General features: G+C 46.9%; 8 protein-coding genes and 1 long non-coding RNA gene across 12 annotated transcripts in view; 4 read left to right on the top strand and 5 right to left on the bottom strand.

Moving 5' to 3' along the window:
- The window catches only part of LOC118081051 (TNF receptor-associated factor 2-like), a 9057-nt gene extending 1176 nt beyond the window's left edge, over nucleotides 1-7881 (bottom strand). Inside the window, exons 1-5 of the mRNA XM_035107175.3 lie at nucleotides 7430-7881; nucleotides 4708-4762; nucleotides 2166-2264; nucleotides 495-611; nucleotides 1-354 (exon numbers count right to left, since the gene is read on the bottom strand). The exon at nucleotides 1-354 is cut by the window's left edge and continues 1176 nt beyond it. Of these exons, the coding sequence (XP_034963066.3) occupies nucleotides 1-354; nucleotides 495-611; nucleotides 2166-2264; nucleotides 4708-4762; nucleotides 7430-7578 (774 nt within the window). The 5' untranslated portion in view covers nucleotides 7579-7881. The remainder of the gene's footprint in view (nucleotides 355-494; nucleotides 612-2165; nucleotides 2265-4707; nucleotides 4763-7429) is intronic.
- A 24153-nt stretch (nucleotides 7882-32034) lies between these two features.
- On the bottom strand, nucleotides 32035-43556 carry LOC148687054 (macrophage mannose receptor 1-like). Its single transcript, XM_088662478.1, has 6 exons — nucleotides 43545-43556; nucleotides 42116-42521; nucleotides 39977-40081; nucleotides 35442-35528; nucleotides 34292-34432; nucleotides 32035-32611 (listed from the first exon to the last, which is right to left on the bottom strand). The coding sequence occupies exons 1-6, from the start codon at nucleotides 43554-43556 to the stop codon at nucleotides 32280-32282; spliced, it is 1083 nt and encodes a 360-aa protein (XP_088518604.1). The 3' UTR covers nucleotides 32035-32279.
- A 9101-nt stretch (nucleotides 43557-52657) lies between these two features.
- On the bottom strand, nucleotides 52658-59753 carry NFKBIL1 (NFKB inhibitor like 1). Its single transcript, XM_035107176.3, has 5 exons — nucleotides 59674-59753; nucleotides 58292-58608; nucleotides 56966-57078; nucleotides 56753-56870; nucleotides 52658-53267 (listed from the first exon to the last, which is right to left on the bottom strand). The coding sequence occupies exons 2-5, from the start codon at nucleotides 58578-58580 to the stop codon at nucleotides 52726-52728; spliced, it is 1062 nt and encodes a 353-aa protein (XP_034963067.2). The 5' UTR covers nucleotides 58581-58608; nucleotides 59674-59753; the 3' UTR covers nucleotides 52658-52725.
- A 3400-nt stretch (nucleotides 59754-63153) lies between these two features.
- On the bottom strand, nucleotides 63154-69777 carry GPANK1 (G-patch domain and ankyrin repeats 1). Of its 2 annotated transcripts, none has more exons than XM_035107177.3 (3): nucleotides 69368-69777; nucleotides 64950-65599; nucleotides 63154-64122 (listed from the first exon to the last, which is right to left on the bottom strand). In XM_035107177.3, the coding sequence occupies exons 2-3, from the start codon at nucleotides 65540-65542 to the stop codon at nucleotides 63660-63662; spliced, it is 1056 nt and encodes a 351-aa protein (XP_034963068.1). In that variant the 5' UTR covers nucleotides 65543-65599; nucleotides 69368-69777; the 3' UTR covers nucleotides 63154-63659. The 2 variants fall into 2 exon arrangements, with proteins under 2 accessions (XP_034963068.1, XP_088519758.1); XM_088663632.1 differs by having other exon boundaries at nucleotides 69564-69689.
- A 5567-nt stretch (nucleotides 69778-75344) lies between these two features.
- CSNK2B (casein kinase 2 beta) lies at nucleotides 75345-80609 on the top strand. Of its 2 annotated transcripts, XM_035107178.3 has the most exons (7): nucleotides 75345-75429; nucleotides 75724-75806; nucleotides 76338-76440; nucleotides 77794-77909; nucleotides 78201-78276; nucleotides 78551-78740; nucleotides 80233-80609. In XM_035107178.3, exons 2-7 carry the CDS (start codon nucleotides 75735-75737, stop codon nucleotides 80321-80323), a joined length of 648 nt encoding a protein of 215 aa, XP_034963069.1. In that variant the 5' UTR covers nucleotides 75345-75429; nucleotides 75724-75734; the 3' UTR covers nucleotides 80324-80609. The 2 variants fall into 2 exon arrangements, with proteins under 2 accessions (XP_034963069.1, XP_034963070.1); XM_035107179.3 differs by lacking the exons at nucleotides 75345-75429; nucleotides 75724-75806 and adding an exon at nucleotides 75830-75928.
- Nucleotides 80610-83280: 2671 nt separating this feature from the next.
- Nucleotides 83281-97100, top strand: LOC118081056 (zinc finger protein 862-like). Of its 2 annotated transcripts, none has more exons than XM_035107182.3 (8): nucleotides 83281-83497; nucleotides 85032-85114; nucleotides 85760-85883; nucleotides 86767-86856; nucleotides 88938-89123; nucleotides 89381-89476; nucleotides 90807-90854; nucleotides 93060-97100. In XM_035107182.3, the coding sequence occupies exons 1-8, from the start codon at nucleotides 83350-83352 to the stop codon at nucleotides 95150-95152; spliced, it is 2868 nt and encodes a 955-aa protein (XP_034963073.3). In that variant the 5' UTR covers nucleotides 83281-83349; the 3' UTR covers nucleotides 95153-97100. The 2 variants fall into 2 exon arrangements, with proteins under 2 accessions (XP_034963073.3, XP_034963072.3); XM_035107181.3 differs by having other exon boundaries at nucleotides 85757-85883.
- A 1852-nt stretch (nucleotides 97101-98952) lies between these two features.
- On the bottom strand, nucleotides 98953-102939 carry LOC148687053 (uncharacterized). Its single transcript, XR_015948520.1, has 3 exons — nucleotides 102861-102939; nucleotides 100940-101090; nucleotides 98953-99341 (listed from the first exon to the last, which is right to left on the bottom strand). It is a non-coding gene; the product is annotated as an uncharacterized LOC148687053 (long non-coding RNA).
- Nucleotides 102940-108000: 5061 nt separating this feature from the next.
- Nucleotides 108001-118048, top strand: LOC118080128 (E3 ubiquitin-protein ligase TRIM39-like). Its single transcript, XM_060270990.2, has 7 exons — nucleotides 108001-108423; nucleotides 109029-109124; nucleotides 111773-112003; nucleotides 113180-113202; nucleotides 113503-113621; nucleotides 115325-115357; nucleotides 117391-118048. The coding sequence occupies exons 1-7, from the start codon at nucleotides 108016-108018 to the stop codon at nucleotides 117906-117908; spliced, it is 1428 nt and encodes a 475-aa protein (XP_060126973.2). The 5' UTR covers nucleotides 108001-108015; the 3' UTR covers nucleotides 117909-118048.
- A 2754-nt stretch (nucleotides 118049-120802) lies between these two features.
- On the top strand, nucleotides 120803-131094 carry LOC118080129 (zinc finger protein RFP-like). Its single transcript, XM_060270816.2, has 8 exons — nucleotides 120803-120890; nucleotides 122576-123114; nucleotides 124076-124171; nucleotides 125166-125393; nucleotides 126456-126478; nucleotides 127992-128104; nucleotides 128609-128641; nucleotides 130081-131094. The coding sequence occupies exons 2-8, from the start codon at nucleotides 122719-122721 to the stop codon at nucleotides 130602-130604; spliced, it is 1413 nt and encodes a 470-aa protein (XP_060126799.2). The 5' UTR covers nucleotides 120803-120890; nucleotides 122576-122718; the 3' UTR covers nucleotides 130605-131094.
- The last annotated feature ends 8419 nt before the right edge of the window (nucleotides 131095-139513 follow it).

The raw sequence follows: 139513 nt of genomic DNA, 5'->3' as shown, positions 1-139513 counted from the left end.
GTAGAGCCGGACGCAGAGATGGTACCCGAACGGATGAGTGGCAAAGGCCGGGGAGTAAACGGAACGCTTCTTCCCAGCTTTGGCATCCTTCTGGAGTTTGGAGAAGTTCTCCACCTTCCACACCAAGGTGCCGTCGGTGGTGGCCAGCTCCGGCGACGCTGGTTCTCCAGACGTTTTCGGCATGGCGCACACTTCCTGAGAGGCCCTCAAGAGCTTCTCGTAGTGGGAGCAGCAGCGCTGGAGGGACTTCACCGCAGCCGTCTGGCTGTTCAGCTGTCGGCGCAGAGACACCACCGTCAGCTCCAACGCCTCCACCCGCATCTGGACAGCTTCCACGTTCATGGAAGGGCCACCCTAGGGAGCGAGAGAGGAAAGAGTTTAGAGACAGGGGTTCCCACCAGGGCGTATTGCTCCATTTCTGGGCGCAGGCTCATAACGGGCCCTGAGCTTGGTTTATATACCCTCGCAATGCAGGTTCTCTTGACGTGACTTACCATGACTGTGCTATTGACACTCCAGCAGGGTTCTCTCTCCTCAATGTTTTGGTCTCCAAGGGCCAAGGGAGCCTTCTTTGGAGTTCCGGGCTGGGCCACAGGGGGGCAAGCGTGCTCCTAAAGCAAAAGACAGGGCCAGAAAAATGAGCAAAGGTTGTTTGCTGCAGACTACAGCATCCTAGATTACCTCATGTCCTGAAGCCTTCAAAGGGCATATCTATATTCTACAAAACATACTGGCTTTGTATCACTTTCTGCTGTTGGGAACAGCATTTTGATGAGGGTGGTAAGATATGCCTTTTAGGAATTCCTAACTCTGCTTCCCTTGCCCCCATCGTCCAGCCCGGACACTGAGGTCCAGCTCTGAGGGCCCTCTGGCGGTTCCCTCACTGCGAGAAGTGAGATTACAGTACAGGGAACAAGGCAGAGGGCCTTCTTGATAGTGGCACCCGCCCTGTGGAACGCCCTCCCACCAGATGTCAAGGAAATAAACAACTATCTGACTTTTAGAAGACACCTGGAGGCAGGCCTGTTTAGGGAAGATTTTGATATTTCATGTTTTATTGTGCTTTTAATTCTGTTGGGAGCCACCCAGAGCGGCTAGGGAAACCCACTCAGATGGGCAGGGTATAAACAATAAATTATTATTATTATATTATTGTTATTATTGTTATCCAACAGTTCCAAGGGAAGCAGCAATAAACCTGTTTAAATCTAGTGCACATACCCAAGTTGCTTTCCTAAATTTTGATATTTTGAAAGAGGAAGTCTGTAGCCATTTTACTTACAGAGATAAAATATATATTGATAAAATATACACTGGGTTGTAACAAAAAAATAATTGAGAATAAAACGGGTGGGGGGAGAGAACTCCCTACTATATTATTATCATTGTCTTACTAACACAATTTTTTGTTTTGTTTTTTGTTTATTCTGTTTGCAGCCTATTGTTTGACAGGAGTGCCCAGTGAACTGATCACAATTATTATTATTTTAATTCTTTTTTTAATTTTTATTAATTTTCAATTACAAAAACTGATCATAATTATTCTGGTCACCTCCCTCTAAAAGCAAACTTAGGTGGCGAGTGCTGCCGACAGAAATGGAGCATAGCTGTCAAGTTTTCCCTTTTCTCGTGAGGAAGCCTATTCAGCATAAGGGAATTCCCCTTTTAAAAAGGGAAAACTGGACAGCTATGAAATGGAGTCAAAATGGCCCCACTGTGGGAGAGGGCCTGAGGTTTTACGAAATAAATAAATATGGAAGTACTGAAAATGCTCGGCTGCCACATCATTATTTGTTTGCTTGGTTTTATTAAATTTGTATACTGCCCTTCATCTGCAGGTCTCAGGGCTGTTTGCAACATAATAGAACAGCAAGTTGCAAAAGAAAAGAAATGGATCACTGGAGCGATTGGCTGGCTAGAACCCTGAACAGGATCGCAGAAGGAAGAGTCAGATCAATAATATCAGAGCAGCTCAACTATGGACTTCTTTCTCTTGTAACCCCAGTCGCAATTTCTTCCAACTGTTATACATGTGTTGCGTCAAATGCCTGCAATTGCCGCAAGAGGGCACCCTAAGAGCTTTCTGCTCCCGTTTCATCCCTGGTCTTGTGCACTGCGTATTGGCAGGGAGAGGGAATTGATTCTCTTCATTAAAACCACTGTACCTGATACGATTTCAGGGTCCCCGTCCAAGCGCAGTCAAAGTTCGGGCAGGCGACTTGTGTGGCTAGAGCGTCGTTCTCTGCTGCTTTGTCAGTGTGGAACTGGAGAGAGAGAGAGAGAGAAAGGAGGGTGTCAATATGTTGGCTGCCGATTCTGACCCGTCACGGTTTCCCCTACCAATACACGACACATTACCTCTAACCATCCTTTGCTGACCGGGTGCCTGACTGACGTTTTGAACTACAACTCTCATCAGCCCCTGCAGACCAGGTGGGCACCAGGTTGGCGAAGTCTGCCTTAAACACATCACCCTCAATTTTTTTTTTTTTTTAAACATAATTTTTATTGATTTTACAAATTACAAAAGATGGTACATACATATACACCTTTTCCACCTTCTTCCCACCCCCCTCCATGGGTCCTCCCCTGCCACAGAAGTATCCCACGCAGGTGAACAGTCAGAAGTGGTCCATTTTATGATTGGATTTCTGTCCTCCTCCCCCTCCCCTGCCCCCGAAGCCCCCCCCTGCCACCAGGGAGCTCCAGTGAACCAGGGCAGTACGCAGGAGTTCATCCATCCAACCATCTATTGTCATACCAAAAAAAAAGAAAATACAAAAAGAGAAAAAGAGAAAAAAGAGAAGAAAAAAAAAAGACAAAAAGGAAAAAAGACAAAAAAAAAATTCATCATAATTGTTAAATTCATAATTGTTAAACCATATTTTGTGGGCTTCCCCACCCTCCCCCCTTCCCCGGTTTTCCTCCCTTATTTATCATCTTCAACAGTTTCATAATTCATATTTTATAACATACACCTTTATATCTTGTACCACTTTTAAACTAACTATTATCATTTTCGCCTATTGTCCAATCACTGAGAAATCAAACTCCCATTTTTTCTTCCCGTGCCACATCACCCTCAAATTATGGCAAAGTGCACGGTCCGTGCTGAAAATCGGGCAACGCAAACAGTGATTCCCAACTCCCTCTCTAGGGCGACAGTTGTGAACTCTTTTGAGCCCAGAATTCACCCTTAACTCCAGCTTACAACAAAGGGATGTCGGGTGGTTTTTTTCCCCTGTTTTTGTGTTTTTGTTTTGCTGCCTATGTCTCTCTTGCACCATGTTCCTAGTGGACAGGAGGGCGAGATTTCTGGCCTTCGTAGCCATACAGAAAAAAGAGCAAATACGGAAAGGAGTATAGGTTGCCAAGCAGCAGTGAAGGGAGTGCAACAGATTCTTTAAATACAGTGGTACCTCTGGTTAAGAACTTAATTCGTTCCAGTGGTCCGTTCTTAACCTGAAACCATTCTTAACCTGAGGTACCACTTTAGCTAATGGGGCCTCCCGCTGCCGCTGCGCTGCCGGAGCACAATTTCTGTTCTCATCCTGAAGTAAAGTTCTTAACCCGCCTGCCCCGCGGAGGACCTTAAGGTCCACAAACAATAATATTCTGGAGATCCCGAGTCATAAGATGGCTAGATTGGCCTCTACTAGAGCCAGGGCCTTTTCAGTACTGGCCCCAACCTGGTGGAACGCTCTTTCCCAGGAGACCAGGGCCCTGCGGGATTTGTCATCTTTCCGCAGGGCCTGCAAGACAGAGCTATTCCGCCTGGCCTTTGGGTTAGACTCAGCCTGACCCCTGTGTTTTTCTCCCTCATGGCTTGGATTTATGGCCTACTTGAAATGAGGCTGCATTTTAAATTTTAATACTGTATTTTAATCTGTATTTTAACTAATTGTTTTTATGTTTTATTGTGGTTCTGTTGGTGTCAGCCACTTATGGCCTACTTGAAATGAGGCTGCACTTTAAATTTTAATACTGTATTTTAATCTGTATTTTAATTAATTGTTTTTATGTTTTATTGTGGTTCTGTTGGTGTCAGCCGCCCTGAGCCCGGTTTTTGACTGGGGAGGGCGGGGTATAAATAAAAATTTATTATTATTATTATTATTATTATTATTATTATTATTACTTCCGGGTTAGCCGAGTCCGTAACCCAAAGCGTTTGTAACCCAAAGCGTTTGTACCACTGTAAACCCTAACAGCTCTTCTACTAAGGAGCTCTTCTGAATTTCATTACACGCCTCTCTCTCATTTCCCCCCTTTCTATAGCTTGTGTTTCTCTTTTTTTAAAAAAAAGTTCCTGTTTTTAAAAGAGGATGGCAACACAGGTGTGACCCATGCTACGGGATGAGGATAATCACAGGACAGTGCCGGATAACATCCACACCTGAACAAGTTGCCTTGGCTTCTTCCACAGAGAGGGAATTTAGTACATCGGCAGTGACCATGCATTTACGGGTTTCTTGCTATTTGGGGCTGAGATTGACTGGTCTTATTATTATCATTTTCTTCTTGTTAAATTTGTTTGCCGCTTTTCACAAAAGAGAGTCCGAAAGTGATTGACTGAGATTTGCCAAGAAGAAGAAGCAGCAGCAGCAACAGCAACAACAACAACAACAACATATCACTTTAAGAACCAAAAGCCCAGGAAAACCCAAATTGACTCTTGTTCCAGAACACCATGTTACTACAACTCACCTGTTTGGGGCTCAGTCCCTTCTTACAAGTCCGGCAGGCCACCCTGTCAGTGTCCCTGGGGGGAGAAAGAGGACAGGAAATTGAGCAGGATGAACCCTGAGAAACAGAAAAGGGCCGTAACCCATAAAAAGCTTGTGTTGTAATAAATTTTCTAGTCTTTAAAGGCACCACAAGCGTCTTTTCCTGCAAGGCACTACTAACATGGGCTTCCCCCTCTGAAAACTACATTTTGAATCTCTTTCTCTCTCTCTCTCTCTTTTATACACACGCACCCTCCAAATTTTATTCATTAAATATACATGCCACCCTTCCTGCCAGGGAATAGGGTATAGGGCGGTATATAAATTCAATAAATAATAATAATAAATAAAACACACCTGCATTTAAAAAAAACCAATTGAAAATAAAACAAACACATATTTGATACATTTGAAACATAACTACTTCCATCTTCTCTTCCTTGTGCCCTCTGCTAATTTATTCTTCCTCCCCACATAGGCGAAGCAGTCGTTCATCATCAAGATTAATGCTATCCATTGGTTAGCCATTAGTATTGTGGATACAGTGCATCAAACTCATTTGTCACATTTATATCCTGCATTTCTCCCAGAAGCTCAGGCCAGCGAGCGTGGTTCCCTATCTTGGCCCCTGTTTTATACCCACAACAATTATGTGAAATAGTTAAGGCTGAATTGAGTCGCTCAAAATCACCATGACTGAGTGGCATTTGAGCCATGGGTCTCCCAGGGTTCAATTTACTGGCCACCAGCCTGGGTTGCAATGCTGTTCTGGAGTGTCATCCACCTCTCTGCCTTTGGGGAACAGTTTTCCAGGAGATGAAGTGGGGTGCATAAGGACAGAGGACTCAGAAGCTCTCATGGATGCTGCAGAGTGGAATCAGCTCCCCAATACACCAGAGTGGTGCATGCTCTAGTTATCTCTCGCTTGAACTACTGCAAAGCGCTCTATGTGACCTTTGTGACCTTTGAAGGTGACCCAGAAACTACAACTAATCCAGAATGCGGCAGCTAGACTGGTGACTGGGAGCGGCCACTGAGACCACATAACACCGGTATTGAAAGATCTCCATTGGCTCCCAGTTCGTTTCCGAGCACAATTCAAAGTGTTGGTGCTGACCTTTAAAGCCCTAAACGGCCTCGGTCCAGTATACATGAAGGAGCGTCTCCACCTCCATCATTCTGCCCAGACAATGAGGTCCAGCACCGAGGGCCTTCTCGGTAGTGGCACCCGCCCTGTGGAATGCCCTCCCATCAGATGTCAAAGAGAAAAACAACTACAGTACCAGACTTTTAGAAGACATCTGAAGGCAGCCCTGTTTAGGGAGGCTTTTAATGTTTAATAGATTACTGTATTTTATTTTTCTGTTGGAAGCCACCCAGAGTGGCTGGGGAAACCCAGCCAGATGGACAGGGTATAAAAAATAAATTATTATTAATTAATTATTATTATTATTGTCATTATAGCGCAGCTCAGATTTACAAATTCTGCAATCACCTGCTGCATCGGGAAGTGCCACCAGCATAATTCAGAGCCACAGGCCCCCTAGACTACCAAGCGTCAACATTTTGCTTACGCACAAGCACAGCTGAATCAGAATATGACAACAACAACAAAACAACAACAACAACAACAACATGTGAGGTGCTCGAGGAATAAACATAGCTGTGCCAATATGGTTTGCTATCAATCTCGCCTCCCTGAGAAAACAGAAAAGCAAACTGAAATATTGCAAACTAGAGAGAATCCTGACTCTCACAAACTCTGATCCTATTAAAAGAAACAAAGTGAGTCTTCTTTTTTAATTACATTTCTAGAACGCATCACAAATCTGTTGTTGCCAATTGAAACTGGCCCCCAACCAATTAAGGGTTGCTGCCTAAAAAAACACTGTAATTCCAATAAAAGTGGATGCTTCGTTCCCAGGAAATACAAAACACAAGAAGAGCCAGGGTCAGGCCAAGGGTCCATCGCCTCCAACTTCCCAGAGTGGCCAATCAGATGCTTCAGAGACCCACACAAAAAGGGGCAAGAAGGCAGCAGCCCCCTCCCACTGGTGCTTCCCCCACAGCTGGTATTGGGGCAGTTTCTATATGCCCATCATAACCAGAAGGTAGGCAGGAAGATAGGAGATCGATTTATCCAGCTAACCCTATGAGATGAAGGAAGCTGATCTGGCTTCCCAATTAAATCCCAATGAATGTAGTTATAGCTCAGTCAGTAGAGCGTGAGACTCTTAATCTCAGGGTCATAGGTTTGAGCCCCACGTTGGGGAAAAGATTGCTATCGGATGGACTAGATCAGGCTTCCTCAACCTCGGCCCTCTAGATGTTTTTGGCCTACAACTCCCATGATCCCTAGCTAGCAGGACCAGTGGTCAGGGATGATGGGAGTTGTAGTCTCAAAAACATCTGGAGGGCCGAGGTTGAGGAAGCCTAGACTAGATGATGCCCCACAGGGTCCCTTCCAACCTACGATTCTGTTATTCTAAGCCCGGTGAATCCTGGAGAAGCTGACCCTAAAATCTGAGAAGCTGCGGTTAGGGGACTCCAACTCCCATGAGCCCTTGTCCAGCGGCATGACAAATGATCACGGATGATGAGACCTGTAGTCTAGCAGCAACATGGAGAGGGGGAATCGCGAATCCCCCGCCTTTGTCCTTAAACAGCCCGGGAGCACTTTTTCTTTCTTTTTTGCCACTGACCTGAACAGCCTCTTCACGCATCCCCTGCAGTAGCGGTGCCCACACTCGGCTTGCTGCGGGTTGCAGAGGAGGAAACCGCACGCCTGGCAGAGCAATCCGGCGTTGCCAAGCAGATCCACGGGCATCACGGAGCCCCGCAGCTTTCCCATCCTTGCCAAGTGGCTTCGCTCTACCTTCTGTCCCGGGAGAGAATAAGATCCACGCGAAAAGCGACCAGGGGAGGAAAGAAAAAACGAGTCTGCCAGGCAGCAGCCGGCGCGAGGCTTTTATGGGACGAGCCGGGCGTGAGTCAGCGAAGGGCGCGCGAGGGAATCCCGCCGCTGAGTCATCAGAGATTCTCCCCGAACGTGCCAGCTGCGGGTCAACGGGGTGACGCAGTTCTGTGCGCGCGCGCGCCGCCAGGAGAGCCGGGCCCCGGCGGGCTTGGCGCGGGAAATGCCTCTGAGGAAAGCGAGGCTGAGGAGAGGGAAAGAGCAGAAAGGGATTGCGAAAATGCAAGGGGGGAGAGGGAGGGGAAAGGCAAACTGGGCTCCTGTTATTATTACTGGAAGGGACAGCGCTTTGAAAAAGGAAAGGAAAACCGTGATGTGAGCAGCTGGTGCCTTTCCAGAAATGCAGGCGGGCGCCCCTCGCTTGCGCAACCAGCATCAGCATCGTGGGCTAAGGGGTAGTATGGTATGGTGCTTGAAGGATTTGCCGAGTTATACAAAGATTTAGCGCATACTCACACACTGCAAGATGTCTTTTAAAAAAATAATAATAATGACAATTTCCATTCTGAATGGTCTTCTGCTTTGGCGATCACTTACAGCTGAGTAAGATTGCCTTCCATGGACACTGTCTGTAAGTGAATGTGGAGGCCAATTCTGGATCCACGTGTCCTTCCACAGTGGGGACATTGGTTTCTGGGCAGGAGTAAATCACGGTGTGGATTTGCCAAGCGTGCCTTCCTCTTAGCACATTTCTCCCTTGCGTCCTGAGTTCGAGTGTCTTCAAAGCCCATGACACCTTTGGTAAAGGGCTGTTCTCCAACTGGAGCGCTCGCAGGCCAATGTTTCCCAGTTGTCAGTGTTCATACTACATTTTTTTAGATTTGCCTTGAGACAGTCTTTAAACCTCTTTTGTTGACCACCAGCATTACGCTTTCCATTTTAAAGTTTGGAATAGAGTAGTTGCTTTGGAAGACGATCATCAGGCATCCGCACAACATGACCAGTCCAACTAAGTTGATGATGAAGAATCATTGCTTCGACACTGGTGATCTTTGCTTCTCCCAGTATTAGTTCGCCTGTCTTCCTAAGTGATGTGTAAAAATTTTGGGAGGCACCGTTGATGGAATCTTTCGAGGAGTATCAGGGCAGTTATACGTGGTCTACCTTTCAACACTGTTTATTTGTGCTGAGTGCTTTTCTTCTCAAAGAAAATGTGCTGATACTGTGTATCCTTGAGTAACTGCAGGGAAAAAGCACTGTTTTTGCCCAGAAGAGTCAACTCTATGGACCAAGGGGTATTTCCCCCCCCCCAGTAAAATATTTGAGGGGGCAGCCCCCCTTCCAGTTGATGGGCATGGCCATTCACTTGGTGTGCATGTACCACATCTCATGATTGATTGTGCAGGGTGGGACTTACCTATGCACCCACCTCAATATTTTATTCAAGTTGACACACTTGTTTGTGCCTCAGAAAGTTTCAAGGTGGCTGCACACCTTAGTTTCCAATCAGGGTATGTTTTGCCGCTTCCTGCTGAAATCCTGCCACTGGGAGGCCTGGCTAGCGGCTTCGTTAGGTATGTTTAGACACCGGGTGAAAACTCTATAACCAAGCCTTTGGCTGATTCACATCCTATGACTTTTATAATGTGTTTGTGGAAGCCCGGGTTATTGGTTTGTTGCGTTAAATGTGTTTTGTGTTCTCCTTTTGTATTTTTATGTTTTGAACCACCCTGGGGTCTTTGGATGAATGGCGGTGTGCCCATTTAATAAATAATAATACCGTAGCAGCTTTCTGTGCCACAAATGTGGCTTATAATGGCTCCAGCAAACTTTCACACGTGACGTGACATTCGCCACAATCCACCTGTATCCTGTAGCTTCTTGAAAAATTCTCCTGTTGGATGCTCAACCCATCATCCGTTTGATTAGAAAACAAAAGTCGTGATTAAGTGGCTTTTGCAAGTGTGCAGGTGAGAGCTTCGGTGAAGTGGAGTTTGGCACGGGGAAACAAATCAGGTCATGCACATCAGGTGAAATATATATAAAAATTTAAAAAATCATCCAGTAGCACCTTAGAGACCAGCTAAGTTTGTTCTTGGTATAAGCTTTCGTGTGCATGCACAGTTCTTCAGATACATTTAATATATATATTTCGACTGCGTCAGACCAACACGGCTACCTATCTACCTACATCAGGTGAAGACATCCCCCTCTCTGGTGTGTACTGCAGTGCAGAAGCGACCTTGACATACCTGCCAAGTTGCAGTCAGAGAATAAGGGACCGGGCCGGAAATAGCAGACCGGAAGTAGCTCTGCCGCCATTTTGTAACGGGGCGGAGCATGCTCAGAAGTGACATTTGATGCTGCTTTGCCCAGTTCCAAAATGGCCGCCGCACCAGAAGTCGCACTGCAGCCATTTTGGAACTGGGCAGAGCAGCATCAAAAGTTGCTTCTGAGCATGCTCTGCCCAGTTCCAAAATGGCCGCCGCGCCAGAATAAACCGGGGAAAAACAAAAAACCCTGTTTTTACAGCTAGGAACAACTGGAAAAACGGGGATTTCCTGGGGAAAACAGGAGACTTGGCAGCTATGTACCTTGATGTGTTTCAAGCTACTGGCATCTATGTAGCCTGTAAAGGCCAGGGCACTTTCACACCTCCTGATGTTGATGGAAGTTGCAGTCCAAAAGCATCTTGAGGGCACCCCTGAGCTCATTGGCGGAAGAGTTAGGGAAAGATGTAAGAGGTCAAATATATAACAGCGGCTTTGGGTGGGTGACTTAGACCAAGGAAACATGGTCTTTAAAATGGTATTTCTTTTAGAATGAGTGGGACACACTATCATTGTTTCTTACCTTTCCCCTAAAAACTCAAGGTGGCATACATGGCAATTCCTTCTTCCACTCACCCCACAGAAGGGCACAGAAGTGATTTCCTTCAGGACTGAATGGGGCAGGCCAAGATCATTCCTATTGGCAGATAAAGGAAGGAAGAAACATCTGTGTTCTTGGGACCCACACGTCTCCCAGAAGCATATTTCATTGTGCAAACTGGATATTACGCTGAAATTCCCGAGGCCGGTGCATTAAACGCAGACCGACTCTGCTTTCTCATGCGCCCATGTAGTGTAATGGAGAGAATGTCGGGCTGTGACACCATACATTTAAAGTGCATGGCTCCCCACTCCCGAAAAATCCTGGGAACTGTACCCCTCACAGAGCTACAATTCTCAGCGCCCTTAACAAACTACAGTTCCCGGGGTGTGTTGTGTTTGCAGCCTCAGACTATGCCCAGGGAAACCAAGGTTCAAATCCGCCCCCTCAGCTATAAAGCTCGGACTTGGGTCTCTCTCACTCTCTCTCTCTACCTCACAGGGATGTTGCGATGACAAAGCAGGGTGGGGGAGACCTTTGTTAGGCACTTGAGACACATAATAAACAAATAATTAATTGACACATTCGTTTTCCTGCAAGTGACGATGCGGGGAATCTTTTTAACCACACCTTGATTACCAATTTTATTGGGCCCGGAGGAAGCCAGGTAAAAGTCGCTTTAGGGAGTGCATTCATAGTTGCCTGCAGATATCCTAACTCCAAGCAGGAAAGGCATGAATCCATCCAATTTTGTTGAAAAGTTTTGTACTCATCAAGCAGAAGAAGCTGCCTACATTCTACCAAGCCAGAGCACTGACTCCCCCCCTCTAGCTCAGTGCTGCCTGCTCTGGCTGGCAGTGGATTCAGGAGTTCAGGCCAGGGTGTCTCCCAGCCCTATCTAGAGGTACCAGGGGGATTGAACCCACAACCTTCTTCATGAAAAGTTCTACCACTGAGCTAGGGCCCTCTGGCCTCCCCATCACAAGTGTATCATGTTCCCTTGTTGTCTTCACATTGCCACATCTTTCAACTGGCAACAGTTCAGGGGGAAAGCTGTGGTTCTCCCCACCCACCCACCTCCAGCCCGAAACATTGTACTTCCAGTACTGGGAAAGGTGAAATGTTCTTGCAGCAAAAATGCAACTCTAAACTTGAGCGGAACATGCCCAGGCAAGACCCAAGCAGCAGAAATGAGCAAGCTGTGCTTTCTGTTGCAGTGAAAATCTGAAAAGTCTAGAAAAGCCCACATGGAGCACTTTTTAACATTGGTACATTATGTGAGTCAAGTGCCAGAGGTGAGGTCACCAAGTTCACGGGTGGCACTGTTAAGGACAGGGGAATCCCGGTGTTACATGCCACCCTTATCTCTCAGCTGTGCCCGAGGGTTGCAGGCAAGCTTCAACCCAGGGTTTGTGTTTCCTGCGGGGCAATGGCCATCTTGAAATATCTCACAGGCTGCACATGGAAGGTGGAGCAAGCTTGTACAGTGGGACCTCGACTTACAAATTTAATCCGTTCCGAATGCACACTCGTAGGTCGAAAACTTCGTAAGTCAAGTTTCCCATAGGAAAAGCGGTTCCCCATAGGAATGCATTGGAAACGGAAAAATTCACAAGTCGAGGAAACAGCATCTAGCCGCAAATGGGTTTTCCGTTTGGATGTCAGGAAAATCGTAAGCGCGCGGCCATTTTTTCCGCTCGTAAGTCGAAAACGTCGGATGTCGAGGACCTCGAGGTCCCACTGTATTCTACTCCTAGAAGGTAGGAGTTGTTGCTGTTTCCACAAAAGTAACCCAGATGTACAAAACCTAAAGCCAACTATGAAAACCGAAGTGGAATAAGAACCATAAAACACATCTGTAGAAAGGCAGGCCCAACACATCCCACCCTACTCAAAGATGCCACAGACCACAGGGGAAGGGCATCCCCTCCAACCGCTTCTCAGTTTCCTAGAAGTAACTAACGGAGTCTCCACTGAATCGATTCTGGGCTGAATGGATGTTGTGCTGATCCAGGAAGATGATTCCCATGCCAAAATACCTTCAGGTAGCTCATGAAAACAACGGAAAATCAGAAGTATTTTTATTTTCCTTCCTTCCTTCCTTCCTTCCTTCCTTCCTTCCTTCCTTCCTTCCTTCCTTCCTTCCTTCCTTCCTTTCATCTTCTTTCTTCTAACCATTCCAATTCTATGATTCTCTCCCCCCCCCTGCTGTTTCTGTTTTCCTTTGGTGCCCTCTGCTCTGGGCCTTTTTTGAGGTCCAAGGATTACACACACGTGAAGGTGGGTTGGTGGACCCAGGGCAGAGACAACCTTCCAGGGTGAGACTGAGAGAAGAACGGACAGGCCTCAGGTGACGGCTGGGAGGGTCCACCACTTTCTGTGTGAGACAAGGGTTAAGAGAGAGGACTCTGCATTTTCTTCTCCCTCTCTCTGTTATTGTTTTTATTTAGATTGATTTCTTTTATCTTACTGTATCATGAAAAAGCTTCCATAAAATCCTAATAATAATAATACTAATAATAATAATAATAATAATAATGTGAGCCAAACCACGCAATGCAGAAAAAGGACAGTGTACACACACCAAAGTTCACTACCCAACATCTTCATGAAGATGTTGGACTTTATGGAACTCGTGGAATTGACAGGAAGACTCCAGGACCAAGTAGAGGAGACGGTGGAAGAAGATTGGAAGAAGTTTAAAGTATATTTAGGGAAATATTTTGGTGTATAAGAATTTGAATATCTATGGGAAATTTTTTGTTGTTGAGGCATTAGGGAGGAAAGAAGAAGAGAGGAAAAATAGATAAATGATTTTAATTTAATTGATTGAGGTAAAGGAGATGGGATAGATATGGTAAATATTCAAAGTAATGAGTAAGAAACTGCTAAAGTTGATTTGAAAAGGAAATCAGTTAGGAGGGACCTGGGGAAGTCCCAGAAACAATGGTTGGAAGGGTAGAAGAAAGCTAAAAGGAATATATAGGTATTGTTATGGTGTGTATTGTTTTATTGTATTTTTATTTCATTTTTTTCGTTTCTTTAAATATTTGTTGTCTGTATTTTTGTATAAGGGTGTTATGTTTTTGTATGTATAAAATTAATAAAAATTATTTGGGGGGAAAAACCCCAAAGTTCACTACCACACCCAATTGTGGCCATCGCCACAAGCAAATATTAGAAGATAGTGAGTCACCTTACAGTACAATGACTGATGAGTTTGTGTGTCGGAAGAAAACCAGATTGGAAACAGAAATGCAAAGATGGGCAATGAAATGTTAGTCTCTCCCTGCCAGTCAGGGAAGAAATGGAAAGCATTCTGGTTTCTCAATCAGCAACAGCACATGCCCCAACCCCCTAACCCCCCCCCCTGAAATACATAACAACCACCCTTTCCTGGTGCTGGAGGAGACTCTTGAGAGTCCCATGGACTGCAAGAAGATCAAACCTATCCATTCTTAAGGAAATCAGCCCTGAGTGCTCCCTGGAAGGACAGATCGTGAAGCTGAGGCTCCAATACTTTGGCCACCTCATGAGAAGAGAAGAATCCTTGGAAAAGACCCTGATGTTGGGAAAGATTGAGGGCACTAGGAGAAGGGGACAACAGAGGACAAGATGGTTGGACAGTGTTCTCGAAGCTACGAACATGAGTTTGACCAAACTGCGGGAGGCAGTGGAAGACAGGAGTGCCTGGCGTGCTATGGTTCATGGGGTCACGAAGAGTCGGACACGACTAAACGACTAAACAACCACCCTTTCCTCCCTAGGGCTTCGACTAAGCACTACTTCCCGGCTCTTGTATCTGTTCAGACCAGCCAAGCAGCTCTCTGAGGCTGTTGGGAAATAATGGGACAGGCAGGCGATGAATCATCTCTAGGGGTGTGCGTTTACATTTGAGAAATTCCCATGGAAGCGATTCTGGCAGATCTGTTGGGAACTGATTACGCACCGGGTGCCGTACTCGAGGATTACGAGAGGCCAAGCTCTGCCCCTGTTTTCAATTTCAGTTCTCGGGCTTTGCCTCCTCTGGATCGATGTAACACAATTAAGAAAGGGAATGGTGTACTAACCTCAATGCCCTTTAACATTTTGGGGTTTTATAAGGGGGGGGGGGGGAAGTGGCTGTATAAGATGGCAAGATGAAGCAAACTTTGCCAGCATGAGTGGATTTTGGAGGAAGGCGCTCAGACCTGGCAGTGAGGGGGGAAGCCAGCAACAAGAGGGGAGAGGCGGGGTGGGGGGATCACCATGCAAGCTCATCCTCCAGGGCAGGAGAGACATTTTTCCGGGAACAACTGGTTCAGTGCACCTCAGAACCCCCCCAGAATGGAGTTCGTTCTGCCTCACCTGTTTGCCCATGCTTTAATGACTCCCTCTTTAGTTGGGCACACACCATGCGTTGAAACCGAATAGCTTTAAACCAGGGGTCACTCAGCAACCTTTTTCAGCCGTGGGCCGGTCCACCGTCCCTCAGACCTTGTGGGGGGCCGGACTATATTGTGGAGAGAGAAAAATGAACAAATTCCTATCCCCCACAAATAACCTAGAGATGCATTTTAAATAAAAGCACACATTCTACTCATGTAAAAACACCAGGCAGGCCCCACAAATAACCCAGAGATGCATTTTAAATAAAAGGACACATTCTACCCATGTAAAAACACGCTGATTCCCGGACCGTCTGCGGGCCGGATTGAGAAGGTGATTGGGCCGCATCCGGCCCACGGGCCTTAGGTTGCCTACTCCTGCTTTAAATGCATGCTCAACAGTGGAACGGTCCCCCTCCCGGAGCTGGTGAGCTCTCCTTCCTTGGAGGTTTTTAAGCAGAGGTTGGATGGCCGACGGTCATGGATGTTTTCTTTTTTATTTTATTTTTTATAAAAAACATTTTATTGGAAGAATTTCATTTATAAAAAGATAGAGTGAGTAAAAAAGAAAGAAAAAATGGGTGAGAATGAAAAAAAATACTGTTACATTAGTATACAGGTGTGTATATTCTTATTATCCTAATACGCATATGGTTGTCATTAACCTAACCTAATAGTTTCTGCGCTAACTCATTCCAGACATCACTGTATTTATCCAAAGAAAGTCTGTGTCTATACGCTGTCTGTTCAAATGTGGCCAATATTGTCAAGCCATTGATTAAGGATAATCATGTCTCTGTTCTTCCAATTCATGGGTGCTTTAGTTGAGAATCCACCACAAAACAGACGTGACCAGCTGATAATTGTCTCAGTATTGCATGATTATTATATATAAAGACAATTATCAGCTGGTCACATCTGTTTTGTGGTTGAGTACATTTATACGTGATCTTGGTTTCTTTGTGTGTGACACTTTAGTTGAGATTCCTGCAGGGGGTTGGACTAGATGACCCTGGGGTACCTTCTACAATTCTAGGATTCCCTGGTAATCCTAATAACTGTAGCTTCTTAAGGGTGTTATGTAAGCCTCTCCTGTAGGGCCCTGGGACCCCTGCACCAGGCCTGAGCTGCCTCATGGGTTTTCAGCTTCTCATTCCTCCAAATGCAGCAAAGGGGAATTTTGGCTTCTCAGATGCTCGCCAGAGATTTCCCCAATTGCTGGGTCAGCTTTACCAGCCCTCTTGGTGCCTGTCAGCCCAACTGCGGGGCTCTCTAACATGGAATTTCACTTTTTCAGCGTCATCATTGCCACCGGCTGCAGCAGAACATTTGGTTCTGCCGGAAAAGGCAAGCCAGGGAACATTACTTGCCCTGCTTTCACTTCCCCATTGTGTGAGAACTTAGCTCTGGGCTTTGTTGGTCAACAGTGTGGGGGAAAAACACTGTCTCTCCGTAGCACCGAAGCTGCTTCCATTCTGCTCTGTGCCTCCCACATCCCAGCCCCCTAAGCTCCATCCTCGCTGTGTCCCAAGTCAAAGAGCTGTGCAACCTGAAGCCAATTGCAATGGGGCATATTATGTCAAGTGTGTCCAGGCTTGTAGCAACAGAGGCAAGCGTGCGTGTGTTCCCCAAACTCCACCCCCCCCCAGATGCTTCTCTGCTCATCACGGCCCTTTGCTCATGTCTGAGCCAGCATGGTAGAGACAGCAGCTCAGGCAGGAATGGAGAATCTGCAGCCCTCCTGCAGGTGTTCCTTGACTGCAGCTTCCATCAGTTCCTGCCAATGGTTTCCCTTCCAATTTGTGCTTGCCCCATGCGATGCAGTTTCCATTCCCCTGCATTTCAGCTTCCAATCATCATCTTCTTCTTTGGCAATCACTCATAGCTGAGTAAGATTGTCTTCCATAAACATGGTTTTAACAATGAGTCCGTAAGTGACTGTCAGTATCCTTCTTGAACTGTGGTGCCCAGAACTGGACACAGTATTTCAGGTGAGGTCTGACCAGAGCAGAATACAGTGGTACTATTACTTCCCTTGATCTAGATGCTATACTCCTATTGATGCAGCCCAGAATTGCATTGGCTTTTTAAGCTGCTGCATCACACTGTTGACTCATGTCAAGTTTGTGGTCTACCAAGACTCCTAGATCCTTTTCACATGTACTGCTCTCAAGCCAGGTGTCACCCATCCTGTATTTGTGCCTTTCATTTTTTTTGCCCAAGTGTAGTACTTTACATTTCTCCCTGTTAAAATTCATCTTGTTTGCTTTGGCCCAGTTGTCTAATCTGTTAAGGTCATTTTGCAGTGTGATCCTGTCCTCTGGGGTATTAGCCACCCCTCCCAATTTGGTGTCATCTGCAAACTTGATCAGGATGCCCTCAAGCCCATCATCCAAGTCATTATCTGAGGAAGTGTGCATGCACACGAAAGCTCATACCAAAATAAAAACTTAGTTGGTCTTTAAGGTGCTACTGAAGGAATGTTTTTATTGATAAAGATGTTGAATAAGACTGGGCCCAAGACAGAACCCTGTGGCACCCCACTAGTCACTACTCTCCAGGATGAGGAGGAGCCATTGATCAGCACCCTTTGGGTTCGGTCAGCCAGCCAGTTACAAATCCACTGAATGGTAGCATTGTCTAACCCACATTTTACCAGCTTCTTTACAGGAATATCATGGGGCACCTTGTCAAAGGCCTTGCTGAAATCAAGATAGGCTATATCCACCAATTGTTGGTGTATATACTACATTTTTTAAAATTTGCCTTGAGACAGTCTTTAAACCTCTTTTGTTGACCACCAGCAATACGCTTTCTATTTTTAAGTTCAGAATAGAGTAGTTGCTTTAGAAGACGATCATCAGGCATTCGCACACGACCAGTCCAACAAAGTTGAAGTTGAAGAATCATTGCTTCTACACCAGCGTTTCTCAACCGCTGTTCCGCGGCACACTAGTGGCTGGTGTGCCGCGACGTGCGGCGACGAGAAGGGCGATTTGCATTGTCACGTGCCTGGCGGAAAGGAAGCCAGCCGGGTCACGACGCGGAGCGAGCGCAGCTCTCAACAGCCACCACCACGGGAGGGTGGTTTTAGACAAACTTAAAGAAGCTGGCTGGATGAGCTCAACCTGAAACTTGCTGAGCAAAGGATTGTGCTGGCAGAGAAATCAGCGGCTTGTGAAGCCTTATTACAGGAGATTGCAACCAACAATTGGCAAGTGTTTCTTACAGTCATAATTATATAGTCAATATAGGGCGGCACAGAGTTAAATTTTTTAACTTTTTAAATGGTGGTGTGCCTCGTGATTTTTTCCATGGAACAAGTGTGCCTTGGCCCAAAAAAGGTTGAGAAACACTGTTCTACACTAGTGAACTTTGCTTCTTCCAGTACACTGGCATTAGTTTGCCTGTCTTCCCAAGTGATGTGTTAAAAAAAATGGGAGACACCATTGATGGAATCTTTCGAGGAGTTGGTGATGGCGTTTATAAGTGGTCCATGTTTCACAAGCATACAGTGAGGTTGTTAGTACAATAGCTCTGTAAGCAAGCCTTTTGGTTTCCTTGCAAATGTCCCGGTGCTAAAAACACTTTGCACTTCAGTCAGGAGCGCAGGCAATGCTGGATTTCTGCATCAGTGTCACATAGCTAGATATGACCATCTGTCTTACTGGAAGGGAGATTCTCATGCATTCCTTATAACGTGTCTGCTTTTGTGAAGCAGTTGGGCACAGATGACTACGTTGTTGGACCACTGCGCCCATCACCCTTCACCATTGGCTGTACTGGAAGGGGCTGATGGGAGTTGGGGTCCATCAACATATGGAGAGCCACAGGTTCCTGATATGAATATGCTAATGCTGCCGCCGGGGGGGGGGGTCTTTTTGAGAGGAAGAGAGAGGAAGGAGACTTCAAGGGAAAGAGGAAAGCCCGCACAGAAAATAACTCGGAGGCAATGTTGCTTATGGCCAAAGGGAAATTAGATGGTGGGAAAGCCCAGAATTTCCTCGTTTCTAAAAAAGCTGGTGTCTATGTATTTGAACCTTTTTACCAGAAAAACGACTGTGCTGACCACATGCAGTCGATCAACCCACCTAGAGGCAAAGCAGAGACCCCTGTCTAATGAGCAGGGCAGAGGGTGTTCACGATGATTCAAAGTGTTATAGAAAAAATAGGGGGGGTTGACTTTTGCTGCCCAACTCCCCAAGGGACTGAGTCCCCTAAGTCCATGACTGGTCAGAGATTGATGGATGGAGGCAAAATCCATAGAAAGCAAGGCAGATCTTGGTTTTTCTGTTGCAAGGAGGTAGGGGAGACCCAGAACAATGGTGAGCAAGCCCCCTTAAAGACGTTGAAAACTGCCCACCCTGTAGCCCAAGACCAGGAAGGTCCAGGAAGGTTCATATGGAAAGAGGCGGTCCTTGAGGTATTGTGGTCCTGAGCCGTTTAAGGCTTTATAGGTCAAAACCAGCACTTTGAATAAGGCCCGGTAACTGATCGGTAGCCAGCACTGTTGGACCAGGATCGGTGTGATACGCTCAAACCCTCTTCCTCCGCTGAGCAACCTGGCCCCTGAATTCTGCACTGTCTGAAGTTCCCGAACCGTTTCCAGAGGCAGCCCTACGTATAACAAACTGCAGCAATATAACCTTGAGGTTGCTAGACCTCAAGGTCACAAACACTGACTTGAGCATTTGTGGTTCATGTCTTGTGAAACTTCAGAAACTGCCGGAGGGGGGAACTTTAAAAAAAAAAATCTTATCCACCTTTCAGGGTGCATTGCCCTCACAAAGTAGTTTTCAAAACAAACCTCAAATCATGTAACACAGCCCAGATTCGGTGCTTTCAGGACCTCACTGTCCTTTGTATCTCTTTGCCCCACCTCCAGAGCAAGCAGAAGCAGGGCACATGATGCAAAATAACAGAGCATGTCGTAATAAGCGAATGCAGGCTAATTCCGCAAAGTAAACATCACCCAAAGAAGAACCTGCGCAAACAGCCGGTTGTGAAATAATTTACTTCTGAAGCGAACATCATGTTCAGTTCAAAACAGCCTGTTTATAAAACATCCGTCCGGATTTGTTTATGCAAAGTTTGTCTGTGCAAAGTTTGCCAGGAGATTAGATGATGTCAGCTGCTTATTGAGCATCCACTCTCATTTATTCGCAGGGAGGTTGGGCGATATCGCACCAAGCAAATATTGTCCCACACTTTCCAGTACATTTCCCCCTTTCACTTTACTTTTCACAAAAAAATGTCAGGGGGGGGTAGAGTGGGTTTGTTTCCCTCTCCCTTCCGGTGGCTCACTGATAAGAATTAACGAGCATTTGGTAGATTTATAGTCTTTTTATTACAGCATTCTGTTACAAGCACAAACGGGCAACTCTCTACAAAGACGTTAGTTGCCTACTCTGACTCCTCCTTGCAATTTCCACAGCAAACTCTGACGGACCTCCCAGCTGCTCTCTCCCTTCTGGTTGCTTAGCTACTATCTCAAAGCTGGGCAGCTCCTCTCTCAACTGTGCAGTTTGTGTTGCCTGTCTAGATCTTCCTCCGATTGTATTCCCCAATCTTCTGATTCAGACCAGCCCCCCTGACACACAACTCAGCGATAAAGCTGATGGGACAGCCATGGTCTCTTAGCCAAAGCTACCTCACAAGGTTGTTTTGGAAGGATCAAATGTCAAAGAAGAAAACCACAGATGACACCTTGAGCTTCTCAGAGGAAAGGTTGGGTGTAGATCAAATCAACAAATAAAAGCTCCTAAGCAACTTTGATTGCACAACCTGGATTTGTTGGTATGTGGTTGTATCCCACCAGAAAATGAAGCCAATCTGGAAGCGCCTTGTGACTGAGACCTTGAGACTGAGACAGGTGTGATGGGCCAAACCAGGCACAAGCCTCATTACCAGACGTTTCAGTCACCCTCACAGATGATCAGGCTCTGTCACTTGATAGGGATGGGGGAGAAATCCATTGCAGTTTGTATGTAAAGATGAAATTGTCTGTTTCACACTTCCCATAACAATCCGTGATCCGAAATGCAGCCACCCATTCAACATTCACACTTCAAAAATAAAATAAAACAATTAAAGTAAAAATCTGTGCTTCTCTGAATTTTGCAGTGCAGAACCCAGCCAAGCAGTGTGTGCAAAAAAGTTTTTTTAAAAAATGCATATACTAGGTAAGTTGTGAATTAGTGAAAATAACCTAAAAATGCATTATATTAGGGGAAATTACTTTGCAGAGAGCTGTATATTAGGCAAAATTGCATACAACATGTGTCTATTGGGAGTTACGTTGCCTCCGTGTGATTCCACACCATTCCTTTTGGTGCAAAGGAAACATTGGGGTGGGGGTGGGGAATGAGGGAGAAGGAAGTCCTCCATTACATATAATCTGCATACAGGTAGGTAGCCGTGTTGGTCTGACGTAGTTGAAACAAAATAAAAAAAATCCTTCCAGCAGCACCTTAAAGACCAGCTAAGTTTTTTATTTTGGTATGAGCTTTTGTGTGCATGCACACTTCTTCAGATATAATCTGCAGGCTGGGAAACATCAACAGCTAATACAGGTCGTATTTGCTTGTCTCATTTCTGTTCCTCACCACAAATGAACATGCAAACTGAGGCAATTTCCACTTCCATGTCTGCTCGGAGCTGAATTCTCTGCAGTGCCAGCCCTAGCTGTCACCCGAATGGAAAGAAGGATGAGCTGCCAGTTCATTTGTTTCTACAATTGTTGCTTTTACACCTGGCAGAAAAATGTCATGGATTGGCCCTGAGTTGGGGGAGCCAGCCCTCAAGTGTGTGTGTGTGTGTCTTAAAATACCCCCAGCTCCTGTGCCACTTCCCCAATCAAATTTGTATCAGCTTAGGGGAGAGAGAGAGAGAGAGAGAGAAAGAGAGAACATATTAAGAGAATATATGCTGGATCAGTTTAAACACCCATTTGGTTCAGCATTCATATTTTCATCATCATCATCATCATTTATTATTTATTATTTATACCCCGCCCATCTAGCTGGGTTCCCCCAGCCACTCTGGGCCGCTTCCAACTGAATATTAAAAACAATACAGCATCAAACATTAAAAACTTTCCTAAACAGGGCCGCCTTCAGTTGTCTTCTAAAAGTAAAATAGTTGCTTATTGCCTTGACATCTGCTGGGAGGGCATTCCACAGGGCAGGTGCCACTACCGAGAAGGCCCTCTGTCTGGTTCCCTGTAACCTCACTTCTCGCAATGAGGGAACCGCCAGAAGGCCCTCGGTGCTGGATCTCAGTGGCCAACCTGAGGGAAGCCTTCGAGAAAGATATGGGTGTCATTTATATTAAACAAGTGCCTTCGCTGTATCTTACCCAAGCCTACTCGGGCATGTAATTTCAACACATAATTTTATTTTATTGCAAAAGGGTTGTAGCCAACCAAGTCCTACTCAGAGTAGACCAAGGCCTTACCCGCCCTATACATTTGACACAGTACCATGCCGCTGCAAACAATCATGGCTTACTCCAGAAACCTGGGAGTTGTGGCATGTTAACGGTGCAGAGAGTTCTTTGGAAACCCCTTACAGAGCTATGGTTGCCAGAGCAGTCTAACCATCAGTCCCTCTTCCTAGTGAGCCCTGGGAATTGTAGAACTCTGAGGGTAATGGGGGGGGGGAGTCTTCTAGTTTCAATTTTTTAATAGTGTTTTTATTGTATGGTTTTATGCCTGACTGTTATTTGTTGTTGTTTAGTCGTGTCTGACTCTTTGTGACCCCATGGACCATAGCACGCAAGGCACTCCTGCCTTGCACTGCCTCCCGCAGTTTGGTCAAACTCATGTTTGTAGCTTCGAGAACGCTGTCCAACCATCTCGTCCTCTGTCGTCCCCTTCTCCTAGTGCCCTCCATCTTTCCCAACATCAGGGTTTTTTCCAGGGAGTCTTCTCTTCTCATGAGGTGGCCAAAGTATTGGAGCCTCAGCTTCAGGATCTGTTCTTCCAGTGAGCACTCAGGGCTGATTTCCTTCAGAATGGATTGGTTTGATCTTCTTGCAGTCCATGGGACTCTCAAGAGTCTCCTCCAGCACCAGAATTCAAAAGCATCAATTCTTCGGAGATCAGCCTTCTTTATGGTCCAGCTCTCACTTCCATACATCACTTCTGGGAAAACCATAGCTTTAACTATATGGACCTTTGTCGGCAAGGTGATGTCTCTGCTTTTTAAGATGCTTGTCATTGCTTTTCTCCCAAGAAGCAGGTGTCTTTTAATTTCATGACTGTTGTCACCATCTGCAGTGATCATGGAACCCAAGACTGTTATAAACCGCTCTAAAAAATCATGCCAAGGAATCAGTAACTTTACAACCTCGAGACAAGGAGATAAGTAGCTATAAAACCTTTAGAAGATAACCGAAAGCTTCCCTGCCTAGGGAAGTTTTTAAATGTTTCATGTTTTATTCTGTTTTTATATATGTTGGAAGCTGCCCAGAGTTGCTAAGGCAACCCAGTCAGATGGGCGAGGTACAAATAATAAAATTGTGACCATGCAGACTTTGGTCACGCCCACTTTTTCTTTAGCCACGCCCACCACTGTCATGTGGCCCTCAGAGGAATGCAACTGTTCAGGTCCAAAAGATTAGCCTCCCCGGTTGTCCCAGAGACAATGCAAGAGGACAATGCCATCTCTCTCTCTGTGTGCCTTCATTACGCCAATGGGGAAGTGGGCGGGGAGAGCAACGGCACGGACTTTTGCAATACTTCCTAGGGAACGGAGTTTGTGTTTGCCAACACACCGTGGAATCACGCAAGAATATTGACTATGTTGCGACAGGAGTGTCACACAGTCTTCAAGAGAGAGGGAGGTGACGCTGCGGTGGGAGTCCGGCCATCCCCACGGCATGATTTACAGTTCAGGAAATGGGTTCATTTAAAACACACACACACAGAGTAAAGAGTACTTGGGGCTGTTACCCTGAGCCAGTCACTGCTTTCAACGCAAGGCAAGGAATTCCAGGGAGTTTCAGTCTACACCTTCTTGCTGAATGACTGTCACGGGTCATTTATGAGTAAAATGAGGTGGGGACTGTGGGATTTGCATGACCAGGCCTCTGGGTCCGTGCACACTTCCAAGTGTCCCATTTGTAGAAAGCACAGGCCCTTACGGTAGGTTTTTCTTTTAAGCCATGGGCCTGGTGGGTTTTTTCATTCATCCCACTGCTTTGCCCAGGAAAGCCCACTGTTTACCTCTGAATCGGAACAAACAATTGATGTTCAGCAGTAAACAGCAGGTTTTTGTGAGAAGCACGGTGGCGAGTGCAAAAGCCCTGTTGTCTGTGGGACAACCCTGAGGTTGCAACTGTTAGTCCCTCAAGTGGTCGCCATCTGTTATAAGCAAAAATCTGCCCTTGTTCCCTTATGGGGTTCCCAAGAGCCCTGTTATAGGGAATTGTATGGGGGGGGAGCAGGACACCATTGTTGATGAACAGGGAGGGGTGACAGAGTTTGGCAGCTGCGGCTACCCAGAGTCCTGTTCAATGCCATCTTCCCCGTCTCCTCACCCCTCCCGCTAGGACGCGACCCTGCCTGAAGGAACGCTTAAGGGTCTGCATATGCACACATGTCTCAACATTAGCATAAGCTCACACATTTCCCTTCTCCACCTTCCCCTCCGCCCCAGACTCCTTTAGATTATCACTACAGAACCTTTTGCCTTAAATTATGCTAAATTCTCTCTGTATTAGAATTGCTGTCTTATTCATGACGTATGCTAAATTCTCTCTGTATTAGAATTGCTGTCTTATTCATGACGTATGCTAAATTCTCTCTGTATTAGAATTGCTGTCTTATTCATGACGTATGCTAAATTCTCTCTGTATTAGAATTGCTGTCTTATTCATGACGTATGCTAAATTCTCTCTGTATTAGAATTGCTGTTTTATGTCTCAGAACCTTTATATATCAGGATCAGAATACCTTTTGCATAGAATTCTCTGTATTAGATATGTCTCCTGTAAAAGGAAATGCTGCATAACCCGTGCATGACCCCAGCCCACCTGAACCTTGTCCCATCGCCACCCTGATTCAAAAGACACACATGGACAAAGATGGATTAACTGGGACAGTTTATTCAAACCTCCAGAAGTGTCACCTTTTACATAATCCCATGGATCATCCTTGCGTGACCTGGGGGAAAACACCTGCCGGCCACCTCAACTCCCATCTAGACTGATCAAACAAAGGGAAACCCATCAGCAACGGGAGGAGAACAATTGACATTTCATCATATGAAGAAATAGCCGTATCAACACCCACTTAATCCCCTAAGCACCCATTTTCCTTGTCTTTCCCATCCCTCCCAGTCCAGGGGTTTCCACGTGGGGACAGAAGGGTATAAAAGGGAGATGCACCATTTCCCGGGGTTCCTTCCTACATTCTTTGAGGCAGGGACCCTACAGCTGTAGTTCTTTCTTTTCTGTAATAAAAGGATCAGTTTGTTTTTCCTGACAGCATTGTGTGGACTCTGTCATTTCCCAGCGGAGCTGAACTTAGTGCAAATTTTGGAGCTTCCGACCCGCGTCTGTCCTTCCTAAAAGGCTGCACATTTTAGGGGCATTTTTACCATAACAGCCCTTATTGGGTTCTCCATCAGTCGGAGATATAACAGAGGCCAACCAGAGAATTTTGAGAAGCAAAGTCTTTTATTTTTTGTTGTTGCAACAGGGTCCTTCCCCTCACGCAGGAGAACAAGGAAGGAACCCAGAACAAAAGAGAACCTCCACTTTTATCAGTTTTCCCATCACCAAGAAACACCCCCAAAATACATCATTCCTACATCACAGCTACGTAATCAATACCTCACAAAAAGGGAGGGTTCAAGGTAGAAATCTGAGCACCTTTGACACCTCTCCTAGTCCTCCTCTCACCCCTCCCAGGTGTAAATTCCTAAACACAAAGAGAAATTAACAGTTTCCTAAAAGTTGATCACTATCTTTTGTTCGGAGGAGTCTTCCATTGTGAATGAGATGGCTAGCAGTCTGGCACCATTGATGGGGAAATGTGCAGTTGGCGGAGCCTCCGGCTTACAGGATTATGACTCCCAAGTTGATAGTCATGTGGAAATGTGTGTGTGTGTGATTCTGGTCAGAGAGAGTCAAAATGGTGTCAGGCCTGTCTTCCTGTTCCTTCACACATGTGCCTGTACATTCATGTACATGTTTATGAACAATTATTATATATACTAGTGGAATTCAGCCCGTTAAAATAAACGGGCGCTAGAACAGATTTTATTGTTTTTTAGTGTGCAAAGCAGAGAGGAACGGGTTTTTGCAGCCCCGTCGAAGCGGCGGCCGTGGGAGGGGCCAGCCGCCCCCCCCCACGCGCCGCCGCCACAGAAAGAGGCCGAATTGCTGCCTTCTTCTGGGCGCCCGCTGCCCAGCTGGGCTCAGCAGAGCGCCCCAACGAAGCGGCGGCTGTGGGAGGGGCCAGCCGCCCCCCCACGCGCCGCCGCCACAGAAAGAGGCCGAATTGCGGCCTTCTTCTTGTTAGGGTTAAAAGCAAAATCAGCAGAAACTGGTTGAGGAACTTACACATAGAGACCAAGGCTTAAACAAATGCTTGGTTTAATGGAGAAAGTAAATTTAACAAAAATTAAATCAAGCTTGCACAAAATACCCGCACAACCAAACCACCCACCAAGAGCACACTGGGAAAACGCCCAGTACAGAGGCAACACACAACACCCCTGATATACCCTGCATCATCAGCTTCACAGCAACACCTGTAGAGCTGCTCCACAGCTGCAGAGCCCCAGTCATTTAATCTTTCCTGACTCTTAAAGGTACAGTGAAACAATAATGACACTTTTACACAATCATTCAACACTTCTGGGCGCCCGCTGCCCAGCTGGGCTCAGCTGAGCGCCCCAACGAAGCAGCGGCTGTGGGAGGGGCCAGCCGCCCCCCCACGCGCCGCCGCCACAGAAAGAGGCCGAATTGCGGCCTTCTTCTGGGCGCCCGCTGCCCAGCTGGGCTCAGCGGAGCGCCCCAACGAAGCGGCGGCTGTGGGAGGGGCTAGCCGCCCCCCAACGCGCCGCCGCCACAGAAAGAGGCCGAATTGCGGCCTTCTTCTGGGCGCCCGCTGCCCAGCTGGGCTCAGCGGAGCGCCCCAACGAAGCGGCGGCTGTGGGAGGGGCCAGCCGCCCCCCCCCCACGCCGCCGCCACAGAAAGAGGCCGAATCACGGCCTTTTCTTGGGCGCCCGCTGCCCAGCTGGGCTCAGCGGAGCGCCCAGACAAAGCGGAGTAAACGGTAGGCAGAGGGGGGGGAGAGCGTGTACGTGTGTGCGTCCTGTCTCTCCGTCCAATCCCTGTGTCTCTGGGGTATATGCGCAGTACCCCAGGGACACACGGGACAACTTGGACGCAGGGACAACTTGGACTTTATTATATAGGATATATAACCTTAAAATTCTTACAACACAACTGCTTGACTCAAGTTGACCTCTGGGGCACTGAAACACTGCTCAGGGCAAACCGATACATGCCTGCTCAGAAGAAAGTTCCAAGTGATTTATGCGCCAGATAAGATAAGGAGCTGTTGGCCCACGAAGGAAACTCCAAAAATCCATAGACTCAGTAGCTCGACGGTGAAGTTACAGTTACCAACTCATGAATCATGGTGGCCAAGCTGCCTCTTTCCAGGAAAGGATGCAGTTGGTGTACCGTAATGGGCACTATTTAAATATAAGGCACTCTCTGCCTACAGGCTAACCATCGAATAGATAGGAGACAAAAGGAAAAGGGGATGAGGAGGGAAGAGGAAAAGTAAGCAGTGGGGCAGCAGCTGCTGTTTCATTGGCTGAGAGATGAAGTTATGTTGGTCTCCCCATTTGCTGTGGCATTATTGGGGGTGCAGCCTGCCAGCGGCCCCAGGTCACCTGGCTGATGGCAGAGGCCAGAATAATGCCCGCTCTATTGTTCTATCCTATATAATAAAGTCCCTGTGTCTCTGCGTCCAGTTTTCCCGTGTGTCCATGGGTTACTGCGCATGTGTCCCAGGGACACAGGGATTGGAGGCAGAGACAACCGCCAACCGCCGCTCTGCCAACTGTCGCACGGCGCTTCCTCGGCGAACGCAACCCCAAGGAAGCCGAAGCGGCAGCGGGCGCCTAGGGAAGCCTGCTTTGGCTTGGCGGCGGCGGGAAGAAGGGGAGGAATTCCTCCCCTTTTTCCCACTGCCGCCAAGCCAGTCCCCGAGCTGAAGTGCGGCGCGGCAGGGGCTTTTCGCCGTTTGCCTTCCCCGAGCTAAGGGGGGGAAGGCAAACGGCGAAAAGTCCCCGCTGCGGAATTCCTCCCCTTCTTCCTGCCACCGCCAAGCCAGTCCTGGAGCCGAATTGCGGTGTGGCGGGGGCTTTTCGCCGTTTGCCTCCCCCTTAGCTCGGGGAAGGCAAACAGCGAAAAGCCCCCCCCCCGCGCGCCCCGCAATTCGGCTCTGTCCCCCGCGCGCTTTGGCTTGGAGAAGCAGGCAGAGAGACAGCAACAGCCCGGGAAGCTGTGGGCTGTTGCCGTCTTCCTGCCTGCTTCCCCAAGCCGTAGCGGCAAGCAGCGCCCGCCGATCTTCGTGTGACAGGCGGTGGGGAATGCAGGCAGGCAAGAGAACAAGCGCCTGCCTGCCTGCCTTCCCCGCCGCCAGTCCCCCGGTGCTCCGTGCAGCGCTGCTGGGTGCTAACCCAGCAGGCCGCTTCCTTGATCTGGCGGCCTGCCGGGTCGGCGCTGATCAGCGCTGCGCGGAGCACCGGATCAAGGAGCCGGTCTGCAGAGTCAGCGCCCAGCAACGCCGCACAGAGCATCGCCTCTTCAATCCAGCACGGCGTTGCTGGGCGCTGACTGTGCAGACCGGCTCCTCGATCCGGTGCTCCGCACAGCGCTCACATGTGTTCTAGCGCCCGTTTATTTAACGGGCTGAACACACTAGTTGTTTCAATAATAGTACTAATGTGTTTTCTGTAGTAGTATAACTAGGGTGGTGTGGCAACACAGGGTAAAAGGTTGGCAGTAGCTTGAATCTCACACATTCAAAGATAATTTTCATATTTGTTAAAGTATGAAAAATTTAAATCACCCGTTATAAACAGTGAATAAAAGTGTTAGTAATCCTATGTGGCGCTGTGAAAAAGCATTACCGGTAGTAATCCTATGTGGCTATGTGATGCAGGTGGCACTGTGGATTAAACCACTGAGCCTAGGGCTTGCCGATCAGAAGGTCGGCGGCTCGAATCCCTATGACGGGGTGAGCTCCCGTTGTTTGGTCCCAGCTCCTGCCCACCTAGCAGTTCGAAAGCACATCAAAGTGCAAGTAGATAAATAGGTACCGCTCCAGCAGGAAGGTAAATGGCGTTTCCGTGTGCTGCTCTGGTTCACCAGAAGCGGCTTTGTCATGCTGGCCACATGACCTAGAAGCTATACGCCGTCTCCCTTGTCCAATAATGCGAAATGAGTGCCGCAACCCCAGAGTCGGTCACGACTGGACCTAATGGTCAGGGTCCCTTTACCTTTACCTTTAATCCTATGTGGGTATTGAAGCAGGGGGTGCTTTGTGGAGGCCTTCTGTGGGCAACCGCAGGCACCAACTTGGCGACCCCAACTCTAGTATTAGCCAATGGGCATTGTGTTATTCAGGCCAACGGCGACTGAAAGAGCGATTCCCACAGAAACTTCTCTGCCGCAGACTGTTAAAGCAAGTTGAGCAAGCAGCTGAGGAACCTCAGGGTGGCCCTGGAGTGGAGAGTGTTAGTGGGATGCGAGCATTGCACGATCTCCCACCCAAGTTCACCCACACCCACAGAGCCAGCCAGCCCGGCTGTTAGCTGGACTTGACATCACGCAGAGGAAGTCCAAGTTCTACCACGGAAATCAGCCAGACTCAAGTCTAAACAAATGAGCAATGACAGATTTCCCCGTAGGTTACGCTGGGGCCACATCAGAAAGGCCTTCCCAGCAATGCAGAAGATGATTTACTCGGGAGCTGGCCTACAGAAACCAAAAAAAGATTTGTTGCGAAACCCGGCCAGAATCAGCAGCACTCCATGTCTACAAGGAATCGCTGCTTGAGGTAATTGATATTCATGCATTAAGAAGGACGAATCACATTACTTCATATTTTGCAAGATAGGGTAGGATTTGTTCATATAGTTTTCTAGGGGCTGTGCCCCTGTTGGCTCTGCTCATCTCACTCTGCCATTCTCCCTACATAGAGCTTCCCCTTCCCAGCCTGTTCAACTTTTCACCTTCCCAACCCATTTCTTCATGCAAACCCAGGATTGTGATGTGGCACTGTAAGCCCTCCAGTGGGGGCTCTGTGATGACAGCCTTACGTTTTTATGTATACAGGAAGATAAGTGCCATGGTGCACCTGTAGCAGCAAAACCGGATGCCTTTATCTGCCTCAGCTGCAACTAAACACATCTCTCCTGCATCATCCAAAAGACTGGCCTCAGACAGATGGATGCCACCCAGGAGGATTCTGAATTCCGTACCCTTTTTTCCCCTTTTGCTTTTGATGGCTGGTTAAATATTAATTTGTCATATGGTAGGCTCGTGAATTTGCCATATGGTACGCTAAAAAAAACTAAGACCATGGTCACTGGTTCCATCACCTCCTGGCAAATAGAAGGGGAGGAAATGGAGGCAGTGAGAGATTTTACTTTCTTGGGCTCCTTGATCACTGCAGATGGTGACAGCAGTCACGAAATTAAAAGACGCCTGCTTCTTGGGAGAAAAGCAATGACAAACCTAGATAGCATCTTAAAAAGCAGAGACATCACCTTGCCAACAAAGGTCCGTATAGTTAAAGCCATGGTTTTCCCAGTAGTGATGTATGGAAGTGAGAGCTGGACCATAAAGAAGGCGGATCGCCAAAGAATTGACACTTTTGAATTATGGTGCTGGAGGAGACTCTTGAGAGTCCCATGGACTGCAAGAAGATCAAACCTATCCATTCTGAAGGAAATCAGCCCTGAGTGCTCACTGGAAGGACAGATCGTGAAGCTAAGGCTCTAATACTTTGGCCACCTCATGAGAAGAGAAGACTCCCTGGAAAAGACCCTGATGTTGGGAAAGATTGAGGGCACAAGGAGAAGTACAAGTAGATAATTGGGAAGGTGGGAGATGTTACTATTATGCAACATCCTAATTCCGAGGATGTTACAGTTATGCAATTGTGGTTCCTTACATCACCTTTCTGTGGAAGAGTAAGTTCTCAGGCATTCAAACTGTATATACTAGGGCAGTGGTTCACAAACCTTTTCTGCCACTTCATGGTTTTTCTTCCTGTTGTAGCAACTGAAATGTACCAGGCTAGACAATGTGTGGTCTTGAATTGTATGTTTGCAGACACGCTAAGAAACACCCGAATGAGGTTTGGGAATTACTGGCGGTCTGCAGGCTACAGTTGGGGAACTCCTGTGCTAAGCTACTCCCAGCTGTGCTAAGTGCTCCCAGTTCACAGCATCCTTTCTCCACACACAGATTTTGGAGTAAACTCACGGTGCCTGTAGCCAGCTGCGTAAACCACACACAGCTCTGCCAGATGAGTCAGCTGGTTTTGTGCCTATTCTGTGACCCTTCTGGGCCAGCTTTTAATAAAGGTCTATGTGTGGTGACAGAATTTACCTTCTTGAGACTATCCGTTTCTAAGAAAGCAAGTTTTTAGTTCTCGTGGTTATGAAGATAATCGATATCGTAAGTCCCAATAAGTCCTGTTGGTAGAAGGAGCTCAAGAAGTTGCCAGCTGATGACTCTGGAAGAGGGTCCAGGAGGGTATAGAATCACAGAAGTGTAGAGTTTGGATTTATTACATTTACCATATATCCCACCTTTCCTCCAAGGAGCTCAGGGTGATGTACATGGCCTGCTCCCTCTGTCCGTTTTAACCTCACAACAACCCTTTGAGGTAGACCAGGCTGAGAGACTTTGACTGGCCCCAAAGTCAGTATCCCAGCCTGTGTGTGTATTTTCGCAAAGGAAGTGGTTTTTCACTGTGGAATTGCATTTATATATGGACTTGTCTTGTCACTTGTTTTTGCACGTGATAATGCTTTTAATATTTTTGTACATGTATTATTTTGGGGATATTTTTACGTGAACGTGTCTTTATACAAGGAATCGGGGTGGGTTGTCTTACACGTTTATTTTGTTTACTGTTGATGGCTTTACAATGAAACCCTTTTGATGGGAAGCGATGGGCTCAATCCATCCATCAACACAATTAATCATAGTCGAAAGGGACGCCAAGGGCCATCTAGTCCAACCCCCTGCAATGCAGGCATCTTTTGCCCAACCTGGGCCTCGAACCCACGACCCTGAGAGTGAGTGTCTCGTGCTCCACCTGCTGTCATGCCATGCATAGTTTGGCCTTGGGAGTGCTATTCACACACATAGTACAACTTCTGCTCGCAACACTCGTCTTCCCACAGGACTCCTTCCTCCGTGCCTGTCCCTGCCCCACAGTTTCCCCATAGGGGATCGCTCGGTTCCCCTTCCCGCCAGCTCTGAGGCTCCTCTACGGTGCTCCCATTGGCCCAAGCCCAGTAGCCCCACAGCCCGTGGCGGTGCAGCCCCAGCCACGCCTTCAGACCCTGCTGGAGCGCGACCCTCCCAGCCAGGATCTGGCCTCTGGCGTGGCAGGCAGCCAGAGCTTCGAACCAGGTGCTGTTTTCCTGAACGACGACAGGGCTTCGATCCCGCAGGGGTCCCACTAACAGGAAACAGAAAGAGAGAAGAGGTATTAGAGCCAGGAGCGTAGCCAGGATCAAAATTAGGGGTGGGCAAGGGGCAAGGGGCGGGGCCAAGGCACGGGAGGGGGGCCACAATGGGGCAAGGATAGCCATGGTCATTCAGGGGCGAGGGGGCGCCAGGATCAGCCTGAAATCGGGCTGCTCCGACCCCCTCCTCCCCCTCCGCGATCGCCGGCTAGAAGGGACGTCTCCCTTCTCCCTGGCTGGCTGTGGGGTGGGTGGAGGGAAAGCCAGCCAAACGCTTTGCGCGGCTCTGGGGCTTTCCCTCCGCCCGCCCCACAGCCAGCCGGCTAGAAGGGACGTCTCCCTCCGGGCGGGGAGTAACTGGAGGGCGGCTCCAGCAGGACTGAGACTCTGGCCGCAGTGCAGGGCGGCATGGTGGAGGCGGCGCTGCCGGCGAGGCTCTGGAGGGTGGCGCTCCGGCAGGGAAGAGGCTCCAGCCGTGGCGCGGCATGGCGGGTGGGCGAGAGCGCCGCGTCCAGCCTCTGCCTCTTCTTTGGCGCCCTCCAGAACGTGATGCCTCTGATGACCGCTTCGCCAGCCCTGCTTCTGAGGGGGGCAGCTGCCCCCTCCTGCCCCCCTGTCTACGCCCATGATTAGAGCAGGGGTCAGCAAACCTTTTCAGCAGGGGGCCGGTCCACTGTCCCTCAGACCTTGTGAGGGGTCCGAGTATATTTTGAAAAAAATAAATAAATGAACAAACTCCTATGCCCCACAAATAACCCAGAGATGCATGGCTGCCATCCGCGGTTGCGGGGCGCCTCGCTGATCCGTGCAGGTGGCGCGGGGGGGTGGCCTCTTTGTTTTCAGTGACGGTGGGGTGGGGGCATGGGGGCCATCCCCCGCCGCCCACCACGGTGGGGGGGGGTACTTAGCTGCCCCAAGAGGGTGGTGGGAGCTCCAGCCGTAGGGCGCATGGATATCCTCAGCCAGAGGCTGAGTGGGTTACCTGCCAATGCCTGTGCCAAGTTTCCCGCTTCTGAAGCTCAATAAAATTGTGGCCAATTTGAACCCATACTCTGGTCTCATTCATTGCGGGGAAGGGGTAGGCACCACAGTGTCAGGAGTATGGGCAGGAGTCAGGCTCTGGGGCCTGTAGTGCTTTGCAGGACTGGGGCCTGCCTCAGCTTGTGCTGGGGAAGCAAGGAGTGGCCACTCAGGTGAGGCCTCAGCTTGTGCTGGAGAGGCAAGGAGTGGTCACTCAGGTGAGGCCACTTGATACCTCACTGCACCTGGTGGCAGGAGCTGGGAGGGATAAAAGCTCAGCATTTCCCTTCAGCTCTTTGCCACAGCAATGCTATCCCTGCCTGGTTGCCTCTGGCATCTTGCTCCTTGGACCCTTGCCTTACCGACGCCTTGACCCTCAACCCTTGGACTTCGCCCTGCTGATTCCTTGCTCCTCGGCCCTTGGACCTTTGCCTTGCCGACGCCTTGCTCCTTGACTCCCAGACCTTCGCCTCTGCCTTGCTCCTTGACCCTGCGACTGCCTGATGCTGGACCCTCAGCCCTGCACCTGTTCTCTGGTCCTGACGTCCCCAGTCAGGGCTTCAACCGCCCGCCGACCGGACCGTGACGTGACACACAGACAGGGTTTTGCACGTGCGCCCGCAACTAAACAATGATCTGTCTCCAGGATGTACCTTCTGTTAAATCAGAAGCAGAGAAAGTTGTCAGCTTTGTCTTTCTGGTCTCTTGCTCAGGCCTGTGTTGGGTTGAGGAGAGATCCTGAACCGCAGTGGGATAAGGGAGCTCGTTTCCATCAGTAGTTGCAGGGGCGTACTCTAAGAAGACAAGATACCCAATTATTTTGCATTTGGATTCTGATCAGCCCCAGCCATCAGGCACGATGGTCAGAGGCGATGGGACTTGTAGACTGGCTACATCTGAAGTTCTACAATTTCCTCCTGAAAAGCTGGAATTGGGAGACTGAGCCCAGAGCTTAGGCTGCACACACAACTATCTAGGATTAAGAAGAGCCCATCTGGTCCAGAACCCTGTTTTCACAGCAGCCAACCAGATACCCAAAGGGAAGCATATGGTATGACTGGCGAGTAGGACTCTTGAGCCCTCTTCACTTCCAGGACTGTATCTGGATTACTGATAGGCAGGCAATATGTGACCTGGGACACAGGTGGTGCCGTGGTCTAAACCACAGAGCCTAGGGCTTGCCGATCTGAAGGTCGGCTGTTCGAATCCCCGCGATGGGGTGAGCTCCCACTGCTCAGTCCCAGCTCCTGCCAACCTAGCAGTTCGAAAGTGTGTCAAAGTGCAAGTAGATAAATAGGTACCACTCCGGAGGGAAGGTAAACAGCGTTTCTGTGTGCTGCTCTGGTTCGCCAAAAGCGGCTTAGTCATGCTGGCCATATGACCCGGAAGCTGTACGCCGGCTCCCTCAGCCAATAAAGCAAGATGAGTGCCGCAACCCCAGAGTTGTTCGTGACTGGACCTAATGGTCAGGGGTCCTTTATGTGACCTTAACCAAATATCATTGCCAGTAGCACCTTTGGTAAAGGCTGTTCTCCAACTGGAGCGCTCCGCAGGCCAGTGTTTCCCAGTTGTCAGTGTTTATACTACATTTTTTAAAGATTTGCCTTGAGAGAGTCTTTAAACCTCTTTTGTTGACCACCAGCATCACACTTTGCATTTTTAAGTTCGGAATAGAGTAGTTGCTTTAGAAGACGATCATCAGGCATCCACACAACATGACCAGTCTTTTACCTTTTTTTCTTATAACATCACTCTTTTCCATTTCCCTTCTTCATTCCTCCAGGCTATCTGGAAAAAACTCACCATCGTTGGATCCGGCTGAGAACCGCTTACTTGTCACAGGTATCCAGGAATCTGAAGCTGAACCACTTGCCGTGGGAGGGGAAGTCGCTAGGAGGAGAGATTTCAAGAATTAGTCCCACCGCCATTCACTACCTAGGTAAAGGTAAAGGGACCCCTGACCATTAGGTCCAGTTGTGACCGGCTCTGGGGTTGCGGCGCTCATCTCGCGTTATTGGCCGAGGGAGCCGGCGTACAGCTTCCAGGTCATGTGGCCAGCATGAAAAAGCCGCTTCTGGCGAACCAGAGCAGCGCACGGAAACGCCGTTTACCTTCCCGCTTGGAGCGGTTCCTATTTATCTACTTGCACTTTGATGTGCTTTCGAACTGCTAGGTTGGCAGGAGCTGGGACTGAGCAACGGGAGCTCAGCCCGTCGCAGGGATTCAAACCGCCGACCTTCTGATCAGCAATCCCTAGGCTCTGTGGTTTAACCCACAGTGCCACCTGCATCCCCTACCTACCTCTTCACTACCTACCTCCCCCACAAAAAAAAAATATTGTAGGGCTGTAACTAGACACAAACAGCTTTGTGAGTGTTTGCATTGTGGGGGAAGTCGAGCTGAATTCTTGACTTTAGAAAGCCACATTCTGGGGCCTGTGTAAATTATGCAAAGGAGCTGGATTTGCATCGGCCGGTTTTACAGAATTTGTTTGGCTTCTGGCATGCAGGGGATAGAGAAAAACCCCTGACCGCAGGAAACTCTGACTGTAATCGAGGCTTGATTATTATTATTCTTGCACAATAAGATGTTATCTCCCTATTCTCCCCCTGTGCGACCCCCCTAAATCTGTTCTGGCTGTTTCCCACAACCCCGTGTAGCAGATTCGGGAAGGGTGCAAGGAGTGGAGAAGGGGGGGGGATTCCTGCTGGGCAAGCAGAAATCGTTGTGCGGAAGGGACAGAACAGTTGAATACTGCCCATGATGTGGAAGCACTGTGAGCCACAATATTAATACTGTCAACAATGGTTCTTGCTCTGTGTATACTAAACAGCCTCGGTCCAGTATACGTGAAGGAGCGTCTCCACCCCTGCGAGAAGCCAAGTTACAGGGAACCAGGCAGAGGGCCTTATCGGTGGTGGCACCTGCCCTGTGGAACGCCCTCCCACCAGATGTCAAAGAGAAAAACAGCTACCAGACTTTTAGAAGACATCTGAAGGCAGCCCTATTTAGGGAAGCTTTTAATGTTTAATAGATTATTTCATTCTAATGTTCTGTTGGAAGCCGCCCAGAGTGGCTGGGGAAACTCAGCCAGATGGGCAGGGTATAGATAATAAATTATTATTATTATTATTATTATTATTATTATTATTATTATTATTATTATTATTAGGGGTGGGAAACCTGAGAACCTTCTAACATTGTTGAACTACAACTCCCTAACAGGGATGATGAGAGTTGGGATCTAACAATATCTGCCAGGCTGCAGGTTCCCCATCCGCGGAATAAGAGATATGGCTTCCTACTTGTGCCCACCTTGCTCCAGGAAGCCCTATGAGGCACAGATACCGTTTCCCTCAGTGTTGAAACTGAGGCTGTTTCACCGGCCTGCAGTTTGAGATTTTCTAAGACTCCATTGATGGTGAAAGAGATTTGGGTTGGCCAGTGGAATTTGCTGCCAAGGAGTGTGGTGGAGTCTCCTTCTTTGGAGGTCTTTAAGCAGAGGCTTGACAGCCATATGTCAAGAATGCTTTGATGGTGTTTCCTGCTTGGCAGGGGGTTGGACTGGATGGCCCTTGTGGTCTCTTCCAACTCTATGATTCTATGATTCTAAGGGTATAGTTGTTCATTTGTGATTGGCTATGATGGTCTTTCTCCTGCTAACCTAGCAGTTCGAAAGCACATCAAAATGCAAGTAGATAAATAGGAACCGCTACAGCGGGAAGGTAAACGGCATTTCCATGTGCTGCTCTGGTTTGCCAGAAGCGGCTTTGTCATGCTGGCCACATGACCTGGAAGCTATACGCTGGCTCCCTCGGCCAATAATGCGAGATGAGCGCGCAACCCCAGAGTCGGTCACGACTGGACCTAATGGTCAGGGGTCCCTTTACCTTTATGATGGTCTTTGTTTTCATGTGTGAGTGGGGTGGGTGGATATTTTTGGGTCAGGTTAGCCATACTGATTTGAACGCTGGTGGTAAATTTTTGTCATTTGTCACCTACTCTCACCCCCATCCACCCTCCCATCCCCTATCTGTCTCGTTTTCCCTCTTTCTTCTTAGTGTCTTAACAAATGAAACTGATTTGCAAAAATGATACATGTTAAAATATGAGTGACACTGCACACACCTTTGTAATTCAAGAAATCTTTAATAAAAAATATTTTTTTAAAAAAGATTCCATTGATACCTAGGTGTGTGGCAGTCTGGTGCATGCAATGAGAGCTTATGCGGTTCTGGTAAATGGATCCAGATTAGGATCAGGGAGACATGAGCATTATGTGGCCTTCGGACGGTCATGTACTCTCGGCATAGCTGCCAAGTTCTGGCCTGAGAAATAAGGGACTGGACCGGAATTAGCAGACCGGAAGTAGCGCTGCCGCCATTTTGGAACTGGGCGGAGCATGCTCAGAAGCTACGTTTGATGCTGCTCTGCCCTGTTCCAAAATGGCCGCCGAACCAGAAGTCACACTGCAGCCATTTTGGAATTGGGCAAAGCAGCATCAAAAGTCGCTTCTGAGCATGCTCCGCCCAGTTCCAAAATGGCCGTCGCACCAGAATAAACCGGGGGGAAACAAAAAAATCCGTTTTTCAGGCTGGGGACAGCCGGAAAAACGGGGGTTTCCTGGGGAATACGGGAGACTTGGCAGCTATGACTCTCGGCCTAAGCCACCTCAGAGGATAATTCAGGAGATGAGATCCTTGGATGCGGCCTTCCAGTGGTCTGACTTAGTATAGGTCAGCTTCCTGCATTCCTAATGATGTATAGTAGAGGACTGGGCAATATGGAACAACCCAATCAAGAGGCAAACTAATAGCAATGAGGGGCTGGACAGAAATCTGCTTTTCTTGAATTAACATTTGTTTGTTTGTTTGCTTGCTTTATAAAACTATTTGTATACTTCTATATCATCAAATATAAATACATCAAAGTAGTTTGCAGCAATAAAACCATGAAATAGTTAAAAGCAGACATCAATTAAGCGTTGTAGAATAACAATAGGAAGTGGATAGCTCAGTTGGTTAACAACAATACCCCACCCATCTGGGTAGGGTTTCCCCAGCCACTCTGGGCGGCTTCCAGCACATATGATTAGTTCGTGGTGCTGATAACGCCAAGGTTTCAGGTTTGATTCCCCCTAAGGGACAGCTGCATATTCCTGCATTGCAGGGGGTTGGACTAGATGATCCTCAGGGTCCTTTCCAACTCTATGATTCTATGAGATTCTGTTAGAATAATTTTTTTAAAAAAAACCTAAGGCGAGACTGGATGAATCCCAAGCCGGAATTAAGATTGCTGGAAGAAATATCAACAACCTCAGATATGCTGGTGACACAACCTTGACGGCAGAAAGTGAGGAGGAATTAAAGAAAGAGGAGAGAGCAAAATATGGTCTGAAGCTCAACATCAAAACATCAACATAAAAAAAAACTAAGATCATGGCCATCACCTCCTGGCAAATAGAAGGGGAAGAAATGGAGGCAGTGAGAGATTTTACTTTCTTGGGTTCCATGATCACTGCAGATGGTAACAGCAGTCACGAAATTAAAAGACGCCTGCTTCTTGGGAGAAAAGCAATGGCAAACCTAGACAGCATCTTAAAAAGCAGAGGCATCACCTTGCCGACAAAGGTCCATATAGTTAAAGCTATGCTTTTCCCAGTAGTGATGTATGGAAGTGAGAGCTGGGCCATAAAGAAGGGTGTTCACCGAAGAATGGATGCTTTTGAATTATGATGCTGGAGGAGATCAAACCTATCCATTCTGAAGGAAATCAGCCCTGAGTGCTCACTGGAAGGACAGATCGTGAAGCTGAGGCTCCAATACTTTGGCCACCTCATGAGAAGAGAAGAATCTTTGGAAAAGACCCTGATGTTGGGAAAGATTGAGGGCACTAGGAGAAGGGGACGACAGAGGACGAGATGGTTGGACAGTGTTCTCGAAGCTACGAACATGAGTCTGACCAAACTGCGGGAGGCAGTGGAAGACAGGAGTGCCTGGCGTGCTCTGGGTCCATGGGGTCACGAAGAGTCGGACACAACTAAACGACTAAACAACAAACAAATGCTCAATTGCTCCCCCTAGAGGCAAACAGAGGAATTACCAGGTTTTCACCCACCTGAGTGCCCCTGCGCCCACAGAATCTTTCCCTGGCACCTTCAGGGTCGTGTTCCCCACACCCTCCACCACTTGCTGAAATCAGGCTTGGGAAAAGTCTACTACTGCAGCCAACAGAAGCGGGTGCCACAGCCGTTTCTGCCGCCAGCAATACACTTGCAGGACCCCCTCCCCCCCCCTCCCAAAAAAAGTTGGAGATCCCCGGAGGTTTAGGATACCTACTAGCCATGGTTGACTGCGGGGCAGGAGTCAACGCATCCTTCTGGTCAGGTATGGAGCGGCAGTTTAGCAGGAGTTGGAGAAGAAAAGGAAGAGCACCTGTAGGCCCTGAAAGGCAGAATATAGGAGACCCTTTTTCGATGCGATTATTTAGCCACGCTTTGCTTCTCTTATTACTGGGAACTGTCGTTTCCCCCTCTCAGAACTCCCAGCACCCTTAAACAAATTACAGCTCCCATTATTCTGAATGGGGGAGGGGGGGCCTCGTACGCTTTAAATGCGTGTCGAACGTCCTTTGAACGTGTGGTGTGGATTTAGGTGCTGAGATTTTCCAGTGACGTAGCCAAAACAGGGGTACTGACTGAGACATAAGAGGGAGCTAACAGAATGCTCGGGTGGGGAGGTGTAGTAGTAGTAGTTTTTATTACGGCCATTGGCCCATATCAAAACAACTGCCCATGATGTAGAAGCACTGTGAGCCACAATATTAATACTGTCAACAGTGGTTCTTGCTCTGTGTATACTAAACAGCCTCGGTCCAGTATACCTGAAGGAGCGTCTCCTCCCCCATCGTTCTGCCCGGACACGACACTGAGGTCCAGTACCGAGGGCCTTCTGGCGGTTCCCTCGCTACGAGAAGCCAAGTTACAGGGAACCAGGCAGAGGGCCTTCTCGGTAGTGGCACCCACCCTGTGGAACGCCCTCCCACTAGAGGTCAAAGAGAACAACAACTACCAGACCTTTAGAAGGCATCTCAAGGCAGCCCTGTTCAGGGAAGCTTTTAATGTCTGATAGATTTCTGTGTTTTAATATTTTGTTGGAAGCCGCCCAGAGTGGCTGGGGGAACCCGGCCAGATGGGCAGGGTATAAATATTATTATTATTATTATTATTATAACAAAACATCACGTAATCATTTACCGATATAATTTGAACAATTTTTCGATTTAAAATGGCCTCTATATATACATATTTCCAATTAATTAAGACAATTTTATTCAATAAAATTCATTCATCCATCCATCTAAAACAGGGGTCCCCAAACTAAGATTGTTTGTTGTCCCCAAACAATCGCCTTCTAAATCCAGCCCGCAGATGGTTCGGGAATCAGCATGTTTTTACATGAGTAGAATGTGTTCTTTTATTTAAAATGCATCTCTGGGTTATTTGTGGGACATGCCAGTTGTTTTTACATGAGTAGAATGTGTCCTTTTATTTAAAATGCAGCTCTGGGTTATTTGTGGGGCACAGGAATTCATTCATTTCCCCCCCCAAAAAATATAGTCTGGCCCCCCACAAGGTCTGAGGGACAGTGGACCGGCCCCCTGCTGGAAAAGTTTGCTGACCCCTGATCTAAAACATAATTTAAGCTCTATCAAATAAAATTGTAATTTTGCAACTAAATTCTGATTCCCGTTAATGGTTATTTGGTTTAGTTGAGCTATCGAAATCATAAAGTGATCCATTTCTCTTCTTATAAAATAAAACATTAATCAAGAATCTGGCGACCATGAGGGATCTGCTCATCGTTCAACAATTACCAGACCTTTAGAAGGCATCTCAAGGCAGCCCTGTTTAGGGAAGCTTTTAATGTTTGATGGATTTCTGTATTTTAGTGTTTTGTTGGAAGCCGCCCAGAGTGGCTGGGGGAACCCGGCCAGATGGGCGGGGTATAAATAATATATTATTATTATTATTATTATTATTATTATTATTATTATTATTATGTTAATTGGACTTCCGTAGTTTTGTCCACAATTCGCGATAAAAATGGAGACCGAAACCTGGTCCGTGCAGCCAGATGTAATGGGCAACAAAAGATTATATGGTTCAAAGATTCTATAGAACCACTGTTACAGTCGCATAGAAGTGAAATCTGGCCATTGGAGGGTCTATTACTCATGACATTTGATGGGAAAGCATTGAACCTGGCCTTTAGGAAAGCATACCTGTATGTCTCAACGGATAGAGTAGTTATGTAAGATGGTAATTTCAGTGATAGTGTTAAGCCAAGGTTTATCGGTGAGCAGGTACCGCTGCCCATAGTGATATTATGTTGGAGGTGGGGAGGTGTATTGCTTAGTTCTGGTTCTTATTGTGCACTTTTGTGTTTTTCGTCTCGTATTTTTGCGTCGCCACTCACCTCTGCAGCACACGAAAGGGTGTTTCTGGAGGCAGTTCTCTTGATACCACAGGCTCTCGTTCATAACCGCACAGCTTTCCGAAGACCTGGACGCCGGGCTCCACTGCGTAAACTTATAGGGGTCACCGTTAAGCCAGACCCAGGAGAAGCCTTGGCAGTACAGCCCAATCCAGAATGAGCAATTGGGGCAGAGGGAGGCAGCCTCCTCCATATCCCTGTCGTCCCGGAAACTTGCCAGCCGGGTGCCCTGTCGAAGGCAGTAGCAATGGGCACCAAGCATGGTTTGCGGGTCCTGGATGAGGAAGTACTCGCGGTCTGAGGACAGGAGCGATGCCAAGGCAACTGTGTAGAGAAAGAACAAAGAGAAAAGGCACCCCAATATATCCGGTATCGAAAGGGGGTTGGACTAGATGAGCCACGGGGTCCTTGCCAACCCCAGAGTTCTATGGTTCCGAACCCTGAACTTACTCTGTCCAAATTTCATGATTGGAAGTCGTAATGATTTGTCACGTTAAGCCACCATTGTTCTAAGGCACTTTGGACAGTAAGCGCTGGGAGTCCGTGACTGACTCCAAGGTCAGAATCCCGTGAGCTTTATGGCTGAGTGGGGATTTGAACCCTGGTCTCCCACTCCACCCAGTAATTATTATTATTATTATTATTATTATTAATACCCCGGCCATCTGGCTGGGTTTCCCCAGCCACTCTGGGTGGCTTCCAACAGAAAAATGAAATAAAATAAACTATTAAACATTAAAAGCCTCCCTAAACAGGGCTGCCTTCAGATGTCTTCTAAAAATCTGGTAGATGTTTTTCTCTTTGACATCTGATAGGAGGGCGTTCCACAGCGTGGGCGGCACTACCGAGAAGGCCCTCTGCCTGGTTCCCCGCAACTTGGCTTCTCGCAACAAGGGAACCGCCAGAAGGCCCTCGGTACTGGACCTCAGGGTCCGGGCAGAACGATGGGGGTGGAGATGCTCCTTCAGGTATACTGGACCGAGGCCACACCACACCGGCTCTCTAAACGCCAGGGTTGTTCCATTTTAACCTTTTAGCAACCCCTCTGAGGTAGGGTGAGAGATGGCTACTTGACTCCAGACAACCTAGAAAGTAGGGATTCAATGCTCATGTTTTCCAGGCCCGGTTCGAGCACCTCTGCTTCTTTATGAACACATGCACACTCTCCTCCGAAATGACAGGAGCAATAAATAACCTCTGCAAAGCAGGGGGTGAGGGTTGTTGGACTACAACTCCCATCAGCCCCCAGCCAGCATGGCCAGTGGTCAGGGTTGGTGGGAGCTGTAGCCCAGCAACATCCACATTTCTCCGCGCCTGGTGCAAAGGCTGTCATTTGCCTTGGCCCACTTGGGGAAGATGGAACAAGGATCTGGGGATGGGAATAATGGGAAACCGATGAGCAAAAAGGTACTGAGACCACCATGCTCCTTGACCAGTGGAATGATGGGAATTTTCCATTCCACCTTTAACAGACATGGGATTCTTGTGTGTCACACATCTGTTTACATTCCAGCACTGTTTCCTAGAACAAGCAGAACCTCCTTTTTTTTTAAAAAAATCATTTTTATTAAATCTTATTAAATCTTCCAAATTAACAATCCAATCAAAATCATATTAAATATTCCAAATTATACATATATATCAAATAATCAAAATATTCAATCCAATTATAATCAATTTTTAGGACTCCCCATGCTTCAAGATTCGGAGGGCTCTCATCTCATCTTATTTTTCTGCATTTTCTTTCCAATACTGTAGTCCATTTAGTTCTCAGATGTTGTCCTTCATCATTCTTTTTTCCCCCCACAGCCTCTGAATTATTCCCGCAGGTGAGTTGAAACAGATGCTATATTCCTGTGTGGATTTTATGTCCATCTCCTGTAAATTCGCAGTCTGTCATCCCATGCCAGCATTTCCATCATATCAGTTCAAAAACTCCTCTGTTATTGGGCAGCGGGACAAGCGGAACTTCTGTTGTGTTGTTGTTGCTTTTGCTTTTCTCGCTCTCTCGGAAGAGACGGCAAGGAGACAACACATTTCTTTGCCCTGATTCATGATTAATAAATCCGTAGTTCCTAGTTTGTCTCCACAAGCTTCAAGCCTCTTCTGTTGCGCAGTTTTGCCCTGCTAAGTAAAGTGTGCCCATGTCCACAGACTTGGGTCACTGATTTATGTCGCATCAGAGGTTGAGGGATCTTCACAGTGTGCCAGCTGGAAGGAGACGATCCAGCTGGGGGCTAGCCAGCTGGCCGTTCAACCCCCAGATGCCAACGTGGAGACCCTTCACAGAATCAGTGCATTCATGCACACACCATAGCTGCTAAGTCTCCCGTATTCCCCGGGAAACCCCCGTTTTTCCAGCTGTTCCCATCCGAAAAAACTGATTTTTTTTGTTTTTCCCTGGTTTATTCTGGCACAGTGGCTGCAGCGTGACTTCTGGTGTGGCGGCCATTTTGGAACAGGGCAGAGCAGCATCAAAAGTAGCTTCTGAGCATGCTCCGCCCAGTTCCAAAATGGCGGCAGCGCTACTTCCGGCCTGCTACTTCCGGTCCAGTCCCTTATTTCTCAGGCAGCTATGGCACACACACACACACACACACACACACACACACACACACACAAACGTCACTCTTACTCTGGCCATTAGATATACAGTATAGGCAAATGAAGCTCATCAACCTGGTTGGGTAGCCCATCTAGCAGAAGGAAAACTGTGGTCCTAAACCTCTGCTGCTTGGTGGAATAACTTCAGGAGAATAAAAGGCTAAGAAGGAAACCCTACACAAATCTGGAACGGAGTCCCTAAGATGGTTGGATTGCACTCCTTCTTCCGTCAACTCCTGCGGCCAAGCTGGTGATAAAAACGTCTTGCTCTGCTCCCCTTTGGAACACATCAGTGAGGCTGAGAAGGGGGTCTGGTCATCTGGGCAGCTCAGGACTTCCATACGCACTGCCCAGGGAGGATGCTTCACCCCTGCTAATGTAATGCTTTGACTTCACCCCCAGACTGAGGCACGCTCCATTGTCTCTCGAGGCAGATGGATGCCAATGGCAAATCAACGACAACACAAGCCCATTGCATCTTCCTGATTCGCTCTGCGGGTTTTGCATCAGACTTTTCATTTTAAATGACCAAAGCCGGCAGAGACGGTCAGAAAGTGGGATCTTCACATTTGCATGGCAATTGCCTGGCTATGGAACACAGAAACACACATGTAATTCCCCTTCAGAAAGTCCAGGATTCTTGGCTTTTAATAAGCACGCCAGCCCGATCTACACTTTAGGTAAGAAGGATGTTTGATCAGGTGGGCCGTGGCTGCGTTTGGGTCAGCGAGTACAGTGGAAACGCATGTTTGCAAAACTCACACAAAGGGCAGGATCTATGGCTCCCCAAAATGCAGCACTATATATTATTATTTGCAGATTAAAAAAAATAAGTAAATACAGCTTGGGTGGTAGGGGATGGAGGAAATGTAGACGAAAGCAGCGAAGGGTGGAGGTAAAAGGTAAGTAGCCCCACCACCACAGCTTTCCTTTAAAGATAAATATGCCTGCACCCTGAAATCATCAGCCAAGGGATTTCTCCCTATTTCCTTTTTGTTAGAAGTGAAGCAGTGACAACTACTGTAGGCAGAAGACCTTTTCAGCTGGGATGCCGTGTCTACAGAACACCCTCCTCAATCTTTTAACCTGCTTTTCAGCCTGCCAAAAAGATCCCAGAGCAGTTTACATACAACCCGTTGAAACAGGGCAGTCCCTGCCCACAGGCTTAGAATCCTAAAGGACACGGCACAAAAGGAAACACAGGCACAGAGGGAAGAGGACAAAAAGTGAAGCCAGGCACAAATTCTTAAAAGTCGAATGGTTGCAAGAGCAGCGTGATAGAACTGGTCTTGGGAGCAAAGCTGTTGAAATGGGCTGCTTCCCACCGCTCCTCCTGAGGCAACCTGCTAATGTTTGCTGCGAGGTGGCAGTTGTGTGTGAGAAGACTCAGTGGAGTGTCAGTGCTAGTGGATTGGGCCCAACTTCCCAGCTCTCCTCTTCTAGAGGCTGACCGCTTTAATGGCTGGTTCCGGGTGGCAGTTGAGGTATCCCTACTACTTACTTGGGAGTAAGCCCCATTTAAAGGAATTGGCATGCGAACGATGCCTCCTAAAATCCTCTCTTCTACACAACTACGAAAGGGGGAGAAGCCTTTCAGGGGAACTTACTTCTGAGTAGACATGCACAGGATGACAATATTAATGCATTAATTCCCCAATGTCTGTTTTTTAAATTTTTATTTTATAAAATAAAGAGGCAGATGAATAGATTTAGTTCAGAATCAATTCTGGGCCTATTCATTGCAAATGCTTTTAGTGGGATAAACTTCACTTACCCCCTAGGATAGCTGCCAAGAAAAGCTTCATAGTGATGCAAAAGGGGTTTCTTCAAACCCAGGCAAGTTCCAAACACCCAACAAGAGCCGAGGTGCAAGGCTGCAAAAGTCAACTTCTAGGAAATTATGACCTTGCTTAGGAGACTTAAAGCCTAGTGTGTCGGAATGATGAAGAGGAGGACCTAGTTTTGGTAAGAATTCCACCTGAGGCAACAGCCTTGTCCACAAGATTATGCAAAAGGGTCGGAGATGACAGCTCCTGAAGAATTTGGAAACGTACAGCCCTTGGAAGATGATTTGAATTTCAAATTGAGGCATAGACACGGGAACATCCTGTCCTCCTGGGGGGCTGAGCTGGAGACAGGTGCTTCCTTATTTTGGAAACCAGATCTCAGAGAACAAACAAGAGCTGTTTGGTCTCCATCCTGCATTGCACAGGTGTTCCAATTCATTGAGTTCCTGCTCCATACCTGCCAAGGTGCCCCAGAGAAAACGGGTCATCCCATTTTTTTCCATCCGTGATCATGGTGGCCGTTTTGGGTTCCGCGATCTCAAGCTATGCTCTAGCCCCTTTTTTTAAAAAAAGCGCTTTTTGGGGGGCTGCGAGATCTTTCCTCAAGGTGAGAGTGGGGTGCAAGCAACGTGACTTGCCTAGGAGTGTGTCCGAGATGACACACACCCCGGGTTTGCGTCTCCAAAAGTTGGAAGCAGTGCTGGATTTACATATAAGCTAAACAAGGTGGCGCTGTGGGTTAAACCACAGAGCCTAGAGCTTGCCAATCAGAAGGTCGGCGGTTCGAATCCCTGCGATGGGGTGAGCTCCCGTTGCTCGGTCCCAGCTCCTGCCAACCTAGCAGTTTGAAAGCACGTCAAAGTGCAAGTAGATAAATAGGTACCGCTACAGCGGGAAGGTAAACGGCGTTTCTGTGTGCTGCTCTGGTTCGCCAGAAGCGGCTTTGTCATGCTGGCCACATGACCTGGAAGCTGTACGCCGGCTCCCTCAGCCAACAACACGAGATGAGCGCCGCAACCCCAGAGTCGGTCACGACTGGACCTAATGGTCAGGGGTCCCTTTACCTTTACCTTAAACAAGCTATAGCTTAGGCCCCACTCTCTTAAAAAAAATTAAAGGAAAAAAAACCTGGATGTACATTTCCAAAATATAAGATAAAAAACAAATAAAACCTACATTCAGCAACAGTGTTTTGTGTTGTGTAGGCTCCTATGATGTAATTCATGCTAGCCTGCTCCCTAAAATATCACTGGTTTGCTCCTACCAGAGAAGAATGGCAAACCAAGCTGATGGACTATGCCAAAATGGCAATGCTGACTGGAAACCTCAGGAACCCAAGAAGACAATCTTTTTTTACAAAAGAATGAGAAAAATGTGTAAGTTATTTAAGAGACCACTGTAAGCAGATGGAAACATTGTCAGGATTTTGATTTCACTTGTACAGTAGTGTAGCAATTGTCATGGAAAATATGGATTGATACAATAGTTAAGAGTTTGAAGAAGAGGCAGTTTTAAATGCATAGCTGCCAAGTCTCCCGCTGAAAAATGCGGGATCAGCAGCGGCGCGGCACCAGAAGTTGCTTCATGCATAGAAGCGACTTCCGGTGCTGCTCTGCCCGATTTCTGGTGCCCAGACATGGGCAGAGCGGCACCCAAAATGGAGCCTCCCTGGCAGGTAGGAAATCCGGGGGATTTCTGGGATTTTTTTTCTATTCGGGATAACAGCAGGAAATGGATTAAAATCCGGGGGTTTCCCGCTAAAAACGGGAGACTTGGCAGCTATGTTTAAATGTTTAAAATGGGACACCAGGGAGGGGTGGGGCAAGTCCTGAGATTCGGAGGAATTACTGTATATGGATAAACGGCCTCGGTCCAGTATACCTGAAGGAGCGTCTCCACCATAGCTGCCAAGTACCCCGTTTTCTCCGGGAAAACCCTGATTTTACCTTTTCCCGGTGGTCCCCCGTATCACTTCGTCTCCCATTTTTCTCCATCATTTTCTCCTGCCAGCGGCCATTTTTTTTCTTTCCGATTTGCCCTTCTATGGGCAACAAAAATGGCCGCCGCCGGCTTCAAAAGTCGCATCTACGCATGTCCGGAAGTGCATAGACGCGAATTCCGGTGTCGGCGGCGGCCATTTTTTGTGCCCATAGATGGGCGGAGCGACACCGAAAGTTGCGTTGACGCACTTCCTGACATGCGTACAAGCGACTTTCAAAGCCGCCAGCGGCCATTTTTGGTGCCCATAGAAGGGCAAAACGACACCAGAAGTTACGTCGACGCAACTTCCGGTGTCACACTGCTGCCGTTCCCGGATTCTGTAGTCCGGGACTTGGAAGGTAATGTCTCCACCCCCATCATTCTACCCGGACACTGAGATCCAGCGCTGAGGGCCTTCTGGTGGTTCCCTCACTGCGAGAAGCCAAGTTACAGGGAACCAGGCAGAGGGCCTTCTCGGTGGTGGCACCCGCCCTGTGGAATGCCCTCCCATCAGATGTCAAGGCAATAAGCAACTATTTTACTTTTAGAAGACAACTGAAGGAGGCCCTGTTTAGGAAAGTTTTTAATGTTTAACAGACCATTGTATTTTAATATTTGGTTGGAAGCCGCCCAGAGTGGCTGGGGAAACCCAGCCAGATGGGTGGGGTATAAATACTATATTATTATTATTATTATTATTATTATTATTATTATTATTATTATTAATCTAAAAAAATTTCTTTATAATTCTGTATTGTAAAATCATGTAAAAATGATATATGTATTTTAAAAAAGATATCGTAGAGTCTGAAAAGGTTCAGAAACGAGGTGAAATTATTTTTGTTCTTCAGCTAATGTAGTAAAAATGGCACTGTTCATGCAGAATTGGTAGCGGGGGAAACCCCGAGGTTTCCAAAAGTACAATAGATATTTAGGGGGAAACCCTACAGGGAGAGAGAAAATCCAAACAGACCAAAGAGAACAGAGCGTGCTCACTAGGCATGGGATGTGGGACGTGGGGGGTGGGAACCAATGAATAAATGGAATGGGTAGGGGATGGAATGGAATGGAATGGAAAAATCTGGGCTACTTTACGAACAGCGCTCCATGTTGCAACATTTTGCTGCGGTACTGTTGAAGCCGTCTTACGTTGCAGGTGGCCTGAGGCAGAGCCCTCTACTTTTGAAAAGCAACGATTTGCACATTGTGGAGAATTTCGAGAACCGGGGTTTTTCCTGCAGTCATTTCTTCCAAAGCAGCCTGAGCAGTAGCGCTTCTTACTGGTGCTCCTCTTCTGCAGCGATGAGGAAACCAGTCACAAGTCAGATGAGGTTGAACTCTGGCTCCTGCCAGCACAACCAGTGGTTGAAAGTGATGGGAACTGTAGTCCGGCGTCTGGGAGCGTACAAATTCCCCATCCCTGCTCTCTACCGCTTAAGACCTTGGTATCTTCTGGAAACCACAGGAGGGGAGGGTACTTTTGAACTCGGGTCCTGTTTGAGCGTTTCCCACGGGCATCTCCTTGGCCCCTGTGAGAACAGGATGCTGGAGTAAATGACTCATGTGGGGAGAGGGCTTTTCAGCTACGGAAACTTTGCTTAGGAGATGCTCTCCCAAGATCTGAAATTCAAGAGCTGGGGAGGGGGGTGTCCTCTTTTCTTTATCTGAAAGACGTCAAGCTGCACATTACGGTCAAAAGACTAGAGCGGGTTCTAAAAATATGATTAAGGAAGAAGAATGAAGCGGTAACATCAGGAATGTAACAAACATCTGTTTGTAATGGGAGTGGGAAGCCTAATTTTTTTGGGGGGGGGGTTGTATTAAATTTAAATAATTTGGATGGATTTGTTAAAATTTGGAAAACTAGTAAAAATTAATATTAGAAAAAAATAAAAATATGCCTCTTATAGGGTTGCCATATCAAAAAAGTGAAGATCCAGACACCTTTTTTCACATAGTTGTTGAGCGGTTTTTGTAAAATCTATTTTTAATGAATTTCGCCAAATTTGATGCTGCTGACATGGACATACGCCCAGATTTTCTCAGACATTTCAGCGATTTTCCGCCCAGACATTGTTTCAGATGACCAAATCCAGGCTATTTCCAGGAAAAGGGACGCAGGTGGCACTGTGGTCTAAACCACTGAACCTCTTGGGCTTGCTGATTGGAAGGTCAACGGTTCGAATCCCCGCAACAGGGTGAGCTTCCGTTGCTCTGTCCCAGCTCCTGCCAACCTAGCAGTTCGAAAGCACACCAGTGCAAGTAGATAAATAGGTACCGCTGCGGCGGGAAGGTAAATGACGTTTCTGAGCGTTCTGGTACTTGTCATGGTCCTCCGTGTTCCAGTAGCGATTTAGTCATGCTGGCCACATGACCAGGAAAACTGACTGTGGAAAAACGCCGGCTCCCTCGGCCTGAAAGTGAGATGAGCATCGCAACTCCATAGTCGCCTTTGACTGGACTTAAACGTCCAGGAGTCCTTTACCTTTATTTCCGGGAAAATCCAGACGTATGGCAACCCCAGCCTCTTAGCTATCAAAGGCAGGAGGGAAATGTGTCTTCCAGCATGCAATGAATGCCGCGTAATGAAGGTGTTGGACACACCTCTGTGGGAAGGGAATTCCACCGCTTGGGGGCTGTCACAGAGAAGGCCCTGTGGTGGGCCACCCACCCACCCCGAACGTCTGAAGGCGGCGTAACTACCAAGAGGCCCTCCTCTGCTTATCTTGAGGTGGTCTGTATAGATGGAGGCACCCTTTCATATATTTGGGGCCCTGAGTCACTTAGGGCTTTAAACAAGAATGTGAGCATTTTGGGACGGAAATGCAATGGCGATGGGAACAGTTGTGAGTGTCATAAAGGCGACTCCCCAGTTATGTGGGGGCTTACGTTCTGGGCCCGCGTGAGCTTAAGCGGAATCTCGTAAAGTGGGGAGCGCCCTCTAAACCCCCTTTAAACACTTTCTCTGCTGTTCTCTCTCTCTCTGCAATCCATACCCAAAATACGGTATCCTAAAATATCAATAACTAGAACTGAAGTTCTGGAGAGGATGAGCAGCATAAACAAAGCCCCACTGTGCCTCCGGTCTCCTAGGGGCTTCTACCGCCCTCACTGACGTTCTATTTGGGCTTCGGGAAGGGTTTCCTCACGAGTCACAAGGACTCCCTAGCTCTAACCTGCCATTTCTGGGTCTGAATTAGAATTATTTAATTATTTCCCAGCGTCGCACGCAAGCAGAACACACGTGTGTGTGTGTGTGTGTGTGTGTGTGTGTGTGTGTGTGTGTGTCTGTCTGTCTGTCTGTCTGTCTGTGTCTGTGCTGTTGTTTTGGCTGCTCTCTTTCAGCCTTGCCTAGTTGTTTTTTGTTTTAGTTTGTAGGGTTGCATTTGCTATGACAAATCCGCAAACAGACATTATTAACCCTGCAAAGGAACAAAGAGGGCATGAAATGTTCGGGTTTTGCTAAATTAGTAGCGTGAGAAACCATCAGATTGCTTCTTCACACAATCAACTCTAGGACAAGCAATTAACACTGGGCAGAAAGCCAAGGTCTACTTCTGCCTTAGTAACTGCGCTCTCATTGGTTGGGATCAGCACCGAGACCTGTTATCAGAGAAAGCTAGCACAGTACGTGGTGTGGTGAGTGTGGTCAGTGTAGGAGGAGAGGTGCTGTATCGGTTGAGAGAGAGACAGAGAGGAAAGGATTTATTTTACTTTGTTTTGAGTTCTAAAGCTGTACATAGAAACTCTGGATTTTCTTTATTTTAATAAATCCTGTATATAGTTTTACTCTGTGTCCAGACGTCTAGTCATTTAAGTTACCGCCAGAAGCTTCCGGAAAAACCTGCGCAAACTCTGCTGTGTTCACGCTGAAGTTACACCTGACACTTTGAAAACCAGCCTTTGCCAACTTGGCGCCCTCCTGATGTTCTGGACTACAGCTCCAAAAACATCCAGAGGGTGACAATTCTTAACTAGCTTTGGTCTCCAAGGGGGTTCCTTTCAAGAAGAGAAAAGACCACTTATCTCTGTGCTTCTCTGGAAAGACTCCCAAGAGGCTTGCCGAGAAACCACTTCATTTGACATCTTGAACAGGGTAGGGGGAAAAGGCAAGAAGCCCTTGCTGCCCGAAACGCAATCCAGCACAATTCCGTCCTCTTCAAAAAGGCAAAAAGAAAACCAACCCTTTATTCACAGACAGCCAAGGAGAGAGCGAGTGAGTTATTTGCAAGCTTCTGCTAGCCGGTTGAACGCTTGGGAGAGCGCCGTGACAGTGTCCAATATCCGGCAGCGATCCTGCTCTGCCAAGCGCGCACCACAGCGTTGGGCAAACTTGTCCGGGTGCCAGAGGGCCTGCTGGCGCCGCAGGAAGCGCCGGTAAGCCGCTCTGTCAGAGGGGTCCATGCCATGGAGCGCCACGGCAGCCATCTCCTCTGGCGTCCCGGCCGGGCACGGCCAGGGAATGTCCACGTATCTCAAAAGGCGCGAACCGTCGGCAGAGAAGACCTGGCTGCAGCCTTCCTCGTAGCGCAGCCTCTTGGCTTCCCTCAGTTCCTTTTCCTTGGCTCGGGCCCGCTTTTCGTAGAGCAGGTGTTCCTCCTCACGGAGGCTCCCCAACTTAAGGGGAGTCTTCTGTGGCTCTGCTTTAGGCCTCTGGCGAAGGCGTTCCTCGTCCCGGCTGCGCCTCTGCCTGTATTCTTGAGCGATGCGGTCAGCCCAGTCCTCGTAGGTTTCCGTGTCTGGGCCAGTGGTGTAGAAATCCTCTGGGAAGGGTGAAAAGGGAAGAGGAATTTGAGAATACAACTTAAATGATCGTCTCACCCATTATACACCCAACTGAACATGGCACTCGGACAACAATTGGCCAGACACATCATTGGATTCCTCATAACAGCTGTGTGAACCAAGGAGAAGGAAGAGGACTATCGTCATTTAAATTTCTAAGATGACAATTCTCAGATAAAATGGCAATTATGGAAGTGATCTGAAATATAACACAACTTTGGCTGATTAATATTCTAAGGCAGGCACCCCCAAACTTCGGGCCTCCAGATGTTTTGGACTACAACTCCCATCTTCCTCAACCACTGGTCCTGTTAGCTAGGGATCATGGGAGTTGTAGGCCAAAACATCTGGAGGGCCACAGTTTGGGGATGCCTGTTCTAAGGCCTTTAAATTGTGCTTGTGGGACGGTTTTTTAAAAAACTATTTCTTTCCTGCTTTATCCTGTATTTTTATCTTGTGAACCACCCTGAGAACTTCAGGTGAAGAGTTGTACAGGTGAAACTCAGAAAATTAGAATATCGTCGAAAAGTACATTTATTTCAGTAAGGCAACTTATTATTTTTTTATTTTAATTTTAATTTTTACAAATGCTTTCTTTTGGAAATTCCACAGTAATAAAACAAATAGTTACAATAATACAAAAATAAACACGGCTGTTACATTTCATTAATTACATTCTATATATAATTGACCCACCTAACGACAAATAATTACAATTACAACAAATAAAGGCTTGACATATCTTGCTTTGCATGTCATGCATCTATCTCAGGGGTCCCCAAACTACGGCCCCCGGGCCGGATGCGGCCCAATCGGCCTTCCAATCCGGCCCGCGACGACCCCCGCCGCCCGCTGCCGCCGCCCGCTCTCACGGCGCGCGGCGCAGCGGCGATCTAAAAAATCGCCAAAAAATCGCCGAAAATCCTTTGTGCGCATGCGTATGGGCCTCTCCTGACCCGGAAGAGGTCATTTCTGGTGCACTTCCGGGTCAGGGGAGGCCCATACGCATGCGCACAAGCGATTTTCGGTGATTTTTTTCCCGCACGGGCGCGTGTGCGCATGCGCACGGGCGCGCACTCCCCCGCCCTCCGGCCCGCTGCGCGCGCACTCCCCTGCCCTCCGGCCCACCGCGCAGTCGGCGCGGCGGGCACCGGCCCGCCGCACGGTAAGTCTGGGGACCCCTGATCTATCTCATATATTGGTTTCCCCTTTTAAGTTGCATTACTGAAATAAATGCACTTTTCGGCGATATTCTAATTTTCAGAGTTTCACCTGTATATAAATTTATTATTATTATTATTATTATTAATCTTTTGCAATATTTTCCCAGGCCAAGGGTCACCTGGGAAACAATCCCCCCCTGCCCCCAGTGATCAGCACAGAAAGCCTTCAATATAATCTGCTGTAGGAGCATAGCACATTTTGAGCTGTTTTACATGTAACACTAAGGCAAACCATGGTTTAGTGTGGAGCTATAAGTGTGCAGGTTCTCAGAGGAAAGGTCATTTTTGCTCTTTTGGTTCTGCTGTGTCACTGTGAACTAAGCCTTGGCTTGGCTTAGCAAGTCGTTTCAAACTGGGCCCATGGTTTGTCTCGCTCCAGGCAAACCACAAGCTGGGGCAAGGTTCATACCTGCCAAGTTCCTGCCGGAAAAATAAAGGATCGGCAGTCACGCTGCAGCCATTTTGGAACTGGGCAGAGCAGCATCGAAAGTCGCTTCTGAGCATGCTCCGCCCAGTTCCAAAATGGCCGCCATGCCAGAAATCGCTTGCCAGAGACTCCAGACATGCGCAGAAGGAGCCTCCCCCGGCCGGTAAGTAAACCGGGGGGGAACAAAACAAAATCCGTTTTTCCAGGTGGGAACGGCTGGAAAAACGGGGTTTCCCGGGGAATACGGGAGACTTGGCAGCTATGGCAAGGTTTGTCTTACAGGTCGCGACTCGTGCTTTGCCTGGAGAAGACAGAATTGGATGGTTTCTTGTCTGCTTCTCAGCAACGCACCCAGCAGCCCTGTAGGCAAAGTACAATTTTTTTAAAAAAAGTTTTTAAAACAAGAGGGAAATAGTCTGCCCTGACCCCCTAGGTACGTTCATGCCTACGGTAGAAGTCAGGGTCCCTGACTCAGGGAGGAACTCTTGACTTTCTCAGGAACCGCTTGTACATCCCCAGGGAGGCTCACCTTACACAGAGCAGGGTGAAGCAGAGGGGGTCTGAGTGGGCTCTCGTAAGTGAAAAACGGGGTGGGAACTGTTGCTAAGGCCATTGGCTGGTTACTCTGCTTGAATGTCTTATGTTTCATGATTATCTAATTTTTGTTCAGGCCTGTGTTTATTTTTATTACTTTGCTCTCGGACTAAAGATCCATCAGTCCTGGACAATATAACTGAACTTTAAAAAGAGGAGGAAGTATGGAATATTGTTCCCCCAGTGGGAGAGGGGAAACAAGACTTATGTTTGATTCAACAAGTCCTGCCAGCATGGAATAATGTCCTCCCAGTGAGAGAGGGAGGGCAGGATCTATGCTGGGGCCTGAGCTTAACTGGGGGGGGGGGGGGAATTGAGATAGGGCTGAAAAGTGGAAACATAGGAAACTGTGCTACAGTTAGAAAATGGGGGAGGCAGCAGGGGACAAAAAAGGGAGAGTGGTGGATAGGTGGTGAAAGAGTAGGAATAGGGTGAGGAGAAATAATGGGTTATTTTCTGATTGATTAAGATGGTCCGAAACTAGAACGTTTTATGGAGCTGGTTGATGCACCTGGGAGATCTGGAGTCCAGGGGAAGGGGGGTAGGATTCGATAAAAGTGGTTAAAGGTTATTATGATAGAAGAAATAATATTTGAATGTATGGAAAAATTTTGGGGTATAAATTGTGAGGCTAAAGGAAGAATTAGAGATGGGTGGGAAAATAAATTTAGGATTAATTAATGACTTATAGGTTGAGGATAGTCTATGGTTTTTTTCCTTTGTGTAGATTAAAATTGGTTGTGATGGAAATAATGGAAAAAAATGTGTTAGAATGATTTAAGATGATAAAGGAAAATTGCTTAATTTAGATTTAATAAATGGACCCAGTGAGGGGGGAATCGAGGAAGTCCACAAGTTAATGTAAGAATTGATAGGTTTTTTCTTTTTCCGATTATGTTTTCTTTTTGCTTTTGTGTGTTTGTCTTTGTGTTGAAATGTTTGAAAATCAATAAATATTATTTGGGGGAAAATAATATTCAGGCCAAACATAGTGCAAACAATAATAATAAATAAAATCAATATCCCACCTGTCCTGCAAGCAGCTGAAGGAGACATATAGCTCCCCCTACCTCCCCATTTAATCCTTACAGCAGCTCTGTGGGGTAGGTCAAGCTGAGGGGCGGTGGATTTGAACCCGGGTCTCCCAGGGCCTAGTTCAACACTCTAACCACTACACTGGCTCTCACAGAACTTTTGACTCTGCGAGGCTGAGCTTCACCTTCGTATTGCCAGCCCATCTCCTGGTACTCGTCCTCCCATTCGCCAAGGAGTTTCTGGCGCCACTCCCTCTCTGCGTCGCCCTCTGCCTTGTCTTCCTCCGATGCCTCCTGAGAGCACTGCAAGAAAAGTTAGGGAAGTTATCAGCATCCAGTCTGGTCAGCAAGCATCTGAAACCCAACCTTATCCTTCCCCCACGGACCCACGCCGATACCCATTTCTCTTCCTCTTCCCTCAGGAGTTCTCCTGGTGTCTTCCCATCTCTGTTCCTGATGCTCATTGCAGAGGGGCAACGGTTTCGCAAGGGTGAAAACAGGTCTTCGTAGACTGGGGGAAGGGGAAGAACAAAAAAAACAACACCGAGATTAATGAATGGCAACCGACCTAACAGCATCAGGCAAACCCTCTCTCCAGCGCCCTCTAATGGCTACAATATGTTCTGCTGACAGGAAATCCAGGCGTTTTTATAGGTATAGCCAAGTTTTTTGGGGGGGGCAGACCTTTTGTGGGGGAGAGCTTAGTTAGATATGTATTTTTATTGATCGGGGGGCAGCTGCCTCTCCCTGCCCCCCCTTTGGCTACACCCATGTATATATAGATAAAACTAAACTAGTGACTGGGAGTGGCCGCCAGGACCACATAACACCGGTCCTGAGAGATCTACACTGGTTCCCAGTACGTTTCCGAGCACAATTCAAAGTGTTGGTACTGACCTTTAAAGCCCTAAACGGCCTCGGTCCTGTATATCTGAAGGAGCGTCTCCACCCCCATCCTTCAGCCTGGACACTGAGATCCACCACCGAGGGCCTTCTGGCGGTTCCCTCATTGTGAGAAGTGAGGTTACAGGGAACCAGACAGAGGGCCTTCTCGGTAGTGGCACCCGCCCTGTAGAACGCCCTCCCAGCAGATGTCAAGGCAATAAGCAACTATTTTACTTTTAGAAGACAACTGAAGGCGGCCCTGTTTAGGGACGTTTTTAATGTTTGATGCTGTATTGTTTTTAATGTTCAGTTGGAAGCCGCCCAGAGTGGCTAGGGAAACCCAGCCAGATGGGCAGGGTATAATAATAATAATAATAATTATTATTATTATTATTAATAAATACATAAATTTTATAGTCCACCTTTCCACAAATAGCTCAAGGTGGAGTACACCGTTCTCCTCCCCATTTTATCATCACAGCAAGGTTTTAACTTGTGTGGATGTTGTTTAGTGTTTGTGTGTGTGTGTGTGTGTGTGTGTTTTAAACAGTTATTATATGTTATAAGTTTTATAAGGCTGATTAATATTCTACAGCCTGCCGAGATTGCTGTAGTCCTACCTATCAGCGACGCTATTATCCAACCAATCAGGGATGCTGTGGCAGTAGATTTCCTGCCCTGTCAGGGAGCTGGCCCAGAAAACCATACAGATCCCTTCCACCTCCATCCTTCCCTATTCCATCTCCTCCACTCACAGCAGACAACCACAGACCCCCATGTGCAAAGGCCTTAGCATGTCCATAAGCTGACCAAGGAGCTACTTGAAGGCCGTGCCTCACCCGTGCCTCCCTTGCGGGCCACCTGTCGGGCAGCCACATGCAAAGCCGTGTCCCCACGCCAGTCTGGAACGGAAGGGTCTGCTCCATGCTTCAGCAAGAGGATTGCAGTTTTGTGGTCCTTCCTGGCACAGCATCGGTGAAGGGGCGTTCGGAGCTTGCGCCCGGCCACCTCGCCCAAGTCCAAGGCTTCCCCGTGATGCTGCAGAAGCCTGCGCAGCTTGCGGCGGCGGCTGGAATCAACGTAGCGCCACAGGCGACGCTGGTACCTTGACGTCATGGGAGCCGGCATGTGGTGGAAAGGGCTTGACGCTGCCAAGCTGTGGGGGGAGATGCAGGATCAGTACCCAGCACCCTCCCCCTAGGTTCTGACCACACACCTCCATCTCTGCTTTGCTCACCTTCGCTGTATGACCTTTGTTGTATACCTGAGGTTCCCAACCTTATTTTGGCCATTCCCCACCTAAGTGTCTCTAAAATCATGATGCCCCACCCCCGTGACATATAATTCTTATTATTCAAAAAGTGAATTCCTACACATGTGGAGGAAGCCTAAAAGGCCATTAACTTGGTCTAAACAACATCCGAAGAACATGGCATCCATATTGCTTGTGTATGTCACAATATATATTTATATACTGCATATGAGGCCCTTAGAACCATAAGAAATGCAAAATGCAAACCAATTCACTGTTAATAACTCATTCTCGAATTGCCCCCCATAAAAATCAAATTGCCCCCCGTGGGGCGTGTGCTGGGAACCATGGTTTTATACCAAAGACCTAGTTCATTATTCTTGTGTTTGACACCTGATACTATCTATTTACCTAATGTGTGTGCGCTCTCTCTCTCTCTCTCTCTCTCTCTCTCACACACACACACACAGAGAGAGAGAGAGAGAGTGTTGGGGAAGAGAAATTGTTTTTCCGTAGCCACTTCACATCTCCCTAACGCCTTACCAGCTGGCATCCAGAAATCTTCCACTACTTCGGGAAATCTGGGAAAGCCAGGTGACTTATAGAACAGCAAACATTACCCATTGGTGGTGGGGGATCTTTTTACAGCTGAATAAGAGCCCTGCAGGATCAGGCCCATCTATTCCAGCATCCTGCCCTTACTGCAGCCAGCAAAATGTCCCCATGGGGAGAAGCCCACAATCAGGACCTGAGGGCAACAGCCCCTCTCCCCACCTGGACTGTCCTTTCCGTGAGAGTTTTTAAGCAGAGGCTGTATGGCCACCTGTCGTGTATGATCTAGCTGAGAGTCTTGCCTTCGCGTGTTGGACTAGATGACCCTCGGGGGTCCCCTTCCAACTCTACCATTGCGTGATTTCCCCCCAGCAACCTGTCTTCACGCGAGACCCGCTCCTCCCCAATCATAATTACCTAAACACCCCTCCGACAACTGCAAGGTTTCACGCGCGAAGGGATTCCTCCCGGTCTGCGTTGATCCATGGCGGAAGGGGAGGCAGAAAGGGCACGCACCCATGAGGGCGGATGTGGCTTCAGGAAGCCGCCCAAAGCGAAGCGGTCCGCGCGTGCGTGCCAATACTTGGTGCTCAGCCTATTAAAGTCCGACTAGGAAACTGCGAGGTAGGACCAGAAAGTAATTGGCCCTCCGGAACAGTCCCATAGCTTGTTGCTAGGTTTCTCACTGTACTATGGAGTCGTCTCCTCTCCAGTTTATGTGAGGCGGCCCGGGGCTGATGGGAGTTGTAGTTCAAAACATCTGGCGACAGATGAAGGCTGCTGGGAGGACTAGTGTGATAATTGTAGCGCTTTGAAGACTGAAAAGTGCTACATAATATTTACCTTTATTATTTATCATTAGTATTAGGAGTAGTAATATTTCTGTTGTTGACATCTGTTTTGGGAGACAATATTATTAATTTTATTATTTATACCCCGCCCATCTGGCTGGGTTTCCCCAGGCCACTCTGGGCAGCTCCCAACAGAATATTAAAAACATGATAAAACATCAAACATTAAAAACTTCCCTAAACAGGGCTGCCTTCAGATGTCTTCTAAAAGTCAGATAGTTGTTTATTTCCTTGACATCTGATGGGAGGGCGTTCCACAGGGCGGGTGCCACTACCGAGAAGGCCCTCTGCCTGCTTCCCTGTAACCTCACTTCTCGCAGGGAAGGAACCGCCAGAAGGCCCTCAGAGCTGGACCTCAGTGTCCGGGCAGAACGATGGGGGTGGAGATGCTCCTTCAGGTATATTAATAATGGTGGAACCCACGCTGCATTTTAAGATGCACACTTCATCTTCCTGTCAGCACAATTTTACAAGCAGCAGGAGGGTCCCACAGGCTTCACGCTGCAACATTTTGTTGCAAACCTTACATGTTGCTATTAATTATCACTTATAAATTGCCTACAATTTTTGAAGTGCTGTATAGAAATTAAATGATAAGGCTCTGTCTGCAAGCCCATAATCTAATAAGCACAATATAAAAGGGAACTTGCTTAGCACACACACCACAGGAAAGTCTTCCCTTGTTGGCATCTGGAAGCCCAAGTATACATTTTAATGTATTTTTAATCTTTGTTGGAAGTCGCCCAGAGTGGCTGGGGAAACCCAGCCAGATGGGTGGGGGTACAATTATTATTATTATTATTAGTAGTAGTAGTAGTAGTAGTATACATACACTGCAGGTAGTCAATGATATGCCCTTCAGATTGGGCTACATCTCCCTATCATCCCTGGAACCTTTGGTCAGGCAGCTGAGACTGATGGGAGTTGTAGTTCAACTTCTGCAGGGCGTTGCATTGGCTCCCCCTGAAAAACACATGCTAGGGAAATATCGGCAGGTTACAGACAGGAGTCTTTCCCAGCCTGGGAGCTGAACCTGGGACCCTCTGCATCCAAAGCAGGAGATCCAGCACTGAGCTATGCCCCATCCCCACTAGCTGCTGCCTACGACAGCTGCATGGTACTTCTGGGAGTGACATCAGGTGGAAGGGAATGTCTGCAAGACAGTGTTGCAAGGTGCTAGCTGCCTGAAACGCAGGACTGGGCAACCTGTGGTCCAAGCCTCATCCTAATTTCATGGGTGTTCAGAAGGTGACATGGGGATAAGAAGTTCCCTAGAAAGAGGAATTAAACCACTGAGAACAGTAGGATTCTTTGGGGGAAGACTCAGTGGTTAAATTGGTATGATCAGGGCCGGCTCCCCCATGTGACAGGCAGAGGTAGCCACCTCGGGTGGCAGAAGCCCAAGAGGCGGTGTTCCACGGGCTCCCTGCCTACTTCCACCACTGGTAGAGAAATGGTGCCAACAGCAGCTTTTGGCCAGATCTCATGAGATATCACCAGAGCCCAACATTGTCAAAACTGCTTTGCAGGCATTGCCTCTCAACCCAGGTAAGGTAGGCTTTGGCAGCCACAGCACCTTCCTGTTTTGCCTCAGGCGGCAAAAAAGGATGTGCTGCCCAAGGTATGATCCTTTTTTAAATGAATAGCACAGATGGGGCCAAATTTTAGAAAGCCCTAGGCCTTGGCCCAGTATACCTGAAGGAGCATCTCCACCCCCCATCGTTCTGCCCGTACACTGAGGGGTCCAGCTCCGAGGGCCTTCTGGCGGTTCCCTCACTGTGAGAAGCAAAGCTACAGGGAACCAGGCAGAGGGCCTTCTCGGTAGTGGTGCCCGCCCCATGAAACGCCCTCCCATCAGATGTCAAAGAGATAAAGAACTACCTGACATTTAGAAGACTTCTGAAGGCAGCCCTGTTCAGGGAAGTTTTTAATGTGTGACATTTTAATGTATTTTTAATCTTTGTTGAAAGCCGCCCAGAGTGGCTGGGGAAACCCAGCCAGATGGGCGGGGTACAAATAAATAAATTATTAATATTATTATTATCCTTTATTGGATCCCAAGTTTTTGATTACATATCTCCTACATCCAATACCATCTCATCTATCATGGACAAAAGAAAATTCCCATCTTCTTCCATCCTTTCCCTCCTGCCTCCTTAGGTTTATCATTCATTCATTCATTCATTCATTCATACACACATACATACCACACCAATCTGGGCAGCCAGTCCTGCCTCCTTGCTATAGTCCTACTTTGTCTTCTACACATACCTGTATTGCTGTATTGGGAGGCTCAATAACTCATCACTCAGAGGTTGGAGCTCAGATCTTTCTCCACCTGGTGCACTGAGCAAGTGCTGAATGAGTCATGACCCAAGCAGCTGTTCAACCTTTTATTTTGCTGTTTTGTCTCCAGTACATACTTATTTGTTTTCCATGTTTTTGTAGCTAGGGGAAGGCTAACAGGTACCCAGGGTGTAGCTCTCAGGGAAAGGGCAGCCAGGGGATGGACGGACACACACACACACACACACAGAGAGAGAGAGAGAGAGAGAGAGCGCAGCAAGAGTTCCAAAAGGCAAGTTGCTTGTGCATTTGACCGACATGTGGCATGCCCCATTTGTTGGTACAGGGTCAAATTGCAGCACACCTTCAAATTATGTGCAAGGGACCTGGAGAAGCACAAATCACCCAAGAGCTCAGCCACCACAAGTCTTGAGTAGCCGGGGGGGGGGCAATACATAGAGACTCAATGAAAAAGTTACCATGCAGGATCCAGCTTCCTGAGGGAAATCTTTTAAAAGTCAAGTCCCCTTATGGCTGCAATATTGGATGTTTCAGCTGGGATTGGACTAGATGACCCTTGGGTTCATTCCAACTATGATTCTATGATTCTATGATATATACTGAAAATGCATGAGAAATGCTTCTGGAACCTAAGAGGGCTTGGGGGCAGGAATGGGTTAGACGCCCAGGGATTGGGGCTTCCATGCCCTTCACAGCTCAATGTCCGTCACTGAGAATAATGCATGCAAAATGACAAACATTTCTGCATAAGGTAATTTAATTTGAAGTTTCTATAAGCTACATAATTCAGCTCTTTTGTGAGGCAAGTTCTGAAGCACAGTTGGCAAATAATTCTATTTTTTTCTTCCCAGCATAGAGTACACATAGCCCTGCCCAATGAACACCGACGACTGTGCAGAGCAAAAGCTAACATCTCCAGGGGAAGGAGGGAAAACAGAGAGATGTTGATCTTTTGCTTCCCTTGGGGATCCTGAAAGGAAGCCAAGAGCCTTTTCTGACCTTTGGCCTGTTTAGCTGGGTGGTCCAAGGATGCCTGAGTGTTATGGCCTAGTCTAGTGCAACATATTGGAAACTCCACGTTTATTTTTCTGGACTACCCACTTTGGCTACTACCTGGCAGGTGCCAGCAGCTCCTTGTACCTTCCATCAGCAGACCTTTCCCCTTTACAACATTGTCCTGTCTCTCCAATTGGGCCAGAAGGAGAACAAGTGGTTATGTAGACATCTCCTCTAACCAATAAGAGCTCAAATATCAAGGTTCATGTAAGTACGGAGGTTGCGTTCCCAAGCCTCGGCCTTGGCCTCTCTGCGCCGAGCTTCTCGTTTCCCCACTGTCGCTGCCCTTTCCTTCCTGGGCCGCTGCTCTACGGGCCTCTCCACTGCACTGGAGTCATTGGCGTCGAAGTGGGTGACTTTGGGTCTGAGGTCACTGCAAAAGCCCAGGCCTTTCTGATCTCGCTTGAGGACAGTCTGGATTGGGAATTTGCGGCCAGTGCCCTCAGGCCCCAAGCCAGCTTCTTGATCCCAACCTCCCTTGACCATCAGCCGGAAGCCCACGTTGTTCTCTGGGATGTGGTAGCGTGTGGGGGGCAGTGGGTCACGCCGGTTGAACAGGTGAGCAGTGGAGCGCTCGTGCAACGCCACCGTGTCCTCGCTGTAGTGCATCCGGCACACGGCACAGTAGTTCCTCTCGGCTTGTGGCTGCGGACTGCAGAACAAAGGAAAATTACACCGGAGAAAGGCAAGCTACATTCACACAAACTGTGACTGTAGTAACCCTCAAAGAGCATCTTACAGGGAAAAGTGAGGAAGAAACACAAATACAGGCTTCTCTTGAGAAAGAAAGGGGGGAAAGGGAGTGGCTACCCACTGTGTCTGTACTGCCTGGATGAAGATATCATCATCATCATCATTTATGAATCCTCTTTCCCACATTTACAAGCATACAGAAGAAAAAAAAAACAATTTAAAACAAAACAAACACCAATTGAGAGAAGTTTTAAAACAGCACAAATGCAAACCCAAGTCAAGAGGGTTGATTCCAACCAAGCTCTTCTAGTGATTTGCGGCCTAGATATGGGAAGAAGGATTCAGGGCCTGGATTTGCTAGGAAGGGGGTGAACGGTTTGTGGCAGGGAATGGTCTCTATAATAGGGGTTGCCAATATGGTGCCCCTCCAGATGCTTTTGGACTCTAACTCCCATCAGCCCCAGCCATCAAGAACCATTGGATGAGGATACTGGGAGTTGGTAGTCCAGCCACATATTGACTACTGCTGCTCTGGGAGATCTTTCCATGTTCACAACTGATGGTCAGTTGAAGTGTCTTAAGTGGATGGGAATCTCTTAAAACTGTGGCAGTTTTATTGGCAGGTATCCCTGGGTTTCTGGAATAGTCCGAAGCAGCATTTAAAAGCAAACCCATTCAGAGGCTTTCTTCTCCAGCCAGTAACTGGATATTTAGTTTATTACATTTATATTCTGCTCTTCCTCCCAAAGGAGCCCTAGCTAAATTCTCAGGAACAAGAAAGCTCACCTGGAGGGTTCCTCCTTCACCTGTGGCCTTTCACTCTCCTTTAGGACGTCCACCACATCCTGGTGTCCTGCCTCCTCAGCCAAATCCATAGCATCCCGGCCTTGTGACTCACAGACCCCCACCCAGGCAGCGCCACAGCTCAGGAGATATCTCACAGCCTCCACCTGTCCAGCGTAAGCTGCACACATAATCGCTGTCCAATAATAATCGTCCCTATAGTTCACATCACACCCTTCCTTCTCCGCCAGCGTCCGCAGAGATTTCAGGTCGCCATCCTGGGCGGCTTTCAGGAACTTGTTCCCTGTGCGGCTACTTGTCTGTCCCGGGTGGTTCTGGACGGGATGAAGCTCTTGCGCAGGTAGGTGGCGTACGCAAGGTGCCTTTCGCTTCCTATGTGAGGGTCTTGCAGGATTAGTTGGAGCTTCCAAAAGGCTCTCGTAGAAGCTGCGAGCTGCCTCACCTGCTGTGTTCCCTTCCTCCTGGCCAACAAGACGGAAGCCTCTGCAGCTTTTTTTCTGGACATGCCCATCTCTCCAGAGATCTGATTCCTCCTGGGCACGAGTAAAGGCAATCAGCTGAGGACCGTGGTTCATGTTGGAAGAGGGTGGCTCTGGTTATAAAGCCAAAACTGCAACCTGGAACTTCAAAGCCTGTTGAAAGAAGAGTCAGAGAATTACGTGTTACACCAAGATCCATATTTTGCTAAGTAATAAAGGCTGAATGTGTGCAGTGATTTCACAGCAACTACCTAAGAACCCATGTTTCCATAAAGTGAAATTTCTAGTGCATTTGGCTTGTGAAGACATGCCTTAAAGCATGCACACAAATGGCCGCTGAAATGTCTGAAGCCAGAGAAAGATGGCCGAGCAAGATTTCCAGTGGTTGGGTGGGGGGGGGGTCTTCAGTGCTCTGCATAGTTCCTTGGCCCTCTCTGTGACTGGCAAAACCAGAATACATTATGAAAAATAAAATAAAATGTAAATATTTGCTCCAGTTGTTTATCTGTATAAAATCATAAGATTCCACCTCTCTTTTTTTAAAAAAATAATCAGGTTTTTGTTGTTGTTGAATAAGTACATCTTGTATTCTGTGCTAGAAAGCCAAACTTTAATAAAAGCTCAGTTCTGTAATACAATGGCATGGTTTGGACAACTGTTCCATTGTTTCATAAACCATGGTTTATGAAGCTGTGAATGAGTGCTTGGGCTGAGGGTTCCTCGCTTCACCTGTTGTGCCTTATATTAAACCAGAGCTCTCAGTTCATGTTAAAGACAATATGCAATAGAAGATGGGGAGAAAAGGAATGAGCAGAGGATGCTTTGACCCATACACTCCTTTATGGTTTCACAAACCATGGTTTATGGAGCTTCAAACAGTATCCAAACCAGGCCAATATCTCAAATCAAATTTGCATGAGTTTGCTTATTTTGTATAGTTCATTTTGTTAGGCATGGCTAGGAAATGCAAAGAGTCAGGAAGAACAATGATGGATCTGCTCTCCAGCTACCTGAAATCCTGCTTAAGACCACTCTAACTTCTAAGATTTGGTGGACAGAATGCCTGAAGAACTATGGATGGAGGCTCGTAACATTATACAGGAGGCAGCAACGAAAACCATCCCAAGGAAAAGAAAATGCAAGAAAGCAAAATGGCTATCCAACGAGGCCTTACAAATAGCGGAGGAGAGGAGGCAAGCAAAATGCAAGGGAGATAGGGAAAGATACAGGAAACTAAATGCAGATTTCCAAAAAAAATAGCAAGGAGAGACAAGAGGGTCTTCTTAAATGAGCAATGCAAAGAAATAGAGGAAAACAATAGAATGGGGAAAACCAGGGATCTGTTCAAAAAAATTGGAGATATGAAAGGAACATTTCGCACAAAGATTACCATAATAAAGGACAAAAGTGGTAAGGACTTAACAGAAGCAGAAGACATCAAGAATAGGTGGCAAGAATACACAGAGGTATTATACCAGAAAGATATGGAGGTCTCGTACACCCCAGGTAGTGTGGTTGCTGACCTTGAGCCAGACATCTTGGAGAGTGAAGTCAAATGGGCCTTAGAAAGCATTGCTAATAACAAGGCCAGTGGAAGTGATGATATTCCAGCTGAACTATTTAAAATTTTAAAAGATTGTGCTGTTAAGGTGCTCCACCCAATATGCCAGCAAGTTTGGAAAACTCAGCAATGGCCAGAGGATTGGAGAAGATCAGTCTACATCCCAATTCCAAAGAAGGGCAGTGCCAAATAATGCTCCAACTACCGCACAATTGCGCTCATTTCACACGCTAGCAAGGTTATGCTTAAAATTCTACAAGGCAGGCTTAGGCAGTATGTGGACCGAGAACTCCCAGAAGTACAAGCTGGATTTCGAAGGGGCAGAGGAACCAGAGACCAAATAGCAAACATGCGCTGGATTATGGAGAAAGCTAAAGAGTTCCAGAAAAACGTCTACTTCTGCTTCATTGAATATGCAAAAGCCTTTGACTGTGTCGACCACAGCAAACTATGGCAAGTTCTTAAAGAAATGGGAGTGCCTGATCACCTCATCTGTCTCCTGAGAAATCTCTATGTGGGACAAGAAGCTACAGTTAGAACTGGATATGGAACAACTTCAAAATGGGGAAAGGAGTACGACAAGGTTATATATTGTCTCCCTGCTTATTTAACTTATATGCAGAATTCATCATGCGAAAGGCTGGACTAGATGAATCCCAAGCCGGAATTAAAATTGCCGGAAGAAATATCAACAACCTCAGATATGCAGATGACACAACCTTGATGGCAGAAAGTGAGGAGGAATTAAAGAACCTTTTGATGAGGGTGAAAGAGGAGAACGCAAAATATGGTCTGAAGCTCAACATCAAAAAAACCAAGAACATGGCCACTGGTCCCATCACCTCCTGGCAAATAGAAGGGGAAGAAATGGAGGGAGTGAGAGATTTTACTTTCTTGGGCTCCTTGATCACTGCAGATGGTGACAGCAGTCACGAAATTAAAAGACGCCTGCTTCTTGGGAGAAAAGCAATGACAAACCTAGACAGCATCTTAAAAAGCAGAGACATCACCTTGCCTACAAAGGTCCGTATAGTTAAAGCTATGGTTTTCCCAGTAGTGATGTATGGAAGTGAGAGCTGGACCATAAAGAAGGCTGATCGCCGAAGAATTGATGCTTTTGAATTATGGTGCTGGAGGAGACTCTTGAGAGTCCCATGGACTGCAAGAAGATCAAACCTATCCATTCTTAAGGAAATCAGCCCTGAGTGCTCACTGGAAGGACAGATCGTGAAGCTGAGGCTCCAATACTTTGGCCACCTCATGAGAAGAGAAGAATCCTTGGAAAAGACCTTGATGTTGGGAAAGATGGAGGGCACTAGGAGAAGGGGACGACAGAGGACGAGATGGTTGGACAGTGTTCTCGAAGCTACGAACATGAGTTTGACCAAACTGCAGGAGGCAGTGGAAGACAGGAGTGCCTGGCGTGCTATGGTCCATGGGGTCACGAAGAGTCGGACACGACTAAACAACTAAACAACAACTTCTAAGCTGTCACCCACCAACATCATTTTAAGCCTGTTTTCATAAGCATAATGGTTAGAAACCGACTTTTAAAACCCCCACAAAGTTTCTCAGGATGCTGAACACTACATCAGATACTGTGTTCTGTGTTGTTCAACCAGGTATCCTTAGTGTTACACATCAGCAATGGAAGCCCTGCTTGAGAGGCCACCTGAGAAAACTTGCAGAAGCAGGTTGGATAGAAACATAGAATCGCAGAGTTGGAAGGGTACCCCCCAGGGTCATCTAGTCCAACCCCCTGAGGTGCAGGAATCTCAGCAGAAGCGTCCGTGACAGATGGGCCTCCAACCTCTGCTTCAAAGCCTCGGAGGAAGGAGAGTCTGCCACCTCCCGCATTCAGCGTTTGGGAGGAACTGCCAAAGAAATGAAACCAACTTTGGGAAAGACTTGCCAGAAATAAGACAGTCAGGCCCAGAGAAGTAGGAAGGGTGGCAGGAACGGAAAACAGGGACCTGGGTGGCAGAATCTATTGAGGATCTCAGGCCGCTCCCTCACCTCCAACCTAACCCTTGACTGTGTATATACACTGAGCACCTTCCCACCCGCAGCCTCCTAAACCCTGGAAAGTATAGTTCATACCCCACTGAACTAGCACCCTTAAGATACAGTTCCCAGGATTTGCGTGTGTGTGTGTTTGCTTTGAATATATGTGGCGTGTACATTTAAATATGTACATTTTTAACCTCGGGCCTTCTCCAGAGCGATCCCTGGGCGAAGGAAATCAAGCCAAGGTCTCCCTCCACCCCCGAAGTAGGAATGGGGGTGCGGGGCTGCTCTCCCCACCCCCTCACAAGCCCTACCGACCCGGGCCTTTCCTTACCACCCAGGAAAACACTCACCCAGTTCTCCTTCGCCGAAGGGGCACCCGATGGCGCACCGGAAATTCAGGCGGCGGGTCACTCTACCCTTTCCAAAACAATCTCTAAGGCGCCGGTCAGAGAGTTCTTGGCAGGAGGCTTGTAACGCGCATGTGCCAAACTGGGACGCCGGGGGGGGGGTGAGGCACGGATACCGCGCAGGCGTAGCAGCATATACCTTGGAGAAAACTGGATCTGTTTAGCCGCAGCTGACGAGCGGATACAAAGTGCCTCTTTACGCAGGGTTAAAGCAGCCTTCCCTGTAACTGACGCCTGCGCAGTAGGAAGCGCCCCGCCCTCGCAATGGAGACGCATGCGCTGTCTGCTCCTAGGAGAGGGCGGAGGTTGTTCTCGCGGACTGCTGCCTCGCGCGCTTTTCCGGCGCGAGGCGCAGTCACGTGCCAAGCGTTTTCGCGCCGTGGCCGTTAACGGTTAACCCAATTTGCATACTGCAGGCTCACTCTTCCCTCATAGCTCCCGCTTTTTCTGGAGAGTAAGCACTTTTTAAAAAGAAAAGGGACCATATTAATGAAAACAAGGGCCGGCTGTTAGAAAATAGGTACCATGCCCCACTAGAATTGTGAGAAAACAGCTTTCCCAAGCGACTTGCGAGTGTGTTGGTTTTACATTTTATTTTTCAACAAGAATTCGCCCTTTCGCCCTCACCCTGTGTTGAGTGAGTGGAGAGGGGTGGGTGGGAATTAGTTACTCACAACTAAATTTTACAGTGCGGCCCTAGCCATGTCTGTTCAGAAATAATTCCCACTGAATTCAAAGGATTTTGAATCCAGGAAACGGGAGTTAGGATTGCAGCCTTAGTCAGGTTCTGTATCTGTCGCAAACCCACTTTGCCAGAAAGGGGATGATATGCAAATAAACCCAATTAAGGCTGCTCTATAGACACCCTTTTCTATCACTCTTAAAGTGAGTTTGTAGCAGGTAAAGAATGTCAAAGTTCCTTGCAATAAATGAACAGCAATCCAAAGGGGGAGTGGCGGAGCAAGACAGCAAATTCTTTGGCACATGCCAATCCCTGCTAGCCTGTGGAAGGTGGCATGGCATTTTTTATTATTTGCTGTGCGTGTGGATGCCAGGCTGGTGTAGCTGTGGGGGATCTCTGCAGCTTTGGATCCAGAGTCATAATTGTCTCAGCCTAAAACTACCAGCAACAACTTCCCACCAAAATGGACAAAACAAGAGTCTCTGCTGTGGCATGCCACCCAGTTCCCCATGCCATCCATATTGGTGTGTGTGTGGATGGGTGCAAGATTGTACTTTTAAAAAAAAGACTCTTAAAAAGCATCCAACAGACCATTTCAGTAATCAAGATTTAGGCAGACATATGGTAAAAGTAAAACTTAAAACTGAACTAATTCAGACAAATGTTGAACTCAAAATGAACCAAAATTATCAAACCTGTTACAGTGATATTAACTATTAATTAAAGAAGGGTAAGGTGTAGAATGCAAAAATTATTTATATAAAGCATTGACTGACACCCCCACTTTCTGCACAATAACAGGAATTCAAGGCAGCTACCCATAAAAGAAAAATCTCAATAAGTTTTTTTTGTAAAAAGGCTGTGGTGACCGATGAAGGCGCTGGTCGGAACAGAACTTCCCCAGTGACCTAAGTATTAGTCCATGGGTCAGCAAACCTTTTCAGCAGGGGGCGGTCCACTGTCCCTCAGACCTTGTGGGGGGCCGGACTATATTTTGAAAAAAAATATCTGAGCGAATTCCTATGCCCCACAAATAACCCAGAGATGCATTTTAAATAAAAGGACACATTCTACTCATGTAAAAAGACCAGGCAGGCCCCACAAATAACCCAGAGATGCATTTTAAATAAAAGGACAAATTCTACTCATGTAAAAACACGCTGATTCCCGGACTGTCCGCGGGCCGGATTTAGACGGTGATTGGGCCGCATCTGGCCCCCGGGCCTTAGTTTGGGGACCCCTGTTATTAGTCTTTTGGTTTAGGCTCATTTGTTACTACGTATGCCAGTTATCTTGCCAAGTGGTTCAGAAGGGGAAAGGAATTTTTGTCCTCGTAAAATGGCTAAAGTTACTTGTCCTCCCCCCCCTTTTTTCCCTTTTGTACCTGCCTCTTAGATTGTAAACCTGGGAGAAGTGGCTGTTTTATGCTCTAATCTAGTCTATAAACTGATCTGGGAGCCATTTTTGCTGTAGAGTGAGGTAGAAAAATATTATATTATATTATATTATATTATATATGAAATAAATGCTGATCTTTATATATTTATATCCATTGAACAGGCATGGCTAATTAAGAGAAAACCTAAAATGACAGCCATGTTGAGAACGGGCACTGCAGACAGAATGAGTCGGCGAAGCAGCACCAGCATCAGGGATGGTAATTTACTGTGGATGGGAGGCCTGCACTGGATAGTGGGAAATGGATCTAGTTGCTCTTCATATAGTCTCTGAATTAGAGGAGGATCACCTACTTTCCTTTTGTGACTGCCCCTTTAGCTACTATTTTTAGAAAATTATGGAAGTGATTTGACTAAAGTTTTGGAGGAGGACGTCAGGAGATTTGTGGATTTCATTGGTACTCCCCCCAACTCTTCCACCCCCCAATTTAAGCACTGCCCTCATAGAAGTGACTTGGCCCTGTCACTTCCAGTTGAAGAGAATTCTGGAGGCTTGTGTTGAAATTGCAAGCTAAGCTAAATAGTTTTCTTTAACTTAAGTAAAATTTTGAATGGGAAGTGCCAGCACAATCCTGTACTGTATATGTCTACTCTGATGTCATCCCTATAGGGTTCATTAGAACTTGCTCCTAGATGTAGCTATATAACTGCAGCTCTAAATGTATTAAATATATATGAAAACATTTGAGGATGGTGCTGCTGCAACAACAACAACAAGCCAAGCTGCTTAAAAGAATGGCTGCAGTTGGTGACTCTTGGGTTCCTAGTAAATTACAAGGTTGATCCCAAACGCACAAGCCTGAAGTCTGTCCTGCACTTATTTAGTGAGTATTTTAAAATGTACATTAAAAGACAACAGCAAACCCATCAGGATTTTTCAGTTGGTCTGGACTTGCTGATAAATCCTGCATTAAGGCTGCAAACCGATACACATTTACCCAGGAGTAAGTCCCATTGTACTCCATGGGACTAAATACAAGGAAACAGGTTTTAGAGATTTCACTGTAAAGTAAATGATAACATATACAGTATGGTGGTACCGGTACCTCTGGATGTGAATGGGATCCGTTCCGGAGCCCCATACGCAACCAGAGCAGTACTCAACCTGAAGTGCTGAATCTGCAAATGCTCGCCGCGAGATTTGGCACTTCTGTGCATGCGCGTGATGTCATTTGGCGCGTCTGCGCATGCGTGAATCACCTAACCCAGGTGTAACCCGTTCCGGCACTTCTGGGTTCGGTGCGTTTGTAACCCATGTTGTATGCAACCTGCAGCGAACGTAACCAGAGGTATGACTGTACAGTACAGAAAGAAGCAAGCACTTTACTGCAGTTACACCATCTTGCCAGCAGGAGGGCCCACACCTGCAAACTGCTGCAATCACCAAAGTTCCCCCAACCTTCCTTCCACCTCCTCCCAGTGCCTCTGCCGTTGCCCCTTCATGTGCCACTTCTAATCTATGCCATAAATTATTGGACAAGCTCCAAGAAATTGAAGTATAGCTAGTATACTATGGCAATTTATATTGTATTGTAACTTGTAAAGGTAAAGGGACCCCTGACCATTAGGTCCAGTCGCGACCGACTCTGGGGTTGCGCGCTCATCTCACATTATTGGCCGAGGGAGCCAGCGTATAGCTTCCAGGTCATGTGGCCAGCATGACAAAGCCACTTCTGGCAAACCAGAGCAGCACATGGAAACGCTGTTTACCTTCCCGCTGTAGCGGTTCCTATTTATCTACTTGCATTTTGACGTGCTTTCGAACTGCTAGGTTGGCAGGAGCTGGGACCAAGCAACGGGAGCTCACCCCGTCACAGGGATTCGAACCGCTGACCTTCTGGTCAGCAAGCCCTAGGCTCAGTGGTTTAACCACAGCACCACCTGTGTCCCTTCTGTGTAACTTCTAGAGGTACTGAAATCTACATGGTCAGTACTATGACTAGTTGCAGGTAGGTAGCCGTGTTGGTCTGCCGTAGTCGAAACAAAATTAAAAAATTCCTTCCAGTGGCACCTTACAGACTAACTAAGTTTGTCATTGGTATGAGCTTTCGTGTGCATGCACCAACTAAGCTCATACCAATGACAAACTTAGTTGGTCTGTAAGGTGCCACTGGAAGGAATTTTTTTATTTTGTTAGTACCGTACTAAGACTGTTGGGCTAGAGCCTGGATTCAAAACCTCGTGCAGCCACAATGCTCACTGTACATACTGGGGTAATTGGTATAATTTTCTTTTGATGAATGCTTCCTGAAATTCTCTGCCCACTTTCTGGAGAGTAAGTTGCACCAAATTCTTTCCTTAACTAAACAGGGAAACAAGCCACAGAGTGGGTGACTTAGTAGTAAACAAAATTACTCACAAAGGAGGAGGATGGGGACCTAGGCACCACCCATGTCACCTCCTAGGTGCTGGACCTGGTCTAGGTTCCACAAGACACCACTGGATCCTAGGGAGGTTGTGGATTGGCCTCATTAAGTGTACCCACTCCCCATCTCTCCACAAGGCAGTTCACTAGCCTTGGACAGCAGGTGCAGTGTATGGGTGCTCTGTTGCTATTGTGAATGTATGCATCACTTTCTGCTCTCTCTTTTCTTCAAACTCTTGTCTCCTGCTAAATATGCATTAATGAATGATGATGTCATTGCAAGCAAATGAGGAGGAAGCACACAGGTGGGAGACCTAGAAGAGTAGATCCCATATGTATGCTGCTGACCAAAACCTCATGAGGATGGTTAAAATCTGAAGTTTTTAATGTTTGGTGTTTTATTGTGTTTTTAATATTCTGTTGGGAGCCACCCAGAGTGGCTAGGGAAACCCAGGGGTATAAATAAATAAATAATAAATTGCTCAAGAGAAAAGACCAAATTGGGCGATTCAGATCCTAAATTGTAGGATTTGGAATGGAAAAAATATTCTTCAAAGTCTTTTAACAGAGGGGGTGGGGATTAAAACGTCTTTTCTACCTAATGGACGCACATAGAGTACTTTCTTGGTTTTTTTTTTAGGGAGGGGCATACCTAAAAACACCTATTATGTAATAAGAAAGCAGCTGGCTTATTTTCTTTTCGCTCCTTCCTTTTCTATAATTAGCTTTTACTCAGTCCTTCCTTCGGGGATTGCATTCCAGTAATCTGAGCGCTTCATAAAAATAACAGCTAATGCTTGGTCCCACAATCCTGCTTTTCTGCGCCTCCCACTTTTCCGTCTCGCTCTGTGGACGCCCTTGTTCTCTTCCGCATATTTAATACGTATTTAAAATATGCGCTGCCTTCAGATAGGATCAGACCCACTTTGCTTTGCTTCCAATTCTCTTCCTCCCATGGGGTTATAATACTGTATGTTTTCATTTGCTCGCTATCTCCACCCCACCTTCCGAAAAACCATTCCCCAGGCTATGCCCGCCTGCTTTTCAATCGGGGCAAATATGAGCGGCGGTGAGAATTTGCATCGGGCTGACGGAGCCGTGATGCGCTATTTACCATAATGCACTCGTTATAGGTTAGCGCGGCAGAGGCAAACTTTACATTCGTTCTACCTAGACGCCTTTCACTGATCGTCTGGGACCACTCCACCTACACCTGTTCTTCTCAAAAGCGCAGCGGCTTAAAGGGCTTTTGGACTACAAATCCCAGTGTGCTCCGCGGCCCAGAACGTGCTTGCCATTTCCTTCGCGGTTGCACTCTAGGACTTGTAGTTTCCTCTATCTTGTTTGCTTACTCCAGCCTTATTCTGAAGTACTACTGTCCCGTGATGCTCTTTCATGAGTGAGAGTGGCGCGTGCGCGGTGGAAACTGGCAGAGGCCTCAGCGGTCCAGAGCTTGTTTGCACCCCGTGTTCCTCTCCTTGAGGCATTTGAGCCCCCTGAGGTGAGTTATTGAGGCATAGAAGGGCAGGGCATGGGTAGAGGTTAAACTAGTCTGCAAAGGGATTTTTTTCCTAGTTCTAACAGAGAGATGCTGTTCAAGTAGAAAGGAACACGTTGGATTCTCCTCTAATACCGGTCTTACTGGAACAGGGTGCGCTGAAACACTCTATACCCACTGAAGTGCTTTGCATAAGAAGTGTTTTTTATAAAGGAGCTGTTTCCTGGTTAAACTGGAAGAGTAGGCACGTTAGTGGTTGTGAAAATGTGGATGTTGATGCACCTTTTTTTTCTATAGAGGACGGGAAGATGAGTAGCTCTGAGGAAGTGTCCTGGATTTCCTGGTTCTGTGGCTTGCGTGGCAATGAGTTCTTCTGTGAGGTGAGTTGGGATGAAGGCCTCAACAAATGTGTGTGTGTATTTTGTGAGAGAGGGGCTGGGAGCTAGGAGTTGGGATGCTGCCGCCACCGTTCTCCATGCGTGGCAATGAGTTCTTCTGTGAGGTAAGTTGGGATTAAGACCTCAGTGTGTTTGCGTGTAGCTTTAGTAAGGGGCTGGGAGCAAAATGGCGTGATTCCCCCCTACAAAAACATATCCTAACTATGCAGTGGGAAGGGTGTTGGCAGTGAACAGGGACTCCTGGGTTTCTTGAGAGGATGAAGAGTTTTGTATATTAGTTGGAAGTTCATGGAAATCTTAGGAAGCTAGTTACTTGCATTGTAATGCTTTACTTGTCTACTCAGAAAAAAAACAACCCCAATGCCATTGAGTTCAATGGAGCTTACTGCCCAGTGAGTATAGGATGAGATGTCAAATAGGCTGAGGGGATCTGAGAAGTCTGAATAAGTCACTTGGTAGAGAATAGTTTATTTGGCTGATCTTGAGTTTGAGTATTTTTTATTTCTATTCTAGGTAGATGAAGATTACATCCAAGACAAGTTCAACCTTACTGGCCTCAATGAGCAAGTTCCCCACTATCGCCAGGCCTTGGATATGATCCTCGATTTGGAACCAGGTGAGAGCGGGTGCTTTTTGTTTTACAGACCACCTGACATTTGGGACTAAGAGTAAATGTGGTCAGTGGTCACAGGGTTATCCTACTGAGGGCACACTGCTACCCTAAAACATATTGCATATTTTGGAATGACTAGACTTCAAGTTTCATTTTGTCATGTAATAAGAATTTACATAGCATGGGTACAAGTTTATTATTATTAGTGGCAAGGTGCTTCTGTTTATCTACATAAAGCACAGTTCTCTGAAAGCCTGTCTGTCTGTGAGATTATTAACTTGAGACAACTTCCTGTTAAAAAAATGGCAAACAAACCAAGAGTGGGGCTAGTTAAATACTACTCTAAAAATAATTATTTATATTCTGCTAAAACAAAATTCTGTATATTGCTCAGAATGTCAAAATCTCCCTCTGATTTTCTACTCTGGCATTAGTGCACATGGGAAATTGGAATTGAAGTTTCTGAGACTTCATTACCGGTAAAAGCAGAGTTTAAGTATTTGCAAGGATGTAAATTATTGGGCCAGTTCTGTGGAGCAGCTTGCCTTGGAAACCATACATTTTGGAAATCCTGATTATGTGTTCTTAATTAAATATCAATTAAATATTTTTAAATTTAATTTATATTCTGTCTTTCCATATGAAGTTGCCTATTTAATGTATCTGATAAATAGCATAGATGTCATTGGGTTGAATCCAGCAAAGTCATTGCATGAGCAGAACTGCTTCCATTCACACAACAGAACCGCTCCCCCCCCCCAAAAAAACTGTGTGGTTTGGTGGAACGGCTAGAGCAGGGAGTAGAGAGTTCAGCTGTGCAAGCTGTTGCTTTGTAAGATAAAACCCATAGTCTATTAGCCAAGATCAGAAACCTGCAAAGGCTTCTGATACTTTCCCTCCTTAATTATTCTGTACATCTGGCAAAATTAGTGGATATGTTTTGTCACTAAGTTGTACAGCTAGAATTTGGTGTGCTAAGAAAGGGAGTAAAAGACAGAGGCCGAGAGAGAATTGTACATGTGCAGTGCCAGCATTGAGGTGTAATGTGGTCTTAGAAACTGTTCATATCGGATGTTGCATCTTTCTACCCTTGCTTTTGACACTTGAGGTGTATAATTTTTTGACCCACCTTATTTCTGTGACTGTAAGGTGTTTTAAAATGTTTTCAATACTGTGTTTTAATGTTGTAACCTGCCCTGGGTCCTTAGGGTGAGGGGTGGGATGATGATGATTAATTGTTTCAGCAGTGGACTAGAGCACATGACAGGGGAACCTTCATTCTTCTCTGTAAGAGTCTCTATGGCCCTCCTGTACTTTTCTTATATTAGCTCTTGACTTTTTCCTGTCCTCTTGTAGATGAGGAGCTTGAGGACAACCCTAACCAGAGTGACTTGATTGAACAGGCAGCTGAAATGCTCTACGGCCTCATCCATGCCCGCTACATCCTCACAAACCGTGGAATTGCCCAAATGGTGAATGTCTATGCTGTTGTATAAGCAGGTCACCCTGTAACTTACTTGTTAATGCTCTGATATAGCCACATTGAGATCAGACGCAAAGAAGTCAAGAAGGGAACGGCACTTTAACTTATACTATAATATCCTCTTGGCTGTCCTAAGTGACCAGTAATAGAACAGATTTGGCACTCCTTAAAGGCCTTTCTTGATGACCTCCTGACCTAACCAATCTTACTTTGGAGTTGTCTTCCAACAATGTGGAGAGGAAGTCCTAATTTCTATTGCAAACACTTTCTTTTTTTCTAGCTTGAGAAATACCAGCAAGGAGACTTTGGTTACTGCCCCCGAGTTTATTGTGAGAACCAGCCCATGCTGCCCATTGGTGAGTTTGTGTACTGGGGAAGAGGTTTTTAGGAGCTAATGGGAGGGGTCTAAAGTTGAATTGCATGTCAGTGTTCTTGAGTTGCAGGAGGGTTGCAGGTAGGATCAAAACTTGAGGGTGGGTACTTGTGCAAACAGGCTATTTCTGAATTTTTATTGTTGAATCATCTGTTTAAAAGGCTTGAAAACTGTTAACTGCTAACACCAAAGTATGATGGTGGGTCTGAGCCCCAAAGCCACCTTTTTTTGAACTTTGCTTTCTTCTTCACTCCTAGGCTTATCTGATATCCCAGGGGAGGCCATGGTTAAACTTTACTGCCCTAAGTGCATGGATGTCTACACCCCCAAATCTTCCCGCCACCATCACACAGATGGGGCCTATTTTGGGACAGGCTTCCCCCACATGTTGTTTATGGTGCACCCTGAGTATCGGCCGAAACGACCTGCTAACCAATTTGTGCCCAGGTAAGACTGCTTCAAAAGATGTCAGGTGAAAATATTCTAGGAGAGTATTGGGATCACAGGTTTATCCTTCCTTGCTGCTTAAATTTAGCCAACCAAAGCTACATTTTCTCTTATTATTTCCACTGGGTGCTTGCTACTCATATCCTTTCCAGCTAACCTGCTTGAGGGCCAGCCATACCCAGCTATGAGGTCATCTCTCACACATGCAGCCACAGCCACACATACTTTCACCAAGAAAATTCCAGCTTCCTGGCAAAAATATCCTACTAGTAAGGAGAGAGGATTTGCTGAAGGTTTCTACCACAAAGTAGAAACCTCAGGTATCCTTGGTGGTGAAAGAAAGCCTGAGAGCAGGACTGCCTTTTGACTGGGCCAGCACTGCTTAGCTGACCTGCCCAGCTTATTGCTACCCATTCCATCACTTGAATGGAGATACTGAGAAGGCTGAGATGCAGGCTGGCTCAAAAGTGGTATCCAGCTCTGTTCAGGTTGGGCTGTGCTACTTGCCTCCCAATAGTTTGCATATGAAGTAGGGTTGGGCAGCATCTGGTTTTCAGCATCATGATATAGCACCAGCTAAACATTGCAATATACTGATATGTCACAATGTCTGAAATAAGGATGGAACCATGTAGAAGCAAATGGGATAATGTCATGGCAACTGCTACCTAGACAGAGAGAGGTGGGAAGGAAGAAGCAGCCAAACCTTGTGTTGATTCCTGGATGGAGGTGGAGTGGAGACTGAAAGCGGAAGAGTGAGATGCTGGAGAGGGAAACCCCACCCCCCACCCCCATATCCAGATAATCATAAGGAGAAGCCTTTTACTCTCAATATTACCGGGGTGGGGGGAGATACATTACTTCCCCATGGAGAAGAGGAATAATAAAAGTACTCCTAAGGTCGGAGCCTATGCAGAAGAGAGACTAGTCACCCCATAAATAAGCAATTCATCCGGAGAAGTGGCAATCCAGGGCAATTCATCCCAGCTTCTCACATTCCCTTAACAACACTCCCTCACACGCCAATTCCCCCACAAATTGTGATGTGGTCTGAAGTCCACAAAGAAATCATTTGCTTAATTTTATTACTTTTTATTATTTTTTAATGGGGGGATGATGATGAGAAGTCTGTGTTCCTTTCTGAAGAGAGCCAGAAGGAGGGAACAGGAGGCAGACAAGTCCTTGCATTTGGAAGGCGAACTCCTTCCACTCCTCCCTAGACAGAAAGATGGAGAAGGAAGAAGCCAGAACCTCAATTCTTGGATGGGATGGAGTGAGATGCTGAAGAGGGAAACCCCCCCCCCCCCAGCCATAGGGAGAAGCCTTTGCCTCCCTACACACAGCCTCACAGGCAGTGCTATGGGTGATGTGTTCCTAATGGGTGTTCAGTTTGAAAATTAATGAAAGTTTACCTTTTACTGAAATATCTGGTAGCAGTTCGAGCTTTTCTTCCCTGAATCTTCCATTTTAATCCTTCACTTTTCTATTTCAGACTTTACGGATTCAAGATCCACCCTATGGCTTACCAGCTGCAGCTTCAGGCCGCCAGCAATTTTAAGAGCCCAGTCAAAACTATTCGTTGATCTTCTACATCCAGGTGCTCAGGGTCCTTCCCTGATAACTCCCTTTACCCCAGTCAGGGATGCTCATACTTTGATTTTGATGAAGTCCCCTGCAGATTATTCTTTGTCACTCTCCAGCCTGATTTTTAGTCTCATTTCTGGTGTGTGGTTTAAATTAATAATAAACAATTTCTGTTAATTCCCAGAAACACAGACTGTGACAGAAAAATTCAATAACCAACTTGAATGTCATGATTTTGTGGGGCTTTTTTCTTTTAAAAAAATAAAATACATTAAAAATGTAAAAGATGAGAATTTGATTTGTCTTTGTTCTGGGCAGGAGGATTACATAAACTACTTTAAGGTTTTCTACAATTAAGTGATATATATTTTTTACAAAATAGATGGTGGGAAGAAAGTGGTGGGAAACATGGATCTGATTACACTTAAAATGCATCACAAGTTGGAGATGCTGAATTAATATGATAGACTCCCACCTCCTACATTATACGTGTAATGTTGACTTCTGTGGTGGACAACTCACATATACTGTGATAACTCAGTGCTAAGGTGGGGAGGACATTTGCGCCAACCCCTTAATTATCACTGCTTATGTTTTTAAGTCACATGCTGGGGAAATACTGTGGTTAAAGAGGTTTGCTATAATTTACACCGAGCTTGGAATATTCATTGTGTTTAACTGAAAAGGGGGAATATCAGAAGTAATTTGGGTAACTGAGACTACATCCTTTAAGAAGAGAGTGTGGATTAGAAAGAGGGAAATGTGCCTCAAAATCACTTCGGGGGACTTCTAGTGTTGATTGTCTTTATTTTTATATGTGTGCTCTTAACTTGCTGAGTAGGAGCTGAATTCATAATTCATTTCATTTATAATCCAGAAACCACTAACTGTAGTCATACATACTTGTAACTACAGTGTCCCCTCAGTAATTGTACACAGGATGAGTGTGGTCTGTTGAAGGTTTTCCAGTAGCTTCCACACACACTCTGTGCAGTTTGCTATTCTTCCCAGCGTCTTTTTTTTTAGTGGTCTTACCCTGTAATGCTTTTATATTTTTTAAAACAACTGCTACATGTGCACAAACTTGGTAGCATACTGTGTTCACATCTGGCCAGAAATCCTAAGCAGTTCCTTCTCTTCTCCCAACTTCACTCCCCTTACACACTTGCCTAGCTCATGCTGTTAGTGATCACTAGCTTTCTCCCAGCCCTAACCACCCCTTCCCATACCAGGCTGTATGTGAGGTGCATTGAATTTGCCAGGCATGAAAACAGCAGGCAACTCTCTCATTTCCTGCAGTGCTGCACCTCACAATGACAATCTAGTATGGGAAGTGGTGTCACAGTTGGAAAAGGGGGGTGCCAACACAGTTCTCTGGGGCAACGTTTCCTTTCCTGATGGGTGGCACTTAGCGCCTTTTGCAGTCATGTCAGCATGGAAACCTGGAGACCAGCCTTCACTTGGCTAAAAACAGAGACACACACGCATACAACCCACAAGGCAAAAATGCCTGCAAACACAAAGGTCACATCCACACTATGTGATGCTATAGCAAAGTGTGTAGTGGATCCAATAAACTTTTACTGAATGCTATTTTCAACACTGTCTGGAGACATCACTCACTTTATGGACATTGTACATTAAGCTTACTTTGTTTTTTAAAATTTATACTCTGCTTTCCACACAGTAGTTTCTCAAATATAAAAGCAATCAAAAGTAACAATGTCCCAACCTTTAAGACGTATGTTATCAAATTAAAAAGAGCAACAATGTCAAAGTAAAATTAGTGGCCAACAGGAGCAAAATGCATTGTTTGTGGCCTCTACATATCAACAGTTTACCCAATATGTATCTACTCAACTGCTTTGTTCTGTGGAACTGCTACTGTTACAGGTTCCCCATAACATGCATTCTGCACTTGTAAGAAATTGATCTTTGTGTGAGAGCACCTGCACTTTGGAACTCCCTGCCACTTGACATCAGCACCTTTGCTATACTCTTCGGCACCCACTGAAAACCTACCCAGACATGTAGACATCAACATGTTTTAATCTCTTGCTGTTATTTTAATTATATTTAAAATGTTTTAATTATTTGTGTCCAACTATTTTTTATGGATGATTTTAATAACAATTCTTGTAGGTTGCTTAGTTTTTATTACACTCAAGTGGTATATAAGTTTTTGCTAAGCAAATACTATAAATAAACACTTCAATGTTCTAACTGGAGGCGTATTCAAAACTGCAACTGAAGCATATTTACGAATCTACTTATGAATGGACCTTAAAACTGTGTTAAGCTGAGGAAAACTTGCCACATTGCCTTGCAAGCTGATGGGTAGCTTCTAATATCCCACCTTGAAAGCGGAGAAGAAAACGGGACCTATTTTGCACCTGTTTTTTCAAAACAAAAATACTTTGCATCTGTCAGGAATGCTTTGATGGTGTTTCCTGCTTGGCAGGGGGTTGGACTGGATGGCCCTTGTGGTCTCTTGCAACTCTGGTTACAGGTAGGTAGCCGTGTTGGTCTGGATCGAAGTAAAATAAAAAAATTCCTTCAGTAGCACCTTAAAGACCAACTAAGTTTTTATTTTGGTATGAGCTTTCGTGTGCATGCATAGAGATCTTGCAACTCTATGATTCTATGATTATATGCATTGTCTCCGATGCCCACGTCCCCTTCCAGCGGGAAATCTCCATTCTTTGTCATGCACATGACAGGATCAATGACTGCTCGCTCCCTTACCTTTTATTTTGGCAGCTCTTATAAACGGCAGGGCTGCTTGCCTACAGCATCAGCACGAGCAGCATGTTGGCGCTGAATTAAATCAGATTAACTAGTGGGGGAAAGGTCGGGCTTCGGAGACTACAGCTCCCGGAATTCCCCGGGACCAGGCCGGCTGCTCTCGACGCCTCCAATGCAGCCGCAGGAAAGGGGACGCCCGGCGCGCCGTAGCCAATAGATTTCCAGCGTGCGTGCGTGTGTGGTTTTAATGGATCCGAGCTTCGGATGAAGATCCGGAGCCATGGAGCGGGTAGCCGCCGACTCAGGAAAGAGGGGCGATCCCTTTGCTGGAGGGATCCCTGCCTGGGATTTTCTCGATGCGCCCCCGATGGCAGCAGAGCGCGGCCCCGAGGAGCGGCAGGACTGCGCTGAAAGCTTCAGCTTTGCAGGCAAGCAGAGACCCAGCGCCCGGGAGTGAAGGGGGTTCAATGCACTTTTTTATTTATGTAAGGCTTCTTTTTGCAGTTTAGAGGTGGCGGCGTCGGCTCCCGGCTGCCTTTTGTCTTTCTCGACGTGCGGTGGTGCTAGGCAAGGAAGGGAAATATGGGGATAGAAATTTGTAGGGTGTGTGCGGCGGCGAATGGGATGGAGAGGGGCTTATTGTTTGGGGGAATTGGACTGAATCCATATGGAGGTGCTGGGGAAGGATCAGGCACAGTCTAGTGTCGTAGTGACACCCCCCAAAGCAAAGATCTCACCTCGACTTTAAAACGAGGAAAGGACTTCATTTGGATAAAATCCTGCCTGCTCCAAGCTCCGGTTGTTTCAGGGGCGCATTCACCTCCTGAATGACGGTCCATTCATTCTTGTCCTCTCCCCACACACCCGGCGCTCAGTAGCGTTTTTGTTGGTTTCGTATCTGCAGACAAAAATATTGGAAAGAGTCGACTGCTTGCCTTCCGGGACCGCTGAAATTCTTTTCATTCATTAGCAATTTGTGTTAGGGCGCCTGAAGCATAGAGCAATGCTGCGCTCCTGTCATTTCAAAAGGCGAGAGGAGCGCTGGGCTGCATCAAACAAAAGGGTCTTTCTCTTCTTTTTACTGACTAACAGTATTTGCATTTCTATCCCACCTTTTTCTCCAAGGAGCTCAAGGTGTGGTGCATATGGTTTTCCCCACCTCTTCAATTAATCCCAGATTCCCCACAAGAACCCTGCGAGGTAGGCTAGGCTGAGAGACAGTGACTAGGTCTCAATGTCTCCTGATTTTGTACACTTCGGCAAAAAAGAGAGGCGGACCTGATTGTTCCTGTCTCTTCAGGGCAAAATAGTATTAATAATACTTCACCGCTTCTGTGTCCCACCCCATCATTAATACTACTTCACCGCTTCTGTGTCCCACCCCATCATTCCTATCAGCTTCAAATATTTTTTTAAGAAAAGATGTAATTATTATTATTACAATTATTATATTTATTAAATTTGTATACTGCCCTTCATCCACAACATAAAAATACATAATAAAGTACATAATAAAAACAAGAAGAAAACAAAACAAACCAATGCCCCACCACACACATTTAAAAGGACATAGACTGCTCATCAGCCAAAGCACTGAACATCTTAGGTCCAGGGTATCTCAAGGACTGCCTGAACCCCCATATCACAGCTCAGTCACTGAGATCATCTCCAAGAGCATCACTGGTTGTTCCCCAAGTTGTCAAGGCTCATTTGACGACAAGAAACTAGGCCTTTTGTATCACCAGCTCTATGTAGTGAAATACTCTGGCAATAGAGATTCAGCAGGCAACTTCCTTTTTAACCTTCAAGCACCTGTTCAAAGCTTTCCCATTCCATCAGGTTTAGGCAGAAAATTAAAAATACATCTGCCATAATAATAGTTGTATGGTTTTACATATAGCTTTCATAAACCACTGCGAATAGTGGTAAAACTGTCCTCAGTTTTGTCTCTTGTTCACACAGGCTCTGAAAACTGTTCCATGTTTCAATCGAGGTCAACATCTCCTCCTTGGGAAAAGGACATTGCTGCGGTAGAGTCTGTCCAGGTGTGTGGTCTACCATGGCATGGTTTTTGGCTATATGGGAGAAACCCCAAACCCCTTTCACTCATTTGACCAGGAAGCTTCAAAGCCCCTTTTACAAGTCTGTTTTTAATCTGTGGAACCAGCTGTAGTCTGCTATCACTGTCCCACCACCTTCCTCACCCTCCCACCCTAAATTCCTACACACACACACACACACACACACACACACACACAAACAAACAAACAGACAAACACACACACAGAGGGAGAAATTGCATACAATAGAATAAAATGGGAGAACATTGATCCCAGTGGGAATGTCTTTTTTTAATGCTTCCCTGTAAAGAAACACCACACCCTGCAAATAGAAAAAAGCACATCAGTAGGGAAAGGCAGCTTGGCCCTTTGCCTGCTAGTCCATTGTTGTTTTTATTGTTACAGGTGACTCTTAGTGTAGGGCGATATTTTAAAAATAACACCTCCCCCCCCCAGCCCACTAGCAGTGGTGCAGCCTATTTTGCATGCTGCATATACGGGCCAGGTCTCATTTTTCCCAAGTTGCAGGGAGTTGCGTCTATTGTTCCTCTATTGAGGTTGGGGTATGGGCATTTGGTTTTTTGGGGTGATGTGCCTGAGGCTGAGCTTTGTTTCGTCTTCTTCCAGCAGCCGGTGACCTTTGAAGATGTGGCTGTCTGTTTCACAAAGGGGCAGTGGGATCTGCTGGAGCCAGAGCAAAAAGCCTTGTACAAGGAGGTCATGCAAGAGAACTACGAAAACGTGGCCTCCCTGGGTAAGGAACTACTGTATTTCCCAAGGTCACAGGACCTGGGAAACTCTGAATTGCCTATGTCTCCCAGCAGTTTTATTTATGTAAAAGATCTAGATGTATATGTGGCACTGGTCATTGGAATGTATGGTACAGATGCCAATAAATGGCCACTTAATTAATCCAGACTAGATACTGGTTGGTTTTTTAAAAAACTTTCTAAGCTTAATGCACACGCTGTAGCAATGAATGTATTCCCAAAGCGAATTACATTTTGCATGAATGCTTTCACATGATAACCCTGAATTATAAAATTATGAAGGAGACATTATACCATGAATCATTGCATCCTGCCATACCTGTGTTGCCTTCTTGCACAAATGGCTGGATTCAGTTTTACATTATAGTGACATTCACCCATGCATGGTGCAGAGTGAGCGATCAGCAGAGTTAGACAAGGTGTGTGTTGGTGTTTGGGGGAAATAAGATAAGTAACAGGACCTTGCCAGTGTAAGGCTGCAATCCTATACTTGCCCAGAAGAAAGCCCCATTGAGATCAGTGGGGTTGAATTCTGAGCATACATGCATATGATTGCACTGTCTGTTGCACACATTTCCATTCGCTTCTGCTCCTTAAACTTCCAGACAGGGGCATAGGAAGATAGGGGCATGGGGGCAGTGTGCCCCGAGCGACGCGATCCCAGGGGCGCCATTGCTGCTCCCCACTCCCCAAACGTGCACCCCACCCCCAGAACACGCACCACATCACTGGGGCCAGCGCGCCTGCTCTCCGCCGCTGCTTCCAGGGATGTTAAAAGTTTGCGTAGGGGGTCTATATTATACCTGCCTCTTGTGTCACTGTCTTCCTCTTGACGACTTTCTATTTTTCTGCCTTGCTCCCAAACAGGTTTTCCAGTTGCCAAACCGACCCTGATCTTCTGGCTGGAGCAAGAAGCGGAGCCCTGGGTTCAAGATCTGGGAGAAAAAGCAATCAAAGGTGAGGCCTGCCCCAGGCATGTGGAGGCCCAACGGGGCCCACCGTGGAGTATTAAGGGGGCCTGGCCCCCTCCTTGAAAATTGGGGGAGGCATCTGTTCCCTCAATGGTGTGCAAAACCTAGCAGTTGAACTGTGAGATGCTGCACTTGTTTGAAAACATTCTCACTATCTCCCTCAGGGTTTCCCCCTCTCCTGTTCTTTTTAGTCCTGTGTGATTTTCTCCCTACCGTCTCCCTACCTCCATTGTCTCTGCTCTTGCCATGGGCTGGATAGGCATGGAGGAATGGTGGGAGGAACCAGCTAGGAAACCACCAAGGGAAAGGTGTCCCATCCCAGGCTGATGGGAATCAAAGTGCAACCATACCCAGAAAGCCACAGGTTCCCCATCGCTGTTGTCAAGGCTTGCGGAATGGAAGTTCAGTGAAAGAGCATCTGTTTTGTTCAATCCCTGGTATTTCTAGTGAAGGCTCAAGTAGCAGGCAGTGGGAACAAGCATCAACTGGAGAGCCCCTGCCAGCCAAGGGGGTACAATCCTAGGCTGGGTACATAATTAGTTTGATTCCCTATGCAGCTGCCAGCCATGATGACTATGGCCGGCCTTCATGGTGGGTGGCGGTGATGTTTCTGAGTGCCAGAAACTGCAGGGGGGAAGAATGTTCTTGTGCTTGGGTCCTACTTGTAGGATTCCTACAGTTTTCTGGGTGGCCCCTGTAAGGACAGGCAGGGCCGTCTCGCCCATTGACTCTAGTGGCGCGGGGCGCCAGGGTGCCGGGGCGCTCAGGGGGTGCCCCAGCAAGTGGGGGAGCTGCGCGGCAGCCTCCCTTTTCCCTCTGCCAGCCACGCTGCTCAGGGGAGAGCAGGGAGGTAAGCAAGTGGAGCAGGGGCTCTAGGACCCTGTTCCGCTCTGCAGCGCCAGGGTCATCCCTCACCCCGGCGCTGTGTTTCATTGGTAGAGGCGACGCCACATGGCAGCAGCTCTACCAATGAAACACAGCGCCAGGGTCATCCCTGTTAGCGGGAAGGCTCCACGGGGGGGGGGGGAGCCATGAGGGGAAAGGGCTGTCCTTTCCCCCCTCTTAAAACTACGGAGTGGCCGGGACGCTGGGCCTCTCCGCAGGCTGTGCTCTCCCCTTCCCGGCCCTGCGGCTCTCGGCTCAGCCAAGGCGGAGCCCCGAGGCCTTCCGGCGCGGGGGAAACGGCAAGCGCCTCCAGGGAAGCCTCCCAGCACCCCCAGGGAAGGTAAGAGCTTTCCTTTTTTAAAAAAAAAATGGAGGGGAAGAGCTGGAGGTCGAGATTATTATTTTTTTAAGAGTGGGGGTGGGGGCGCCCGAGGGATCCCTGTACCAGGGCGCCCGATGAGCTTAAGACGGCCCTGAGGACAGGATGTTGTCATACATGTGGAGGAAAACCTAAAAACACGTTGCAGAGTTCCCAAAAATAGACCAGAGGCAATTGTACTTCATCCACCAAAGCTTTACTTTCTACTGAAGGCAAATGAGTATAATGGTCACAAATCCAAATGCATACAGGACTGGCACCCTAAAAATATTTCCGGGTTCCGCTGTGTGCACATGCGCAGAAGTGTTCTGCGCGCTTCGCGCATGCGCTGTATCGCCGCTCGGCTTGCGGGCTTTTTGGGGTGCGAACGGCACCCCAGAACGGATTGGGTCCACAACCCGAGGTACCACTGTCCTATGTACTGAACACCACACCAGAAGGAAGAGAGATAGAAAGAGAAAGTAAAACCCAGGCTCCCTTTGGCCTATATTTGTAGTCAGCATGACCTTAATTGGAAGATATAAGAGAACTAGTTCGAACCAGCTTCCCAGAAGGTATAACCCAAACAATCAGGACCCTTCTGCCTGCTTCTCTCACACAGAGAAGCTTCTAGTAGCTTCTAGAATCCTCTTGTATTATTTAGAATTGGAAAGATCTTTACACATCAGCTCAATACTTTATGCACTAAGAAATGCAGGCTGACAGATGTTGGACTAGGTGGGCCATTGGCCTGATCCAGCAAAATCTCCTTACGTTATTGTCTAAGACAGCTTCCTGTATTTCCTCCTCTCGCTTCAAAACAGCAAGTGACAAGAAGACGGCGAAGAAAAAAGCAACCTGCCTCCTGTGTGGGAAAATAGTCTCTTCTAAATATGCTCTTATCGGGCACATGAGGACCCACACGGGAGAGAAGCCTTACGAATGCCCTGAGTGCAGGCGGACGTTTGCTTTGCGGAAGAATCTGACCCTGCACCAGAAAACTCACCAGAGTAAGCAGAACGTGGAGATGGTGTAACTTGCCCCCAACCTGTTGTGAGGGAGGCGGAAAGAGGGCCTGTATGGTATAGGGGTCCCAGGTGGGTGGGTGGGTGGGTAGGGACGCAATGGGTCTCCCTGCGTTTTGCATGCAGAGATGTAATTTACTCCACAGTGAGATTGTGTTTGGTGGAAGGTGGGAGTTCAAACGAAACACACCAATCAATCCCTACCCTACGAGTCTAGATATGCAAACATTGCTTCCTTGCAGAACAGCTTGTGCCAAACTCGCAGTTAATCCAAGAAACCGCTTCCTGTAAAGAATCTGCTTTTAGCCATAACCAGCCAGGGGGACGAGAACATCAAGGTAAGTGCTTCTAACCTCTGTGATGGCCTGACTTCTTTGCCTGTGGCAGGCAGATACAGGGCTAAAGGCCTACCTAGTGGTGGCTCCCAGATTACGGAATGTTCCCGCAGAGAGGCTCGCCTGGTGTCAACCTCGATGCCACTTTTGGCCTCTGCCCTCAGGCAAAGATAATTTGATTTTTCCAAGGTTCTGAAGCCTGTTGTGAATCCTTTTTATGCTGCTTGGTGTTTTACTTCTAGTGAGAGCTTTCCCACTTACCTTTTATATTGTAATATTTGTAATTCCTTGTAATTTCAACTTTTGGTTTTTATATATGCTGGAATGAAAACTTAGGGGTTTTTAATGTTTGATGTTTTTATTTTATTGTGTTTTTCATATTCTGGGGAAACCTAGTCAGATGGGTGGGGCATAAATAGTAATAATAGTAACAACAACAACAACAACAATACAGTAGTACCTCGGGTTACAGACGCTTCAGGTTACAGACGCTTCAGGTTACAGACTCCACTAACCCAGAAATAGTACCTCAGGTTAAGAACTTTGCTTCAAGATGAGAACAGAAATCGTGCAGTGGCAGCGGGAGGCCCCATTAGCTAAAGTGGTAAAGTGGTATGATATGATAGCCATGTTCAAATATATAAAAGGATGTAATATAGAGGAGGGAGAAAGGTTGTTTTCTGCTGCTCCAGAGAAGCGGACACGGAGCAATGGATTCAAACTACAAGAAAGAAGATTCCACCTAAACATTAGGAAGAACTTCATGACAGTAAGAGCTGTTCGGCAGTGGAATTTGCTGCCAAGGAGTGTGGTGGAGTCTCCTTCTTTGGAGGTCTTTAAGCAGAGGCTTTACAGGCATATGTCAGGAATGCTTTGATGGTGTTTCCTGCTTGGCAGGGGGTTGGACTGGATGGCCCTTGTGGTCTCTTCCAATTCTATGATTCTATGGTACCTCAGGTTAAGAACAGTTTCAGGTTAAGAACGGACCTCCAGAACGAATTAAGTTTATAACCCGAAGTACCACTTATTAGCTGCCCTGGGAACTGGTGGAAGGGAGTGGTGTAAATCCAAATCCAGAAATGAAAATGACTTCTAGTCCATACTGGGCTCCGGTTTTGTTTTGTTTTTATTGTTCGACACCCTGAGCATCTTTGGGAGGACAGAGGGGATTTAAAAAAACCCTAATTAATAATAACAGCTGCCGCTTCTGGGGTCATCATTCCCTGCTTTCTATGCCCCAGAGCGATATTCAGAAAGCTTGTTCACCGTCTATAAAGCTCTTTCCTCCCTTCTAGTTAAGTATTTTTTAAATATTCTGTTTCTATCCACTCAGATTACCTAATGTCGGATGTTTCAGTGCCTCAGCCGAGCTACCTTGGAGGTGAGTTTCCATAAACAACAACAAAACAACAACATATTATTATTATTATTATTATTATTATTATTATTATTATTATTACCCCGCCCATCTGGCTGAGTTTCCCCAGCCACTCTGGGCGGCTCCCAATCGAGTGTTAAAAACAATACAGCATTAAATATTAAAAACTTCCCTGAACTGGGCTGACTTCAGATGTCTTTTAAAAAATAGGATAGCTGCTTATTTCCTTGACAACTGATGGGAGGGTGTTCCACAGGGTGGGCGCCACTACCAAGAAGGCCCTCTGTCTGGTTCCCTGTAACCTCACTTCCCGCATGCAGGGAACCCCCAGAAGGCTCTCGGAGCTGGATCTCAGTGTCCGGGCTGAATGATGGGGGTGGAGACGCTCCTTCAGGTATCCTGGGCTGAGGCCGTTTAGGGCTTTAAAGGTCAGCACCAACACTTTGAATTGTGCTCGGAAACGTACTGGGAGCCAATGCAGATCTCTCAGGACCAGTGTTATATGGTCCATAGAGTGACCTGTCTCATCCCCTTTTGTTTTTGTCGAGTCTCTGCTTCCTTTGCACAGTGTATGGGTTTTTGCAACAGCAGTTTCCAGAGTGAGGGTGTTATCAGGGCCACAAGTACTTTTATTATGGGGTGGGTGGGTGTCTCAACAAGTTGCTCCCCCCTCTTCCTTAGTACTACAGCCATCAGTGCAGTTGGGAAACTCACATCTGCAGGCCAAGTTTGACAAGTGAGTGGGGCTGCCCACCTGTCTATCACCTGCTATCAGGTGGCCAGTTTTAGCCCACATAGATTGAAATTAAATTATGCATAGCGGGTGGCACTTCGAAGGTCCAACCATCACCTGGTTGGAATTCGGAGAGCCTACACAAGATGCATGGGTGTAGCCGGGGGCGGGGAGGGAGGCAGCCCCCCCATCAAGTAAATCTATAAAAATACTTCTGCCCATCTAACATGAGGCCTGCCCCCACCCTCCCCACATAAATCCTGGCTACACCCATGACAGGGCTTGCAAACATTTATTGCAGTGGTGTCAGTTACCAGTTTATGTTGGTAGCTGGGGGTTTTGTTGTTCACACATTAATGATCTAGCTCAGTGGCTCCCAATTGGTGGTCCATGGACCACAGGAGGTCTATTGTAACCCTTAGCTGCCAAGTATCCCGTTTTTCGCAGGAAACCCCCAGATTTTAATCTGTTTCCCGCTGTTCTCCCGAATGGAGAAAAATCCCAGAAATCCCCCGGATTTCCTACCTGCCAGGGAGCCTCCATTTTGGGTGCCACTCTGTCCATGTCTGGGCACCGGAAATCGGGGCAGAGCGGCACCGGAAGTCGCTTCTTCGCAAGCCTGGCGGCCATCTTGGCAGTGGCCGCATGGCGGCGGCCATCACCAAGATGGCCAACGGGCATGCGTAGAAGTGACTTCCGGTGCCGCTCTGCCCGATTTCCAGTGCCCACACATGGGCAGAGCAGCCCCGGAAGTTGCTTCTACGTAACTTCCGGTGCCGCGCCGCTGCTGATCCTGCATTTTTCAGTGGAAGACTTGGCAGGTATGTAGATACTGTATTTACTCTAATGTACTCTTTATAGACCATTTACTCTGAATTTTGCAGGGAGGCTATACAGCAATGTGCCTTCATCTTGCTTCCAGACTGATTTGCTTGCAGGGTGTTTACACGTCTTCTGGGATGCGGGTGGCGCTGTGGTCTCAAGCACTAAGCCTCTTGGGCTTGCTGTTTGGAAGGTCAGCGGTTCGAATCCCCGAGACAGGGTGAGCTCCCATTGCTCGGTCCCTGCTCCTGCCAACCTAGCAGTTCGAAAGCACGTCAAAGTGCAAGTAGATAAATAGGTACCGCTCCGGCAGGAAGGTAAACGGCGTTTACGTGCGCTGCTCTGGTTGTAACCCACCCAGGGGAACTGTGGCGCCATTCACATAACAAAAATTACAATAGAGATAGTAGAGGGTCCATGGTTCAGGGAAGTTTTTAAAGGCTGATGTTTTATTGTGTTTTTAATATTTTGTAGGGAGCTGCCCAGAGTGGTGGCTGGGGCAACAGTCTGATGGGTGGCATAGAAATAATAAATAAATAAATTGTTTCGTTTTGAAAAATGGGGCCTGCAGTACAGTACTTAGCTAATTGGGAACCTGATCTAATTAAAAACACCAGGCAACCTACATTATCTCTCCAATTTCTCTCCAAAAGGAATAATCAAGGTTGAAATGGTGGACGAGCCAGACGAGAAAGATCCGATGGATGACTATGCTCTCTCGCTGTGCCCCCCGATGGAAGTGTGGCCTCCAGATCTGTACCCAGAGGGCTGTGGAAGGGAAACTGGTGCAGCGGGAGCAGCCCGAAAGACTTTAGGCCCCCGATCTATCCAAAACTCATGGTTCTCTCAATTCCCATGGCTGGAGGCTGACAAAGGGCAGAGCACCCTCTACTGCGTGGTGTGCAAGGAGAACCCGCCCGCTCACGGCCCCGTGTCCAAACTAGTAACGGGGTACACCAGGCCGTTCAAAGTGGAGACTCTGAAGCACCACGACAAGAGCAACACCCACAAGCTTTGCGTCCGAGCGCTGACAGCTAAGGAAGACCCGGACGGCGCTCCGGCGGCCGAGCGCTTGACTAAGATGTCCAGCTACGTGCTGAAAAACATGGAGCACCTTTTTAGTGCCGCTTACGACATTGCTTACCACTCGAAGCCGCTGAACGATTACGAGAAAGCGCTGGACCTCCTGCAAGTCATGGGAGCCCCCATCATCCCCAGGTACAGGAACAGGGTCGCATGCACGCTCTTCATAAGGTGCATCGCGGAGACGCTGCGGAAGGAGATACTTGACAGCATCTGCCGCTCACCCTGCGCCAGCCTCCTCTTGGACAGCTTCACGGATTCGTCCGACCAGCCCTGCGTGGCAGTTTACATCCGCTACCTAAAGAGAGCGGAAGTGAAGGAATCGTACCTTTGCTTGGCGTCTTTGCCCGGCAACACAGCTGACGCCTGCTTTGCTGCCACCGTTTTAGCCATGGATGAGCTGCAGATCCCATTCAGGAAACCTGGGTGGCTCGTGGGCCTTGCAACAGGTGGCACAGCCAGCATAACGGGCTGCAAAAGTGCGCTCGTCGCCAAGTTCCAAGAGGTGATCCCTCGCCTGTCGCCGGCTCATTGTGTCACCCCCAAGCTGCAGTATGCAGCCATTGGCGCCTGCTACAGGGATGTTGACTTTGTGAAGGACTGCGAAAAGCACATCAGGGCGATGTTCAAGTTTTTCCAAGCCTCCCCCGAAAGACTGAGGGAGCTGCAGGTTGCGGCTCCCCGCCTGGGCCAGAAAGTGGCCAAACTAATGGAATCCAACAGTGTCAGGTGGGTGGCGAGCAAGAGGCAAACTCTAAGCGCCCTTCTCGAAAGCCTGCCGGCCTTGGTTGCTCACGTTGAGCGCCTGTCGAAATCCAGCAGCCACGAGGGGCAGAAGGCGAAAGGCATGTTGACGTTCTTGAGGAGTTTCCATTTTGTCAAGTTTTCCCACTTCTTGATCGACTTCCTTCAGCTCTACAAACCCCTCTCGGAAGTGTTCCAGAAAGAAAGCGTCTTGCTCGGGCAAGTGACCTCTGCTCTGGAGGCTGCATACCTCGCCTTGCAAAACCTCCTCCAACAGCCGGGACCGAAGGAGGAAGAGTTTAACGCCACCGTGAAGGATGGCTCTTTCAGAGGGGTCTCCTTGGATGTGGTCGAGATGGGAGAGGTTCGGTTACAAGTGGACCGAGCAAAAATCATCCTGACCGGGGCGGAATACCTGCACCAGAGATTTGACGGCGAGACGTCGCCGCAGCTCTTAAAAAGCACAGAAGTGTTTGATACCGTGTGTCGGCCTGCTGCTGGGAGCCGCCTTGCCAACTTTGGCGACGCCGAGGTACTTTCCATGGCGAAATATTTTGAGTACGCTCTCCCGCCAAGCTACAGCGAGGAAAGGCTGCTGGATGAATGGGCGGGACTTAAAAACGTGGCCAAGGACCTTTTGTTTTCAGAGCTGTGCAAGAAGGCCATTGCGGAGCGCCAAGCGTTTCCTCTGCTGAGCAAACTTGCCTCGGTTTCTGCATGCTTACGAATCTCCACAGGAAGCTGTAAGTGGGGCTGCGTTGTTATGAACCTGATAAGGACTTACGAGAGGTCGAAGCTTTCCAACGAAGTGGCAAACTCTCTCGTGATGGTAGCTGTCAACGGGGTGGCAGTGCCAGACTTTGACCCTTTGCCTGCAATCGAGCACTGGTACTTAACATCATCAGGCCGTCGTTGTTGACAACTCGGCCGCCGTCCTCACGTGCGTCATTGATGGGATGTGGCCTGGAGCAGGGTGTGCAGGGTGTGAATGTGACTTATAGTTGCATTCGTGCAAGAGATCAGCACCTGATTTCTCCCCCTCCTTTTCTCTCCCCTCCCCTTGTGTCAGTCTGACCAAGCTCAAAAGGGAGAACAGCCATGTTTGAGCCAAAGGCAGCAGGCCAGAAACTAAGCCTTTAGGGCAGGCATCCCCAAACTGCGGCCCTCCAAATGTTTTGGCCTACAACTCCCATGATTCCTAGCTAAGAGGACCAGTGGTCAGGGATAATGGGAATTGTAGTCCAAAACATCTGGAGGGCCGAAGTCTGGGGATGTCTGCTCTAGGGTTACCTAGCAACTCAAGTATTAACCCATTGTGGTGCGCAGGGCTTGAAGGGGTTCTTGTATGGACCTAGATCACAGGCCGGGGGGGAAGAGAGTTGATCACACATGAAAAGTATCCTGCGCCCAACAGATGCTTTGAGCAGGTCTGGTGACGATCTCAGGATGCTCTGGCAGCTTCCTTGTTTAGTTAAAAAATGGTTTTCAAAGCCAATCCTTTAAAAAAGCCAAAGAAGAGGGGGGGAACCCTACATACAGGGGTCAGCAAACTTTTTCAGCAAGGGGCCGGTCCACTGTCCCTCAGACCTTGTGGGGGGCCAGACTATTTTTTGGGGGGGAAATGAACTAATTCCTATGCCCCACAAATAACCCAGAGATGCATTTTAAATAAAAGCACACATTCTACTCATGTAAAAACACCAGGGAGGCCCCACAAATAACCCAGAGATGCATTTTAGATCAAAGGACATAACCCAGAGATGCATTTTAAATCAAAGGACATAACCCAGAGATGCATTTTAAATAAAAGGACACATTCTACTCATGTAAAAACATGCTGATTCCCAGACCGCCCATGGGCCAGATTTAGAAGGCGACTGGGCCGCATCCGGCCCCCAGGCATTGGCTCGGCACAGATGCTTCCACCTGTTACGTTTCCTTACTAATTTTTTGAGGCCACGTTGTTAATACTGGTGTCACTTTAAATTTTGTCGCAGTGCTTTGGGTACCATGGGGTACTAAAAAGAACAAAACACTTGTATGATTTGTTTCTTTTTATTGTTGCACACAGCTGTGGAAGGGTTTGCAAGCTGAGGCAGTAAAGAAATGACGTCAGCAAATACAAAATAGCTACAAAATGAATTGGTGTTGGGAATGTTTATACAGCACTCTCGCCTCAAAGGTCTTTTGGTGGGAACTAGGACCAAATATTCCAGCCAGGTACTAGTAGAGTAAAGCTAGACAGATTTATGTGACAGCATTAAAGCATAATTTGCCAGATTGCGTGTCACAGTGATTGTGCAGCTGGCGAGTTAGACACAGTCCATTTAAGTTTCAATCACAATGAGGAGATTTACTTCCCACAGCTAGTAAAAGTGAGGGTCACTGCTATAACGTGCAAGTATCTTCTCTTATGTGCAATTGAGTTTGACATAGAAATGTCAGACAGAGGGCATCTCTCTTGTATATATCAATGCATGCAAGTTATATAATCCAGGGGACACGATTGCTTTATTTTTTGCAGGGAGGGGGGCATGGGCCTATTTGCAAACATGGACATGACATGGACTGACATGGACAAAACACATAAGCTATTCTAGCAGGTTACTCAGAGAGCCGCGTTGGCTGCTGAGTCACTGGCTGATGAGAGCCAGTGTGGTGTAGCGGTTAAGATCGATAGACTCGTAATCTGGGGAACCGGGTTCGCGTCTCCACTCCTTCACATGCGGCTGCTGGGTGACCTTGGGCAAGTCACACTTCTCTGAAGTCTCTCAGCCTCACTCACCTCACAGAGTGTTTGTTGTGGGGGAGGAAGGGAAAGGAGAATGTTAGCGGCTTTGAGACTCCTTCGGGTAGTGGTAAAGCGGGATATCAAATCCAAACTCCTCCTCTTCTTCTTCTACTAGGCTGGGTTCAAAGTTCTGGTGATATTTAATAAAGACTGAAGCCACTTGGGCCTAAGTACATTAAGGCCTTCCCAGTTCCTTAAGATCCACATCAGCCACCAAGTCCTTCCAATAGGGCAATTTTGATGGTCCCCCACGCCCCTGTGGCTTGGTCAGCTCGTTGGCCTCCCTTGCCTTCTTGTTTATGCTGGTTTTGGTGTTTATACTGTTTTTGTATCAGTCCCTTTGGGGGTCACTTTTGTGAGGAAAGCAACTGATAAATACAGTAATAAATAATAATAAAATAATAATAATAATAATAATAATAATAATAATAATAATAATAATAATAATACCCTGCCCATCTGGCTGGGTTTCCCCAGCCACTCTGGGCGGCTCCCAACAGAATATAAAAACACGATAAAACATCAACCATTAAAAACGTCCCTTGCCTTCAGGTGTCTTTTAAAACTCAGGTACAGTGGTACCTCTACTTACGAATAACTCTACTTATGAATGTTTCTACTTACGAATGGAGCTCCATCCGCCATCTTGGATGCGGTTTAGATAGGATTTTTTCTACTTACGATTTTTTAGATAGGGTTGCTTCAACTTACGAATTTTTTCTCCCAATGCATTCCTATGGGATTCGACTTACAATTTTTTTCAACTTACGAATGTGCATTCGGAACGCATTAAATTCGTAAGTATAGGTACCACTGTAGTTGGTTTTTTCCTTGACATCTTATGGGCGGGTGTTCCACAGGGCGGGCGCCACTACCGAGAAGGCCCTCTGCCTGGTTCCCTGTAACCTCACTTCTCACAGGGAGGGAACCGGCAGAAGGCCCTCAGAGCTGGACCTCAGTGTCCGGGCTGAATGATGGGGGTGGAGACGCTCCTTCAAGTATCCTGGGCTGAGGCCATTTAGGGCTTTAAAGATCAGCACCAACACTTTGAACTGTGCTCGGAAATGTACTAGAAGCCAATGTAGGTCTTTCAGGACCGGTGTTATGTGGTCTCGGCGGCTGCTCCCATTCACCAGTCTAGCTGCCGAAATCTGGATTAGTTGCAGTTTCCAGGTCACCTTCAAAGGTAGCCCAACGTAGAGCGCATTGCAGTAGTCCAAGGGGGAGATAACTAGAGCATAAATAATGGCATGCCATTCCCCATGGGCACCAGCTACCACTGAGATCAAGCCCTTTGCATTACAAGTACAGTGGTACCTCGGTTTACAAACAGTCCTGTTTACGAACTATTCAGTTTACGAACTCTGCAAAACTGGAAGTAGTGTTCCGGTTTGCGAACTTTCCCTCAGTCTACGAATGGAAGCCGAACAGTGGAAGGGCACCACCAGCAGAAGGCTTCATTAGAGAAAGCACTGCTCAGTTTAAGAATGGATTTGGTTTAAGAATGGACTTCAGGAACGGATTAAGTTCGTAAACTGAGGTACCACTGTACAGTGGTGCCTCGACTTATGAAGGCGATCCGTTCCGTGGCGCTCTTCGTAAGTCAAAACCTTCGGATGTTGAAGCGTCCATTTTGCGCATGTGCGAAGCACGCAGAACGTGCGTGCGGCAAAAAGACTTCCGGGTTTTCTGACTTCGTAAGTCGAACCTTTCAGAGGTTGAGGCATTCAGAAGTCGAGGTACCACTGTATTCTGAATTCTGAGCTATTATTACTGTCCTGGTCAGAAACAGGGAGTTGTGGTGGCATGGCGTTTAGTGAGGAAAACAAAGCTTGTGGAATACTGCGTAAACAGCAAGAGGAATCTGTTGGAAGTTGAGCGATACTCATCCAACAGAATTGTTGTATCCAAGAACCAAGGCAGTGAGAGGTAGAGAAGAGCAGCTTTATTCCAAAATAAAAGCAACAGTGGTAACAAAAGTCAGCAAGTATACTCCCCATTGCTACTTCCCAACTCTTTTACATGGCTAAATCTGCTTCGGCTTTCTTAAAAGAAACTTACACTGCATACTAAACCACCGCAAGAACTAATGGGAAGAATCGAAGATCACGTTCCTCACTTTATTAAGTTACCATTCTAGAGGCAAGAGAGAGATGGCCGAAGAGAGTCATCCATCATACGCAATGGATTTAACATCAATATCACCAGTTACAGCGAGGTGCTTCACCACTTGCATTCCCGGTGGGGTTGGGAGTTTAATAATTGGCCGGTTGAACGCTTCCAACACCATCTCTTGGGCGTTAAAAGAGAACGCTACCTGGAAAGAGAAATGAAGAGTTAGATCAGGCATCCCCAGCCTGCGGCCCTCCAGATGTTTTGGCCTACAACTCGCATGATCCCTAGCTAACAGGACCAGTGGTCAGGGATGATGGGAATTGTAGTCCAAAACATCTGGAGGGCCGCAGGTTGGGGATGCCTGAGTTAGATCATCTTTGGTCATGTTGATTTGCATGAATAGGAACCATTGCTATGATGTTAGCAGGCAGACAAGAGGGCAAGCTAGAGACTTGCCAAGAGAATACAAGCCTAACTACATAGTGTTAGAGGGACGCAGGTGGCGCTGTGGTCTAAATCACAGAGCCTAGGGCTTGCCGATCAGAAGGTCGGTGGTTCGAATCCCCCCACGACAGGGTGAGCTCCTGTTGCTCAGTCCCTGCTCCTGCCAACCTAGTAGTTTGAAAGTGCAAGTAGATAAATAGGTACCGCTCCAAGCGGGAAGGTAAACGGTGTTTCCATGAGCTGCTCTGGTTCGCCAGAAGTGGCTGAGTCATGCTGGCCACACGACCCGGAAGCTGTACGCCGGCTCCCTCGGCCAATAATGCGAGATGAGCTCCGCAACGCCAGAGTCCGTCCGCGACTGGACCTAACGGCCAGGGGTTCCTTTACCTTTACATAGTGTTAGGCATGAGTTTAATGCAAGGGCTGCATTCAGATGTGGGGTTGATTGTGTTAGTTTTACTGGTTAAAATGCTAGAGTTTCTGTCCCGATTTCTAACATAGTTTTTACACAGCAAAGCCTTGATGTGTCACTGATCTGTGACTTTTGGATCAAGATGCTAGGATGCCACACTAAATTTTAAATGGCAGGAAAGAGCAGTATGCTGGTATACCACCACAGATTTTGTAAACATACACCTCAATTTTTCTGAGTTAATGGGTTTGCAAATGGATTTTTGCTGGAAACGGTTAAGGAAATGAGATCTATACTTCTCCTAGATTCCTCCAGATTTTAGCTTTTACAGTGTGTGAAATATCACATAAACTTTTTGGGGGGGGGGGAGCAGGTAAGGAAATGTCAATGAGATAAAGTGTCGTCTGAATGCAGCCCTGGTTGCTTGAACTAGGCTGCGTTTACTGCGGAGAAAAAGCAGTGACGGGCATCAAAAACCACAAAGCTGTTCATAATCCAGATATAAGGGGTATTATTCTACCCAACCTAAAAATAACAAGCAGCTTTAATTGGAGACTGCATATAGCCTAGCTTCCATGTAAGCTTTGCAAATCAGGATGAATGCTCAGTAAACAGGCCATTTGGAAGAGTCCAAAGTTTTTGATATGCCAGATGAGAACATCTTATATCATCGGCTGGGAAGCTATGGTTCTCCAGCTGTTGGTTGAACTCCCCTCAGTCCCAGCTAGCAGGGCTAATTATTAGGAATTATGGGAACTTGTTGTCCAACATCTCAAGGGCCACAGATTCTTCATTCCTGTTTTATATCAAGGTTCCCCCCCCGCCCACTTCCACCTCATTATATTGACCTACTGAGCTTTGGTTTGTCCTTTAGGTCTCAGATATACATCCTCAGCTGTTCTCCCTGCAAGTTATTCCTGCAATAGGGCTCTCCTCTTACTTACTGTGACGAATAGTCCCAGGTCCAAGGGAAGATCCCACTCTCTCCCCGTATCAGAGGAAAAAATAACGACCCTATTTCCTTTGTAAGTCTCAAATCGAGCGTTCAAGTGAAGAAGCAGATTCGAGGGATTCTGGCCTATATCAAAGGTAAAGCTGATAGGAACATGGGAAAACATGCCTTATACAGAGTCATAGAATCATAATATTGTAGAGTTGGAAGAGACCCCAAGGGTCCTCTGGTCCAACCCCCTGCAATGCAGGAATCTCAGCTAAAACACTGGTCCATCTAACTCAGCATTGTCTTTACTAGAAGGCAACAGCCCCAAGGGTACCCTGTGGAATACCATGTCTGTTCATATTAGCACAAAGAGACCGTTTGTAGTATAGATGCAAGGTTTACCAGGCCCTCCCAGTAGGGATGGGGGTAGAAATTCGATTCAGTTTGCATTCAAGGCTCAATCTTATCAAACTGACTCTTTCTTTCTTTTCTTTTTTTAAAATAATTTTTATTGATTTTACAGAGTAAACATAGGAGACACATATCAAATTCATTCCACACCCCCCACGAGCCCCCTCCTGCCACGAGAAGGTCCCGTGCCGGGCAGATAGTTGGAGGTGGTCCATTTTATAGTTGGGGTTTATCCCCCTCCCCCTCCTCCCTCCCCCAGAGTCCTCTTCTGCCACCAGTGGGCCCTGGGTTACGAGGCAAGACAGAGAAGAGTGTCCACCCAACTATCTATCCATAAAGAAAAAAGAAGAAGAAGAAAAAAGAAAAAAGCCCTCCCATCCCTCCCTCCCCCACCCCCCCAAAAAGGAAAAAAGCTAAAAAGAGGGGGGGGAGATATATATATATGTATATATCTATTCATTCTTCATAAACATTTTTATATGGGCTTCCCCTACCTCCCCACTTCCAGATTTGCATTTTAAAATCTCAGTTAAGCAGTTTTCTATTCATATTCCCCGTTCTATTTCCAAACTTCCCAATCTTATTTTTAGCATACTATCCATTTTTTTCTACTGAATTCTCTTTTAATATTATTTCATCCCCCCACCCCACCCCCAGGACCCATCCTGCCACGATGGGTCCCTAGGGGCAAGGGAGGTTCCGAAATAATTCTTTTTCCAATTGAGCTCAATTGGCAAACTGACTCTTTCTGAAGCAACATGAGAACTAACATGTAGCCATCGTTCAAAATTTGCACTTGCATGAATTTTGTGGTGCAGTTCTCCAACCAAATAATGTTTCCAAAATGCATATATTAAGGGTATCGAGGGAGGGGAGATATATAATCGTTGTGGCCCACGTGCGTGGGGTGAATAAATAAAATGATTGACTGGGTGCTTAGATTCAAAATGTGGGGCTTAACACACTCCCCAGTGGGAGAGAGCCTCTGGTAGCATAGTTTAAACTCACAAAGTTAAGCAGCAGTAGAATGTGGGAATTTGGGCTGATAAATCTTTTCCATATCCCATTTTGTTGCATACGGTGCTCTCCGTTTTCTATCCCTCTTAGCATTGAACAGACCATACCAGTTTAGTAAGTTTAAAATGCTTTACTTACAAAAATGTTCCAAAGGTCAGGATTATGCATATATCCAAGCAGCAGCAAAAAGTACACAGATTGAATACTATTGAGTACAACATACAGATTGTAGTTCTGAACAAGTGTTCTGTGCTTGAAATACTCAAGCCCAGACCTGGTTGATTTATATGGTGGAGGGAAAGGGATAGGAACAGGGAGAGGCGGTGTCACTTCCTCCCTCATCAGAGAAGAAGGGGCACGACCTGTGTCTAGGAATCATAGCTCTATCGTTTTAACCCCTTCATGCACAAACTAGCTCTATGCTTGCTAATTGCATTTGATTTCATTCTGCCACAAGGGGAAAATGTAAATATCCCATTTTCACTTATAATACAGACCTTTTGGCCTCTCGGGGCACCTTTGCTTTCAATTCAATGCGTTCCCCAGACTTCAAATTCAAGCGGGCAACCATTTGCTAAAAAAAAGAAAAGAAGAAAAAAAATGTGAAAGATTCAAGGGCTCCCATTTCTCATAGTATAATCTTTTCCAGCCTCAGGTTCTTGGACTTTATAAATAAAGATAAACAAATTAAAGCCAACTGCCTCTTTATGATCTCTAAACAGATTGATGACTTTCAGATATCCAGGGTCATTACACCCAATTTTAAACATTTTTTTTAAACAAATGTGATACTAATCTTAATCTTTGGTGTTGAAATTAGGGGTTGGGCAGATTTTACTGAAATCAAAATAATTCAGACTTGATTTTGTGCGTGATTTTAGGGTTTTCGAAATCTACCCCCAGTGTATTTAATCAGAGCAGTTCTAGGCATGAAAATGATTTCAGGTTAAATAATATGGTAAATTTAAAATGGTAAATCACTGGTACATAATAAATCAGCTGCCAAGAAGACTGGCTTCTGAAATCCAGAGGAACAAAGGGCATATATGTGCAAGGAAACTTGGTTACAAAATTTTTCAAAACAATTTCCAAACTTTGGATTCTTTGTATAGGCAAGGAATCCATGGGAAAATGTCACTAGAAATATATTTAAACACAGTTTGGGAGGTAGGAACACAAACTGGCAATACTGCCCGGGACAATGATGCAGTTGGGGAAAATTTTATGGTATACCATAATCCAATACAGATTACTTGTTTGTGGGGAAGTAGTACTGGAGAATCTGGCTCATCTTGTTCTTAAGTGTCAATTACGTATATACTGATATGATAACAGCCTAGCTAGGGATTGAACCTGGGAACTTGTGCATGCAAAGCAGATGCTCTACACCAGGCATCCCCAAACTGCGGCCCTCCAGATGTTTTGGCCTCCAACTCCCATGATCCCTAGCTAGCAGGACCAGTGGTCAGGGAAGATGGGAATTGTAGTCCAAAACATCTGGAGGGCTGAAGTTTGGGGGTGCCTGCTCCTCACAGTTTCCCCCTTTTGTTCTTACTGGGAGAACAGAATACTTCAGATGGGGAGAGGAATCAATTGTGAACAATCATTTTAATCCTACATGACTGTGGTTAATATAAGATCTTTCCAGATGAGTTAAACTCAATACCAAGTCTTTTCAGTAAGCCATTTATACTGAAACAGAAACCAGTCCGTGATTTTTATCCCATTCTGGTTGACCCTAATCAAGGTATTGATTGCCCTTTGATGGCTATTGGATTTTCCCATCTCACCCACTTTGTGGAAGAACTCCATGAGGACTAGCTATGAACCTACCCGGACCCTGAGATCATCTTCTGAGGCCCTCCTTCATGTGCCTCCTCTTTGAGAGGTCCGGAGGGTGGCAACACGAGAACGGGGCCTTCTCTGCAGTGGCTCCGTGTCTGTGGAATGCTCTCCCCAGGGAAGTTTGTGTGGTGCCTTCATTATACACCTTTAGGCACCAGGGGAAACATTCCTTTTTAACCAGGCCTTTGCTTGACCTGATTTTAAAGAGTGACTCTTTTTTGGGGGGGGGGGGGTACTGCTTTAATTTTAATTTTATATATTGTGATCTTTTCTGTGAACTACCCTGAAACCTCCAGGTATAGGGTGATATATAAATTCAATCAATCAATATTGTGTTCTATATAAAGTTCTGCCGTAGTCAGGCCTGAAGGAGAATGCTAGCCAACAAAAGACAAAAACATTGTCTAAATAGAAAACCTGCATAGCTTAATAATAATAATAATAATAATAATAATAATAATAATAATAATAATAAATGTATCCGCAAAAAGATAAATACAAGAAGCAATCAGTCCCAGTTTTCTGTAGTGAGGACCCTTTGTTTCTCCAGATGTTGCTGAACTACAACTCCCATCAGCCCCTTCAAGCAAAACCAATGGCCGGGCATGATGGGAGTCGTAATTCACCTGAAATATCAAACATTCCCCACACCTGCCATGGATAATTATCATACCCTTATACCTCACACTCACAATAAGCAAATAGCTTTTTTTTGCTCCAACTCACCAATGCCATTGCTTCACAATACAAATACTTAAAAACACCACCACTACCTACAAGCTTCTACTTCCTTCTTGGGCTTTAATGGTGTACGTTTCTCACACACCCCCAACCTTTAAATCGTCCTCAGGTGTGAGCGTTTCCTTCTTCTGGCCAATCAGGGATGAAATTCTGGTTACCAATTAATTAAAAGATAACAGGGCTGATCCCTCTGGCTCTCTGCAGGTGGGGTTGGTTTGGCAACATGGGGGGGGCAGCTGTTAAGGGCATAGCTGTCAAATTCTCTCTCTCTTTTTTTAAAAGGGAAATTCCCTTATGCTGAATAGGCTTTCTCGGGAGAAAAGGGAAAAGGAAAACCTGACAGCTACGGTTAAGGGGCATGCATCCTTTTGCAAGAAATGGGACACAGCAACTTAAGGAATGTAACAAGAGCCCTGCTGGATCAAAGGCCTGTCTAGTCCATCGTCCCATTCTTGCAGTGGCCAACGGGAAGCCCCACAACTGGTACTAATGTATACTGCCTCTGACAGCACAGAATAATAGAATTGTCGAGTTGCAAGGGACCCTAAGGGTCACCAGCAGAGGTAGAACACAACCATCCCAACTAGTTCCAAAATGTAATAACACTTCCCATTAAGCCACACATTAGGGTATGTGCAGTTTGCCGATGTGACAATGCGTGCAACCATCTATAGATAACTTTGAGAAATGATGCAAACAATATTTTGGGGCCCTCCATCAAAGACTGGGGCGAGGGACCCTGTGGCCCTCCAGATGTTGCTGGACTTGCAAGCAATACAGGTTAATGCAGAGTTTCCGCCAGGCACCCCCCAAACTGCGGCCCTCCAGATGTTTTGGCCTACAACTCCCATGATCCCTAGCTAACAGGACCAGTGGTCGGGGAAGATGGGAATTGTAGTCCAAAACATCTGGAGGGCCGAAGTTTGGGGGTGCCTGGTTTCTGCCAAAGCAGGGTTTCTGGACTACAACTCCCATCATCCCTAGCTAGGACCATTGGTTAGGGATGATGGGAATTGTAGTCCAAAAACAAAACCAACAGCTTCTCCACAGCAAACCCTGCTCCACAGCAAATCCCCATTATGTGGCTCCCTTAGAAGAACAGCTCTTTTTTTCCCAGACCGGAGTGGATGCTCCCTGTGAGAATTTATATAACATTTAGGAAACATCTGAGGGCAGTCCTGTATAGGGAATCCTTTCAAGGTTTAATGTTTTACCATGCTGATTATAAGGGATGCGGGTAGGGTTGCCAGACTCAATAGAGGACAGGACTTCTGTGCCTTTAATTGCCCTGCTCTCTTTTGAGTCTGGAAACCCTAAAGAGAAACCAGCAGACCCTTTGTTTAATTTCCAAGCAAAGGGTCTGCTGGTTTCTCTTTAAGGTTTCCAGACTCAAAAGAGAGCAGGGCAATTAAAGGCACAGAAGTCCTGTCCTCTATTGAGTTTGGCAACCCTAGATGCGGGTGGCGCTGTGGGTTAAACCACAGAGCCTAGGGCTTACAGATCAGAAGTTGGGCGGTTTGAATCCCCGCGACGGCTCCTGCCAACCTAGCAGTTCGAAAGCACATCAAAGTGCAAGTAGATAAATAGGTACCGCTACAGCGGGAAGGTAAACGGCGTTCCCGTGTGCCGCTCTAGTTCTCCAGAAGCGGCTTTGTCGTGTTGACCACATGACCTGGAAGCTGTACGCCAGCTCCCTCAGCCAGTAAAGCGAGATGAGTGCCGCCGGTCACGACTGGACCTAATGGTCAGGGGTCCCTTTACCTTTACCTTTATGCTGATTTTATATGCTGGGAGCCGTCCAGCACCCCACTCAGATGGGTGGGGTACTATTATTATTATTATTATTATTATTAAACCTGCCTTTGCAAGGGCGGGTGACATGACCAGGAGCCTAGCACAGCTACCCCTCTGGAAATGGCTCATTGAAGCGATCCAGGTGCGGGGGAGCGGGGAGGGAGAGCAGTTTGCTTCAGGCTCTTAACATGACACGACGCCTGAAGAGAGATCCCCGACGTGCACCCGCCCCTTCCAAGCGCTCCCCTCCAGCGCAGCAAACCGCGGTCCCTAAGGCGCTGGTGGAGCATCCAGCGGAAAGGAAAGGAGCGGCGCCATTGGCCGCGGGTCTTGCCAGCCTCACCCAATCCGAATTGCCGGAGCCGCCCGCTTGCGAAAAGCCCGCGTCGAGACTGAGCAAAGCGAAAGTGAGGGCGTGGCCAGAGGGGGGGGGCTTTCATCCCGGGAGAAACACTGGGATTTAAATATATCTGTTTATTGATTGGTAGCTTCCTGGTCCTTCTAGTGTGTTGCTTTTTCTCCCCTCTCCTGAAAGGGGCAATCGAATTTGTGAGAGCTTCAAATTGATTGTCTGGCTATGCTGTCTTTTGTTGTTGGGGTAAGATTGAATGAGAAGCGTGCTAACTCCCCCCCCCCCCCCAAATTCGCAGTCTATTTTACCTCTCTCTCTGAAGCGGCTGTTGTTTCCTCCCCCTTGATGAGAGTAGCTCAGTCCGTAAAGATATTTAATCTTAGGGTCGTTTGGCAAGATATTTCCCAATCACAGGGGGTTGGACTTAAATAACCTTCCTTCGTGGTCCCTTCCAACTCGACAGTTCTGTGGTACACAAATAATACTTCTTTTCTTTCTGTGTGTACCTGAGGCTTCGCCCTAAAGTGTTTCCTGCTCAGTCCAGGGAAATACTAACAGCTACAAATTAGTCTTCTTGAACATGTGCAGAGTGCTTGCCTTTTGCAACTGAGTGCCCATAGTCAGGAAGCTGTGTATGTAGTGGCAAGAACAATGATAGATAAATGTATATGTTTTAATGGCTAGTCCCAAACCAAACTTTGCTACATTTTGAATGCACAATTTAGTTAGAAGGTGGTAATCCTTATCTAAGGTAATTTCTCTCTTTCCTTCCCCAGACTGCTGTTGTCCGTTGCACACAACTTCAGCAGCAGTTCAGATAAAAGGAGTTCCCTCTAAAACCTCAAGCCAAGGGCTTTTGCACCTTTTGGGGAGAAGGAAACTTAAATTCAACTTAAAAATAAAAATTGTTGTATTGAGCAATGGCTGCTGAGGATACCCTGAAGATGTTTGAGGTGGAAGTGACTTGCTCCATTTGCTTGGAATATTTCACTGACCCAGTGATTCTAGACTGTGGGCACAATTTCTGCCACCACTGTGTTATCAAGTACTGGAAAGACTTTGTGCGTGATCGGAGCTGCCCTGAGTGCAGATGGGTAGTTGAGCCTGACAAGCTCATTACGAACAAGCCGCTGGAAAACTTGGCTGGATTCCTCAGAGATCGAGCAAAACAAGCAAAAGGAGGGGAGATAACCTGCTACAGGCACTCCGAGCCTCCCACATCTTTCTGTAAGACTGACCAAGCCCTAGTCTGCTCAGCATGTGTCGAATCCGCAGAGCACAAGGCTCACGACGTAGTTCCCATGGAGCAAGCTGCCCAAGAGACCAAGGTGGGAGAGGCCTTTGTTTCTAGGACTGGGTTGGGAATAATGAATGCATATTGTTGATTTACAGGAGGAATTTAAAAAACATTCCTGCTTACTGAGGCATTTGGTGTCCGAAGGTCCCTGTTCATGGCAGGCCTGGGATCACTGGTTGAGAGAATGCTTTGAGCTTAGAATGTTTTTTAACTTTATTACATACTCTACTAGGGACCCAGGTGGCGCTGTGGGTTAAACCACAGAGTCTAGGGCTTGCTGATCAGAAGGTCGGCGGTTTGAATCCCTGCAACGGGGTGAGCTCCCGTTGCTCGGTCCCAGCTCCTGCCCACCTAGCAGTTCGAAAGCACATCAAAGTGCAAGTAGATAAATAGGGACCGCTCCGGCGGGAAGGTAAACGGCGTTTCCGTGCGCTGCTCTGGTTCGCCAGAAGCAGCTTTGTCATGCTGGCCACATGACCCGGAAGCTGTCTGCGGACAAACGCCGGCTCCCTCGGCCTATAGAGCGAGATGAACACCGCAACCCCAGAGTCGGACACAACTGGACCTGATGGTCAGGGGCCCCTTTACCTTTACCTTTACCTACTCTACTAAAGCATGCTTGTTTTTTCTTTTCAGGATCGCGTAGTCAACTGCATTAATGCTCTAGAGAACCGGGTAGACACACTTCTGGAGTGTAGATCAGCTGCAGAAAAACAAACTCAAACCCTGCTTGTAAGTGTCACTGTTACTGGCAAGTCTGCAAGTAGCACTTTTTTTAAAAAAAAGTGTAATTGCCAACAAAGGAGCACATAAAATAACCTCCAAGTTGGAGATCCCTTTTTGGAAACTCTTTCCCTATTGCATGCAAAACCAGGTTTTTCTGTCCTTCTTGTGGGATGAGCATTTCTCATGCAAACTCCAAAGTGTGAGCAAACTTTTCACAGCTACTGCACTACATTGTTGTTGTAAAAATGCCACCCTTTTCCCCCACCCCCCAATTTAATCTGGTGTCATCCTCTCTGAAGGAAATCTGATAAATAAAAAACCCAACACCTTGTTTGTGATATCAGTCTCTGCCAGTATCCCTGTGTTAGGTGGGGCTCGCGGAAGTTGCAGTTCAAAGGCATCAGGTTGAGTTTGGTGTAAACTAAAGACTGGAGCTTGGAAAAGACCCTGATGTTGGGAAAGATTGAGGGCACTAGGAGAAGGGGACGACAGAGGACAAGATGGTTGGACAGTGTTCTCGAAGCTACGAACATGAGTTTGACCAAACTGCGGGAGGCAGTGCAAGACAGGAGTGCCTGGCGTGCTATGGTCCATGGGGTCACGAAGAGTCGGACACGACTAAACGACTAAACAACAACAAAGACTGGAGCTGGGAACCTCTGTCTTAGGGATGAATCACCGGTTTTAAGAGCTGGGGAACTGACAACAGTCAATGCCTCTTATCCATCTCGTTGTAAAATTATTAGTTAATGACTCACATAACTGATGGCTTTCCACACTGTGTTTCCCTGCTTCATTGATGTAGGTGCCTGCCTGTCCTCTGTAATGCTGAGTGAAGCCCTATGAGAATTGGTCGTAGCAGTCACGGTGGTTAAGGGTTTGAGCTGTGAGCTCAACGGGATGACCTTCAGCTTTATGATCAACCTCCTCCCTTTCCCCATTTGAAGCATGGTGGTTAATAACATTATTCTCCCTTCAAGAATTGCTTATAATGGTTAACGTGAGAGTGTATGAGGCTGTTTGTTTTGAACACCCCTCCGTTCTTAACAGGGCAAGCTCTGTTGTTAGGCAAAACAGGCAGCAGATGCTGGGGAGTGAGAAGCAACAGCAAAGAGTAGGGAGGATAGAGCTGGGCACCCCCTAAGCTGGCCTGCTGCCCTCAGCATAGTGGAGGAGGCCGCCCCCATTGCCAGTGCCGAATTAAGATTCATCTGCCTATATGGTTCATCGTCTGCCCATGGAATGGGGGCCGGGTGCCATTTTGTCCTGGACTTCAGGCGGCAAAATGCCTTGGGCTAGCCTCATAGCTGCCAAGTTTTCCCTTTTCTCGCGAGGAAGCCTATTCAGCATCAGGGAAAATCCCTTTAAAAAAGGGATAACTTGGCAGCTATGGCTAGCCTTGATGCTTAATCTTGTTAATGTCACAGACTGGCTGAATGCAGAGGAGTGATGGGAGGCACTGGTTGGGGAACCCCCCAAGGGAATAGTGCTCAGAGCCAGGAGATCGGTGGTGGGACAATGGTGAGTGGTCAGAGGGAGCTGACTGGGAGGAGGAGGTGTCGGAAGTGGAAGAGGCAACAGGGTTTAGTGAGCAGGAAGAGGCTTTGGCAGAGAGCAGTCCAGAATCGGAGGCAGGAGAGGAGAGGGGGCAGGAGACAGGGATGAGGCAGGCTGCTGAAGAATCCTGGGAGTCTCCTCCTCCTGCTGGAACCAGCTCCACTACCCCCTGGTCTCCTAGAACATGCAGAGAAATGAAGAGGGCGGAGCAACAAGATACAAGATAATAGGAGCCTTAGGCTGCTGGGGAAGTCTTGGCTTCTTTGTTGTTTTACAGTGGTACCTTGGTTCTCAAACGCCTTGGTACTCAAACAACTTGGAACCAAAACACTGCAAACCCGGAAGTAAGTGTTCTGGTTTGAGGGCGTAGGAAGGGGGGGCGATAGGGGCGCTCCGCCCTGGGCAGTGCGATCCCGAGGGTGCCCTGCCCCTGCAGGCGGCAGGCCACACCCCCAGAATGCGCACCACTCCCCCAGAACGCGCGCCAGCCCCGGCCCCGCCTGCTCTCTGCCCCCGGTGCCGGAGCATGAAGCTCCGCCACTGCTGGTTTGTGAACTTTTTTCAGAAACCGAACGTGCTTCGTTCGGAGTGTTACACTTCCGATTTGAGTGCCACGCTTTCGTTTTGAGTGTGTTATGCTGAGATCTGTCTGTTTTTACTATTTATTTTGCTATTTGTTTTTGCGGCTCTTTTTTGTGACTGTGTGGAACGCAGTTCAGCTACTGATGGATGGATTGTGTGACTGCAGTACATTGTTTATTGCTTTCATTTTATGGATCAATGGTCTCATTAGATAGTAAAATTCATGTTAAATTGCTGTTTTAGGGGTTGTTTTTAAAAGTCTGGAACAGATTAATCCATTTTGCATTACTTTCTATGGGAAAGCATGCCTTGGTTTTGGAACGGACTTCCAGAACGGATTAAGTTTGAAAACCAAGGTACCACTGTATTGCTGACCTATGCCTGATTCCAGCTCCTGGCCATTAAACGTCCTTTTCTATATAATTAGTATCCTACTGTTGCCAGGACCGACCTTATTCCTGCCTCCTCTGACCCCCCCCCCCTTTCCCTGCTCTCTTTCCATCGGCTTATTGAAGAAACTGTCAGAGAGGTTGGTGCAAGAAACAGTGTCCAAGTTCGACGATCTGCGCCAGTTCCTGTTATCCGAAGAGCACACTGTGGTTGGCAAGCTCCGAGACATACTGAAGGAGATCGTAACGAGGAGAGACAATCACATGAGCAAGCTTTTTCGGGAAGTCTCCTCTTGCGAAATCCTCATCCGGGAGCTGGAGAAGAAGTTCTGCCAGTCAGTGAGTGAACTCCTGCAGGTAAGGCGGAAGTGGCAAGAAATAGACAAGGCTCTCCCCCCCCCCCAAGGGCAGTCTGGTACCCAAACCTTCATGCACCCTTTCCTTAGGCGGCACCCACACCATACATTTAGAGCCCTCTGATACCACTGTAAACAGCCATGGCTCCCCCCAAAGACTTGTGGGAGCTGTAGTTTAAGGGTGCTGAGAGCTATGAGGATACCCCTATCCCCCTCACCTTCTGTTCCTAGAGTTCCCTTGGGAGAGGGATGGATTGATCACCCTGTGAACTGCAGCTCTGTGAGGGGATAAGAAATTTAAATCTGCCTACCTCTGAGGGTTGTTGTGAAGATGCATGGGGGGGGAGTGTCCCCAATTATATGCTGCTCTGAATGTGACCAATTTTGAAAGGTTTGGGTAGCACGAAGCACTAGCTGCTTTGTCCAGTGTTCTCAAGTCACACATAATTGCCTGTTCTAGTTACAGGTAGGTAGCCATGTTGGTCTGAGTCGAAGCAAAAATAAGCAAGGGCTGAGGCGCTAAAGAAAGCTTGATCATGCATAATGAGATAAGAATCCTGTGTCTTTATTCATCCCAGGTGGCTCCATGGTTTTAAGCTTGGTAATGACTTCCAATTCAGCAATTTCTCTTTCCAGTCTGTTCCTGAATTTTTTCTGTAATAAAACAGCTGCTTTGAGATCTTGTATAGAATGTCCTGGGATGAATAAAGACATAGGATTATTATCTCATTATGTATGATCAAGCTTTCTTTAGCGCCTCAGCCCTTGCTCCCCCCCCCCCCCCCCGCAGGACCAATTGCAGCCATCAGCAGTCGTTAACAGCCATCTACAGGTTTACCACTCTCATCAGCCCATCACCCATTCTCCCCCACCCACCGCCACCCTCTGTATATACATAGGGGTCTGACGCTTCTGTTTCAAGAGTATCTGAGGAAGTGTGCATGCACACGAAAGCTCACACCAAAATAAAAACTTAGTTGGTCTTTAAGGTGCTACTGAAGGAATTTTTTTACAGTTGCCTGTGTTGGGTTAAAACACACCTTTCCACCAGTCTTTTTTGATGGCTTCTGCTAAACAGATGGCCCACTGATGGGCACAAGCATAGCTAGAAGGGTTTTTTTTTTTCCAAAGGGCGTGCATCAGGCTCCAATTTCTTCTTTTGCTCTCTCCCTTCTAGGATGCTGGGAGCACCATGGAGAAGTAAGTGGAGCTCATCACAACCAAAGACCGATCCTGCCTAGGGGCCTGGTCCTGGGAATCACCGAGGGCAAAGAGTGGCTGCTGTGCTCGGGTCCTGCTTGCAGGCTTCCCATAGGTCAACCACTGTGGGAACAGAGGGGCAGACTAGATGGGTCTTTGGCCTGATCCTGCAAGCATGGCATGTCCCCCAATGTTCTGAGTGGCGGAGCCGTCCCTGCTTGCTGCCTAGTTTTCCATTGAATCTCTGTTGTCTCTGGGAGATACGGATAGCGGGTTCAGCCCTGGTTTGTTTCCCTCCAGGTTCCACCAGGCAACACCGTTTCAGTGTGTGAGCCCTTTTTCGCCAAAGCAGCTGTGGGAAATATGGGATGTGACGGACGCAAACATCTCTCTGGAGAGTGCCATGAAGCAATTCAAAGGTTAATAATAATAATTATCATTTATTATTTATTATTTATACCCCGCCCATCTTGCTGGGTTTCCCCAGCCACTCTGGGCGGCATCCAACAGAATATTAAAATACAAGAATCTATCAAACATTAAAAGCTTCCCTAAACAGGGCTGCCTTCAGGTGTCTTCTAAAAGTCTGGTAGTTGTTTTTCTCTTTGACATCTGGTGGGAAGGCGTTCCACAGGGCGGGTGCCACCACCGAGAAGGCCCTCTGCCTAGTTCCTTGCAAGTTGGCTTCTCGCAACGAGGGAACCGCCAGAAGGCCCTCGGTGCTGGATCTCAGTGTCCGGGCTGAACGGTGGGGGTGGAGACGCTCCTTCAGGTATACTGGGCCGAGGCTGTTTAGGGCTTTAAAGGTCAGCATCAACACTTTGAATTGTGCTCGGAAACGTACTGGGAGCCAAGGAAAGAACTGCTGCAAACCTCTTGTGGTTTTTTTGATGCTGGCCATGGATTTGAGTTAAATCAAATTGATTTAAATCACAGTTAAAATCACGTAAGACTTGATTTAAATCCTTTTTTTTTTACAGAAAGACTCATTTTTGCTGGTATAATCTTAATATTTACAACCAGATGAAGGCTTCATTTTTGGAATAATAAATTTTCATAGTAGTTTTTACAGTTATATCAAAAATTTCTGGTTTGGTTATACTATTAGAAATACATAGACAGATAACTATGAAACTGTTGTGAGGATTAATAAGTTAACTGTTCATATCTGGACAACTTTTCTGCTGGACTTTTATTGGAAGGAGAAAAACAATCATTTCCTTGATAACAATTTAAACATTTTATTTAACTGAAACAATAACATTAAAGCACATATATCCATGTTTGTCAACTGATGTGGTTAAACAATTAAAAAAAACCCTTAGACTGAGTTTTAGCACACATGAAAAACTTTAAACAAATCCTTATTTCCTTTGGACTTTGTATAGAAAACTATCTTTGGAAAGATTGTTCCTCCAAAGCATTTTATTTTCAAAATCCGATTTAAATAAATAAATAAAAACCATTGATTTTTATCTACTCTGGTCTGTGGGAGGTGATGCTATTGCCCACCTAAGCGAAGACGCTTGGATGGGTCTAATCAGTGCTAATTTTCTAGAAAAAGAGGTACCAGAACTCACCATGATCTCTTAGAATTGCAATGGTGCCCACTTAAGAGGTGCCAGAACTGAGTTCTGGTGAGTTCCAGCTGAAAAAAAGCCCTGGGTCTATCCCAGGATAGGGAACCTGTGGCCCTGCAGATGTGGGTGGACTACAACTGTCATCATCCTTGACCACTGACTGTCCTAGCAGGGCCTGGTGGGAAACAGAGTCCAGCCACATCTGCAGAGCCACAGATTCCCCACCCCGATCTATTTGGTATTGATCTATGGCATTCCCCAGATGTTGCTGGACTACAACTCCTATCATCCGTAGCTAGCAGCACCAGTGGTCGAGGATGATGGGAGTTGTAGTCCAACAACGTCTGGGGACTCGAGGCTGAGAAAGGCTGGTCTGTGAAGACGATTCTCCCCACCACCACCTGCACAAATCTCCTCAGCTTCCTCTTTAATTCTTCACTGGAAATAAGGGGGAGGGGGACAAGTAACACACTGAGGGAAACTGATCTGTTTGATGAAGGCAGTGATGTGGTGATCAAGGTATTTTCCCTTTCCTTCTTCAGATGCTCTGGAGTCTAGATCCTCGCTTCAGGAAGGTAAACCTCTGGGACCTGCGTGCGAAGGGTCAAAGGAAACTCACAAGGAGGGCGTATATTTTTGTAGACTGCTGTTGGATTGCACTGTGTTGGGTTATCTGCTTGCTGTTTTATGAGTTGGTTTTTATTTTTATTACTTGCATTTGCATTCCACCTTTTCCTTCAAGGTGGCGGACATGGTTTCCCCCCTCCCTCATTTAATTCCCACAACCCTTTGAAGTAGGTTAGGCAGGGAGACAGCAACTGGCCAATGGTAAAGGGGTGAACTTCATGGCCAAGCTGGGTTTTGAATCCCAGTCTTAGTCTGACACTCTGGACACTATGCAGGTCTGGTTTTGAATGTGAGATATTCTTAAGTTTTGTTTTTATTTTGTATTGCTTCTATGTTGTAAGCCTGCAGCCCTCAAGATGTGGTAGGCTCCAGGTTCTGTCAGTTCCAGTCAGTGAAGACTGGCCCATTTGTGCAAATGGATTGCCCTTCTAAATTCAGTCTACCCTCAGCCACCACCTACTTGCCTGTCTTCTTACTTCCATCCACTTGAGAGGGTGGAACTGGCTGTGAGCTTACCCCTTCTTGGGATCAGTATTTCCCTTGTAGATCTCAGCAGGGAAGGAGGATAGAGGCAGAATTAGAATTACTCGGAGCCTAAAAGGAAAGGACAATATGAGTGGACTCTCCATGCCCTAACCACAGCAAAAAGACTGAAACTGATTAATTGGGGGGGGGGTGCAGCTCCCTTTTACGATTGTTTTAAAGCAGGCATCCCCAAACTTCGGCCTTCCAGATGTTTTGGACTACAATTCCCATCTTCCCCGACCACTGGTCTTGTTAGCTAGGGATCATGGGAGTTGTAGGCCAAAACATCTGGAGGGCCGCAGTTTGGGGATGCCTGGATTAAAGACTTGTACAAACTTGCAACATATGAACAACTTGCATATAAACACAGACTTGCCATGGACAAATTCAATGATATTTGGAATATATTCTTACAAATATTGTAATAGGTTAAGATCTGGCACAACAGCAGATCTTGTAAAGAAAAAGAAAGAATTATTGGGGGCCTAAAAATGTGCACCTCGAGTGTCCCTGCCCTGTCTGACTGGGTCTGTTTCCATGGCCTACCAATAAGCCCTGGGCAATCAAACTTACACTATGTGTAAAATTATATTTGTCATGCCATTGCAGCCTCGTACCCAACGTTACTTGGTAACTCTTTGTTGTTGTTGTTTAGTCGTTTAGTCGTGTCCGACTCTTCGTGACCCCATGGACCATAGCACGCCAGGCACTCCTGTCTTGCACTGCCTCCTGCAATTTGGTCAAACTCATGTTCGTAGCTTCGAGAACACTGTCCAACCATCTTGTCCTCTGTCGTCCCCTTCTCCTAGTGCCCTCAATCTTTCCCAACATCAGGGTCTTTTCCAAGGATTCTTCTCTTCTCATGAGGTGGCCAAAGTATTGGAGCCTGAGCTTCATGATCTGTCCTTCCAGGGAGCACTCAGGGCTGATTTCCTTAAGAATGGATAGGTTTGATCTTCTTGCAGTCCATGGGACTCTCAAGAGTCTCCTCCAGCACCATAATTCAAAAGCATCAATTCTTCGGCGATCAGCCTTCTTTATGGTCCAGCTCTCACTTCCATACATCACTACTGGGAAAACCATAGCTTTAACTATACGGACCTTTGTCGGCAAGGTGATGTCTCTGCTTTTTAAGATGCTGTCTTGGTAACTCTAACAAACCCAAAACTCAATGCAGTTTTGAAATTGCTGTTTGAAATCCATACAGTTTTGAAGCGTTCTGTCCACCATCATAATTCAAATGGTATCCAGCCATCAGCAAAAATCTGTTCCTTGACTTTGGGAACTATCATGCAGAATTTGGCTGTGATATCTTAAGAGGTGTCTAGATGTATAGCAAACAATTTCCCAAAAACATATCGGAGATCGTGATGTTACTGCTTCAATGGTACGCTTCTCCTCCCAGCCCTTCCAAGCTCACCACTGTAACTCATTTCTCTCCGCCATCTTCTTTCAGCGATCGTGGCCTTTGATCCAGAGACGGCGCATCCCCGGCTCATCCTGTCCAAGGACCACAAAAGCGTGAGGCTGGGGGACAAACCTCAAGAGCTGCCCAAGAGCCGGAAGCGGTTTGAAGCCAACCTCTTCCTCCTGGGATGCGAGGAGTTTGCTGTGGGCAGGAACTACTGGGATGTCGCTGTGGGAAGCGAGGGTGAATGGGCCGTGGGGGTGGCCAGGAAGTCCGTAAAGAGGAAGGACGTGGCTGCCATAAGCTATAAGGTTGGGATCTGGGCAATAGGGAAGCGGGGGAGCCAGTATGCGGTTTTCAACCCCCCCGACTTCCCTCCTCTGAGCTCTGTGCGGGAGCTCAAGAAAGTCCGAGTGTCTTTAAACTGCGATGGGAGGCACGTGGCCTTCTTTGATGCCGACGATGCAGCCCTGCTTTTCCAGACCCCAATAACTACTGTCGCCAGAGAGTCCTTCCTCCCCTTCTTTCATGTTTCCAATAAAGCCGTTCTAACACTGCCCCCCTAAGGCAGTCAGAACCTTCTTCACACTTACGACTTTGGCCACTCAGTGGTTGATGGAGCACAGAACACGAGCAACTCACTTTCGTGTCTTCCCTGGGAGGTTGATCTAGGCTAGCCCCGCCCCGCCCCCCCCCCGAACTTGGATCTCCCATCTGTTTTTTGACTACATCATCCCTGACACCACTGGTCCTGCTAGTTAGGTATGATGGGATTTGTAGTCCAACAACAGCTGGGCAACCATGTTTGGAAAACCCTGTTCTAGGCCAGCCTTCCAGATGTTTTGACTGCAACTCCCACCAGTCCATCTGTGCTGATTGGGACTGATGAGAGTTGTAGCTGGAAGCATCTGGAGCAGATGTAGACCTTTGGGCCTCTGGGTATTGCTAAACTACAACTCCCGTCATCCCTGGCCATTGGTTATGCTTGCTGGGGCTGCTGGTAGTTGTAGTTCAGCAACTCCTGGGGGGAGACAAAGGTTCCCTATATTCTAAATATGGAGGGTTACAGGGTTGGGAAAAGGCTGTTCTAGGCTACATTCAGTGTGGTCATTTGGCTTCTCCCTCCTCCGATGAAGGGGATTCTGGGGTTGAAATGAAACCTTAACCAATCCTGACACTGTTTATATTTCAAGGGGGTGAAAACACATATTTTCACAGTTATTTTGCAAGATCTGTAATAAACAGTAAAGCTGATGATCTGCATGTTAACTTTTTAAAGAGAACTTTTGTTCATAGGTTTTATGTGGAAGAGTGAACGTATTTACGGGATGATTTTTGCTAAGCCAAGATGTATTAAAGGCTTCTGTTTCTCTTATTGCTGCCTTGTTTTCTTTTCCAAGCTCAAAAACGATTGCAGATGCATATTTCCCTTGAATCTTGCTTCCTTTAAGGAAGGCGAGGAACCTTTGGCTTCCCTCATGTTGCTGAACTGCAGCTGCCATCATCCCAGGCTCTTGACCATGCTTCCTGGGGCTGATGGGCATAAATGTTCCCCATAAGTGCTCTAAGGTTGGGAACCTGCATTCCAAAGGCTATATTCAGCCCTTGGCCTAATTCCATGTGGTGGGCAGGTGGAAACACAAGGAAGGGAAGGGAAGAAGGGAGAAAAACAGATGAGGGGAGGGGGCTGAAAGGGATGGAGCTGGGTTCTGCTCCTCTTGGTGGAAACTTTGATCAGCTTTCAACTCAACTCTGCATTATAGGAAAAGTGACAGATTGCAGCTCCCCCAAAGTCTGCCTCTGGGTATTTAATTTTTTTAAACAAACAAACATGACACGTTGAGGTTTTTCCTGTGAGTTGCATTGGAGCAGGGGTTCCCAACAAAATTTTCTCGAGGACCCCTCATCGAGCCGCTATTGTGACAAGGACCCCCATTAATTCCTAATCTAATTTTTCCAGTAAGCTTAACACTGATCTTGGAAGGGTTCGGTTCAAGGGACGCCGACGATTTAGTTTCAATGGACACTGACAAGATCGGTTCGAGAGTCACTGACTTACTTGCTTGAACATCAAATGCATTATCTTCCTCTTCATCTGTAGGCCTTTGTCGTTTTAACGAACCACTTTTTAACCAACGGTCCATTTTTAACTACGCAAACTGTAGCTTCCGCGAAAAACAACGCTTTGTTTACAAACACTACTGTTTTGCAAAGAGGCAGCGCGCGCCAGGGAGGAGGGAGGGGAATGGAGAAGATAGGGTACCTGCGCAGTGGCACAAAAATGAAGCCGACGCGCGCAAAGCATCTTGGGGAGGTGAGCGTTAGTAGAATGCTGTGCGCTGCTTCTTTGCAAAACAGTAGTGTTTGTAAACAAAGCGTTGTTTTTCGCGGAAGCTACAGTTTGCGTAAAGCGCCACCTAACGGCATACAGCAGAACTACTGCCTCTATCTAATTCTAGTTTTGCGCTAGACTCTGCTCATGCAGGAAGCGGCCAAAACAAAAATCTGTTATCATACAAAATATATTTAATATATTTTTATTCTAATAGCATCTTGCGGACCCCTCTGGCATAGCTCGCGGACCCCTGGAGGTCCCCGGACCACCTGTTGGGAACCACTGCATTGGAGTGAGTCTGGTAGAGACACTATCCTACAAACAAAAATAAGAGTGTGGTGAAGGTGGGGCAGATTTTGGTAACTGCAGGGAGGAGCAGTTTATTCATAAATTAAGAGAAGTAGCAAAGAGTCTGGGGGGGTATCACCTTAAATCTCAACAGGTTTGTTATAGCATGAAGTTTTGTGGGTTAGTATCCGCATCATCAGCTATGTGATATGCAAACCACAGTTATTGCAGGAGCGTTTACGCTCGGATTTGGGATGGGGATAGTAAACTGTGTCGAGAACAGAAAATTAAATGGGGGAAACACAGCGATTTTGAACTTGGTGGCCAGCAGAAGAGGAGAGGGCTCCCGCACCTTGAACAGCTGTGCAAATTAGGGAGAGGGGAACATGGAAGCCCACCGTCATTTGCAATTTGCGTGTCGAGTTACAATACACCTGTTGATTTGTCTCCAAACTGTTGAAAAGCGAAGGAGCCCCCGTTCCCATTCTGCATCTGCCCATGTCTACGACTTTTTTTAAAAAAAGGACTTGTGAATGAATGCAAACTAAGCCAGGTGGACCTTCGTAGAAAAAGCAGTAGCGCTATAGGAGGTTATAATATAATGAAGCTGAGCTACGCGGAGCGATATAACCACGAGGAGGCATCGCAGCGCTTGCAACGCCTCCCACGTGCAACGGCTCTCCCTGCGCTTCTGCAGAGCCTTCCAAAGCAAAAGAGGAAGCGGCGAGCAGCGAAAGGAAAAGCGGAGATTCCATTGGACACAGCTGTTAGCAATCCCGGCCAATCAGAAATGCCGAATCCGCCCTTTGCGCGGAGGGAGAGACGAGAGGCGGAGTTCTCTTTACAATAAGGGAAGCGTCGGAGAAAAGACTACAGCTCCCATGAGGCCGTTCTGCGCGGCTGCCAGCGAAGCGGGCGAGTACAGGTGCTGCAGAAGCTTTTGGGAATTGTAGTTCGGTGTTCTTACTTGGCGCGCCCGGCGGGTAATTGCAGCGCTGTGTTTAAAGCGGGCGAGAGTTTGCAATGCTTGTTTGATTGCAATTTCGTTGCGCTCCTGCGTTTGTTCGTCAAAAGTCTTCGAAGTTTTCCCCTGCGGAGGCTGCGGTTTCTGCTGCTTTTGAACGGGAGAGCCCCCTTTCCAGGGCGCCAGTTTGGGTTGACTGTGAGTTGCTTGTCTGGGTAAACTGAGCTGTGGCATTTAAAAGTATTTTTATTTTATTTTATGCGTTTGTCCTATCAGGTAAATCTGCGTCGAACAGGGCGATCGGGCTCAACAATACAAATTAGGCTGACTCCCAGTTCTCTTAATAGTGCAAATTCTTCATTTGCATCCTCTATGTGGGGTGATGCCGCCCGCAGTATGAACGTCCTTGAACCACGCTGATGCTCTTTTAGACGTTTTGGATTTTGGACTACAATTCCTGAGCTGGGAGTTGTAGCCCCAAACATCTGGCAGGCAGGTGCTTTGCTGATTGATCCCCCCCCCCGAGCTGCTGGTACTTTTGCCTTAATGCCAAATGTTTATGTGCTACAGCTACATGATAGATAGTAGTGATGTACAATAATGGATTAAGCTAATTGGTGCGTACAGAGTACGGGTGTCTCGTTTTAAGTAAATTCTACAATATATTACTTTGTTATTATTACTCCTGGAGAATTGCCATGACCTGAATCTAATGCACAGGGGCATGTGGGCTGGAGAGAGACACTGTATGTTGTTTGTTCCTTATTTCTCAGTATCCACGCTCAAGGCTGCAGTTGTGGGTCTCATTTCCTCCATGCTATTCTGTAGCAACCCACTGGCTGAGAGATGGTGGAGTGGTCCAAGCTCACACAGTGAGTTTTATGGCTGATTTAGGCTCGCTGGTCACTTAAAACTCCTCCACTTTATTCTACATTCTTGGGGTGGGGATGGAGATGTGAGTGAACTGGGGGAGTGGAATGTTATGGTGACTAAATAACAGTGGCAAGGTCTGCTGGGTTGTTATCCTGTACCACCCGCTCCTGTTTCTGCTGATCTTTTCATTGCACCCTCCCTTCCTTCCCTGGGAGCCTGACACGGTGGAGGTGGAGTTGTCCTTTGGAAATTGCAAGATGATAACTCCAACCCCTTCTCTCTCTCTCTCCTCTCTCCTCTCTCCTCACTCAGGTGGCTCTGTGGGTTAAACCACAGAGTCTAGGGCTTGCTGACCAGAAGGTCGGCGGTTCGAATCCCTGCAACGGGGTGAGCTCCCGTTGCCCGGACCCAGCTCCTGCCCACCTAGCAGTTTGAAAGCACATCAAAGTGCAAGTAGATAAATAGGGACCGCTCCGGCGGGAAGGTAAACTGCGTTTCCGTGCGCTGCTCTGGTTCGCCAGAAGCAGCTTTGTCATGCTGGCCACATGACCCGGAAGCTGTCTGCGGACAAACGCCGGCTCCCTCGGCCTATAGAGCGAGATGAGCGCCGCAACCCCAGAGTCGGACACGACTGGACCTGAAGGTCAGGGGCTCCTTTACCTTACCTAACTCCAACCCCTTCTCTCTCTCCTCACTCCTCACTCCTCACTCCTCTCTCTCTCTCTCTCTCTCTCTCTCTCTCTCTCTCTCCCCCCCCCCCCGCCCACTTGCAGACTGGAGCAATTCCTCTGTAGCAGTTCAAGACAGAAGAGTCTATTGCAACTTATTCCGTCAAGGTGTCTCCAAACTCTGCTGGATAAGAAAAACCAAATCCTGTATTTTAATCTGCACCACATTTTTTTAAAAAAATTGAGCCATGGACAAAGAAAACATCGGGTCCATGCTTCTCTCAGAGACAGCTTGCTCTGTCTGCCAGACGTTTTTCCGTGATCCTGTGATCTTAGACTGCGGACACAATTTCTGCGATCCCTGCGTTGCGAAGTGCGAGGATTTTTGCGGGAGAGTCCTCTGCCCTCTGTGCAAAAATCCTCAGCCGAGTCCGAAACAGAACATGAAATTGGGCACAGTCACTGAATTGTTCCAGCAGCTGTGTGCAAGACAAGCATCAAGAGAGGGTGAAATTTGCAGCCGGCATGAGGAGCCCTTGATTCTTTTTTGTACGCGCGACAAGGCCCTCCTCTGCATGAAATGTGTTGAATCCATGGAGTCTCCAGCTGTTCTGGGCGTGGCAGAAGCTGTACAAAAATACAAGGTGGGGTTCCTCTATAGGTGATATTTGCAGGGTGGGGAGAAATAATCTTTGCATGTTCTAAAAAAGGTGGCTGAGCTAGAGGAGAAAGACTAGATAGGGAGGGAGCTTGTTCACTGAGGCTGTGTACACATTATACCAGGGGTCAGCAAACTTTTTCAGCAGGGGGCCGGTCCACTGTCCCTCAGACCTTGTGGGGGGCCAGACTATATTTTGGGAAAAAATATGAACGAATTCCTATGCCCCACAAATAACCCAGAAATACATTTTAAATAAAAGCACACATTCTACTCATGTAAAAACACCAGGCAGGCCCCACAAATAACCCAGAGATGCATTTTAAATAAAAGGACACATTCTACTCATGTAAAAGCATGCTGATTCCTGGACCGTCCGCGGGCCGGATTTAGAAGGCAATTGTGCCGCATCCGGCCCCCGGGCCTTAGTATGGGGACCCCTGCATTATACCTTTAAAGCATGCTCTCCAACCCCCTCAGAGAATTGTGGGAACTGTAGTTAACCACTCACTGAGTTACAATTCCCAGCAACCCTTTCACAAACTACAATGCCCAAAATTCTTTGTGGGGTGGAAGGAAGTTATTTGAATGTGCTTTAAAGGTATATCGTATATGGAGTCTTGTCATTTGAAAGTATCTTTTTATGTTCTGTGTCTAATGAAGTTGTCAGCTTGGCTAGGGCGAAAGTGTGGTTTGCTGAGGACTGGGAAGAGGGCATAGGAGACTGGGAAGCTAATGAATTGGAGTCCAGGAGCAAGATGAGTGGGGAAGAGGCAAATGCCTTGAAAGAGGAAATCAAAATGAGGAGGACTGACTAAAAATTCAAGCAACTGAGAATGAGGACAATTTTACAGGGTTTAGTTTTTGGAAGGTCATTGCTTTGGTTTGGGGCCTTGCCCTCTAGTACTTGCAACAAAACTTCTAAAAGGCCCGCTCTTTCTTTTCAGGATCGTTACGCTCAGTACGCCAGCATTATAAAGAAGGAGAGAGAAGAGATAATGGCACACAAGTTAAGCACAGAACTGCGAAGCCAATTGATGCTAGTAGGTAGCCACTTCCACTGGGAAGCTAACAAGTAGAATTCAGCTTCTTCAAACGGTCTTGTGGATTGTTGGAAGGAAAGACTTGCACATTCTTATTGGTCCCATTATAAATTGAGTAGTTTTATTTCTGGGCTTCTTTGTGTTTTGTTTCTGGAAGTTGGGAATGAAAGCTTGCCAGAGCCAACGCTGCGCTCTCCAGATGCTGTTGGTCTGCACCTCCCCTCCCCCCTTCATTGAAAATTGGCCATGCTGGCTGGGGCTGATGGGAGCTGTAGTCCAACATCATCTGCGGGGTACCATATTACCTATCCTGAACAGTTCCGCCTGAACTATGTTCTTTCCTAGAAACGTACTGTTGGTGACAAATAAGGCAACTTTTATGCTGGCCCCAAGACATAAAATGCTGGGTACCTGGGTAATATGGATGGGCTGTTAAGAATCATTCCTGTTAATGTACAACCTGATGCATTTTATGGGGTTGGGGAGCATGTTGAGTTATATATTTATTATTACAGTGGTACCTCGGGATACAAACACTTCGGGTTACAAACTCCGCTAACCTAGAAGTAGTACCTTGGGTTAAGAACTTTGCCCCAGGATGAGAACGGAAATCATGCGCCAGTGGCGCAGTGGTGGCAGGAAGCCCTATTAGTGAAAGCGTGCCTCAGGTTAAGAACTGTTTCAGGTTAAGAACGGACCTCTGGAATGAATTAGGTTTGTAGCCCGAGGTACTGCTGTATTATTATTATATATGTGAATCGTTTTAAAAGGCATACCCTCCTTCCTTAGAGGCTTTTGTAGGGCTCTGTGTGTGTGTGTGTGTGTGTGTGTGTGTGTGTGTGTGTGTGTGTGTGTGTGCTTTGGTTATGTTTAAATAATTTCTTTTGCATACCGCTTGCGTCCTAATGCTGTGCCGACCAACTTCTTGTCTTGCGATGTGCTTCTTTCCCCACATCCTCACCTCCAACACATCTCCACCTGCTGCTTCTTGAAGGAAATGGCAGAAGAAGTCAAGCAAAGGATGACTTCCGCTTTCAAGGAAATAAACGAGTTTCTGGCACAACAAGAGAAGCTCCTTCTTGCCCAACTTGCGGAGATAATGCTGGACATCGTGAAGGGAAGGGACAGGCACGTGGTCAGACTGTTTCAGCGTGTCTCCCTTCTGGATAGCATTCTCAAGGAGATGGAGAAGTCTCACCAGACGCCAAATGAGCTCCTGAAGGTTAGGCTGTGGCCGAAATGGCGGGGCTGTTTCTCTTTGGGGTGGGCTGGTACAAAACTTTTAATTCACTTTACCATAGGCAGCCTGATGACCACTTTGGAATTCCACTGCTTGTTAAAAGCACATCTGTTTTTACTCTGCAATTCTCAGGCTCTTCTTGTTGCCAACTAGTGACGAGCCTCTGGATATCTTTTTGTGTACTTTATTTCTATTTTATTTCTGTTAGATTTGTTACCTCTCCTTCACCATGGGGACCTGGGAAAGGTTACAACCATTAAAAAATATATAATATTAAAATTTCTGGGGGTTGGGCAGGGCCTCATATATCTCCCATGCTGACCTGCCTCACATGGTTGATGTTTAGATAATAAGAGAGAAATGCCCACATATGCTGTTCCAAGTTCCTGGGAAGAAATGATGAATATATAATAATAATAATAATAATAATAATAATAATAATAATAATAATTAATAAATATACCCTGCCCATCTGGCTGAGTCTCCCCAGCCACTCTGGGTGGCTCTCAATTAAATATTAAAACAATACAGCATTAAATATTAAAAGCTTCCGTAAATATATAGGCTTGGGGAGTTTTGGGGTTGGCTAAAATTTTGTGAAACGTATCTCACTGCTGTGCCACAAAATGTTGGAAGCGAAGGTTCCCTTCCTCGCCATACAAAGTAGACTGCTGCTATTTTGTGAACGTTGTTAATACTGCTTTATAGATTATAAATGCTGTATTGATTAGTTAATCATATAATGTGAATATTGCTTTAATTATGATGATTTGGTTGTTTCTTTTAGCTGCTGCCTTGTTTTACAGATCATAATTGTTTTGCTGATTGGTTAATTATTCTATATGATTTATGCTGTGTTTGTGATGTTCTATGTATTGTTTCTTTATTGCTTATTGCTATTTATTGTTTGATTAGTTTTCTATGTCGATTTTCATTTGCAATCAAATCGGGGAGTATTGCTCTCTGAAATCTTCCAGAATTGCCTGAAGCAGGAACTGAACCACTCCTATCTCTTTCTCTCCCCCCTCCCCCTCTCTCTTATAGGGTGTTAAAAGCACCTTAGAGAAGTAAGTGGATCCCGTAGCAACACACATCCTACAGAGTAAAACCGTGTTGGCAGTTCTGGCTTAATATTGTGGGTTTGTAATGGACACTTGTCCCAGGACCAGGTTGGATAGTTCCTGTCCTTTCTTCCACCTCGTTCTAGGCTTGGATGGCCTTTGGGTCTCTAGAAGCCATAGTCCCAGCCCCATGTTACCTCCATACCCTGCCTGTAAACTTGAGGTTTTCTGATGAACCTATCATCCTTGGTTAACAGTTAGCAAACACAGTTGGCGGCTGCTGCTGCTCCACGCCCAACATGGGAGGGACAAGTGGGTAAATACAGATAAATACAGTGGTACGTCTGGTTACGAACTTAATTCGTTCCGGAGGTCCGTTCTTAACCTGAAACTGTTCTTAACCTGAAGCACCACTTTAGCTAATGGGGGCTTCTGCTGCCGCCGCGCCGCCAGAGCACAATTTCTGTTCTCATCCTGAAACAAAGTTCTGGGTTAGTGGAGTCTGTAACCTGAAGCGTTTGTAACCTGAAGTGTTTGTAACCCGAGGTACCACTGTAAATAAACTTAACTAAAAGTAGAAACTGTAGAAAGATTTTGACAGATTTTTCTGAGCACTTTAGGTCAAAAGATAATGGAATGGAAAACAACTGTTTTCAAGACATTTCATTCCGAATCTTCTAGACCAGGCATCCCCAAACTGCAGCCCTCCAGATGTTTTGGCTTACAACTCCCATGATTCCTAGCGAAGAGGACCAGTGGTCAGGGATGATGGGAATTGTAGTCCAAAACGTCTGGAGAGCCGAAGTTTGGGGATGCCTCTCCTAGACAGAGAGGTTGATGACAGGTGGCTGCCCTGCCCTCACCCTCCCCCAAAATAAATCTGGCTACCCCCATGACTCCCCAAAACCTTGGAATAAACCCTACACTTTATTCCCTGTCCCCACAGCCTCTCTTTGGAGCAGAGGAAGTGGAGGCTGTAATTTAGGCCAGGTAATGAGAGAGGGGGACACGGGTGGCGCTGTGGGTTAAGGCTAGCCACTGAGCCTAGGGCTTGCCCACCAGAAGGTCGGCGGTTCAAATCCCCGCGACGGGGTGAGCTCCCGTTGCTCGGTCCCAGCTCCTGCCAACTTAGCAGTTTGAAAGCACGTCAGTGCAAGTAGATAAATAGGTACCACTCCGGCAGGAAGGTAAACAGCATTTCCGTGTGCTGCTCTGGTTCGCCAGAAGCAGCTTAGTCATGCTGGCCACATGGCCCGGAAGCTGTACGCCGTCTCCCTCGGCCAATAAAGCGAGATGAGCGCCGTAACCCCAGAGTCGTCCGCGACTGGACCTAATGGTCAGGGGTCCCTTTACCTTTACTAATGAGAGAGGGGAACCAGAATGCTTCACTGCTATGCATAGGAGTATCCCATTGAATTTGGGTCTCTGACTGTAGTCCAGATTGAGGTCATTTGTTCCTTTCCATTTACTGTTTCTGTATTGTGAGGTTGGTTGCTTTAAAAAATATCTCCCATTCCAGATTTGAGGAGGAGTTTGCTTGTCCAGTGGCTTTTCTACCAGTAAAGCATTGGGGACTCTATGATTGGCATGATTTGACGTTCTTTCTGGACTCTGCTGTAGAAACATTCAAAGGTGAGAGAAGGGATGGGGCAAATAAAAAAGTTAAAATGGCCCCATAGCATAGTACTCTAAAAGTGTGTGTCTGCTGCTTTAGTCCTTGAGCCTGGCAGGATGAATGGGCAATTCTGAGCATTGCTTGAGAAGCGGGCGATAGTTCACTGTGCAGAGAACGGTGGGCAAAATGGCTTCTTTTAAGGTCTTGTTTTGGAATTTTGTTACCTAGGACAGGGTCAGGGAAGCTTTTGCAGTCCAGGTATCCTTCTGGATGACTTCCTGAGGGCCACATTCCAGTGATGGAGGGGGCCGGAAGCAGGAGGTGGTGGAGCAGCATCTGCAGATGTTTCTACACCCATTCTCATGTGCCTCTCTATCCTCCACACAGGCAAGAGGCATTGTGACGAGTTCAAGGACACATTGCAGATGGGCTAAAACTCTGAGTATGAAGCTGTGGGTGGAGAGAGAACTGTTTGAATGACTTAAGTGCTTTTGCTTAATCTGTGTTCTTTCTTTCCCCAGGCGCTCTGGTATCTGGATATCAAATGAAGGAAGGTAAACATCTTGAGACCAATTGGGGGGGGGGCAAATTTACAGGGGGCTGGTGGGAATAATGCCTTTCAGCCATCAGATGCCGGACCGAAGAGGAATACTCTAGAAAGAGTTCCTCCTAAAAGTTGTTAATGAGGGCAACGATAATAATAATAAATAATAATAATTTATTATTTATACCCCGCCCATCTGGCTGGATCTCCCCAGCCACTCTGGGCGGCTTCCAACAGAAATAAAGAATACAATAATTTATTAAACACTACAGGTAGGTAGCCGTGTTGGTCTGAGTCGAAGCAAAATAGAAAAATTCCTTCAATAGCACCTTAAAGACCAACTAAGTTTATATTTTGGCATGAGCTTTCGTGTGCTATCTGAAGAAGTGTGCATGCACACGAAAGCTCATGCCAAAATATAAACTTAGTTGGTCTTTAAGGTGCTATTGAAGGATTTTTATTATTTTATTAAACATTAAAAGCTTCCCTAAACAGGGCTGCCTTCAGATGTCCTCTAAAAGTCTAAATAATAATAATAATATAATTTATTTATACCCAGCCCACAACAGAACATTAAAATACAATGATTTATTAAACATTAAAAGCTTCCCTAAACAGGGCTGCCTTCAGATGTCTTCTAAAAGTCTGGTAGTTCTTTTTCTCTTTGACATTTGACCGGAGGGCGTTCCACAGGGCGGGTGCCACTACTGAGAAGGCCCTCTGCCTGGTTCCCTGTAACTTGGCTTCTCGCAGCAAGGGAACCACCAGAAGGCCTTCAGCGCTGGACCTCAGTGTCCGGGCAGAACGATGGGGGTGGAGACACTCCTTCAGGTACCTCATTCCAGAAATTGGGCAGAAATTGGTCACAAATCAACACCATCATTATGGTGCCATTGCTGTTTTCTATTGCCAGGCAAAAATACACTATTATTTACCCAGGCCTCTGGATCTTAATTTTCTGCTTGTTTTTTAGTTGAGTTTGATCTGCTCTTTTAAGATAGATTATTGGTGCATTTTAGCTTGTGCTTGCTCTTGCTTGCAAGTCACTTTGAGCTGACCTTTCTGAAGAAAAAGAGAACAATGTATAGGCCTATGATAAATTATTAGCCAGGCAGCCCCGAACAGCAGCACAATGACCTGGGGGCCCCAACTTGTTCATAAGGCTGTTTTTTCAGCCGGAACTCTCCGGAACTCGGTTCTGGCACCCCTCAGGTGGGCACCATTGCCATTCTAAGAGGATAAGGGAAGTGTTCACAGTGAGTTCTGGCACCTCTTTTTCTAGAAAAAAATAACAGTGTACGAAGGATGAGGAGTGGAGGGTGCTGTTTAGACAGACTTTGGAGCCAGCCACAGCTGGACCGCTTTTCTCCCTAGTTCAGGATATGAATTGTTCACAGCCCGACTGCTGGTTTCGCAATAATTTGCATTCTCCTTCTCTCTGCCTTCTAGTAAGCGTGACTTTGGATCCAGACATGGGTAGCCCGCAGTACTCCCTAACCGATGGTGATATACGTCTGAAGCAAGATGTCCCTATAGATCTTTCTGGGTCTGGTGATGTCCCCAACCTCCTTCCTTATGTGTTGGGGTGTAATGTATTCACCACAGGCCGCCACTGCTGGGAAGTCACGGTTGTCGGTGAGGATGACTGGGCTGTGGGCGTGGCCAGGAGTTCTGTGAGGAGGAACGGGAGAAGAAGCAGGGCCGTCTTTAGCCCCACAGGAGGGATCTGGGCGATAGGCAAGTGGGAAGGCGGCTATGCAATGTTCAGCTCGCCCAAAGAACCTGTGCCCATGAACGGCGAGGTGCTGAAGAGAATCCGAGTGTCCTTGAACTGCGACGGGAAGCAGGTGTCTTTTGCCAACGCTGACAGTGGCGCTGTCCTTGCCAAGTTCCAGGCAGCTTCATTCTTGGGGGAGCCCCTTCACCCCATCTTCTGGGTGGAAGGAAACACCAAGCTCTCTTTTCCCTCCTGAGGCAGCCATGTTTCACCCCATAGGCCCTCCTGCCCACTGACCTCCAGCCTCTTGTTCCTCACTTCACATTTCCCTCTACCACTGTTCTTCACCCCTGACTCTACCACCCATGGAAATGACGGTTCTCGTGTGACATTGTAGGCCGAATCTTTGTATTCACTTTAATATGTTTAAGGGAGTTTCTCAGCCGATGAGGAGCCCCCTGTGAGATTTTCGTTTTTCCCAGCGAGAGAATCGGATCCTGATGTGAGGAGGGTTGGGGGTTGAACCCAGTAAATTCAGGGTTTAGTATTCCATAAGAGAACACTCCTTTATTATTATTATTAATCACAATAATCTGTTTTATAGTTGAGAATGAAGCAGATCCAGCTGTTCATTTTTTAAAGAACAAAGAGCACGTCTATTCACTCTTTTCCTTTGTTTAGGGCATGTGAATGATGGCCTTGGGGTGACTTTTAATGAACTGATCCAATAAAAGGTTTGTACTTTTGTGGTTGGTTCTTTTAATTCTTTCACCCTCGCCATTCATGCTCAAATGTCTGCTGACCATTTCTTTCCACAAAGCCTCCCCCCCCCAAAAAAAATCTGCTCCTGTAATGGATCTGGGTGGTGGTTCTCTCAGCATATATTCACAACAACTTTGTGGGGTCACCTAGGTTAAGCGATGAGCAGGAGGAAGGGAAGACCAGTTTCTGTAACCACTTACCATGCACAGAGCGGCATAAATTTAAAGCGCATGGCTTTCCCCCAAAGGATCATGGGAGCTGTAGTTTGCTAAGTGTGCTGGGCATTGTAGCTCTGCAAGTAGCAAACTAGAGTTCCCAGGATCCTTTGGGGGAAGCCAATGTACTTTAATGTACTCTCAGAAGTGCAAGCTGGATTTCGAAAGGGCAGAGGAACCAGAGACCAAATAGCAAACATGCGCTGGATTATGGAGAAAGCTAGAGAGTTCCAGAAAAACGTCTACTTCTGCTTCATTGACTATGCAAAAGCCTTTGACTGTGTCGACCACAGCAAACTATGGCAAGTTCTTAAAGAAATGGGAGTGCCTGATCACCTCATCTGTCTCCTGAGAAATCTCCATGTGGGACAAGAAGCTACAGTTAGAACTGGATATGGAACAACTGATTGGTTCAAAATTGGGAAAGGAGTACGACAAGGTTGTATATTGTCTCCCTGCTTATTTAACTTATATGCAGAATTCATCATGCGAAAGGCTGGACTAGATGAATCCCAAGCCGGAATTAAGATTGCCGGAAGAAATATCAACAACCTCAGATATGCAGATGACACAACCTTGATGGCAGAAACCGAGGAGAAATTAAAGAACCTTTTAATGAGGGTGAAAGAGGAGAGCGCAAAATATGGTCTGAAGCTCAACATCAAAAAAACCAAGATCATGGCCACTGGTCCCATCACCTCCTGGCAAATGGAAGGGGAAGAAATGGAGGCAGTGAGAGATTTTACTTTCTTGGGCTCCTTGATCACTGCAGATGGTGACAGCAGTCACGAAATTAAAAGACGCCTGCTTCTTGGGAGAAAAGCAATGACAAACCTAGACAGCATCTTAAAAAGCAGAGACATCACCTTGCCGACAAAGGTCCGTATAGTTAAAGCTATGGTTTTCCCAGTAGTGGTGTATGGAAGTGAGAGCTGGACCATAAAGAAGGCTGATCGCCAAAGAATTGATGCTTTTGAATTATGGTGCTGGAGGAGACTCTTGAGAGTCCCATGGACTGCAAGAAGATCAAACCTATCCATTCTGAAGGAAATCAGCCCTGAGTGCTCCCTGGAAGGACAGATCGTGAAGCTGAGGCTCCAATACTTTGGCCACCTCATGAGAAGAGAAGAATCCTTGGAAAAGACCCTGATGTTGGGAAAGATGGAGGGCACTAGGAGAAGGGGACGACAGAGGACGAGATGGTTGTACAGTGTTCTCGAAGCTACGAACATGAGTTTGACCAAACTGCGGGAGGCAGTGCAAGACAGGAGTGCCTGGCGTGCTATGGTCCATGGGGTCACGAAGAGTCGGACACGACTAAACGACTAAAAAAACAAAAAACAATGTACTTTAAATGTAGGGTGTGCCTGCAGTGTTTCTCAGTCACTCACTTAATTCTAAGACCAAAGCTCTGTTATGGTAAAAGCAACGCCCAGCCACTTCTCTAGGCAAGCTTCAGTTTGAGGAACAGGATATTGAAGCTGCATAAACTAGTGTGTGTCTTGTACCCCTTTAAAGCAATGGTTCCCAATTAAGTATTGTGGCTATGTGGGGGTGCCTAATTAAAGGCCCCTCAAAAATTGTGCGCCTGAAGCCATGGCACCCCTGGCACACACACCCGACACTGTGCCCCTGCCTACCTGGGGCTGTGAGAAATTGGCCCAGGAACTGTTTGCATACGAAGAATGTGCCCCAAGCAATATTTTTATCCCATTATTATTTCGTCCAAAAGTATCTCAAGTAACAGGGTTGGGAAAGACTATCTTGAGTCTTTCTAGGAAGTTATAGGCAACTTTGGGGTGTTTTTACTTCCTACGAGACAGCTTGATACATTCATAAAATTTATAAAGAACGAGTGCATGTTTTGTAAATCTGAATCCTTCCTAATGCGGTGGAGGATTGAACATCCCTTCCAACCTCAGGGATTTGAGCTGTGTCCCCAGCTATACACCTGCCGCAGAGTGAATCAAGACTTTGCTGTGTACTCTGCCCCTGATCATTATCAAAACTATTGTAATCAATTTTAATTTTTTTTCTTCTGAAAAGCTCTGGGGAGTTTTCCAAATATCACTTTTGAAACTCATAACAAAGAAGTCACAAGCAGGAACAACACGTAAAAAAAAACTTTGTATAACCAATGTGGAAAGGTTGGTGCATGAATATCTCTTGGGTCACTGAGAGCCTGGGCTCAAATTCAGGGCAGGCAGGGACTATGCACAGGTGAGGTTTAAATATGAGCTCCTTAATTCTGAAGCCACAGCTGGAATCCCATCTGGATTAAGAAGGCACTGCAGCAGATCGGCAGCTGAGAGTGGAGCCTTATTAGCTGATAAGGGTCCTTAAGTTGCGCCCAGGCAGGGACAGAGACGGTCAACAACGACACCGAGGGTTGAATCCAGAGAGAGAATTTAATTCTTAAATTTAAGAGACTCTTGGTGATCAGCTCACAACAAGAGTAAAGAAACACAAATTTGCAAAGATTCTTATACACTTCTTGGGCTCCTTCCCCCTCCTCTGTAAATGTGCGCACGCAAGGGGGTCACAGGTTACAAGTCCATATAAGGAAAATCCATATCCTGTCCTTATAAACACAAGGGGGATCACAAGTACATATAAGAATCTTCCTGTGTCTGGTTCTTGTTGTAAACACATGCTGACTCATGCTACCCCGGTAGCATCCTCAAGCAGCCTTGAGTGGGGGGCTTGAGTCCCTGACTATCTTGCCTCTTATGCCTGATATATGCGTCATCTCCTGGTGTAGACCTTGAGCATCTCCTGATGCAGTCTGCAGACCTTGTGCTCTCTGGCAAGGCCATCCTGTCTAGCTATTGAATGTTTCAATTACACTTTAACACAGAGACACAGAGGCACTAAAAGCATTTTAAGGAGAAAAGCATCCCAGGAATATGGGGGCTAAGCCACACAATCAGAATTATACAATGCAGGCAGGATCAGATTTAGCTCAATAATACAATTAGCAAATCTCTCCACAAGAGAGAGCCTGGCCACAAGAGGTGCCTGGCGTCTCACCGTCCCCTTTTCCAGTGAAAGCCGATCTGCTCTTGTTTTGATGATGATGATGATGATGATGATACCCCTCCCATCTGATAACAGTATTGGAGAGCGATGCTGGAACTTGTGTGTGAAAAGCGAAATCCTTTCTCTGAGGCACTCAGCACTTCCCTGCCCTCCAGCTTCCACTCTTCTTCCCCCCAAGTGTCCCCACCCAAATCACTTTTGCCAAATGTGCACAATCTCCTCTTTCAAACTACAGTTGGGAGAGGCGTTCACAAACTAGATGCTGGGCTATTGCGCCCATGAAGGTGGACTGAGGCAACCCTGGGAAACAAAGCTTCAGGTGGGGGTGGATGACACCTTCCTGTTTTGGCTCAAGTGGTGAAAGTGGGACAGGTCACTGACTAGATGTTACCTGTTCCCGGGCTGAAGGGGTACAGTTACAAGTGAGTTCTTTTCTCAGCCTCCACCCAATATATTTAAAGGACATTGAGTAAAGGCTGCCACCTTGTGCCCCAATTTAGATTGTTCTTCCATTCTGGAATGGGACCACACAACGTAATCCTAGTACAACGTCATAACCGCACTGGCTGTCATTCGTGATTCTAATTTTAACATGCAATATATTAACATCTCTAGCCCAGCTATTTCCCAAATAAAAGTCCCATCTGAGTCTCTGGGACACCTGGCTTGAGAGCAGTACATGTGAAAAGGATCTAGGAGTCTTGGTAGACCACAAACTTGACATGAGTCAACAGTGTGATGCAGCAGCTAAGAAAGCCAATGCAATTCTGGGCTGCATCAATAGCATCTAGATCAAGGGGAGTAATAGTACCACTGTATCTGGTCAGACCTCACCTGGAATACTGTGTCCAGTTCTGGGCACCACAGTTCAAGAGGATACTGACAAGCTGAAACGTGTCCAGAAGAGGGCAACCAAAATGGTCAAAGGCCTGGAAACGATGCCTTATGAGGAACGGCTTAGGGAGCTGGGTATGTTTAGCCTGGAGAAGAGAAGGTTAAGGGGTGATATGATAGCCATGTTCAAATATATGAAAGGATGTCATATGGAGGAGGGAGAAAGATTGTTTTCTGCTGCTCCAGAGAAGCTGACACGGAGCAATGGATTCAAACTTCAAGAAAGAGGATTCCACCTAAACATTAGGAAGAACTTCCTGACAGTAAGAGCTGTTTGGCAGTGGAATTTGCTACCAAGGAGTGTGGTGGAGTCTCCTTCTTTGGAGGTCTTTAAGCAGAGGCTTGACAGGCATATGTCAAGAATGCTTTGATGGTGTTTCCTGCTTGGCAAGGGGTTGGACTGGATGGCCCTTGTGGTCTCCTCCAACTCTATGATTCTATTATTCTATGGAGGCTGGGAGGGGCGGGATCCTCTGCTCTTGGCTGCAACCTTGAACAGAGGATCCTCTACATGTGGCTGCGGCGGCATGATGGCTGCTTGCGCTGCTGTGGCAGGGCGCCGCCTTGTCACCCCCGGAGACGTGCCGCTGGGAGCACACCGCCTCCCCCGCCCGCCCCCCGTTGCGATGCCGCTGCATGTATGGTCTTTCCTTCATTTCCTATTAATTAGGCAAGGAAACAAAGGACTCTCTCTCTAAGCAGCCCCCCTGCATGTGGTCTCTTTGCATTGCTTTCCCTAAACAGGTTTACCTTGAGGGTGTTTGCACATTTGAAGATACATCTCAGAACAGCAAGGCACATCTCCTTTCAAATATAAACACTTAGGAATGTTGTTTACAACCTTGGGACTAAAGCTACTCCTAGCACAAGGCCTCTAGCCTGGCTAGTTAGCTGAGCTTATAGGTCTTTATGTGCATCATAAGTAACAGAACTAGTAAAGTATATCTGGGATTCTAGAAAGATATATACAACTTTGGGCGAAAGAAACCAATGCTTTTTTCCCACACCAGGCAGATTGATATGTTCATAAACTTATGCGACTGTTTTTCTGCTGGAGCTTTGAAGATATTTTCTCCCTTCCAACCTCAGAGATTTGAGCCATGAAACTGGACAGTGCACGGACACACATTGGGAAGGGTCTTCCTGCATTGCATTGCAGGGAGTTGGACCAGGTGTCCCTTGGGATCCCTTCCAACTCTGCGATTCTATGATATTTTCTCCTAATATACACCTGCACATCGAAGCCACAGAGGGAGAATTGAGGATGCTGAAGTGTGCTCTGTCCCTAATCATTATCAAAACCATTCTAATTACTTATTATTATTGTTATTTTGAAAAGCTCTGGGGATTGTTCCAAAGACTGGTTTTGAAACTAATAACAAAAATGCCAGAAGCAAGAAGAACATGTAATAAGTTTGCATGCCCACTGTGAAAGGGTTGGTGCATAAATATCTCCTGGTCCACTGAGAGCCTGGTCTCAGATTCAGGGCAGGCAGGGACCATGCAGAGGTGAGGTTTAATATTAGTCCCTTAAGAGCTGTTCAGCAGTGAAACAGACTCCCACGAGGGGTGGTGGGCTCTCCTTCCTTGGAGGTTTTTAAACAGAGGTTGGATGGCCCTCTGTCCTGGATTCTGAGATTCCTGCATTGAAGGGGGTTGGACTTGATGAACCATGGGTCCCTTCCAACTCTCCAAGAGTATATGATTCTTTGATTGTGAAGCCACAGCTGGACTCTCATCTGGATTAAGAAGGTGCTGCAGCAGATCTGCAGTTGAGAGCAGCCAGGGCAGAAAGAAATGCAACAGCAGCAGAGAGTGAAATGATGGCACTCCTCTCCCTAATTCTTTTGCTATTGTTGTTGCTGCCTCATGCGTCCTGCGAGATGCTGAAGGGGAAATGCCAATTCGGTGTGATAAGTGATCGAAAAGATGCAATTAATTATTATAAGCCAGGGGACCGCTGCATAACTGGTATCTTATCTACAGGCACTTTACTAGCGCAGTTGCATGATTTCTTCACGCCTCCTTCTAATGCTTTGGAAATGTATGTTATTATGTAGATAAAAATTTACTACTGCTTCTCTCAACCGAGATTTCATACTCTCCCATTTTTCTGGTGTCTTTCCAAATACACCGTAGCTCAAACTTGTCCTTCCTTGGTTCCAGGGAAATCATATTTCCTGGGCGCACAGAGGAATGTAGTGCGCAGCCAGACATCTCTCACGCAGCAGCCTAGCCAGGAAACACCAGCCTCTGCTTCCCCACGGTTTGTAGTTGGAGCTGCCCAAGGGGCTACTCAATGTGGCTGAATGTGCTCTAAGGTGCTGCTGCTGCTGTTTGGAAAATGCCACTGGCTCCTATGTGGTATTAAACTTTGTCCTCTGCTTTTTAAAAGAAGGAATGTATGGTGAATTTATGACTCAAGAATTAATTGTATTGTAGAAACAGCAAAAAAACAAACACCTTGAGCGATTTGGAATAGTGGAGTTAGCAGTGTTAGCAACAGTGTAAGAAATTGAGATATGAGAGCTAGGGGAAATGGCACCTTAAACCTAGGTTATGGGTGCAACAACAGAATGTCTAGGTGCACATTTTTATAACAAGAATACAGAGCTGAAAATGAATGAATTGCAGCTAAAATATCCTGTTCCTTTTTCACAGGGTCTAGTCCTTTCCCTGCCCACCCCACTAATATTCTTAAGTGGGCCCTCCTTTCCTTTCACTTTGCAGTTTTAATCTGAAATCTTAGGCGCAGTACTGTGCCCAGAGCTTAGAAACTGCTCACGCTAATGAAATTCCCTGTGGCAATATGAGCCTAGAACAATGGGAGTTTTGAACACTGCCGTGCAGTGAACCTTATTAAATATACAGGAGATTTCGCAAGTCTATTCAACTGTAATTTCAGCCACCACTATCTATAGATGAAGTAATCTCCCGCAAGATTTTAAAAGCAACTTCCCAGATCTGAAGTTAGCTCAATAGTGAAATTATCATTATAACACCTCATTTGATACTGAAAGACAGTATCATTATTTTGCTGCAGCGTGTACGATCAAAGGTTTTGGCACATCCTGCCCTTCTTGTTTGCTGTTCAAGAGATCAGTCGGAATCCCAGGCTCCTGCCCAACATCACCCTGGGCTACAACCTCTACGAGAACTATTTTCATGAAATAACAACTTATGAAGCTGTGCTAGACCTGCTTTCTGGTGGGCAGATGAATGGTCCAAACTACATCTGTGAAAAACAGAATAAGCAGCTGGCCGTTCTAGAAGGAGGCGACTCTGCTATTTCCAACCTGATTTCAACCATTCTGAGCATTTATAAAATCCCACAGGTATGAATTGGGGGGAGGTGGGTGGGTTGGGTGCTGAGCCAATTTCCGTATTGCAGTTTCTCTCCACTGGTTGCATCAGACTGGATGTAAAAATGCATCTTTTTGTCTGGGCTTTCCCAGACCCGTAAGTTTGTACTCTGTACTCCCCACTTTTAGATCACCCTCTTCCTGACCGGTTGAGAAAACAAGGTCCAGAGTGTTTTGCCTAGGATATACACACACCCCAAATGTTGTTGGCAGCATCCCTAATACACTTACTTACGTTTTAAAAGTAAGCCATGCTGGAAATAGACATACATGGTTCTGAGCAAATGCCAATTTTTCCACCAGGCTGCAGAGGAGAAAGAGATAGGAAGGAAGCAGGGTTATTATAACTGTCACTGCTGCTCACAGCTGCCTTTGGCTTTTTTCCGCAACTGTCACCTCGCAGCAGTCATTCATCAAGTTCCCTGGCACTGTTTCCATGCCATGATCCCTTTAAGAACTAGTACCTGAGCTTGCTCCTTTCCTCCTTCCTCCCTATTCTCTTTTCCTTTTATGCCATCTACTTTAGATTGTTTTTCATTGATTGGCTCTGGAACCTCAGGCCTAGGGGACAAATGTGGCCATGCCTCCTGAGATTCTCTGCAGGCTCTGCATTTTCTTTTGGCCACACCTCAAAAGCCCCCGCTGCGTACCCTCCATGAGTCCATTTGCCTAGCCAGAATGCTTCCTTGCATTGTCATAACTTCTCTTGCTTCCCTGGAGGAAGTGGGCATGAGTCCATGCAAGCTTCCATGCAAAGCATCAGTGGGCAACCTGTGGGCCACTAGATGTCCCTGGACTGCCTTTCTCATCATCCCTGGCCCTTTGCTTGGCTGGGGCTGATGGGAACATCTAGCAAAGGGGCTAGCCTGCCTATAAAACCTAAACCTTTCAAA

This window comes from Zootoca vivipara, chromosome 2 (genome assembly GCF_965207765.1).
Source record: "Zootoca vivipara chromosome 2, rZooViv2.hap1.1, whole genome shotgun sequence".
Classification (NCBI taxonomy): domain Eukaryota; kingdom Metazoa; phylum Chordata; class Lepidosauria; order Squamata; family Lacertidae; genus Zootoca; species Zootoca vivipara.
Note: the sequence above shows the minus strand (reverse complement) of the source record. Positions and strands in the feature narration are given on the sequence as shown.

What these genes read in the sequence shown, in the direction of transcription:
- LOC118080129 (XM_060270816.2), top strand. Translation starts at nt 122,719, where the DNA reads ATGGACAAAGAAAACATCGGGTCCATGCTTCTCTCAGAGACAGCTTGC. An exon ending in TGCGAAGCCAATTGATGCTA is followed by an intron (nt 124,172 to 125,165) that starts GTAGGTAGCCAC and finishes TGCTTCTTGAAG; the next exon opens with GAAATGGCAGAAGAAGTCAA. An exon ending in TGCTGTAGAAACATTCAAAG is followed by an intron (nt 128,105 to 128,608) that starts GTGAGAGAAGGG and finishes TTCTTTCCCCAG; the next exon opens with GCGCTCTGGTATCTGGATAT.
- LOC118080128 (XM_060270990.2), top strand. Translation starts at nt 108,016, where the DNA reads ATGGCTGCTGAGGATACCCTGAAGATGTTTGAGGTGGAAGTGACTTGC. An exon ending in CAGTGAGTGAACTCCTGCAG is followed by an intron (nt 112,004 to 113,179) that starts GTAAGGCGGAAG and finishes TCTCCCTTCTAG; the next exon opens with GATGCTGGGAGCACCATGGA. An exon ending in GCTGGGAGCACCATGGAGAA is followed by an intron (nt 113,203 to 113,502) that starts GTAAGTGGAGCT and finishes GTTTCCCTCCAG; the next exon opens with GTTCCACCAGGCAACACCGT.
- NFKBIL1 (XM_035107176.3), bottom strand. Translation starts at nt 58,580, where the DNA reads ATGCCGGCTCCCATGACGTCAAGGTACCAGCGTCGCCTGTGGCGCTAC. An exon ending in GGCCCGCAAGGGAGGCACGG is followed by an intron (nt 57,079 to 58,291) that starts GTGAGGCACGGC and finishes CCCTTCCCCCAG; the next exon opens with TCTACGAAGACCTGTTTTCA. An exon ending in GATGGGCTGGCAATACGAAG is followed by an intron (nt 53,268 to 56,752) that starts GTGAAGCTCAGC and finishes CACCCTTCCCAG; the next exon opens with AGGATTTCTACACCACTGGC.
- LOC118081056 (XM_035107181.3), top strand. Translation starts at nt 83,350, where the DNA reads ATGGAGCGGGTAGCCGCCGACTCAGGAAAGAGGGGCGATCCCTTTGCT. An exon ending in GCACCAGAAAACTCACCAGA is followed by an intron (nt 89,124 to 89,380) that starts GTAAGCAGAACG and finishes GCTTCCTTGCAG; the next exon opens with AACAGCTTGTGCCAAACTCG. An exon ending in TCAGCCGAGCTACCTTGGAG is followed by an intron (nt 90,855 to 93,059) that starts GTGAGTTTCCAT and finishes TCTCTCCAAAAG; the next exon opens with GAATAATCAAGGTTGAAATG.
- GPANK1 (XM_035107177.3), bottom strand. Translation starts at nt 65,542, where the DNA reads ATGAACCACGGTCCTCAGCTGATTGCCTTTACTCGTGCCCAGGAGGAA. An exon ending in GTGAAGGAGGAACCCTCCAG is followed by an intron (nt 64,123 to 64,949) that starts GTGAGCTTTCTT and finishes TTTGTTCTGCAG; the next exon opens with TCCGCAGCCACAAGCCGAGA.
- CSNK2B (XM_035107178.3), top strand. Translation starts at nt 75,735, where the DNA reads ATGAGTAGCTCTGAGGAAGTGTCCTGGATTTCCTGGTTCTGTGGCTTG. An exon ending in GATCCTCGATTTGGAACCAG is followed by an intron (nt 76,441 to 77,793) that starts GTGAGAGCGGGT and finishes GTCCTCTTGTAG; the next exon opens with ATGAGGAGCTTGAGGACAAC. An exon ending in GCTAACCAATTTGTGCCCAG is followed by an intron (nt 78,741 to 80,232) that starts GTAAGACTGCTT and finishes TTTCTATTTCAG; the next exon opens with ACTTTACGGATTCAAGATCC.
- LOC148687054 (XM_088662478.1), bottom strand. An exon ending in CCCTTTCGTGTGCTGCAGAG is followed by an intron (nt 40,082 to 42,115) that starts GTGAGTGGCGAC and finishes TCTGCCTTTCAG; the next exon opens with GGCCTACAGGTGCTCTTCCT. An exon ending in TGCTTCTGATTTAACAGAAG is followed by an intron (nt 32,612 to 34,291) that starts GTACATCCTGGA and finishes GTTTCCTGTTAG; the next exon opens with TGGGACCCCTGCGGGATCGA.